The sequence below is a fragment of the Lytechinus pictus genome, chromosome 18, assembly GCF_037042905.1.
Source record: "Lytechinus pictus isolate F3 Inbred chromosome 18, Lp3.0, whole genome shotgun sequence".
NCBI lineage: Eukaryota > Metazoa > Echinodermata > Echinoidea > Temnopleuroida > Toxopneustidae > Lytechinus > Lytechinus pictus.
The window spans coordinates 13,969,571-14,113,446 of NC_087262.1; the positions used below are offsets into that span (position 1 = coordinate 13,969,571).

Consider the following 143,876-nt stretch of genomic DNA (forward strand, 5'->3'; position numbering starts at 1 on the left):
GTTGCTCTCAGCCAATCAGAAACGAGAGTTTCAGTAACTTATTACAATTGTCAATGGCAAATCGCTTCATGAAACGTACGCTCATAGGAAACCGCGAAGTCAAAATGGCGCCCAGCATCCGGATACCAGACATATCAGTTATTTGTTATTACCAACTAGCATTAACCTATACCAGTATTTTTTTTTCGGGGGGGGGGGGGGGCTGAGGTGCCCCTTAAAAATAGATCGATCGTTTCTAGAATCATCATCATTGTTTTGTTTTGGGGTTGCTTTATTGTATAGACCAAGAAATAGATCAACAGCTACAAGAATGATAGCAATTGATAACAATTTTGCCGGATTTAAGAGAATTTCAAAAGATAGGCCAATTAATCGCATCTCACTAAGTATTTCGCAGAACAGTTTTGAACGATTGTCTTGAGTTGAATTTCATCCAGATGATTCCCCGATGTTCTCCCAATTTTTTCTTCAGTATTTAGGCTCTGATGCTTTTTTCCGTGTCATCCCTGACTTCCAAACCAGTGATACAGATTTATTAGAAGGCCCAAAAGAGTATACCAGACAAAAAACCCTCTCGGGAAGACAGATGGATTGCGAATGTACATGACTACTAATCTTAGAGGGAGGTACATGAGATATGGCTTTTCCTTCTGTCTCTATATTTCTTTCTCCTTTGCCTATTGGTGTAGCGTTTTCACATTTCATTGGCTTCTAGAATGCCAAAATAAGACAATCCCCGATATGCGAGAGAATAGAGAACTATTTTACTGCAAAAATTGTGTAGGCCTACATAGAGGACAACGCTGACATTTTACTCCTTTGTTAAATTTACAGTGTTCGTTCAACACCCATGAGTGTTACTTTAGCACTCTTGGTGTTACGTTCAATCTCTAGGGTGTAAAGTTAACAACTCAGAGTGTGGTCCTCGAGAAACACCAAATGGTGTCAGTTTAAGCACCGAAGCTTTTACAGCATATCAGGTTAATAATCCACATGTAATGCCGGCGACCAATTTCAGCAGGGCGACTAGAATAATCTCTACCAAACCCGGGGTCGATGCTGCCTTCAGGAACTGCCGAAGCGTATCAAGCTGTGCCTTGCTCAGTTGTACCGGCTCCTTCGCCAGCTGACCTCCTATCAGAACAAGCGATGCACACTGATATGTTGTAGGCTGTGTGTACAGGAAGGACGCCATCTTGGTAGAAAGTTTGTCCGAAGTGAGGTCATCTTCTGAAAAGTCGTGGGCGATGACGCCGACTTTGCTCTTACCTGTAAATGAAAACAAAATATAGAGATATTCTTATCAATCACTAGCAAATCGTCAATTTTCCTTCTGTTTTCTTCCTCTATACCCTACCTCAAGGCCAAACACTCTGGGTCAAATGAAGAGAATGAAAGGTCAAGTCCAATTTCTACCAAGAAGCCATTCAAACTGGCCCTTGCTGACAAGGTTCGACAGGCAGGCAGGGACCACCGGGCCTTGATGTCACGACCCAACACCAAGTTGAATTGTCAATCGAACATGATGCATGGTGAGTTGGAGATAAATATTTGCAGGTACATAGGTGATCTTCCTTTCAGAGTATTATGGAAAAATAGCTGAACACCTATTAAGGGCGAAGTAAAACAATTTGAGATCAATTTAACCCCAAATCGACTTAAAGGTGACATATCTTGTCCCAGTTAAATTTAAAAAATATATAGACTCACACCTCTCTTTCCGATATTCTTTAAAAACAAAACATGGGGGGACACCCACTGCCCCCTGTAACGCCGATAATGACGTAATTTGGTAATCACATGCAGTGGTTACCTCATAAACCGGATATTGGACCATGCAGACAGAACAAGAATTTTAGTTTCAACGCCATTAAATATTCTGACAAAGGAAACATACACTGTACCAAAGAATTAACTGAAATCAAATTTGTTACTTGTCCTTGTCCTTTCATATTTTATTGCAAAGTTATTTTGGACATTTCTCATGGTAAGCAGGACTAACAATATGAGCATAGTGACTGACTTGGCAACTAGTGTAGCCCTGTACTCCGTAATACTCTTTTTATAGCTAAAATAATTGCAGCTCACTGTAGTTTCTGTGTAATTTATCTTCAATATTTGTTATGAAATATCATTGAATTGTCTTTGTTATTTTGAATATGTGATGTTTCTTCGATTGTATTTTTTTGTTGAACGGAAATGAATAAAATCTAAATCTAAATGTATGACATTATGCAAGTACGTCGAGGTGCACACGTTTACATCCCCCACGTCCGCTGTAAGAAGTAGGTCGGGGTCGAGCTGAAAGGGGCATGCATGTGGTGACCCAACATTGTTATTTTCAGTTAATTTAAATTAATGGGAGATGAGGAGGGAAAGAGATTATATATTACTACATCTTATTTTTATGGCTGATTGTCATTCAATCGTAGTAAAAGTAACATTGCTTCTCAGCCAATAAAAATCCCCGGTGAATTATCATGGTGGGTGAATTGCGTAGTGCCAATGTTGGTTACCATAAAGGCGGTGATATAACGGACATTTTTGTTTAAAATGGGGAAAACAAGAAAAAGGGGAGTAAAATAAAATATAACAAAGAAGATTACAAATATAGTGCCCCGAGTTGTGACAATCTGTATTACCCCTGTTAATAGATTTAGAAGAAGTCGTTTTCATCACAACAAAACAATAGTGAACCATACAGTTATTTACCTCCGGTGTTAAATTTGTGATATAACATCAATGGTGTTATCACAACACCCTTTATATTTGCTTCAAATCTCTTCGGTGTTATGATCAAAATCTAGGATTTCAACACAATAAAGGGTGTGGTCCTCTAGGGACGGCAACTAAGTGTCAATTGTACACCCAAGTGTTTAGGTTGATTCCCACTTTAAAATATTTTGGCGTCGCCACTGGTTTCCACCATCCAGTGATATAATGAACCAAAACATTTGAGGTGACGAGATTTGGCGTATCGGGCAAAATTAATTTTTTGAAATTCGAGTGAGCGAAGTGAGCGAGCAAACATTTCTTCAAGTTTTCATTACAAAAAGAAAACAATTTTGTCACAGATCTTGAGATAATATTCTGAAAATATTGTCATATTTCACTCTTCTGTATTTCCTTTTCTTATTATTATTTATTTATTTATTATTATTATTATTTTTTTTTTTTTGGGGGGGGGGGGGCAAGCGCCCCCATCTGTACGCCACTCCAGTATCAATTAGATGAAGATACTAACCCAGGTGATTCTTAGCTCTTTTCAAGAAGCCATCGTAGAGAGAATCCGTGACATTGGTGATCGAAAATCGCCTGTTGTCGATGGAATGACACAAGATCATAACATCAATCCCATCGAAATCAAACTTGTCAAGGTCACTGACGTTGTAGGGAAGCGACTCGTATCTCACATTCTCAACCAGGTCGCGCATTTCTCTGTTTATCTGTTGCTTCAGACCTTCAACATTTCGAGGCAGGCTACCACTGCATATGGCAACGCCCACTTTCTTTGTTGCTGGCGCCTTGTAAATCGAAGTCACATCGTGAAATGAAAAAAGGATAAAAAAAATTATATTAAAATTATAAATTCAAATATAGAAGAGGTAACAATAACAAAAATATATATCTCCCCGGCTTTCTTCTTCTTCTTCTTTTCCCTTCCCCTTTCTTTCTTTTTTCTTTTTTCTTTCTTTTTTTTTCTCTCTTTTTCTCTCTCTTTTCTTTTGTACTGTTGCGCTTCGCGTCTTACCTCTTAGCGCGTTGTTTTTTACGCTTTGCGTTTTGCGCACTGCGTTTCTTGGTGCTGTTGACCAACGAACGTAGAGGGCAGCAACACTTTGCAGTATTGCTTTTAGGAAGGTCCACTCCGCTCAGATTTTGTGACCATTTTCTCCCAGAGCACTTTTTTGGAAGATTGTAGAGTTGATTTTTTTTCGTTTGTTCAATTTTACTATTTATTATTGAAAATAAGACCTCCAAGAAAATATGTTAAATAATATTATTTTAGCATATTTGTATTTTTTAAAAATTTTAAAACAAAAGGTAATCATGATTTTTGTAGTTTACATGGCAATAAAAATACATAGACTGATGACATTTGTGTTACCGTTCTTCTGCTTAATTTCGCTGCCCCTACCAACTCTACACAAGCTAACGCCAGAGCCAAGACCGTGATGTTCTGGTCTGGCCGCGCCGAAACTTCCCCGGTCACCTGTACCTCGGTGCGCGTACTGCGCTGCGTGAATGATAATGCTGACTGCACTGCACTGGCATGATAATCTCGACGCGACTCGACTTAGCTAGATATGGACTTGAAAGATATAGACTTGGTCTGTCATTGATGTGGCACTATGGCGGATGAGCAACGATAAATATTCAAGGTTAGAATTTTAATTTTCACTTAGAGTGTAGATTGTAGTCTGAAAATCTAAAATAATTATGCTATATCCACAAATCCAACCCACATTTTGCAATCCATCAGGCAAGATCGAATACGACCACTAAACAGCAAAGCCAAGTCCCAGACCCAGTCTAACGTTAGACATAATATTAGACAGCAATTATCTGGTTCATTATCGAGCTATGTATATTCCGACGGGTCTTGACTTGAGACGAACTATCAAGGGGCGAAGGTCTATGTCACATCTACTTTTTTCATTTCATAATTTTACAAAAATTTGTGTTAGCATATGCATGCAGCCCACCGTACCCTACCTCAGCACCGACCGGCCCGGGGCGCCGGCGCGGTCATGTCAGCCATGGCGCTTGTATAAGAGGCGGTGCTGGATTGTGTAGGCGCATTATGGTGCAGCGAAATTTAGATGAAGACGTATCAACCTCACGTATACTTGTTATCATATTGATATGCAAAGTCATAAAACTGTTGTCACCACCATGTAATATTTTATGAAAAATACAGGAATAAGTATTTCATATTTTTAAGCATGATATTTAATGTAAAAACATTTCAAGCAAAAATAATGATAAAGAGGAAATGAAAATAAATCAACTCTACAATTTACTAAAAAAGTGCTCTGAGAGGTTTTCGGTGGTCACAAAATGACTTGGCTAAATCCGGGTGAAATTAGCAGACTGGTTTATTTATGACAGAATTTAATCCTGTTTTACTGAAGATGTACAAACAAATTGTGACAATAATTTAGTGATATATTATTTTAAGAATTTGGTACATTATTATTTAATTTTTTATATATTTTTTTGTTTTCATTGTTTTAATCTACTATTGTCATAATCTATTAGTTTACCAATATTTTGCTGTCACTCCGTGAGTGTATTGTATCGGATCATGGTTTCGTTGGCATGACTACCAAATTGCTCGCGCACTTCATTTGTATGCGCGTATCGAGTGGACCTTCCTAATAGCAACACGCTTGTGTGTTGCTGCCCTCTACGTTCGTTGCTGTTGACTAATAAATTCATCATTTCCTGATGAAACCCTATGGGCGAAAATTTGATCAACTTTTCTATCTACGGTTGTTTTATTCACCTTGTATTTTGCTTTTTATTACCACAACCGACGCAGGACCTTCATTTATATATATATATATATATATATATATATATACATGAGCACCACCGCAGGATCTGAATGTCTATGAATTTGCAAGTTAATTAAAAAGATGTAGACAGGAAGAAAAGGGAAGAAAATGACTTCTGAATAATGCAATTCTAAAAACCCGATTACTCAAATGAGAGGGCAAAAAAAGGTCGCAATTATTAGATTGTTTTATTCCCCCCCCCCCCGTCGCCCCCATCCATGGATAATAGAGAATGCTTATCAAACGCATAATAACTGGTATATTGGCATTAACTGAGGAAAAAATGATGGTAATGATGGTAATAGACATCATACAACAATAAGGGAACATAAAAAAAATCATGAATATAATAGACAAATGAGGGTATAAGAATATGTCTACCTTTACACTAGAAGAATCCATTACTATTGCAATGTTTCCCGCGGATAACTAATCTCCTCTAAATGGAAGGTTGATATTTTAATTCTTCAGTGTAGATCCGGAATCCACGGGGAATCCATGATCGCAGCTACATACTGCACTCGAAATGACAAGCCAAAATGATTGTTGAGGTTTCAGGTAAGTTGGAGATCACGGCCTTTTGGGGTCGAGCATGTGGTGTCACGTGCAGTAAATGGATATCATCTACGGATGTCAGGGACCCGGAAAGCGGGAGTGCAGGGGTGCTGAAACACCCTACAAGATTTTCAGGGGGGTACTGCGTATAGGCAGCACCCCATGAAAACCAGGTTGATAAAAACCCCAAAACAAAAAGGGTTATTGTTCCCAAATGAGGAAGATTTAGAAGCAAAAGCCTCATCCTTTTTGCTTGTCAAATTCTTTCCTTACCAAAATTCTCATCACCTTGGAGTGACTTTTTTTTTTGGGGGGGGGGGAGGGCGAGGGAGGGGAAGAGGCTTGTATTTTTTTTAATCAAACCCTTAGCATCCCCTATTAAAAAACCGTTCTCAGCCAAGTCCGTAGCCGGGGGGGGGGGGGTTCGATCGAACCCCCCGCGCCAAATTTCCAAAAGTAATAATAAAAAAGGGAGAGAAACAGTTTATCGGGAACGAAATTCCAACAATTTTTGACCGATGACCTTTTTTCCTTGTCATTTTTCAACAAAAATAGAATTGACCCCCCCCCAAATTGAAAACCATGGCTACGGGGTTGCCATGGCTCTGAACGGTATCAACATGTGGACGGGTTCACGTTCATATATAGTCTGTTAGCAGATGGTCTATTCTCAGATCGCTTGCCCACTGGTCAGTTTGGTGAAGTTACCGTTTGGCCTAACCATGATCACAGTCTTGGTCTATCGTTTAGTCTAATGCCCAGAATGATATATTTTCAACTTCTTTTACTTACTATTCTTGCGTTTTATAACATTTTGTTCACGAACAGCTCTTCTTAATATTCAGACCGCGCACGGAGATTTTGTGATACTTTGGTGTCTGTACTCGAAGAGATCTTTTCAGACTCCTATAAGCTCAGATATATATTTTTAAAAAAGAAGAAATTTGAAGGGACAAAATATAAATTATGTTGTGTTAAACCAAGTTGATATTAGACGCAATTAGTAGGCCTACTGCCTCACTGGAATTTAAACAAAGTGGTAAAATTGCCAATGGCAATTAAACCAAACCACTGGCTGCTATTATTTCAAGCTTTCAGCTTACGATAGCTGGCCTCTGCATTTAAATTTGTTTGTAATTGTTTATATGAATTATGTCTATATCTGCTAAACTGTTTGTCACCTTTGTAATTTGATCATTATGTATGTTTGATGTTATATCATTGTTATAAATTTGCAATTTTGATTTATCAATAAATGCAGAAATACCTGCTTAAAAAATAATAATATACGAACTGTTGTAAACGATAAGTTGGATGAGAAAAAAAGTAAAAACAAAATGGCCCTGAATATATAATGTTTCTACGATCTTTACACCGATCCGATTCTTTATTTCATTTTCATCCAAACATAATACAAAGTAAATAAATCAGATACAAATTAACGAATCAACTTCAAAAGGCAATTCCTCCTTTCTTTCCTTTTTGCCTGGCCCACCAGAGGTGAAGGCGAGACTAAAGGCCTGTTCTTTCTGGCCGATGGACGCAAAACGTATTCATAAATCTAGAACACAGCGACGAGCAAAATTACGGGGATGCTTCTCCATTCGTCTTCATCCGCTCCAAAAATGGACAAAAATTAGCGAAAGATTTGCGAAAGCATAACGAAAAATAACGAATATTGGTAGTATTAAGCGGGAATGTTAAACGGATGTTCATCGGAATCCTATTCCTAGTGGATGAAATATGATGGAAGTGGATGGCAACTCCGAAGGGGTTATCGGGTGTTTTTATATACGAGATGCATACGCTTAAAGGCCTGATCCCACTGCCCGTCCCACTGGCCGAAGGACACAAAGTGTATTCATAACGGATACAGCGGACAAGCAAAATTTCGGGGTGACTCTATCCGTTTTCATCCACTCCAAACAATGGACAAAATGCGCGAACAATGAAATCACAGTCGACGGATGCTCAATGGATATAGAGGGTATGAAACACGTATGCAAAGAGTACACAACGGATACATTACGTATTCCAACGGATGGCAAGATTCCTTTCCGTTTTACATCCTCTCTGCATCCGTAAGTGCAGTGGGACCAAGCCTTTACATCCTTCCTATATTTACGCGCTACTAATGATGTAGGCCATATAGACGTTCCATGTTCCTTATCTTTCCTCTCCCTTTCCGTTGTTCAGTTGCAGTGGATATGAGTTCTGGAGAGATTGAAGAGCTCCATCATATTCCACTACTACTACTACTACTACGAGTTGCGAGGATGCCCCGAGGATACGGAGAGGATGCAGCGGACGTTTACGGAAAATAACGGAAGATAACGTTCATGAGACGTTTGTTGCTCATTTATGTTGCGGATTTACATCGTACATGGCGGAAAGTTCATCCGTTTTAGCAGTTTTGTGCAGCTCAAAACTTTTTTGCAGGGAAGGACGCTCGATGGACAGATCGTATGCAACACGTATGCAATGAGTACACGATGGATGCATAGCTTTTTCCAACGGATGGCAAGATTTTTTCTTTTTACATCCGCTTTGCATCCATAAGGGCAATGGGACTGGGTCTTTAAGGATCCAACTGAAATGTCGACCGTCCTTCACAAACATGACAAATAAATTTGCAACCGTAAGTCATTTTTCAACCAAACTTGGGTTATAGATGAACTTAAGGGACTTGCATGTTATGGTGCAGTCAGGGTCACGTGGTAAGGTCAAAGGTCATTTTCAGGTCAACGTTAAATTTTAGGTGCAAAACTTTCTTATGACACAAAACTCTGCAACCATAAGTTCATTTTGAACTAAATTTGGGTTGTAGAAATACTCAGGGGACCTGCATGTTATGGTGCAGTCGGAGGTCACATAGAAAGGTCAAAGGTCCTTTTGAGGTCAACCTTTAAGTTTACCTGTAAGCCTCTCTATGAAACATAACTCTGCAACCGTAAGTCACTTTTCAACCAAACTTGGGTTGTACTATGTACTAAGGGGACCTGCATGTTATGGTGCAGTCGGAGGTCACATGGTAAGGTCAAAGGTTATTTTCAGGTCAACATTAAAGTTTAGGTCCAAGACTCTCTTATGACATAGTTCTGCAACCGTATCTCACTTTTCAACCAAATTTAAAAAACTCTGTCCTCTTATTTTTGCCCTCTAAATAATAACCCCGTTATGACACTGCGTCTTCTTCTACACCCGCAAACACGTCATTTAACCTTAACTCATGTAAAATATCAGTGCAATAATGCCATTTATATCAAAGGAGTGGAGTAGGTACAGGGGAATGTGAAAGAGAGTAGCATTTTATGAAATAGCCCTTCTCAAATTTCATTTTGTATTACATTCTAAACCAGATATTTCATAATTAATTTTCGACACAATGCTGTTGCGTGCGAGACACAATATTGCTAATGCCTTGTCTTTCGAGTTCCCCTGTTTCTCCTCCTTTTTATCAATCGATAAATCAAGGGGAAGTGGTCGCCCCTGACCCCCTTCATTTCATATGGCACCGCCCTGAATACATGCTTATACAATCTGTCATGTGAACACACCCACTCTAGTCTAAATGAAAACAAAATTAAATCAGAAACTTATATGATAGCCATTTAATTGTGAAATGAAACCGGTTGATCAGGCGATTCGTAAAATACATGTATTATGTATATATAATACAATCTTGGGAGCGTTTCATAAAATAACTTTTCGTACCTCTTATCCGATAGTTACCATAGTAAATGGGATTTTCAACCAATCAGAATCAAGGAAAATTGTCAGATCTGACAACTTCTCAGGCAACAAATATTGATGAAACGCTATCCAAGATTACGCGTGAAGGACGCACACCACAACTGGGATCGGGCAATTTCGGGAATGCCCTTTAGACCAGTAAAATGACGTAATGGTTAGAAAAATATTCATATAAAATCAACGGTGCATATCTAAACAATTTTTTTTCATATGGGCATAGAGAGAGATTACTACTGGATCTGTTCAGTCCCATGGGAGAGCAGTAATTTGTCAATGCTTGATTTTTTTGGAACTTAATTAGTTGCCCAAGAAACCCTGTGAGCACGGTAACTGCAAAGGTCCATGCTGCAACCAAGTTTGCATGTAGTCTTGGTTTGAGCCCCTGTAGCGCGAAAAAATGCTGCGAAACCCCTTTTCATATTTTTAGCGTCGGAAGGATATTGGATGAACTGCCAAATCATAAAGGTTTGGATGGTGTCATTATTGAGACTTATTTTTAGCGATTTTTTCAAATCTCATTTTTAACACATGAGTTTTTTGGGAAATAGTTAGTGGTGTGTGACCTGAACTTCCTACCTATTAAGAGACATCAGATGGCTCACAATCATTATTTCAAAAACATGAAATTGACTATCTATTTATGTCAGCGATAATAGCGCTATGTATATAGATCATCAAAAGTTTTAAATCCTCTCATATAAAAAAATTCATTGTATAAATCAACCGCTTATTTAGTGTCCTGAAAATGCCATTGTGTGGACGGTTTGATATAAAAACGTGTTTTTAGTCGTCATTTTTTTGCGAAAAAATGATAACAGCAATAACATTTTTTAATCATTATCCATGTGTAATTTTAAAAGGGATTGCATTTCATTTCGCATCCACCGAATAGTGTGTTTTTGTGGGTGTGTGTTGGGTGAGAAGTACACTCTAAAATAATTGGGTAAAAACGCTTCGTGAGGGTAATTATGTGTCCAACCAACATTAGGCATTTCTTTGGGGCATTTTTATTTATCCAGTGTGATGAAAATTTTGCCCATTCTAAAGTAATTGCTGCTTAATTTTTAACCTTACCAGACAATATGCTTCCCGCACTGGGTAAAATACGGCCCCAAATTGGTTGGACACATAATTACCCTCGTGCTGGTTAAAATTTTACCTAATATTTTTACAGTGTATATGTATTTTACTATACCTTTACGTATGTAAAGGTAGTGATATGATGTTAAAGTTCAGATAGAACGTAAGTCTATAAGGATACAGTCAACATTGAATGGGATGAGATGCATCCAAACAATATTATTATTTCAGGGGTTATCATGTACCAACCCAGTCGCGTCAGCACACCCTAACACACACACACACCCACGCACTCACACACGTCCATCTCCAGCACACCCATACATTGTAATACAATTGTAAAGATGTTTAATAGTGTGTTGTTGTGGTTACTTAAGTAATATGCATGCCCCTAGCCTACTCTTCGTCTTCCATTCCTATACCAAGAACAAAAAGAACGATTAGGGAAAATATTTGTGTTAATCTACTGTCACCAAACTTTAGAATACTCTTTCAAAAGTATTACGCAATAAACTGACATTTCAGAGGTTAAAAAGAGCAGATAAAATGAATATTTTTTTTCAAAAATACATCACTCCTAATATTCTTAGTATGAGGGCGCTCTCGTTCTCCCATATATAGGGGGTAGAAGTGTACAGATGCATTTTGTGGATTATATGCAGCGAAATTGAGGGGTGATCGTCTTTACTTAACCAAAAATAGACCGATCTTTACTTTAAGAGTAATATTTGGAGAAAAAAAATAAAATCCATAAAAGCAAGTTGAGTTACGGGCATTTTTTTTTATTTAATTCATTTTGATTCATTTGTATTCTGCATAACAATATAACACGATTTCATAAATATAACAAAGACATTTTAACAATAAATCAGGTGTATTATTATATATCATTAAACATAAAATCACTTGTGGAATATGGATTGTCATTGTAAGCAAAAATGCTTGAAAATATGACAATTTGTTGATTCATAGCGTCGAAAGCCTCGGAGAGGTCCAGAAAATACCAACAATAAGAAATGCTTTGATACAAATTTAAAGGTAACTGGTATTTTGTACATTATGTGATTGACTTAGATCGATTGAAGTCAAGACTTTATTCCAGACACTGCTGGATAAGCAGAGGTCCATATAAACAAACAGTATAGTATACATCAAGACAGACATACAGAGATAAAACTAGATTTAACAAAGAACAGATGATTATGTACTGATAGTAAAACACGGTATAAATTACTCTTTACAATATTAAATATAAAATGATCACACTAAAAAGATACTAGGAATAAAAGTTGACTACACAAAACAAAATGACAGGAATGTATGAAAAGTATAATGGAAATATTTACAAATGGCATAATGAGGTAACTTGTATCAACAAAAGACAAACATATGTAACTTTTTTTTAGTAGATTGCGACTCATGACTCTGCCATTAAATAATACTAATACTTCCACAATTTTGATTTATATCTCGTACCATGGACCCATTACGAATATGCTCGTACTGAGGGATCAAATTCATCACCTGAAGCAGTTAATAAGCCCTTATCCTTCCGCCAGTCAAAATATAGTTCCAAAGTTGGTGATATTTCTTCCCAATTTGGGAAAGGAAGTTCAGTAATTACCAAAAATAGAATCAGTGTTAGATGGACAATAATATTCACACACTTTGTCAATCAGCCATATATAAATAATTAAAAAAAATTGTCAATGGGTTGGCTCAAATCATGGACCTATCCATGCTCAAATGAATATCTGTTGCCTTCCCGATGTTAATAGGCCCGTGCGACATCCAAAGTGTCATCTGTCAGTCTTCGCTACAGCCACATATGATATTGATTCAGTATCCACCATGCGAATATGCTCATCGTGCAAAAAAATGGAAACACATGAAAGAAGGGGAAGAGTTGTACATTTAATTGAAAGTTGGCGTGGATACCATATTTTGAATGATTTTAGAAGGTGGTAGACAAGAAGTATTGTGGTATTGTAGAAGTTTATTCCATAGGAATAGCCCAGCATACTGAAAAGACCGACCCCATGAGTTATGAGATTGTGTTCGAGCGAGTAAAGATGATCTGGCAGACTTAAGGTTCAAATAGGGATTGTATGGATTTATCAAGCTACACTTAATTGTATTGAGGGTCAGTTCTGTTTGAGAGAACTCTTAATGATTGTTTTCACAATGTGCTTTAATTTAACATATTCTCATATCTACGTCTTTTACAACAACAGAAAATGGAATATATACATCGTTCACAACAATCACATTGAATACAGCAGCAACAATTACTAAGTCTATTAAATGTAACGCCTACTCTTTCTGTCCAACTCATTTCCGCGCAGAGAAATCTCCCAAGTTCTTGATGTTGCTCGTGGCTCAGTTGTATTGGTTCATGCGACAGCTGACCTCCAATCAGAACAAGCGATGCACACTGGAATGTTGTAGGCTGGGTGTGGCGAAAGTTAGACATTACAAAATGAAGTTTGTCCGGTGAAAGGTCCTTTTCGAGAAAGTCATGGACGATGACTCCCACTTTACTTTTTCCTGCATAAGATGAATATTTATTATGATTATCTAAACTGTTTAAGGTGCCCCAAAACAGAAGATAAATACAGTCGGTGAATGAGCTCCTAAAAGCTTTAGGGAATGAAGCCCTTGAATAGTTGATTGTCAGCGTTTTGGTGAAAATCTCTTTCTAAGTTTTGTTTCTTTTCCTTTATCAAACCAAGTATTACACGTCGAAACATTGACAATATTGGCCGTCCATCAAAGGGTCAATTTTTCTCCCACATGGTATATTTGCTTCCAAAATATCAACAAGTGGAATATCCCTGGTAGTTTCGCCTGCATGGCACGATTCAATTGAGGACCAGAGGGCGTATCATGGAAGGTCTCGTCGGACATTTCATCTGACAGGTCCCGTTTCATCCGATCGTTATCATGGTTACAGTTCTTCTCAGCCAATTTAAAATCAAGGAAAGTTTTTAGATCTGACAATATATGTCGGACGATAAAATTAATGTTGATTAAACGCTTTGCAGATAGAAGCGTGCCCCGAGGGTCCACAATAACCATGGACCCTACTACGAAGGGTCCATGCATTAAATTATTTACGTTTCGCGTTTTGGAATCAGAATCCCATCGCAATCCAAAGAGCAAAGGAGTCACCCCCCCCCCCCAGTATACAACCTCCTCTTTGCCCAACCCCTCCCCCCTTCCCCGGCGATAATAAGCCCAGTACAATCTATTTCTGCAAGTGGTCCCCCTTAAAATGAAAACCGGATAGATGCCTTTGTCCTTGTTCAGACGCAGGCTGTTTTTTTCGGAGTTAGGTCGGAAGAAGGGACAAAAGAAATTGCGCAGTGCCCGTCTGGACAGAAGTCGTGGAAAGTTCCTTTACGACCTTCCTCCGACCGTGATACTCCAGATTTTTCCAGGAGTATCTCGCTATATCACGACTATAGCTGATGCGCGTAGAAGCTTAACTAGGAGTATCTGTGACCTCACGCCCTCGCGTTAAACTACCGGGTCAAATTGCCAACAGTTGATAACTTACAGCTCTATCTACTATTAGATTTCCCGCGGAACAATCGTATAAGGTCGTAGTACACGTACACCATGTACACTGCTACTACTTCCTGAAGTTACTCTGACCCTCCGTAATGGCCCCTGCAAAGGTCGTTGTAAACAAGCCAGAGTTTCTCTCGTGATCGGACTCGTAGACTATGGGTCGTAATAAGATAAATATCTTTGGAATTTTAATTGCTGCGTAATAAAAGTTTACTCCCACTTTATCGGAACCCACGTCTGAACATGACTTCTAAACAAAATTACGTACCCAATTGCTTCATGGCTCTGTGAAGGAATCTATCATAAAGTGCACCTCCGACATCAGTTATTGAGAAACTTCTGTTTTCTATGGAGTGGCAGAGAAGAAGGACATCGACCCTCCTCAAGTCAAACTTGTCCATTTCATTGATATTGTACGGCAGTGGTTCGAAGTTCACATTTTCAACGACATCCGTCATATTTTGTTCGATGTAATGAATAAGACCAGATACTTTTGAGTTTGCTTGCGAAAAGCCATGACAACATACGGTGACCTTCATCTTCCTTTTTACAGAGACAATGCAAATTGAATCAGATTTCTCTCGGGAGAACTGAAATAGAATAAGAGGTAATAACAGCAAGGGCGATCCATCAGATTAGGCGCCAAATAATTTTCTGGGGTGGCTTTATTTGAACCTCCTCTCTTGATCTAACATGACTACATCAGATTCCTATTTGATGCCAAAAAGTGAAATAAATACTGATGTTTTATTATTACTATATAGGCATATATAATTTGATTATGAAGAATGAATTTAATTGGAATGGAATTTAATTTACAACTTCAATGTTCTTGGCACGCAATCACTGCCTAGGCCGATGTTATTCTACTTAAAGCATGAGGAAGGAAATAAGCAAAACGTAATATCCGGTAAAATAGCAAAAATTGTTTTCATTATTACATATTACAATAGCATGAGAGTTTCCTCATCGTATCTCATGGTGCTGTTTTTGAAATGAATTTTGGTCTGGAAGAAACCATTTCTTTTAATTTAAGCGCATTAAAAACACATTTTTCGCTAATATGCCACTTGGGCGGGGTTTCTTTTCAAATTCGACAAGTTTAGTAATTAACGCATGCTATCTTAGTTGATCGTAACTTATGAAAAAGCAATCAAAACTCATGTCTGGTTTTGCTATTGATTGAATATTGCTAGCTTAATAAAAGGAAGTGAAAGCTTTACCATTAGCGTTCTGTGTGCAATTTACATTTTTTTAAATTCTGATTATAAAAACAGAGCAAGGGATAATAATCAAACAGAGTAATGAGGATATAGAATTAGACCTACTTGTACGGAAGTAGAAGCCATGTCTCCTGCATCCTTTTGACAACAAAATGATCTCCTCAGAATGGAAAGGCTGAGCTTATCAAGTCTTCAAATTAGATCTGGATCACATGATCGCAGATGATAATACACAAACCAAATGAAAAGCCAACATGTACACATGACTTATCATTTCGACTGCGTCCGTCATACGTCCAGGACTCGGGTCAAAGCCGAGAGTGAAGGAAGGAATCAGCTTGCGCGGCGGAAGGGTTGATGACTATATTAAATTCAAGGAAATATATATGGAAGCAACAACAGAATTTGCATTTAAAAACTGAAAATGTATAAAACTTACTCGCATGATAAGTTAAAGAAAAAAAGAGGAAAATTTCTGGGCAACCCAAGGGATGCGGACATTTTTTCTTGGTCATTCGACGGGGCGGCGCAAGAGGGAGATAGGGGCGCGCGAACGGCTATATGATTTTCAAGTAGTATAAAAGAGGGAAGCGAAAAAATGTTCGTTATTATAAAAAAAATATTGTGTGAATTATTAGTCAATACTCGGATTTCAAAAATGATTTATTTTCTTTACTTTTTAAAAGTAACATGAATAAGCCTATTTGTAATGTTATACTGGACATAAACAGGATGAATTCTCTCTTCAAATTGGCCTACTCGCCCGAAAAGGCTGGCTTTTGGTGTTGCAACATCACGCTTTTTTAAATGTGTATCCAACAATTTTATTTTATTTCTTCAAACAAATCCTTCCTGTAGGAGCACTAGCGTACCTACGGGGTGGGGGGGAAGAGGGGGCAGTCTGCCCCCCCCCCCCTGACGAGCCACAACCCATGCAAAGGACGTATCCCTGCCCCCCCCCCCTGACGAGCTTGAAAGACCTTTTTTACCCACCCTGACGAGCTCGAAGACCTTTATTGCCCCCCTGACGAGCTTGGATTTTTTTTTTTTTTTTTTTTTGCTTGTCAAATTTTTTTCTGGTACGAAATCCTTCATTTGTGATTAAAGACCTTTTTTTTTTGCTTGTCAAATTTTTTCTGGTACGAAATCTTTCATTTGTGATTGAGGACCTTTTTTTTTTTTTTTGCTTGTCAAATTTTTTGGCGGACGGTTTTGCCCCCCCTGTGAAAAATCGTAGGAACGCCATTGTGTAAGAGTATACACAAGTATAACAAATATGTAATAAAAATGTGCCAGGATATGCATTGGAAAAAATTGTTTTATGATATCGAGAAAAGGATGGTGTAGCGAAGGAATATTGTCTGTGTGTACCACATAAACAGAAAAGGTATTAAGGGAAACTGATATTATTATAGGTGTATACTTTGAATTTTTCATAAGAATAGTAAGAATTTTCTTACAATGTTTTATGTGATTGCCTGAAGAAAAGCAGATGATGATGAAAAAAATATTTCGGGTTATTTATGTAACCATTAATAAGTTAATTGATTAATGAATGAATGAATTAATTAATTAATTAATTAATTAATGGTAATTTACATTAATAATAATGATGTTAATTGTGAAATTAATATTTTTCATCAGTGCGAGATTATAAATAGTTTTTACGTCATTCTTATACCCGTTTCATTGAAATGAATTCAAATTAGCTTTTATAATCCGGTACCTATATAAATATATAAATGAAACAAAGTTTGACTATAAATACTATCCAAAGTTCTTTCTAAAGTTCCTTTCATGCTTTTCATGAAATATAGCAAGGCATTGCACGAAATTATGCACTACAGTTTGAGAGTAGATCGGATCGAATCGAATCGAATCGACACCAGAAAAGAAATTGCCAATTCCTCCATGGCCTACTCGTGCACTCACCACATGGTCTACCTTCATTTAGTCTAAGGCCATTCCGTCCATCAACATTTCGTCTAACAACCAATTGGCCTATGGTTCAATCATCACTTCGTCTTATCACCAGTCCGTCCATGACCATTTCGTCTCATAACCAGTTGGTCTAATATTCGTTTTATTTTCATTCATTTCGGCCAAATTTACACTTAGTCTAATAAAAACCATACACACCTTTTTTGTTTTCCGTACCTTTAATAACCTTTCCGCGACTTTTATGCCGGATTTGCACCTTCCGAAATACTAAATCCACCTAATATGTGGTATCTCTTTCATAATGGATTCTTCTTATATACCAAATGGGGCAACCATGTCGTAGTCGGCGAAACTAACCCCAGGCCGATCAAAACTATTACTTTACAAAGGCATCGGTCGGTTTCGTTGGGGGTACTGAAGCATTTTGGCACAGTCACACCGGCGAAAATTAACACCAAACCGAGTACAGATATTACGTTATTTCCAATGTCATACCATTGGTCGGTTTGGAGTTGGTTTCGTTGGTGTGACTGACGCATTTTGCTACAGTCACACTGATGAAATCGACTCCTAATCGATCAAATCTATTACGTTATTTCCAATGTCATATCATCGGTCGGTTTGGAGTCAGTTTCATTGGTGTAACTGCGAAATGTTGAACTGGATGCTATACTATTTTAGGGAGTAATGTTTTTCTGTACAACTAATTCTAGAGAGTACACATTGTTAAAAAACCGTGATTTTACAGAAAAAAGAGAAGATTTTGCAGAAAGCAATAACAGAATCATTCTGTAAATTCGTAAAACAGGATTTTTTCTGCAATTTAACAGATCAGGTCTGTTTAAAAAGGGGAAAAGGGTGTTTTATTAAATGAAATTTGTAAGATTCCATACACCAAATACCATTTCCTGTAAGATTACGCAATCTGGTAAGATTACAGGTGTTCTCGAGACTCTACTGCAGGAACTTCTTTTATTTTAAGGATTTGAATTTTCTAACAGTGCATGATTTTAATTCTAAGGGTGCATCTGTCACCCTCTCTAACACGTTTAAATTTAAATTTCAGTGAAATATTTATTTTCTCCCGATTGACATTACGCAGGTTAGATCCTATTTCATAAAAAATGAACAAATCAATAGTACTAACATTAATATAACAATGAATGTAAATACATGTATATGTATGTAATTTATGTACATGGAAGGAGGCGTAAAAAACAGAAAGCAGCAGGTGCTTGTGTCTGGATACGCCTGAAAGAGTATACAACTAAACAACAAATACTAAAAGAAAGGGCTACGAGAAGGGAAATAAATAGAAGAGAAGAGAAGAAAAGTGCAAACATAAAGCACCGTTTTTAAAGAACAGTTTAAAATCGCACCAAACATCTTTAGATTGACCAAAACTATATAGCATGATTATCACAATAATGAATATTATTACATGGAATAATCCCGGCATTTATTGCAACCTTTGTGATCTGGGTCCCGTAACACAAAGGTTAGCGATTGATCGCTAATTTCAAAGAACAATTCTGATTGGTTCATAGTTAGTCTACTTAGCAAAATGCGCATTCAACGAGGATCTTGATTGGTCACTGGTATTTAGCGATTGATTGCAAACCTTCGTGTTATGGAGCCCTGGTTTACTAATTTAGTAGACTTTTGTCAAAAGTACTACTTGTTATCAAGTATTCTGATGTTATTGGGGAGCAGTGGCGCAATGAGCCAAAAATTTTGAGTGGGCTAGATATTGCTTATCGGAAAAATAAATAAATAGTTGCGAGAGAGGAAAAAATCCCGAAATTTTTATTACAAAAATCAAATTTTTTGGATTTTGACATAATATTCATAAAATGTCTTATTTCACCCTTTTTTATTTTCTCTTTTTTGTCTTGGCCGAGAAAATTTTGGGGGGAAGCGCCCTTCCAAGTCCCTCCCCCCATCTGTACGCCACTGTTGGAAGGGAAAATTTCAAAGTTCGTCCTAGCACTCCTCTTTTGCAGCCCCTACTAGAAGACCTATAATTGTCATCATTTTATTCAGTCTAGCATATTTAAAGAATGGAACAACATCCTCTTCTTTATCAAAGTTCACTACAGATCAAGTTTTAAAAAATCTCTGAAAACTTACCTTTTTACTAAATAGTACTTGTCTTTTAATCTCTTTCGTACATGCATATATTGTCAGTATGTAGTCTGATGTGTTTGTAAACACTGTGATATAGCTTTACTATGGAGAGCGTACTAACTGCTGGTTATTATTATCATCTTCATCATCATTCTTATTATTATTAATATTATTATTATCTTCATCACTATCGTCTTTAGATATGACAACATTACTACAACTATCTACACGTATAGAGTAACGTTTGCTTTCCATAAGGTCATTTTTCATATTTCATTCGATTGAGATGGAGTATGACTCAGCTTTGGGGGTCTTTCGCCAAACATAAAGAGGATAAACGGGATGAACCCTTCTCCGATTTGAGCAAATTAATTTCCGTTTCAGATTTACCAATTATAACGGTTACAGCCCGATAGACCGCGGGTCCGATAGACCGCGGGTCCGATAGTCCGCGGGTCCGATAGACCGCGGGTCCGATAGTCCGCGGGGTCTATGTCAAATGATATGACCTTCTAGAATAGATAGCCCTTGTCAATCGCCCCTAAAAAACTACCCCCCCCCCCCGTGGACCGCATGTTATCGTCATATGTTCTAATTAATAATATGCGGATCCAGGGTGTGAGGGGCCCGGGGCCCACTATTAGCGGAGCAAAAAACAAAGAAAAAAGGGGAAAGAAAATGAAAAAATATGAAATGAGAGGAGAAAAGACAAGGAATATTTAATATAGGGTATTGATATTGCGCACATATCCACCTTGTTAGGTGCTCAAGGCAGTCCTATAATTACCCGGCTAAGCTAGGCGTTCATAGCGCACACAGCTTTTTAAGGAATTACTTCCTACCGGTACCCATTTACCTCACCTGGGTTGAGTGCAGCACATTGTGGATCAGTTTCTTGCCGAAGGAAATTACGCCATGGCTGGGATTCGAACCCAGCACGACCCTCTGTTTCAAAGTCCGAAGACTAATCCACTAGGCCACAACGCTCCACGTATGAGAAGGAAGGCGAGTGAAACGAAACACGTATGCTCGTTGCTTCTCCGGAAATGGGGTCAATGTAGGGAAAATGTGGTATAGAATTATTCCCGACTTTTTCTTGAATTAAGGGAAAGTTTTCACGGATAGTTTTTCGTGTCAAATCTCTAAGTAGGGTCTCGAATATAGTCCAGAAGCATGTGAAAAGGCGGTTATTTTGCTAACTCCTTTCAAAGGGGGCAATAGGGAGTAATATTCATGCAGGTTCCCTTCAAAAATAAATTTTGACACGGCTTCCTCTAACAATTGGCGGTATCTCTTAGAATCAGGAACAAGTTTACGTATATGGTTCACACCCTGAATGTGGGGGGTCCACAAGTACACACGTCTCGCAGGCAATTACCCACACCCCTTCGCTCCTCAATCCGCCTTCTTTTCAATATTAACTTATTTATTTTTAACTGGATAATGCAATAAGAGAAGCTAACGCCAATAACTGGATTGATATACACTCTGATTTCTTAACAAAACTAAACTCAAAGTTTTATTTTAAACAACCAACCAAATATCTAAAAACAGAGGCGTAGATAAATCTTTAGTACATGTTCATCAAGATAATCTTTGAACAAATGTTATACACAAATCATATCAACTCAAATATTTAAGAAGTAACGAATGCAAACTATAAAGCATATATTGCTTGAGAATGAAACAATAAATAAACGAGGAAAAGACATAACGGACAAGATATTTTGCATTCAAGAATATCAACTGAATGAGTTAAAGGTTCTGATTTGCTTTGAACACAATTTTTGAAAAGAAAAATAATAACGAACTAAGAAATAAAGGCCCGAAATGGATATGGATTACAAAATTGCGAGCATGCCTTTTTGCTCAAAAACAAAGTGTATAAACTTAACAGGGGCAAAAAAATGATGGTTAAAAACGAATAGAAAGACAATTGTTCCAAATATCAGATACATGTCAAGAAACCAGCTTTGTCATAGTGCCGTTAGTCTCAGAGAAAAACAAGTATAGTTGATATTGAGGGGGTGTATGGAGCAAGAATTTATTTCCTATGAAATTTGCTAATTTGTACACATTTCAAATAAAAACATGAATAAATAAAAATGGTATTAGCACTATAAAGGTGTTGAAGCAAAACCAGCTTATACCAGACAGTATGAAAAAAAACATCGATTTGAATCAAAATGGTATTAGCAATAAGGTGTTGAAGCAAAACCAGCTTACACCAGACAGTTTAAAAAAACAACATCGATTTGATTCAAAATGGTATTAGCACTAGGGTGTTGAAGCAAAACAAGCTTACACCAGACAGTTTAAAAAAACATCGATTTGATTCAAAATGGTATTAGCACTAAGGTGTTGAAGCAAAACCAGCTTACACCAGACAGTATAAAACAACATCGATTTGAATCAAAATGGTATTAGCAATAAGGTGTTGAAGCAAAACCAGCTTACACCAGACAGTTTAAAAAACAACATCGATTTGATTCAAAATGGTATTAGCACTAGTGTGTTGAAGCAAAACAAGCTTACACCAGACAGTTTTAAAAAAACATCGATTTGATTCAAAATGGTATTAGCACTAAGGTGTTGAAGCAAAACCAGCTTACACCAGACAGTATAAAAACAACATCGATTTAAATCAAAATGGTATTAGCAATAAGGTGTTTTAGCAAAACCAGCTTACACAAGACAGTATAAACACAACATCGATTTGATTCAAAATGGTATTAGCACTAAGGTGTTGGAGCAAAACAGGCTTACACCAGACAGTATAAAAACAACATCGATTTGAATCAAAATGGTATTAGCAATAAGGTGTTGAAGCAAAACCAGCTTACACCAGACAGTATAAAACAACATCGATTTGAATCAAAATGGTATTAGCACTAAGGTGTTGAAGCAAAGCCAGCTTAGGCCTACACCAGACAGTATAAAAACAACATCGATTTGAATCAAAATGGTATTAGCACTAAGGTGTTGAAGCAAAACCAGCTTACACCAGACAGTATAACACAACATCGATTTGATTCAAAATGGTATTAGCACTAAGGTGTTGAAGCAAAACCAGCTTACACCAGACAGTATAAACATAACATCGATTTGATTCAAAATGGTATTAGCACTAAGGTGTTGAAACAAAACCAGCTTACACCAGACAATATAAAAATACAATATCGATTTGAATCGAAATGGTATTAGCACTAAGGTGTTGTAGCAAAACCAGCTTACACCAGACAGTATAGAAACAACATCGATTTGAATGGAAATGGTATTAGCACTAAGGTGTTGAAGCAAAACCAGCTTATACCAGACAGTATGAAAAAACATCGATTTGATTCAAAATGGTATTAGCACTAAGGTGTTGAAGCAAATCCAGCTTACACCAGACAGTATGAAAACAACATCGATTTGATCCAAAATGGTATTAGCACTAAGGTGTTGAAGCAACACCAGCTTACACCAGACAGTATAAAAACAACATCGATTTGTATCAAAATTGTATTAGCAATAAGGTGTTGAAGCAAAACCAGTTTACACCAGACAGTATAAAAACAACATCGATTTGATTCTGATTTGGACCGTGAGTTTTCTGTTGTGTGGTCATTTGACAAAACGAGTTTTTGGAGTGTTGAAAGAAAAATGAAAGCCCTTTTTTATATTAACAATATACTATACACGATTCTTCTCAGGTTACAAAAATAATGTCGAAAAGGGGAAGTCATCAACATAAAGTTAAACAGCATGCTATAATTTGATTTTTTTTACAGTATATCTGGATTTTGTGTGTGGTTAACATACATGGTATACTGAATGCATACATTAAAGGACAAGTCCACCCCCAACCAAAAGTTGATTCGAATAAAGAGAGAAAAATCAAACACCATAACACTGAAAATTTCATCAAAATCGGAGGTAAAATAAGAAAGTTATGACATGAATGATATTTTAAAGATTCGCTTTATTTCACACAACAGTTATACTCACACCCTTGTCGGTATGCAAATGAGGAGACTGATGACATCACCCACTTACTATTTCCTTTGTATTTTATTATGTGAAATATGAAATATTACAATTTTTCTCTATTGGCGTGTGAAACAACGATTTATTCATCCATGAAAATGTGCAATTAGCATTGTTTAATACAATATTGGTTGAATCAAGTTGGTCCTTATTGTCAAATATGTAAGAAATTAAATATCTTATAATTCAAATAATAAAAAAAACAAAAGAAATTATGAGTGAGGGACATCGTCGACTGTCTCATTGGCACGCCACTGAGTTGTGCATATCACTGTTTTGTGAAAAATAAGCGAAAATTTAAAATGTCATAACTTTCTTATTTTACATCCGACTTTGATGAAACTTTCAGTATAATGCTTCCTTAATTTTTCTTTATTTATTCAAATCAACATTTTTCTGGGGTGGATTTGACCTCTAAGTGGAGTTGCTCTAGTTCACTTCCTCAATGATATGCCTTGATGATGTATGTTATAATGGCTCTCCAATAGCCAATTAGATTGATCTCCCCATTATTCAATCACATTGAATACAGCAGCAACAATCACTAAGTCTATTAAATGTAACGCCTACTCTTTCTGTCCAACTCATTTCCGCGCAGAGAAATCTCCCAAGTTCTTGATGTTGCTCGTGGCTCAGTTGTATTGGTTCATGCGACAGCTGACCTCCAATCAGAACAAGCGATGCACACTGGAATGTTGTAGGCTGGGTGTGGCGAAAGTTAGACATTACAAAATGAAGTTTGTCCGGTGAAAGGTCCTTTTCGAGAAAGTCATGGACGATGACTCCCACTTTACTTTTTCCTGCATAAGATGAATATTTATTATGATTATCTAAAATGTTTAAGGTGCCCCAAAACAGAAGATAAATACAGTCGGTGAATGAGCTCCTAAAAAGCTTTAGAGAATGAAGCCCTTGAATAGTTGATTGTCAGCGTTTTGGTGAAAATCTCTTTCTAAGTTTTGTTTCTTTTCTTTTATCAAACCAAGTATTACACGTCGAAACATTGACAATATTGGCCGTCCATCAAAGGGTCAATTTTTCTCCCACATGGTATATTTGCTTCCAAAATTTCAACAAGTGGAATATCCCTGGTAGTTTCGCCTGCATGGCACGATTCAATTGAGGACCAGAGGGCGTATCATGGAAGGTCTCGTCGGACATTTCATCTGACAGGTCCCGTTTCATCCGATCGTTATCATGGTTACAGTTCTTCTCAGCCAATTTAAAATCAAGGAAAGTTTTTAGATCTGACAATATATGTCGGACGATAAAATTAATGTTGATTAAACGCTTTGCAGAGAGAAGCGTGCCCCGAGGGTCCACATTAACCATGGACCCTACTACGAAGGGTCCATGCATTAAATTATTTACGTTTCGCGTTTTGGAATCAGAATCCCATCGCAATCCAAAGAGCAAAGGAGTCACCCCCCCCCCCCCAAGTATACAACCTCCTCTTTGCCCAACCCCTCCCCCCTTCCCCGGCGATAATAAGCCCAGTACAATCTATTTCTGCAAGTGGTCCCCCTTAAAATGAAAACCGGATAGATGCCTTTGTCCTTGTTCAGACGCAGGCTGTTTTTTTCGGAGTTAGGTCGGAAGAAGGGACAGAAGAAATTGCGCAGTGCCCGTCTGGACAGAAGTCGTGGTAAGTTCCTTTACGACCTTCCTCCGACCGAGATACTCCTGATTTTTCCGGGAGTATCTTGTTATATCACGACTAGCTGATGCGCGTAGAAGCTTAACACCTCACGACCTCGCGTTAAACTACCGGGTCAAATTGCCAACAGTTGACAACAGCTCTATCTACTATTAGATTTCCCGCGGAACAATCGTATAAGGTCGTAGTACACGTACACTGCTACTACTTCCTGAAGTTACTCTGACCTTCCGTAATGGCCCCTGCAAAGGTCGTTGTAAACAAGCCAGAGTTTCTCTCGTGATTGGACTTGTTGACAATGGGTCGTAATAAGATAAATATCTTTGGAATTTTAATTGCTGCGTAATAAAAGTTTACTCCCACTTTATCGGAACCCACGTCTGAACATGACTTCTAAACAAAATTACGTACCCAAATGTTTCATGGCTCTGTGAAGGAATCTATCATAAAGTGCACCTCCGACATCAGTTATTGAGAAACTTCTGTTTTCTATGGAGTGGCAGAGAAGAAGGACATCGAGCCTCCTCAAGTCAAACTTGTCCATTTCATTGATATTGTACGGCAGTGGTTCGAAGTTCACATTTTCAACGACATCCGTCATATTTTGTTCGATGTAATTAATAAGACCAGATACTTTTGAGTTTGCTTGCGAAAAGCCATGACAACATACGGTGACCTTCACCTTCCTTTTTACAGAGACAATGCGAATTGAATCAGATTTCTCTCGGGAGAACTGAAATAGAATAAGAGGTAAGCAGCAAGGGCGATCCATCAAATTAGCCGCCAAATAATTTTCTGGGGTGGCTTTATTTGAACCTCTCGATCTCTTGATCTAACATGACTACATCAGATTCCTATTTGATGCCAAAAAGTGAAATAAATACTGATGTTTTATTATTACTATATAGGCATATATGATTTAATTATGACGAATGAATCTAATTGGAATGGAATTTAATTAACAACTTCAACGTTCTTCGCACGCAATCCCTGCCTAGGCCGATGTTATTCTGCTTGAAGCATGAGGAAGGAAATTAGCAAAACGTAATATCCGGTAAAATAGCAAAAATTGTTTTCATTATTACATTATACAATAGCATGAGAGTTTCCTCATAGTATCTCATGGTGCTGTTTTTAAAATGAATTCTGGTCTGGAAGAAACCATTTCTTTTAATTCAAGCGCATTAAAAACCCATTTTTCGCTAATATGCCACTTGGGCGGGGTTTCTTTTCAAATTAGCCAAGTTTAGTAATTAACGCATGCTATCTTAGTTGATTGTAATTTATGAAAAAGCAATCAAAACTCATGTCTGGTTTTGCTATTGATTGAATATTGCTAGCTTAATAAAAGGAAATGAAAGCTTTACCCATTAGCGTTCTTTGTGCAATTTACAATTTTTTATAATTCTGATTCTAAAAACAGAGCAAGGGAAAATAATCAAACAGAGTAATGAGGATATAGAATTAGACCTACTTGTACGGAAGTAGAAGCCATGTTTCCTGCATCCTTTTGACAACAAAATGATCTCCTCAGAATGGAAAGGCTGAGCTTATCAAGTCTTCAAATTAGATCTGGATCACATGATCGCAGATGATAATACTCAAACCAAATGAAAAGCCAACATGTACACATGATTTATCATTTCGACTGCGTCCGTCGAACGTCCAGGACTCGGGTCAAAGGCCGAGAGTGAAGGAAGGAATCAGCTTGCGCGGCGGAAGGGTTGATGACTATATTAAATTCAAGGAAATATATATGGAAGCAACAACAGAATTTGCATATCAAAACTGAAAATGTATAAAACTTACTCGCATGATAAGTTAAAGAAAAAAAGAGGAAAATTTCTGGGCAACCCAAGGGATGCGGGCATTTTTTCTTGGTCATTCGACGGGGCGGCGCAAGAGGGAGATAGGGGCGCGCGAACGCCTATATGATTTTTCAAGTAGTATAAAAAAGGGAAGGGAAAAAATGTTCATTATTATAAAAAAAATATTGTGTGAATTATTAGTCAATACTCGGATTTCAAAAATGATTTATTTTCTTTACTTTTTAAAAGTAACATGAATAAGCCTATTTGTAATGTTATACTGGACATAAACAGGATGAATTCTCTCTTCAAATCGGCCTACTCGCCCGAAAAGGCTGGATTTTGGTGTTGCAACATCACCCTTTTTGAAATGTGTATCCAACAATTTTATTTTATTTCTTCAAACAAATCCTTCCTGTAGGACAGTAGGAGTATACACAATTATACACAAGTATAAAAATATGTAATAAAAATGTGCCAGGATATGCATTGGAAAAAAAATTGTTTTATGATATCGAGAAAAGGATGGTGTAGCGAAGGAATATTGTCTGTGTGTACCACATAAACAGAAAAGGTATTAAGGGAAACTGATATTATTATAGGTGTATACTTTGAATTTTTCATAAGAATAGTAAGAATTTTCTTACAATGTTTTATGTGATTGCCTGAAGACCTTTTTTGCCCCCCTGACGAGCTTGAAGACCTTTATTGCCCCCCTGACGAGCTTGAAGCTCTTTTTTTTTTTTCCTTGTCAAATCCTTCATTTGTGATTGAAGACCTTTTTTTTTTTTGCTTGTCAAATTTTTTGGCGGACGGTTTTGCCCCCCCCCCCCCTGTGAAAAATCCTAGGTACGCCACTGACTACAGTTTGAGAGTAGATCGGACTCTACAATGAATCGACACCAGAAAAGAAATCGCCAATTCCTCCATTGCCAACTCGTGCACTCACCACATGGTCTACCTACATTTAGTCTAAGGCCATTCCGTCCATCAACATTTCGTCTAACAACCATTTGGCCTATGGTTAAATCATCACTTCGTCTTATCCCCAGTCCGTCCATGACCATTTCGTCTCATAACCAGTTGGTCTAATATTGGTTTTATTTTCATTCATTTCGGCCAAATTTACACTTAGTCTAATAAAAACCATACACACCTTTTTTGTTTTCCGTACCTTTCATACCCTTTCCGCGCCTTTTATTGGGGGATTGCACATTTCGAAATATTAACTCCACCTACTATGTGACATCTTTCATTATGGATTCACCCTTACCAAATGGGGCAACAATGTCGCAGACGGCGAAACTAACCCAAGACCGATCAAAACTATTACTTTGCAAAGGCATCGGTCGGTTTCGTTGGTGGAACTAAAGCATTTTGCCACAGTAACATCGGCGAAAATTGACTCCACATCGATCAAATCTATTACGATATTTCCAATGTCATATCATCGGTCGGTTTGGAGTCAGTTTCATTTGTGTAACTGCGAAATATTGAACGGGATGCTATACTACTTTAGAGAGTAGTGTATCTTTGTACAACTAATTCTTGAAGGTACATGAGTGTAATTCTAAGGGTGCATCTGTGACCCTCTCTAACACGTTTAAATTTCAATTTTAGTGAAATGTTTATTTTCTCCCGATTGACATTACGCAAGTTAGATCCCAATTCATATAAAATGAACAAATCAACAGTAATGTAACAATGTATGTAATTTATTTACATGGAAGGAGGCGTAAAAATAGCACCATGTGCTTGTGTCGGGATACGCCTGTAAGAGTACAACTAAACAACAAATACCAAAAGAAAGGGCTACGAGAAGGGAAATAAATAGAAGAGATGAAAAGAAAAGTGCAAACATAAAGTACAGTTTTTAAAGAACAGCATAAAATTGCACCAAACATCTTTAGATTTACCAAAACTATTGCATGATTATATTATATTATAAATATTATTAAATGGAATATTCCCTGCATTTATTGCAGCCTTTGTTATCTGGTTTACTGATTTCTTTTTTTTTTTTTGGGGGGGGGCAAGCGCCCTTCCAAGCCCCCCCCCCCCCCCCCCATTCGTACGCCACTGGTAGGAAGGGAAATTTCAAAGTTCGTCCTAGCACTCCTCTTTTGCAGCCCCTACTAGAAGACCTATAATTGTCATCATTTTATTTAGTCTAGCATTCCTAAAGAATTGAACAACATCCCCCTCCCTTCATCAAAGTACACTACAGACATGACAGATCAATCTAAGAAATCTCTGAAAACTTACCTCTTTCTTTCTATCTACTTCGTACATGCATTTAAATGGTCATTATGTAGTCTGATGTGTTTGTAAACACTGTGACATAGTTTTACTATGGAAAGCGTACTAAATGCTGGTTATTATTATTATCATTATTATTAGTGCTATTATTATCATCAGCATCATCATTATCGTCTTTAGATATGAACACATTACTACAACTATCTACATGTACACGTATAGAGCCACTTTTGCTTTCTATAAGGTCATATTTCATTCGATTGAGACGGAGTATGATCAGCTTTGGGGGTCTTTCGCCAAACATGAAGTTGATGAACGGGATGAACCCTTCTTCGATTTGATCTAATTAATGCCCGTTTCAGATTTACCAAATTATAACATAGCACGATGAAGTCAAATATGTCATGAGAAACGGGCATAGTAGCATGACTATCGGAAACTTAATACATGTATATTAAAAATGGCCTAATTGATTTGAGTATAAACGTAAAATGAAGGAGCTTGCCGAAAAAAAGGCAAAGTTTGTCTAAACTGACGAAAAAAAAAGTACTAAATAAAATGAAATGAGTTGAAAAGAATGTTTTTTCGGCGATATCTCGGTTTCTATCTCTCCCTATAAAAATTATATATCTTTTTTTAATTCTCAGTTCAGATATCCACATGTAATAAAGCACACAAGTCTGTAAAGCATCACTTGAATTCTTTCCGACCAAATCTGAGGTGTTGCCGAGCAGAACTGTCGCAGATCAGAGCGCTGTTCATTGGTCAATTCGACTAGATCATGTGACAGCTGACCTCCAATCAGAACAAGCGATGCACACTGGAACGTTGTAGGCTGGGTGTGGCGAAAAGTAGACATTTTAGAAGGAATATTGTCCTCTGAAAGGTGATTTTCTGAAAAGTCATGGACGATGACTCCTACCTTACCTTTTCCTGCACAAAAGACGAAGTATAAGTCGTGTCACTTTTTATGGTTTTGATTAAGTCATCACCATTCCATTTAATGATACTGATGAACAACCCCGGGTGGGGGGTCACTCTCCACATGGACTGCTACCCATCCTAAATGGCGTAACCCATGAGAAAAGCCACCCTAAATGGCGTGAACAGGGAACTCCCCTAATTTGATACCCTAAGTGGCGTAAACATCAAAATCGATGTTATACCTGTGGGCGTGCAGTGCTGCCTAGTATAGAGCCGGGTGTAAGAGACTAATAGGACTGTACGGGTGGTAAATCAAGTGCTGCGCTGGCCGCCTCGGCGTGTGCGAAGATTATTTTGTATCCCTTAAAATCGCCCTTCATTGTGTTTATGACTTAGGTCTGCTCCCGGGTCTCCTCAAGTTTGCATCCCTAAATGGCGTGAAGAGAGAAAGAAAAGGCTACCCTAATAGGCGATTTACCAGCGTATGGTGCTGAAATGCAACCCTTTTTGCCAAAGACGTCGACACCGCCCGAGTGCCTGAAGTGGGACCCTTTTCGACGCTTTTCTGGACGCGGGTGCGTAGCAGGCCGTGTGGAGAGTGACCCCCCCCCCCCCCCCCCCCCGTGTGAACAACCTCTAATGTTTATCATGAACCTTATCTTTCTAACGGAATGAATGTTTCTGTCAGTTGTAACAAATCTTTCTGCTTTCAAAATACCATACTCCAGAAAATCGCAACACAAAATCATGCGAGAAAATATAAATATCTTACTTTCTTGATCGTTATTTTATCGGGGAATGCCACATGCCACAAAATAATTTCGTACGTAATATGTGAATGTGGTTTTGGAAGAACCGACTTCTGGGGACGCTTTCTTACATAATACCCATCAACCGGGGACGTCCTACAACTGAGAGTGTGCTCGGTTCAGATAACCATACCGAAAAATTCCTCATCTCATTTCAATCAGCTAATGACAACGATTTGATTTTAATTCGAATTCGAATGTTAAGCATCCTACACACACGTCCCCACTTTGGCGGTAAAGGATAAAAGGGTCCCCTTATTGACATAAAACAAGAATATGTGTGTGTGTCACATTGAAAATGCATTTATTTTATGTTATTTATTTTCCTCAGCAAAGCTTGCTTATTTTTATCTAAGTTTCACTCCTAAGCCAGGTTGCTAAGAGACAAGGAGTAGATCTTATGCAAGAGTGAGTAGGAGATGAGAGAAGTGTGTGTGAGATTCTTTTTGCTAGAATTGAATTGAGATAATTTGCAAATCTATTGTGTGTTGTGTCCAGGGTGGTAGACTTGTATAGGTCCCTTTTAGTGAGCTCAGTGAGCCTTTTCTTTTTAACAGCTGCTTAAGATACCTTTGGGGGAATTGTAAAATTGGGAGGAGACCCCATTAGCTTTCCACTAGTTTTCTGGCATTGCATCTTGGAGACTTTGTGTAACACACACCTATGCAATTTTGGGGCAGTCGCCATTTTAGCTGCCATCTTGATAATTTTTTAATTTCAACTTTAAACAGAAAAGCAGCCTTTCTTGTTTGATATTGGCTGGAACTTTTAGATACCTGTATGAGGTCATATTTAGCTGAATTTATGCTGTTATTGTATGCCTGTATTGAAGAAGCCATCGGTAAGTTAATCTGTGATTTCTTCTTAATTCTTTTATTAAAAAAAAAAAAAAAAAAAAGATTGAAAGACTTCAGAGATGATTTGAAATGTAGATGTAAATCTTTATAAACCTTATGAAACAGTTGAACACTTGTGAGGAAGGATAGGATGTCATTCTACAAGTTTATGTGACAGTGAATTCATACTTTATAAAATAATATTCTTGAATGTGATTTGACCCTCAGAGTAAATGTTCAAACAAGTTTTTATTAATTATAGTATGACATGAAAATAACCTCCAGTTGATGTTACTGTTAGGATATATCGTAGAGAGATTCTTGGTTTTGTCTTTAATTTTAGATGGTTCTAAGATCGGGATATATTCCAAGACCGGATAATTTCCAGGATCGGGACATTTCCCAAGACCGGGTCGCTTTGAAGACTGGTGAATTGTTTTAAGCTGAACATTATAAAGTGCTGACTCTGAAGGTTTTCGGTCAACATGTCACCTGACAGATAAGTTGTAAAAAGCAGTGAGAGAGAAAGCAGGAGACGTTTCGTTAAATTTGAAACTAGAAAGCTTTCTAAATACCAGGAAGTCTTGCAAATTGACATTTCAGAAAATAGACATTGATTATGAAGATGACCGAACATGAACAGTTTGATAGTGAGAAGAGTTTATTCGAATTTGAATCCGCGTAAGATATGATGTCGATTGACAGAGTTTTGAGCTAGAATTTAGGTGCATATTTTTTAAAGCTCAAGTTCAGGAGTTAGAAGGATTTTGAAATGTAATCACAAAAATGTTGTGATAAGAGATACAAAGTGGTGAGAATGGAATTCTATGAAGGTGGATTAATGCAGGATCCTTTCATAGGAATTTTTGGTAGTCGTTATTGTGAAAACAAAATGAAACAAAGTTAAAGGTCTAATTGATATTTTTGGAGGTAATTTTGCAGGTGAAAATGTAATACATTGAACGTTGAAGTTGGTGATTAGATCGGTGCAGGATCTCTTCAGTTATATTGGAGTTAGAGACAGATCGAGAGTTGAATGTTATAGCTTGGATCAATGCAGGATCCTTTGATTGTAAACTTGTGAATTAGAATACTTTTCAGAATACTTTATCATTTAGAGGTGTTACAGTTTTATTTCCCTTTTAAACTTCATACGTTGGACAATATTGAACTTCGAAGAGAGATGTTTTGATATTGGAGTTTTGTATACTGAAATAAATTGTAAATTGTGATTTGGTACACATTGAGTTTTACTTGAATTTTATTTGGAGTCCGCCCATGTGACAGTGTGTGATGGGTGCGTGTGTTGTGTGTGCGTATGCGTGTTTGAAGTAGCTTGGAACTGGCTCTTAAAATACCATACCAAAATATTTCTTAGCCCTTGGCAGGAATCTATCATACAACGCATCTGTGACGTCAGTTATTGAGAATCGTCTGTTGTCTATGGAGTGGCAGAGTAGAAGGACATCGATTCCTCTCAAATCGAACTTGTCAATGTCGCTGATGTTGTACGGGAGGGATCTAAATTCCACCTTTTCCACAACATCGGGTAACTTTTGTTGGATGTACTGGATAAGGCCCGATACATCTTCCATCAAACTAGAACTGCATACAGTAACCTTCACTCTCCTTGTTGGTGGAACAAGACTAGTTGTTTCACCCTTCATTTTCTATTGTGAAATGAAATAAAACGTATTTGAGTCATGGGTGTAAGCAAATAACCTCATCGGGACAACACTTGGTCGAATATGCTTAACACGAATAACACTCAGCGTCGAGGGGTTCGAAATGCAAATTATTGAAGGCCTCCCATAATTTTTCCCCAATTATTTATTCTTTAATGTAATAATTATGATAGGGGATCCACGCTCGACAAGCAATGCTTCTTAGCGGATTCCCCTCATTTCCATTCAAGCTTTTGTAATAACATTTACCTGTAGTTGATTCGTAATTATGTTTGATTTTTATTTTATTATGTATTTGATGTATATGCTACAAATGTAAATAAACTTGAAACTTGAATAGTCAAATTGTCCTGTCTTTTTTAAAAAGAATATTATTGCACCCCGTTGAGTAAGTACAAAGTCATGGTAGGAAAGTTGGCGGCACCAAGGTGGGTGAGCAAGGGGGAGCATTTGCCCTTCCAGTCAGGATCATCGCCCCCCCCCCCCCCGGTCGCAATTTTCAAAACTAACAAAAAATGTATAGTAAATGCTGTCATGAGCATCCTACTCAAATTGTAAAGTGCGTTATAACAGCATTTTCACTGATCAAATTGTGAAAATTTCCCCATCTAGTGATGGTTAGCTCCCTAAAATATCAGTCATTTACATAAATCTTTCAGGTCATTAAATCAAATTCTAAATTTTGCTCGCGCTTTGCGCTCGCAATGGCTTTTGATTGAGATAAATAAATGATCTGTTTAAAAGGATAACATGGGGCTTAAAAATCCAGTGTTGATGTCAATATGCACGAATGATTCGAGGTTTCATTATATCTTTTTAGCGAGATACGCATCCAGCTCGTTCAAAGTGCTTAGTATCAACAATTTTCAGCTCACGCTACACGCTTGCATCAATTGTTTAATTAAATATATACGTCCATTTATCATCTCAGTATATTAAAAGAATTCGCCTCACTCTTCACCTTATCATTATTTACTTGGTCGAAAAAAAAATCATTTTCAAAAGTCACTGCAAACAGTCCTTAACATTTCCGTTTTCAAGTCAGTAGGGCCTATATTAAATATGTTAATCCGCGCTTCGCGTTCGATTTTGTGAAACAGGCAAAATAGTTTTGCCCCCTCCCCAAATGTTCTTTTGCCCCATCTTGCGTCCTAGTTTAAAAAGTATGGTGCCGCCACTGGGTGTGGGCATTTCCGACCATGTATTTCATTGACGAAAACTGTTTCATCCTTGTTTTCTGTGATAACGGGTCCCAAAGATCTTGATTTTTCACCAAAATATATATACATATTAATGATAATGATAATATTAATAATAGTAACATTTCTATAGCGCCTTTTCTTAGAAAAATACAAAGCGTATTACATATAGGCCTAAGGTATTGCAGTGAAACAAAACATATATATTATAGAACATTGATAAATCAATACTGGCAAGCAGGCATTAACGGATAAGATAATTAAAGGTTATAACCACAAACATGCATTAATAATTATGTAATTCGGGAGGTCGGGAACCACACAAAAAGACGTAAAAAGATGGAAGTTGTTGCTACCCTCAGTTGGCGCTCAACATTTAAAGGATAGAGCCTCGTCGATCTGGTGCTGCACAGTGGCTGCCGGGCCCACGATCAATAATTTTTGGCAAAATGAATTTCAATTCTCACTTTTCTATTTCGAACAATAACATATGGATTTTCATTTTCACAAGGCTCTTGCAACAAGCTGACAAGTCTCGACTCGCCGTCCCGGCTCACCGTACATAACACTATCTCACCATGTTGCTCAGCAGATCAGTTATGAATCTTTAATCATACAATTTGAACTCTATGCAAGCCGTACAGTATTATCTAAAAAATACAAAAAATAGAAATGTATTTAAACAAAACGTTTCAATGATATTAAGAAAATAAAACTCACCTGTCTTCTTGAAGCCATGGTTTGTGGGGTTAAGTGTGTGAAATTGATATTACCGGAGTTGCTATTATGTACATGCCGGATCACCTCGGGTGACATGGGATTGCCAGACTTTGTGCCTACTTAGCTGGTAATAATCTTTGTAATGTAAATAAATATCATGTTATCATTAGGTTTTTTCCTTGGATTTTATGGCACTTTATATTGTTGACACAATGTACTTACTAATATAGTAATAAACAAGTAACAAAGTATGGGCTACAGCAAAGGAGCACATTATGCATGTTATGGATATTTCAATGTTAAAAATTGACAGATGACTTTGATTAATTTGTTTTACAAAGCAGTAGCATAATGGGCACTAGCGTACCTACGGGGGGGGGGGGCAGTCTGCCCCCTGACGAGTCACAACCCATGCAAGGGACGTATCCCTGCCCCCCCCCCTCCCCCCTGACATGAACCTGAAGACCTTCTTTTTTTTTTTTTTTTGCTTGTCAATTTTTTTTCTGGTACGAAATCCTATATTTGTGGTTGAAGACTTTTTTTTTTTGCTTGTAAATTTTTTTCTGGTACAAAATCCTATATTTGTGGTTAAAGACCCTTTTTTTTTTTTTTTTGCTTGTCAAATGTTTGGGCGGACGAATTTGCCCCCCCCCCCCCCTGTGGAAAATCCTAGGTACGCCACTGATAATGGGCCAAACATTTTGAGATGCACACTGTGACAGACGGGCCTTAATTTCTAATTTCATTTCTTTACTTTTATATCATTGTAATTCATTTTTTATCGATTGATTGCTCCATTAATTGATTTTTGGGGGGAGGGGTACAGCGCCCCAAACCCCCTTCCCGATGTATACGCCAATGCGATATAAGATTAAACGTTATGCTCAGTGCCATAGGTTGTGTACATGTATTATTGTCAATGTATACCATAAGCTAACTTTTCACACGCACTCTCACACCCACACAAACACACGAATTGTATTATGGAGGCAGATAACGTTATTCCTAGATAAAGATAAATAAGTAAAAACAACAACAAAAGTTAACTCTTTAAGTTGAACTGCAATTCCACACTTTTGGAGCTATAATATCTTACCAAATATATTTAACAGAAAAGGTAATATTTTACCCTGTCATTGAGATAGGTCATCTCCCTTCCGGGGGATATTTTGAAATCTGATTTGCATTCTTTGTGTGTATCAAGAATAGCTGCAACTGTTGATGTCTTTGATTGGATAATATCTCGACAAGAACATCATTACAAAACGTAACCATGTTTGGTACGTATACTCCTTGAACTTAATATTTTTTATCTGAAGTTGTTTGATCTGTTTAACAAGGATGAAAGGATATCTAAATGTAGACAAAAATATTATATATATGCGCATGGTTTAAGTCTCCCTTTTGAATAGTGTTTTACCCCCAATGTTGTATACAGTCATTCATGTTCCGGTTGAATCTCACATTTGGAATCATCATCAGTATTTATTCTACAAATAATATAATAATATTGGCTGGACAACTTCAGTTATTATAAATATCAAAGAAAATGGGATATATAGAGACAAGAAGGCCGAAGGGAGGATGGGTAAACAAGAAGTATACAAAATGACTTGAATGACAGAGTATTTGTAACAAAGAAAAGCATTTTGGCGTGAATTACTTTCGATATACACTAAGAGTTTAAGTTTGCAGTCTTAATACAACACTGGAACACATTCTCGGTGCGATTTTACACCCAAAGTGGAAATAAGGTGCACCTTATAAGGTGCAATCTTTTGCATTCAAAATTTCCAGAAAGAATGCACTACCTTTAAGGTGTATAATGTAGCTTATTGCACCCTTTAAGAAGTTTCTTAGAGGTGTGTAGGGTGCATATAATTGCACACTTTTCTTAGTGTGATAGCCTTCCAGACTTAACCTGTCAAGAAGTTGACCCGGCTGGCAGGTATCAGACCAAAAAAAAAATCCAAAAACTGGAACAACAACGGAATGAATAAAAGCTATTGCAACTTTCCCCCAATCTTGAGTTTCTTCTGCAAAATGCACCCTTCAGTGATCCACATTGTTTTTATCTTGACTTGAAAGTTGGAAAGTGAAACACATCAACCATTTCAGATCATGAAACATTTTATGACATTTGTAGGAAAATAATATCTATATTTAGATTACAAGTTGACAATGACGCATTCTCTCTGGAGTCTCTTGAGCAAATCTAAAACATATAAATTAAACGTAAATGCCAGTTGTGGTAACGATCTAAAATTGCTGCATATAATCAAATGGAACAACCACCAAACTCTTTATCTGTATCGGAACAAAAAATATGTGCCAAATGGTACTAGTAAAAACCAAAATGTGCCATTGCTGAGAAATAGACAAAAGCCAGGAATTCCACCCAAATGTCGGGTCTTTTTTTATAAGAAAAGGTGATACACTGCCCCACATGTGCTTATCTATGTTGGTGATCTCTAGTGTGGTCCCTTTTCAGTTTTAGGTTGCATGATTTTCCCAGAGTTGGATTTATGTATGTTAACCAGATCCAGATCATGTGATGACATTGACCTTGATTTTACATGCTTTTCCATGAAGTGCTTGCTGTAACTACATTTCTGTATCTCTAAGTTTAACACTTCTTTAAACAATGTTGATTTGGGGGAAAAAAAACAAAATGAATACCCCGTTTGCTTAAAGACATTGATAAGATATAAAAGTGAGTCATCCGCTTCATCATTTGCAATATTCTTTCAGAGCAATGGTGTTCATATATTGGAACCATCAATGGATGATAACATTGTATATTTTGAATGCTTATGAATTGTACTTTTGCATATGAAAGAACTCTGACAATCACTCAACTTTGGATTTTTTTTTAAACGACATTGTTTATTTGTCAGTTATAAATTATATTGGCATGTACACGAAAATATTGACCAGCAGACAATTCTGGTGGGATTCGTTAACAATGAAGTGAAATTAAAATATCAAGTGCAAATTTCAAAAACATGCATACTCTACACAGAATCTAATTTATTGAAATGATTGCATGAAGATAAGAAATCCACTTGCAATGTATTATTTATTCTTTTTGACCAGCAGATCTTGCTGAAATGTTTTGTGAAAAAATTCAAATTCAATACTATTACAAAGCTAAATAAAATACACACAAAAGAAAAATACAATACACAGAATTATAATGATTGGAATGCATCAAGGTTGGAAAATATAATTGCAATATATAGTTCAGAAAAAAAAGTAATAGAAAAGAGAGAGACGGAGCAAGATAGAGGGCCAAAAAAATGGAATGTAGAATTTGAACATTGAGAGAGAAGTCAGAGAGCATAAGAAGATGAAAGGGGAAGAAGAGTGTTAATTTGATAACAAGAGCGAAAACAAACAAAAAACATTACACTCTAAAAAAGATTTACCCAATATTGGGTAAAACGGGAGCATGCATGTTGGTTAGGTGAAAAGATACCCAATATTTATTTTGTACATTTTACTCAATGTTGCGTTGGAATAGCCCAACATGGGTTTTTTTTTTTAAATACCCAGCAAACATGCGTGTTCCCTTTCTAACCAATATTGGGTAAAGTTTTACTCAGTGTTTTTAGAGTGTATAAATCCAATTCAAAACTACAAAGCCACATGAATAAATACTGTCATTTTTACACACTTTTTACAAAATTAATTGAAATATTGAAGAGAACCGTTGTGATCAGTTTAAGGTTACATGCAAGAAAATAGGGATAACATTCTCAAGAATAGGTGGGTAGATGAGTATAAGCATGGAGCTATATAGCTCCATGGTATAATGTAGGAAACGACAAAGAGAGAGGGGGGTAGGAGGTTTACGCAACCGCCAATCGATTGGCTATTTTAACAAGACCTTTTACATGTTTTATGAGCGTACATAATTTCATTTATCAACGATCATCATCATCATAATCATCATCATCATCACGGGTACACAGCAACAGAACGAGAGTACTATGTCGCTGTGGTCGGGTGCAGATGCGACATAGAGTAGCCTTAAAAATATCTCGGGCTTGCATTGAGGAAGTGGGTAAGGGTATGATCATTGCAGTCCCATATATTATTTTTAGATTATTTATCTTACATAAAATTCTACATTTGAGAATGAATATTACTTAAGTTTCTTAAAATCATATACATGGGATTTCTACCAAACTCACTAGGTTGTTGATTTCAGATGGGACTGTGAAGATTAAAATACGACCTTTAGTAGCCTCCACACCCCCTTGCTGTCTCTGTTATATATCCTACACCAGTTTTCATCTTAATACTACTAATAACAATAATAATGAAATAATGATAATAAAAATAACAATAATGATATTAGTAATAAAGCGTTTATGAGGCGCCGATTATCTAGTTGCATATCCAATAGTAATAATAATAAAGATTGATTTATTAAGCGCATAATAGAAAGCTCTATGCACTTTGCAATGTAGGACAGATATTAACATATGGGCGGAAATCCCAGAGGGGACGCGTCCCCCTACCATTTGGAAAGGGGGGGACACTATATCAAATGTCCCCACACTATTTTTGGTCTTTTATTATGGAAAAAAATACATTTAAAGTCGAAATAACACATGTAGGATCCTATCCACGAATTTCGCAATATATCGATAATATACCTTTTTTTCTTCTTTTTTGACTGTCAAATATATTTTGGACAAAATGTCCCCCCCCCCCCACTAACCTTTGGGAAGAGATTTCCGCCCATGTCATAGTATGAAACAAAGTAATTGTAAGAATGCGTAATAGCTAAAAGATATAAATTACTGATACAGTATGAAAATAAAATCAAGCATAATTAAATCAAAGTAAACAGGAGACATTCTGTCAAATAGCATGTAAATATTCATCAATTATTGTAAAATTGAAATAAACTTTCAATGGCGCACTTTATTCCCCCGGATTTAGCTCCGGCTGCTAAAGTTGCTTGGTACACACTAAGAAATTCCTGTTCAAATGGGGTGTACGATACGTGCGTACACCTCGCAAAACTGTTGTACACCCCTGTACTATTTGCGTGCACCCTACCAGTCTTGCTGATAGATGTATATGGTATAGATTAAGTTGATTTGTGATCGAAGATTACCCGAAATAACAATGCACTAACACATTTCACTTTACCTAAGTGGATCATTTTTTTAAATATTTAATATTTATGTGATGATGATGATTGTTTCAAAAACACAATTAATTACGTATACATTTGGAGAAACAGTAAATAGAGCTATTATAGTTGAACCACAACTATAAGCACAAGTCAAAATAAGAATCGGATCATATCGCTAGACACCTCATCCTCTCTCAGCGCTTCTCGCTGGCATAGCGGGAAGAATCTTGACTACTATCATGACTATAGAACAAGGCGAGTTCGAGTCCCAACTAAGGTAACTAAAAAAATCGATAAAGAAAGTGAATGGACCGGAAGTCTCGACAATCTTTTTGTTATGTTGGGTGGGGTACATTATGCACCCTGAAGGGTAGACGTGTACACCCTCTAAGGTGCAGATGGACACCCAAAATAGGGGTACACACTGTACACCCCTATTCGGGGTGTACGTGTGCACCGCTAGGGGTACTCTTATAGGGACAAGCCCTAGTGGTGCAAAATTGAACCCAAATTTCTTAGTGTGTACATTCAAGGAATTAATCCTGCCGAGTACCAATTCACCTCACATGGGTTGAATGCAGCACGATTAGAGTAAATTTCTTGCTGAAGAAAATCTCGCCATGGTTGGGAATCGCACCACGTCCCTCTGATTACAAAGACGAGAGTCGTAAACACTAGATCACGACGCCCCCCGAAACTTTATAATGATTAGGCTATAACATATCATCATCGTCATTATTCTCATCACCATCATCATCGTGGTTAGACAGGCACCGACATGTTCTGCGGAGCATTGCTTGAAACCTTTCCAAACGACTTGGATGTGATGCCAGGAAAAACTGCCGAACATCATCAAGCTGTTTCTCGGTTAGCTCCACTTGATCACGTGACAGCTGACCTCCAGTCAAAACAAGCGATGCACACTTGAATGTCGTAGGCTGTTTGGAGCGAAAATTAGACATCTTATAATCTTTAAGATAATCTTCTGAAAAGTCATGGGCGATGACTCCTATCTTACATTTTCCTGCAAAATAGAGAAAGGAAGTATTAATTTTGATTTCGTTCTCCCTTTTTTTTTATCAATGGCTGAGGTTTGAGGGTATGAGAGCGCAAATATTTTGGCGATTAATACGAGTTCTTGATCGTCTAATTACAAAACGGTTTAATTAAGTGCAGGTATGTGTCTGAATTATAAGGTTGTATGAACTGACAGAGAATGGGCTCTTAAACTTACATACCCAAATATTTCTTAGCCCGTGGCAGGAATCTGTCATACAACGCATCTGTGACGTCAGTTATTGAGAATCGTCTGTTGTCTATGGAGTGGCAAAGTAGAAGGACATCGATTCCTCCAAAAACGAACTTGTCAATGTCGCTTATGTTGTACGGGAGGGATCTGAATTTCACCTTTTCCACAACATCGGAGAGGTTATGTTGGATGTACTGGATAAGGCCTGATACAGTTTCCTCCAAACTGCAACTGCATACAGTCACCTTCGCCATGTTCACTCTCCTTGTTGGTGAAACAAGGTGAGCTGATTCACCTTCCATCTTGATGAAATTAAATATAAAACGAATGAGAATAAAACAGCACCTTTCACATGTCATAGACGGATCAAAAGGGGACAAGCTAAAGTCTACATGTAGCTGACATAAATAATTTACACTTGTAGTTAAAGGAAAATGAATCCATTGGAACCAGATAGCTTGTACGATAACAGAAAAATCAAAGAAACGGATCAACGAAAGTTTGAGAAAAATTAAATAGATAATAAGACAGTTATGATAATTTGAAGTCTAGATCATTGGTGTGAAGTATCATCCCATTGCCAATGCGACAAGGATGTGTGATGTCACACGTGAGTAACTTTGCCATTACTTTTGTATATATTTCACTTAAACTGCCCTTTTTATCACATCTATCAGTAGATCCTGTATTTTTTCTATAGGAGGGCATGTAATACAGATTTTCAAAGAATACATTATGGCTACAAAGTTTGTATCACCATAAAAAAGAGCAAAAAAAAATGATTATTTTGGGGTATTTTTAGTTGCAATTGTTCACTTGTTACCTTAACACAATCTTTGTCGCACTGCCAATAGGAGGATCTCCATAGCATTAGTGATCGCAATATTCAAATGCTCATAACTTTCTCATTATTTTTCAGATTTTTCTCAAACTTTCTTAGATCTTTTCATTTTATTTTTCTGTTTCCACACAAGCACTTGTTCCCAAAGTCTCATTCCCCTTTGAACTTGGTCTAATCCAGCAACCAATTATTTTCGGATCATCTATACGGAACTCAGTCTAACCATGCATATTTTTCACAATTTTTCACCATCAATTTATTTGTTATGAATATTAAAGACAATATCTATGAATATGCATTTATTTGTTTTATCTGTGGACTGAACTCCACGACCTAACAGTCATTAGTTATACAAGTTATATGTCTTAAATGCCTTACTTGTATATAAGACGTGTATGAAAACTATTTTGAATACTATTAATATAGGCTTTCAAAAAAGGGATTTTTCGAAATGTTTTCAGCAACTTATAGTTCAGAATATATAACAAAATCTTTTTTGACCCCTTATTTTTCGCTATTATACTATAAATTTCAATCGTCTAAAATAACAATATAAATCCAGAAAGTTTCCATATGAGCCGTCAGTAACTCACCTGTCGTCTGGAAGCCATATAGAGTATATCCTGTTTTTGTTGTGTGTATGCACGATCATAATGGGTCCAAATGGGATTGCCAGATTTTGTGCCCGCTTCGTTATCACTGGCGGACAAATGGGGTGGGCTTGGGGGCATGCCCCCCCCCCCCCAAAAAAAAAAAAAAAAGGAGAAAAGGAATATTCCATGCACAACGCATCGATGCATGATCACATTAATGATAAGCATGATAAGAGGAGTGTGGCATAGTCCTTGCCTTTTGTGTGTGTGTATCAAACGAGTATTTACTATTCTTTGGAGTATTTACTTAATAACATCCAGTGAACATCAGACTAAAGCACTTGTTGATCTTTGGACTTTCGTAAAATTGATATCTCAATATCTTGTTAAAAAGAAATAGGCGTATTGCAAATAACGTAAATTAGATTCGGCAGGAGAAACTGGTGATTTTTAGTTTAAATTCAAGCCTTATATAAGATTAAGATGTTGTTTGCATAAAGGCCGAGACTACTTCTCTCAAATTAGCATTTTAGCCATCAGAAACCACCGTCGGGCTAGGATTTGTCACCTTTTCTGGTTTAGACTGCTTTTATTTTTCAAAATTCACATGACCCATGTCTTTCATAATGACTGCGCCACAACTAATTTTTCCTAATAGAGTACATCGGAAGATATAGCATGATCCCCGAACAAGCCGTGGAAGGATTAACAAATTTTTTTTTTTTTTTACAAAATGATGAATCCCAAGCGCGGGAAGTATGTCAAAATGAGCCAAAAAAGAGGGCACAGCGTGCATGGCAAATCTCTTAAATGTCCAGGGCGAGTGACAAAAAAAAAACCTCGTATAAAATGAAAATCTAATTTTGTGGTAGATTTTGACATGATGTTTAGAGAATAGCAGTGTATCATTTTCACTTTCCTTTGCTCCCTTTTAATTGATTACACGGAACCATTGTGGGGGCATGGGCAATTTGACATATCCCCATTTAAGTACCCCCCCCCCAAATTTTACGCAAGTTTGGGGGAAATATTGATTAATAAACCAGGAGGGAGACCTCAGGCAAAATGCAGTGTACCGTTGCACAATAATTTGGGGCATTTAAATATATATACTGAACAATTAACATGGCGATTATTACAGCTTTTTATAAATAGACCTCAGACATCCATATGCAGCCTGTCCGACAAGAAATCTTTGGTAGATGCATTATCTTGATTTAAATGTAAAGCCTTTAGCGGCATGTAAGACATTTTCCACTGAACGCATGGTTATGAGGATTAACCTTTTTTTCCCCAAAGTGTTCCTCAGGGTTCTATATCGAGATCCCTTTTATTGTCAATCAACTTTACGACATTTCTGACAAAAATGTACACTATCTGACAGTATCGTGATTTTGTTTGTATTTGAATTGATTTGATTATTGATGAAGACAATGATTATCTAATTTATCGTTCCCAGACAGTTCAAAATGATTTTGAGTCAAATGAGCGTATACATTGAACCTCTACTCTACTGTTACAGATTTATTTAAAATGTTGAATTGTTACATCACAACTTTAGACCAGAGTTTGAATTAAACCCAATTTCAGAATACGGGCCAATGGATTTTACTATATAATAATAATAATTGCCATTCCCCTTAAATGACGTTTGATGCATCGGCTGCTATTATATCAGCAGGTATAACATTCACAATTTTTTTTTGCTAAAAACAGTTTTTCCCCCTTTTAAGATAAATGCTTTGATGCAGGGCTTTGTTTGTTGCAATGGTGAAATGAAATTCATAAAAAAATGCACGGTCAGTTATTTTGTCATATTATTATGCATGCTGTCTTTGAATGAATTAAAACTTGACTGTCGAAGGATGTACAAGAATTGCTTCTTGCAGTAGACATGGTAGAGGATGTATCTGCAAAATCGGTCTCTACTTGAATTCTAAAAAGACCGAGTACATTATATTTAATGAAGCACGCATGATCATACATCAATACTAACTCTAAAATGGTTCAAATGTCTTAAATGTCTCCGCCCTTCCGAAAAAAATGTTTGCTCTTGTGCTTTTCTATGTTCTTTTACGTTACTGTTAAATGTGTGTTTTTCCAGTCGAAAGCAAGTAATAATAATAATAATTGTAAATTTATATTGCGCAATTTCTATTTGGATATACTCAACTGCGCATTACAATACAAAACAGATAAGCAGAAAAACAATTATTAACAGGATACGCAAACATTTTAGAAGTAAATTTAAGTTTGCTAAATTAATCGAAGAAAAATAAGTAAAGATGGATTATTTCTACAAAATACATTACAAAAAAGTGACTTATTTATTAAAAACTCTCTTGAAAGAGGTGGGATTTCAGTTTACTTTTAAATAAGTTGACAGAGGATGCATTTCTTATTGAGCCAACGGGAGACTATTCCAGAGTTTGGGTGCAGCACTGACAAAGGCACGGTCACCTAGTGTAATCTTTGTTTTACATGGTGGGAGACTGAGGAGCATTGTGTCATGGGAACTACGAAGCCCGTAAGACTGGGTGGGTGATTTTAATTTAAGGAGTTCACTGAGATAGGTGGGGGCCATGTCATGTAGTATCTTATATGTTAGGAGCATTATTTTGAATTTGATTCGCTGACGTACTGGAAGCCAATGTAGGTCGTAGAGTAGGGGCCTTACATGGGAAAATTTGGGGGAATTACAAATGAGTCTGGCACATGTATTTTGAACACGCTGTAATTTGTTTATCTGAGAATCTGGTAAGCCAAAAAGTAGTCCATTACAATAATCCAATTTGCTTGTTACAAATGCATGGACAAGTGTATTAATACATGTGCTGCTTAAATATTTTCGGATATGACGTAAGTTGTAGAGATGATAGAAGGCAGTTTTGCATGTTTTGGATATGTGGATTTCCATGTTTAGCTGCGAGTCAAACCAGACACCAAGGTTTTTTGCAACCATGGTCTGCTTGACTACAGTATTTCCAACTGTTATACAATCTATATTTAGACAATCAAAAAGGGGCCTAAGCTTCGATCCTAGCAGAATCTTCGTCGGAGGCAAAATGACAAACATATAAAGTGGAACAACCATAATATAGACCACAAACAAGCTACAGCAACACTAGAAACAAGGAGACAAAAGGGGCATTAGTGAGTAGAGAAGACCAATCAGGTTAGTGAAGGGGATGAAAGAAAAGGAGTAGGCAGACACAAAGGGAAGTTAGTGTAAGTAAGGCCAGTAAAAGACCTCAAGCCAAGAGGGATTAAGATAATGAGGCAGGCAACATCAAACAGGATCTGGAACAAAACAGTGATAGAGGGATGAATAACAAGAGAATTAGTGAGAGGTGGGTCAAACAGGTTACAAAGAAAGGCATAATAAACTGGTGCATAAGAGTGGGGGAAAAAAGGAAAAGAATGGGGAACAACTGATAATGTGCAAAAGACATAACATGGCCGTCTTAGCGTGAGGTGTCCGTTTAGTGAGCTCTCGCAGAAAACCAAACTTTTTAATGGATTTATTAGTAGCTGTTTCATCCGGAAATATCAATCTTTTTCATCTTGGCTATTTACTGTATACATTGACATTCATTTTTGGGTAATCTCTTCTGGCATTTTCTCGTTTTTCATGTCCAAAACATACAATTTGAGAAGTAAAGGCGTGTCTGCCGAAAGCATGGATTCAACGAACCAACGCCCATGTTCTTCGCACGATCGGAGTACGATGCAACAGACCGTGCCCAGCGGTGAGAAACTGGCCGGGGATTCGAACCTCACTCTCCGTGACCTTCATAAGACTCTCACCGAGTTCTTCTCAACAAGTGTGTTTCAGAAATTGGACGATATTCAGACGAATATTGCTGCCATTACGAAAAAAGTAAATGACTTAGAAAAAGCAGCAGAAGACAGCAACGCCCACATACTGAATCTAGAGAAGAAAACAATTCCTGAACTCGAACAGAAGATGCAGAAAGAAATGAAGGAAATTAAGAACAAAATGATGCTGGCAGAGATTTACCAACGAAAGAGTAATCTGCTGTTCTACGGAGTCAAACAGAAAAAAGAAGAAAATGTGTACGAAGTCTTAAAGGAAACGCTTGTCTACATTGGATTAACGAGAGAAGAGGCGGATTCGGTAGCTTTCGTAAATGCCCACCGCTTGCCCCAGAGGAGACAGACGGAGGGCATTCCCCAACCAATTATTGCCAAGATGGTCTACATGCACCAACGCAACAGAATTCTGTCAACCTTCGAATCCAAACGCCCCCCGAGAGTAGAGGGACAAGGAGCTAGAAGGATCTCTGTACGTACAGATTTGCCCCCAGTCCTGAAAGATCGTCGCAACATCCTCGCGAAAACTGCGTACAACTTGAGGAAACACAAGAAATTGTCAACAAAGATTGTCGTCGAGGGGATTAACGTCGTTCTCTACTGCAAGGAGAAGGAATCCAGGGTGTGGCAAGTATACACTGATTGATATGTCTGAGAGCAGTGAGGAGATTGAGAGGTCTTAACAGCTTTATATTTTGTCGACAAATATCAAAATCATTAATATTTTATAAGTGAGCAAGTTACAGGTCCATAAAATATTCTATATGTCATGGTCATCCTATATACTCACATTATGTTTCTTTTTATAATTAATGTCCTTGATACTGAAGAGGAATAATGATTTGAAAAAATATAAACCCAAGTGTTTCTCATCCGTTTCTCATCTATACCTTCGTTGACTCGCGTGTGCAAGAAATTACGTCATCGGCCAAAGGAGAGAGAGAGAATTATTCATTTTATTAAAAACACCGAAAATTGTTTATTGCTTTCATCTCTGCTTCGCTTCATGTTTGTTTAAACATCAACAGACTTGTCTGAGGAAAAGACCTTTTTTTAGTCTAGAAAATTATCTATGACGTGATGAATAAAAAATACAATGTACTTTCTTATCTCTGCATATACGACAACCACAAGGATCATGTCATCATGAAAGAGAAGGAAATGTTTAATGAATGGAATATCAAAAGAAACTAATCTGTGAGCTCATCGAAAACATCTGTATTTCAATGAAAACTTTTTCTGTGGAGAGCGAATGACTTTTATGTGAATGAAATGTACGCTTTACTTTATTCACGTTATTTTTTTAATGGAAAATTACTAAGGCGTCACGCCATTTGAGAATGAGGGATTTGATGAAAGAGAAACAAGGGAAAGTGGGGGAACACGGAGAAGGGTGAAAAACTCTCATGTAACTGAAATTCTCACTTTTTTTGCTTTCTTTTCTTGCAAAATGAGAGATTCGAATGAATTAAAAAATGAGAATAATCACCACTTTTTACGCAAGGTACTAGATATTGGATTGATAGGATTAAATATATCTCAAAATGAAAGTACAACTTCCTTTTTCGGGCTTTTTTAATTTCGACCATATATAGTTCTTTAGCATCGACTTTTTCAAACAAAAGAGGAAAATGATGTAAATAATTATTTGATTGAAATGTAGGTGCAGAAGAAAGGCGAAAGGGAAAATGGAAAAACTGAATTTTATGTGTATTTAATTAAAGTCCATTTGTTCAGTTTTATAGAACCTAAAAAAGTAAAGGAATGTCGAGAAAAATTATAGAAGGTACGATTTTTCCTTCTTATTTCTTGCTTGATATGATCTTAACTTTTGCCGTGCCAATTATATGGACAATAAGAATGAAAGGGTGAAAAGAACAACTCTCTTTCATATGTCTTGCACAAGTAGAACATTTCTCTGATATATATATTTGTAATCGAAGTAAAATTTCGAATGTCAGAAAGAAGCAAGGGATGTTGACTTTTTTTTTTACAGCATTACCATAAATTAGAGTGAATGCATAAAACATGTAAATGAAATGCATATAACGTGCTTTCTCATTACTTGCATGGATTAGAGAGAGAAAAGTAAAGGTGTCATTCGTGTCATCCGGCTCATTTTTTCAACTTGTAACCTAAATAACAGGTTTTATAAGTTAGGAATATCCATGCCACGACTGGAGGCATAGTAATGCAGGATTTACCTCCCTCTCGTCTTTAAAATTTGATCACTGAGTTTTCCGAAGCATTCAGTATTTTAAAACAAAAAAATACTGCAAGAGTCACGAAGAATAGGGAAAATGCATCTGTTTTATGCAACAGAAACAAGAAGAGCGAAATTATATTATACAAAGCCCACATTGTTCTCTCTCTCTTTCCTGCTACTTATTCTACATGTAACAATGCAACAAGGAAAAAATATGTAGGAGAAATAATGTATTTGTTTATATTTCTCAAATATGAAGGGCTCGTCAGTATTCGATATTTGAGGCTTAACTTATTTATAAAGAATATATTGACGAATCCGCCATATTTTCTGATGAAGTTCAAGTTTTATGGTGTTTTTTTTCGAATGAAGAAACATGGAATGAGAATCATCATTTTTACGAAAGGTGCAAGATGTTGGATTTGACAAGATTGAAGATGTATCAAAATGAACGTAAAGTACAAGCTCCTTTTTCCTTTTTCCTTTTTTTTTTGTTTTGTTTTTGTTTCTTTCACTGAGACCATATAGTTTTTTAGCATCTACTTTTTTCAAACTGAAAAGGAAAACAATATAAATAATTGTACGATTGAAAGGTCAAAGCAAAAGAAGGGCGAAGAAGGGAAAGGGAAAATCGAGTTTTATTTGTATTTAATCAAAGTCCTTTTTTTTTCTTTTCAGTTCTATGGAATATAAAAAGCCAAGGAATGTCGTGCAAAATTACCGAATGTACATTCTTCTTATTTCTTGCTTAGTTTGATCGTTTTGACTTTTGTGCCAATCATATTGAGAATAAGGATGTAAAAAGCACAACCCTCCTTCATATGTCTGCTCTAATATCATGCACCTTTTTCAGATTTTTTGTTTTCTGATCGAAGTGAAAACTTTGAATGTTGGAAAAAAGGAAGTGGAACTGATTTTTTTTTCTTTCTTTTTTTACATAAAAAATAAGAGTGAATTAATGAAATGTGTAAATGAAATGCATGTGAGGTGCTCATTTCTCATTTCTTACTTGGATGAGAAAGGAAAAGGGGTGTTTTTTTAGCCTAAATGTCATCCAGCTTATCTTTTTTAAAGTTGCAACCTATACAGGTTTAGGTCCATGGTTCATGCCACGTCGGGACGTGATAGTGATGGAGGATTTTCTTTCCTCTCTTCTTTTAAACTTTGACTGCTAAGTTTTCCAAAGTGCTCAGTTTTTTAAAACAGAAAAACTGTTGCATGAGACACGATGAATGAAAAAAAAACATTTAATCTGTTTATGAGACCAAAATAATGAGAAGAGCGAAATAACATACAATTAAAGCCCTCTTTTTTTCTCTCTCTATCTTGCTCGATGAATATTCTACATGTAACAATAAAACAAGGAAAAATAAGTAGGAAAAATTATGGATATGTTTATATTTCTTAAATAGAAAGGCCTCGTCTGTATTCGATATTTGATGCGTAACCTTTTTTAAAAGAATATATTGATGATTCCATTATATTTTCTGATGGAGTTCGAGTTTTAAGTTTGTTTGTTCTCTAAAAATCTCCAATCAATATAGCTGATTTATTTGAAAGCTAAGAAAAAAGAAAGAAACTTTGTCACTCTTAGGTAGGATCATTTCATCATAATTTATTTTTGCTACTGATTATAAATGTGAACACGAATAATGTTGGTCTTCTAGCAGAGTCTCCGTTCGGAGAGGTCATGTTTTAATTTAATACGCACTACTACAACATGAAACAATCTGTTATAATTGTCTTTATGTTTGTTTATACATGTGAAGTGTTCCTTGTAGAACGTTACAATTTATATCAAGCAATTCCCCCTTTTGGGGAATGCACAGGTATATTTGCCGATTTGTTTTGCAATGTTAATAGTCTACATTGTCTTGTTTTTTCAAGGTACTTTATTAACAAACACAATTACGATAGGAGTGTTAAGAGGTCATGTTTTATCTGTCTTATTTCAAATCCTAATGATATACGACAAGTGCTTAGCATTTTTTCAATGACAATATAGTACTTTACAGATTGGGATGTAGGCCTCTGAAAGGTATTCATGCACAAAGAACAGATTTTGAGAGTTCAGTAATTTGTATGCTCATATTGGAAGTCAGTATAGTTTCTTTTCATATGCAGCCTCTGGTTTTAATGCAAATACAGCATGTTCTTCTCAGTATGCACGTCATGTTAGTCGTTATTCATGTTATTCGAACGATTGTTGTGTCCATACATTTACATTCCCATGATAACGCATATTATGAAAAAGATACACGTACTATAATTCGACCGGGTGATTTTATAGTGTTTTCTCGTAGAATGATTCTTTTTCTTATGCTAATTTTTAGCTACCAAAAGGAAATTTGGAGGAATCTAATTATGTATATACACTTGATAAAAAGTGTTCGCTTGAATCCACCTCTTCTTCTGGAATGTGATATACATTGTTTCCTGGTTTCGATTATCACGATGATAAGGTATATTATCTTTCATGCAATTCTTGGCTTTCGGTAAACTGTAAAGTCTGTAAACAATTCTTGCACACAAAATTCTTTGGACATGATATGAATACAGGTTGTTTTTTGTTTACATGTTTGAATGAATTTGATTTTTTACATTGGCTTCAAAGCTCTAATAGGCAAAACATACTCGATGTCTTTAAATTGCATTCTTACACAGTCATTCGACTGACGAGTTTTTCAATTATTCAATTACCACATTGGGTTAATGGTATGCATTGTATGATATTTCAACTGAACATGCTTCTCAATATCGAAGCCATGGTTCTTTCACAAACGTTACATAATCAAATAGCAGTTGATTATGCACTTAGGGTTTGGATAATTCGGCGAATAGGCTTGTTATGCATGCTATCTAAAGTTTTTTACCGCCATCTCTTAAAATACTTTAATACACCTTTGATTTATATTCAAATACTCTTTTTTCCAGTAGAAAGAATTTTTGAATTCCTCGTTATACAAGTCACACAAAGAATTACAAATGTTTTAATTGGGACTAACAGTCGGTCATTTATTGCGCATGCTTCCGGATGGATGTTTTTTTTTACAAGGTCCATTCTCATGTTAAATCCTTCTTTAATTGCGATACTCTTGCCATGACCTTGTTGAAACGTATTCTCTTTGAATTATTCATGTTCACGAGATATTCTTTGCCATGGCTTTCCATTCCGGTAAACTTTCCTATTTTCATTACCCAGTATTTTTTATTCCAAAGTACAAAACTTCGCTTTTGTAAATCCGGCTTTATGAGGTTGACAAATCAGATTGTCATATCTCTATGATTATTAAAGAAACAAAGTTGAAATTTCTGTCGCTAAATGTAAGAGGCATTAGATCCAATTTTAAAAGGAATAAAGTTTTTCAGTGGCTGGAAGATATTAATGCAGATGTGATATTCCTGCAGGAGACATATAGCTCTGATGATATAGCTAATCTTTGGTCGTCTCAATGGAAAGGGGACATTGTATTTTCCCACGGGTCTCGTCATAGTTGTGGAGTAACTATACTTTTTAAATATGACTTGAACTATACAATTTCATACAAGCAAATTTCGGGTGAAGGAAGGTTTATCCTTTTACGGGTTATTATAGATGATAATGAATATATTTTATTGAACATATATTCACCCACGGCAGATAAACACGCAGATCAAAAACAATTCTTCAAGCAAATAAATGATAATTTGCTATCAATTAACGACATAAAAACTATACCGGTTGTGATTGGGGGAGATTTTAATACCCTGTTAGATGTAAATATGGATAGAATGGGCGGAAACCCTCACCTCCATAATGACATAAGTGATACTATTAATGAGATACAGAATAATTTTGATTTAGTTGATATTTGGAGACTAAGGAATCCGTTATTGAGGAGATACACTTGGCGGCAATGCCATCCGTTAATACAAAGTAGACTTGATCTTTGGTTTATTTCTGATAATCTACAAGATTTCATACAAAAAACTGATATTATACCCGGTGTGAGTTCAGATCATTCTGCAATTATACTTATTATCGAATTATCACAAAAGAAACGACCTTTGTCAATCAACTGGAAATTTAATAATAGTCTTTTAGATGATGAACAGTTTCGTGTAGAAATGTCTGAAAATATAGACAATTGGATAACCGAATCAGTTCAATTTGAAGACATACGCATGAGATGGGAATTTTTAAAATATAATATCCGTTTATTCTCTAGGAAATATAGTATAAATAAAGCTAAAATTTTAAGAGAGCAGAAAAGGGAGCTAGAAGGGAAATTAAAACATCTTCAGATTTTGGTGGATAAAGATGGTGAAAAATATGTTGACGAATATGAAAAGGCTAAGCTAGATTATGAAGCGCACATGGACCGTATAACACATGGTATAATAGTCCGGTCCCGCGCCATCTGGGTAGAATATGGAGAGAAAAACAGCAAATTCTTTTTAAACTTGGAAAAGGCCAACAAGGCGAGATCAACAATAAACAGACTAAAAGTAGGGGATGAAATTTTAACCGATACTTTGAAAGTGAATACTCATATTAAGAATTTCTATGCAAACTTATATAAAACAGAAGACCCCAAATCGTTTAGTAACTGTAAGTTTTTGGAGTCAAATTGTATACCCAAGTTATCGCCAAACCAGCGTGACTTATGCGAGAAAGAATTATCTCTTTCGGAATGCACTTCTTCTCTATTTGCCATGGCTAAGAACAAATCACCCGGTAACGACGGAATAACCGTCGAATTTTATTGTCATTTTTGGAGCAAACTTGGACCGTTGGTCGTAGATACTCTTAATTACAGTTTTGAACGAGGAATGATGTCTACGTCACAGAGGCAAGGTATAATTACATTAATAGCAAAAAAAGAGAAGGATAAAATGTTTATAGACAATTATAGGCCCATAACTCTCTTAAATGTTGATATCAAGATCGGCTCCAAAGCCTTAGCACAGAGACTGAAAAATATTTTACCATCTATCATTCATCCTGACCAAGTAGCTTTTGTTAAGAATAGATACATAGGTGAAGCCGTGAGAACAGTACTTGAGACAATGTTCTATACTAGGCTTAAGCGTTTGGGCGGTATTTTATTAAGCCTCGATTTTAAAAAAAGCATTCGACTCATTGAATCACCAATTTTTGATAGAGGTTTTGAAATGTTTTAACTTTGGGAATAATTTTTGCAATTTTGTCAGTGTTCTTTACAAAAACATTGAAAGCTGTGTGATGAATAATAACGTTTCAACTGGATATTTTACGGTAGGAAAAGGAATACGACAGGGTGATCCTTTATCTCCATATCTTTTTATATTAGCTATAGAAACGCTAGCCATAAACATAAGAAAAAATGAAAACATTCAAGGCATAAGATTAAAAAATACTCATGAAATTAAATTGTCTATGTACGCCGATGACATAACGGTTTATTTGTCAAACTTTGAGTCGTATCATCACCTCACGGAATCTCTAAATGATTTTCAATTATGTTCATCACTCTCACTGGATTACGATAAGACGAAAGCAATGTTTATAGGACAATTCAGTTTGAAAAACCCATCTATACCAATAGATATAAAGTTTTTTAACGTTTTGACAATTCTTGGAATCGACATCTCTTATTCTTTTGTGGATAGAATGGCGCAATTACAAAGAATTTTATCCAACATTCAATCTCAACTAAATTTATGGAAAGCCAGGAATTTATCATTATACGGGAAAATTCAAATTGTGAAAACTTTTGCTACCTCTCAGCTGTTATATGCAGCCAGCATATTATCTATACCTTATTCATTTATTCATAAAGTGAACACATTACTGTATGATTTCATTTGGGGTGGTCCTGATAGAGTAAAACGTGAAGTGTTGGTTAAAGAATACGATGACGGGGGGTTAAAGATGACTTGCATCAAATCGATTATTCAAGCTCAGAAAATTAAATGGGTTTCGAGACTTTTCTCCTCAACTTCGAAGGGCTGGAAAGATATATGTATAGAATTGTTGTCACCTGTCGGTGGAGAATACATTTTTTATTGTAATTTTGATATGAAATATTTGAATATTGAAGTGTCAAATTGGTTGATGGACATTTTACAAACATGGTGTTTATTGGAAAGGAAAATAGATATTACCAATGAGTTTATATGGAACAATCAATATATCACATTTAAAGGAAAATCTATTTATAAACCAAACATAAAAGAAAAGGGATTCACTAAAATTACTGATATGTTAGATGAATTTGGACGCCCACTACGCTGGAGGGAAGCGAAAGAAAAGGGGTTAAAGTTTACGGAGTATTTTGAATTGTTAGATTGCTATAAAATAATGCCAGGAAAATGGAAAGTTTTCTTTTTACAACAAAACTACCATCATCTTGTAAAAGAACCTGGTGATTTCCCTTCTCTTTTCTGTGAATCTGCATTTAGACAAATTCAGAATATATCGACTAAGCAATTTTATCGCACTTTTTTAAATATTAATAACTCCGAAACCTCCAAGGTGTTTACACGTTTTAATCAACTTTACAACATCGATAGGCAACAGACTTCCAAATTGTTCACTCTTCCATTACAAATCACTATTGACACTAGACTTCGAATCACACACTATAAAATTTTAAACAACTTAATACCTACAAATGAATGGCTCACAAAAATAGGAAAGAAAACCAATGCATTATACTCTTTTTGCAATGCGACACCCGAGACTTTGGATCATTTGTTTTTTGCATGCCCTAAAATAGCATCCTTTTGGAATGCGTTGCGTATGAGAGTGACTGATTTTAATCCTAATTATTTCCTTTCACGAAATACTATTTTATTTGGATTACTAGAACCATTAAGTCAATCCACCTTAGCATTTAATTTTCTAATTTTACTTGGTAAACAATTCATTTTGCGATGTAAATACCAAGAGACTCTCCCTAGTTTGAAACAATTTAATTATTATCTTTTATCTTATAAAGTTACTGAGGAAATTATTGCAAAAAAGAAAAACAAACTCAATAAACACAATGTAAAATGGCAAAACATAAACAATTTTTTTTCCATTGCATAAATTGTAACCACTGTAGATGAGTATTTTGTGTTAATCGTCTTTGTGAGTTTGTTTTATCTTCTGTTCATGTTGTAGTGGTGTTTTTTATGTCATACTTTCGGTCATGTTAATAAATTAAAATGTCATATTTTTGGGGATGCGCTATACCCCGGCGATGCCGCCAGGACGACAGTTAACCGACGGGTATTACCGTACCCCTTTTTCTTTTTCGGTTTTAATGGATCGTCCTGTCGGCAGGACTAGGGTACAAGTTACTTGTAAATTATTCTGAGTTCACAATATTTTTAAGGATATGTTGTATGTACTTATACACAGTTTGTATCAATGTTCTGTTTGAAGTGCAACCATATATTTTGTATACTTTGATTGTTTTTGTGACGAATAAAAACTGCAAAGATAAAAAAAGACATATATAAATATATATGATAAAGCATTAAACAAACTAAGAGAAGAAGGTAAGTGTAAATATGTATCTATAAGTGATATGTATATAAATATATCCAAAAAAGAAATGTATATGAAAAAATATAAATACACATATGGTGTAACTGATATTGTAATCCGCTAGGTATGACGGGAAAAAAACATAAGACTATATAGTAGGAAAAAAAAAAAAAAACTGTATATGTGAAAAAGAGGAAGCAAATTGCCTAAAAAGGTAAAAGCAAAAATAGAAGAGAGGGGGTGCATCATGAAGAAACCATAGTATACATGTAAATAAGCAAATGTGGTAAATCTAAAAGAGGTGAGTGGAGAAAAAAAAATATATATATAATAATTATTATATCGCCTGAATAAGGAAGGGAAAATGGGAGCTGAGCTTGTATGAGATATGGGAGGAAAGTAGAGGAAGAAACTATAAAAGGGAAACTATAATGTAACTATTCAAAAGAGCTGAGGGAAAAAAAATTATGTATATATAAATTGAAAGTGGATAGGAAAGAATAATCAGTCGTTCCCCTCTTGGATGTTCAGGCCATGAGGTTGGGTGGTGCGAAGTCGTCTCATCCAGAGCTTCTCTCTGCTAGTACGGACTGAGTCAGGACGGGTACCTAAAGATTCGATGCCCTGTAGCATCATGCCAGTGATGGAGTGGTTGGGGAGGTTAAAATGGCGGCCAACTGGAGTGTCCAGCTTTGCTGTGTTGACGGTGGATCTGTGCCCGTAGAATCGTTTCTTGAGTGTGGTCTTGGTTTCCCCTATGTATTGTACCCTACAAACTCTGCAAGTGATGAGATATACAACATTAGTGGTAGTGCATGTGATGTTGCCCTTGATTTGGTGTGACAGGCTGGTAGAGTTGCTGGTGAAGGTGTCGCCCTCGTGAAGGTGTATTTCACATATGATGCACCTGTTGCTGGTGCATTTGAAGGTGCCATGCTGTATGGGAGAAGAATAGTTAGTGAGGGAGGGCACTTCAGCACGAACAATGAGGTCCCTGAGATTCGGTGGGCGTCGGTATGCTAGAAGGGGAGTATCGGGAACGGCCTGTTGGAGACGATCAGAAGTGTGTAAAATGTGGTGGTTATCACACAGGATTTTGCGGAGAGGGGGTAGATTGGGATGGAAGGTGGTCACAAACGGTATTCTGTCGGTAGTCTCCTTGTCACTTTTTTGTTTGAGAACTTCAGATCTGGGGAGAGAACGAACTTTGTTAATTGCCAGTTGGACTGCCCTGGCCCCGTGGCCCCTGGCACAGAGATGTTTCTGCAAATTCCTGGCATGGAAGGAAAAATCAGGGTCCTCGGAGCAGATACGGCGAAGTCTGAGGGCTTGACTGTAAGCGATGCCGGTTTTGCAGTGACGGGGTGGCAGCTGGATGAGTGGAGGTACTGGTGGGTATCTGTGGGTTTAGAGTATAGGGTAGTGGTGATACCGTTAGACTTTTTCTGGACTGTGACATCAAGGAAGTGGGTTTCCTGTTGGGAGAAATCAGAAGTGAAAATCTATATTTAGTTTAGACACTTGTCTAGATGTTCCAATGATAAGAAACTCAGTTTTGCTATCATTGAGTTTCAACTTACTGCTCAACATCCATCTACGAAGTTCCTGTAGACAGTGTTCAAGAGCCAAAACACAGGACTGTTCTTGTTCCCTGACTGGGCTAAAGGAAATGTATAATTGAGTGTCATCTGCATAGCAGTGACAATATATTTTTTCAGAGTGTGCTTTGATAACCGAAAAAAGTCTACTAGAATAGAGGGAAAAAAGGACAGGTCCGAGCCTGGACCCTTGGGGAATGCCCCATCTAACGTCAAATTTCTTTGAGGTAATGTCACCGATTGATATTTGTTGCTGCCTATCGGAAAGGTAAGACTGCAACCAAGACAAAGCAGAGTCTGTTATCCCAAAATCAGTTTCTAATATTTCAGCAAGTATACTATGGTCAATAGTGTCGAACGCAGCACTAAGGTCTAAGAGTACTAAAAAGGTAACTTTCTGTTGGTTCATAGCCATTAGTAAATCATTCTTAACTTTTAGTAGGGCTGTTTCTGTACTGTGAAACTTCCTGTAAGCTGACTGTGTTAAGGGGAAGAGGTTGTTACGATCGAGGTGTTCCTGAATTTGAGCAGTAACTGCCCCTTTAACCAACTTTGACACATATTGCAGGTTACTTATTGGCCTGAAGTTATTGAAGTTTACTTCTGAATTAGGTTTCTTTGGCACAGGCCTAACTAACGCTAGCTTCCAACCCGAATAACACTTGGCATCATGTAATGACAGATTTATGATTTTTGTAAGCACAGGTAGTAATTAGGTATCTAGACATTCAACAACCAATGTTGTTGGCATTGGATCGAGGGAACATGATTTTTTGCTGAGGTTCATAACAATTTTCCTTACATCACTTAGTGATAGTAACTTGAAGCTCGAGAGTACGTGCTGGTTAGAAGCAGAAAAGCATCCCTGCGAACCATCAACACCAATCTGCTCTTCATGTAACAATAATTCAATATCACAGTGAATTTTTACTACTTTTTGTTCAAAAAAGTCTCCTAGTCCATTAACAAAATCATAGTTGTCAACACTAGGAGGTATGACAAGATCACTCTTTGTCATGTTCAGGAAGGACTTTGTTATGCCAAACAGTTTCTTTTGGTTTGAGCTATTATCAGTGATACAGTCAGTGTAATACTTAGAACGGGCCTTATTCATTACGTATAATGTCCTATTTCTAGCTGTCTTAAAGGCATTAAGGTCAGACACAGATTTGGGTTTTCTCCATTTCCTTTCAGCCTTTCTTCTCTTCTTCTTTTCCATCCTTATGTCATCGGTAAACCATGGAACTCTAGGACGACTATTAACACTCTTTAAGCACATAGGGGCATGTTTATCAAGGATTGACCGTAAAGTGATATCATATGATGAGGCTAGGTCATCAAGAGAATCAGGTGGATTTAAACAAAGTTCAGATGAGGCAAGGTCATTATTAAGTGCTTCTAATCTAACATTGGATAGCTTCCTATATGACACCTTATTCACTGGCAAAGGAGTTCTACAAACATTAAGGGTACAGAAAATGGACATGTGATCAGACACCAAGGAGTCCGACCAAGGTGGCTCTAAAACAATGTCATCAGACTGTCGAGTAATAATCAAATCTAAGGTATGACCTGATACATGAGTAGCTACTTTAACATGTTGAACACATCCAAGAGATTCCAACAAATCTCGAAACAATCTTGAGTCATAATTATCGATAACATCAACATGAATGTTATAGTCCCCAGTCAAAATTATAGGAATGTTTGACATCAGGTGTGGTTGAATAAACTCGCTGAATTCAGATAAGAACGTAGAAATTGGGATGCGGTGATTCTCGGAGTATGGTGGTCTGTAGAGATTAACAATTCTGAGTTGGCATGAACCAAAGGTGATGTTATTTACAGCAAATTCAAATGACTTCGTTTCACCAGCCTTTACCTCATGAACATCAATGGTATCTTTGTAAAGGAGACCTGTTCCTCCCCCTCGACGACAAGCCCGTGGATGATGCAGGAATTTGTAACCTGGAGGGACGATGTCATTAATGACTGCTGCGTCGTTCTCGGTAAGCCATGTTTCGGTTATCGCGTATATATCGGCTTTACTGTCCGAACATAGTCCAGTACTGCTGCTGACTTATTTCTTAATGACCTGAAATTGACAGTGCAAAGTGTGAGTGACTCCTGTCCAGCAGAATTGATGTGTGATCGCGGTATCTCTACAAGATTGCTGATACCTCTGCTATTGCATCCTGAGTGTTCGATAGGCTGGTTATGTCTCGGCATAAATTCGACAACAGGAATATGGTGTTCTGCAATGCCTGCTTCTGTTGCAGAAAGGGCAAGTGACTGTTGTGTATCATGGTCATAATGAGGTGTCTGGAGAGGTGATGTACATGTTACTCTAAGTTGAGATCGCGCCCTTGTCTGCTGACCCCCTCTGGTTCCTCTACGAGTTGCCCTCCGACGATTAAGTCCAAGGGACTTGATGATAGAATAAACATCACGCGGTAGCCGTCTATTACGGTCCTTCTGGATAGTAATTAGACTCTCATGACTGTACTTATGCTGTGCATGAGTGCGTACAGATTCCTGACTAACATTAGCAGTCGGCCCAGGGTTCCTATGAATATCTCCAGCTTTCAGTACTTCAATCTGGAAGGAAGCATAGCTATTGGAATTGTACAGAATTCTTTTCTTAAGAAAGTGCTTCCTAATGAGGGGCTGCTGAACAAAGTTAGGATTTAATGATTGAACATTGTAAGTCCAGGGTTCATTCAGATAAACTGGAAGACCTATTATTACCAGTAAGAGGAGATGAATGCAGCCCATTGTGTGGGAGGAGCAATATGATTAAGTCCTCTATTCAAGTCCTCTGTTGTATTTAAGTTCAAGTTAGGAACATATACATGCATAAAATGTTCCAAGCATGGCCTCCTGACTCAGTCACAAGATGAGTCAATGTCATCAAAAATATTCCAATGAAATAACTCACTTCAACCTCGCTGATTTGTTCCAGAAATAGTCTACCAAAGTCCTGGCATATGTCTCTGTCAGTTGGTTGCAATCTTAAAACATAGGATGCAGTATAACTAACAAAATGAAATAGAATTCTAAGAGCTCTGGAGGAGTGCTGCACTCATGCGCTCTCTACAAGTAAAACGATATCGTTTTTAAGATGTCCACAAAATACAAGCATTTGGTTTGTATTTGATTTCTCAATTTCCACAGATTTTAGCTAATATTTTATTTTACTTATAAATTTTTGTTTTGTATGATTGTACACTACACGCATTGTCATTGTAATAGGCCTATTAATCGTTTGTTCGAAACTCGAATCTTAATGTGAATAAAATCATAAGACGGCACAATTTTGGACAAATAAAAGTAACTCTTTTTATTTTTGTAACTGTGTGAAGATGAATATATCTTGGAATCGAATATACACCATTGAATAAATACTGCACATGAAATGACATAAATTTCACTGATATGATAGTTATAGAATGAAAAGACAAGTACTTTAGGGAGACATTTGAGGATTGTACATTGTATAAACTTATTGATTAATTTTAATGCTTTACATTGTTTTAAAATGCAAACTATGTTACTTGAATTATATTCCTTGTTTGATAATGAAAAAAATGAATTAAATGAATGAATGAATAAAAAAAAAGGTACGATAGAAGAATATCAGAGAGAAATGGTTCGTTTGATTTTATATCACTTCTGTTATCCAGTTGAAAAAGCAGTTCTTTGTTGATCGCCGCCCCTTTCCCTTTATCAAAATACTCAGACGTCCCCCTCATTTTTAGACATGTGAAACTGAAAGGCACTAAACCTTGAAAGAGTTATGTTGGTGAGGATGGACCCCAGAGGTAATGGGAGAGATTGGATTGGACAGGAGTAAGTGGTGAGAGGGGTGGATTGATTATGCGTAAATCTTTGAAGATAAATATACAAAAGTGTAAGTCAACAAAATTATTTGCACCGCATTAAAGAAACCCGTTTCGTTTTCTTCTTCCTCTTCTTATTCTCCTCCTCCTCCTCCTCTCCGTACTTTATTTCCTACTTCTCCTCCTATTCTTCTACTTCTTCTTCTTCTGTTTCTTTTTTCTTCTTCTTCGCCTCCTCCGTATTATATTCTTCTCAAAATTCAGGATTTAACAAGCAATGACCATTTGCTTTTAAAATGATAAATATTATAAAGGTAGAATTTGTGCCAAACAATAAATACGTGTTTACAAAAGAGCAAGTCAAGAAAATTATTTGCAACACGTACAGCAACACACTTTTGCTATTAAAATGATGAAATAAGGGTGACCAATGGTTTAAAAAAACTTGCTTCTAAAACAGTTAAATCCCCACGTTTAGCAATTGATAGCACATTAGGATACTTAAAGAATCGTGTGTAAATCATTGACTTTAACTTCCTTCATATCAACATAAAATCCTGTCAATTGATAATAGTGAATTATCGAATTATCACTTCTATGATGCAATCGGATTCAAATATATAGAAAATTTATTGTAAAATGCTCTTCATGGCAAGCACTAGCAAAAAGTCTTTTCCGAAATTTGGTGAATCCTAACGGCAGAATCCGGACGAACGATCGACATACATGTATTTGCAATTTGTCGTCAGCTCAGAAACATATGACGAAATTGCTGCTCCAGTTCACCAATTTTCAACAAAAGAAACCCCTCCCACCTCCATTATTATTTGACAGGCATTTTCAATATATTTATTGCGTTCTTGAATTCGTCCCAGTTGCAGTTTTGAAATGTTGAGATAGAGCAACAGGGCTTGTTCCATTCCATCGCGTCGGGTAGAGTCGTCGCGTAACCTAACTTTAGCGTGAGTCCATTTTACTCAAATAAAAGGCATGTTAAACAATGAAAGAACCTTCTCGTGGTAACTATTAGTGTTTCTTCAATTGGAGGGGAGGAGGAGTTGATAAAGAACTGCTGAAGTTCTTCCAGTTGATCCTCTGTCAATTGGACATCCCCTTCGTCGAGCTTTCCACCGATCAGAGCTAGGGATGCACATTCAAACGTGGTATGTTGGGTGTACCGGAAGGTCGCCATCTTGGAGTGGAGGTTCTTAGGTGAAAGGTCATCTTCTGGAAAATCGTAAGCGATGACTCCAACTTTACTTTTTCCTGTCCAAATGGAAATAGACTGAATTGTAGATGTGTTCATTTCGATGGGATCTAACTTTATAATGGCCCATGGTCAGATTTTACATTAGAACTTGCACAAGAAAAAGAAAATATTTTTATGGGTGTAACTGCATAATTCAGACTCGGACAACTCTTATTTATTTATTTATTTATTTATTAACAATATTTCAACAGGATACCCAATCAACATAAAAATTGCTCTCCCTTGGGGTCCTGCATATTAAAAAAACAATCACAATAGATCTTGTTATACACAGTAAAATTAAAGGTATAGTGTATGATTGGTTGATCTCAGACAAGGGCAATGAATCAATTTTGAAATTATTACATTCATTAAATACCTATATTATTGCTCTATTTTATCACGGAAAAGAAACTTGCATAACTTTTATATTTTCATGATATTGAGGGGTGAAACATATATTATAACAAATATCGGTTAATCGATATAAGTTTGAACTTTCTTATTGACGCCCTCTCGGGTTAAAAAATAAATTGATATTAGAACACCGTTCGAATCATGCATATTCATTACGACTCATGCATATTGATGAAATACGTCATGGCGCATGCGCAGTATCAAGAAATCCCCGTATCAACAAAGTGCAGTACTCTGTGTGTGTAGCTGAGTAGAAAGCAAACATCGAACGGTGCGTGCAAGCTCAATGAGCCGATGCTAGGCGGCTAGCGACATGCTTGCGCTCTGCATTAGTTTCAGATATAATCCACTATTTGCGATAGCACACACAGGATAAGAATACTATATTGAGCTATATCCATAAATGTATCGTACGCGTGAAAAAGGATTCAGACACGTTGATTATCTGACGTGAATGACGAAGCAAAGGATTGCCCAATACGGCTTACTTTCGGACTCTTATGTCATGAATCTGAAAGTACTCCAAGACTAAAAGAGATACGAGAATCCCAGAGATGGGCAAGGGCCGAGTTCCGAGTTTGATCTTTATTCATGTGGATTGTAGCTCTTTTATGCACCTTTCCCTTCATGTATAGCTTGGCGTGATACATATACGGGAACTACAGCGAGGCGCTATAGCGCAGCTCACTGTATGTATACTCTATACTCTGTATACTGACTCCCTGGCCCTCCCCAAAGGAAAGGGGGAGGGAGGAGAGAGAAGAAAGAAAGAAGTGGATTGGTGAAAGAGAATCAGGAGAGCCATCATAAAGGGATATGGATACAACATACCCTAATTTGATATTTTGGTGTTTTTTTATCTTTCCTGAATGTTTCAGTCAGTTTCAGATTATTTAGATCCACTCGCAAAGTACAGAGGAGAAATTGGAAAAAAAAGTTAGACCAAAAATATTTAAAACTCTAAACAGACGGCCACCACCATTCTGTCTAAAGCCAAGCATGAAGGGAAAGGGCGAAGAGAAAAACGATTACTTTCAGAGCAGGTTCTACGATATAAAACAGGGTTTGTTTAATACGGGGTTAAATATAGGCCTATAGTAAAACATAACGAAGATGCAATCATATAGGCCTATAGTAAAACATAACGAATATGCAACCCCAATGCGGGGTTAAATATAGGCCTATAGTAAAACATAACGAAGATACAATCCCAATGCAACACGTACTTGATTACTCTTCGTTTGTTTAGATTGAACTCGCGAGGTCAAAAGGTGAGCTGAGAAACCTGTTGATGCGAAGTACGTACGTGTAGTCTACATTGTGTAGACCGTGATAGCATGAAGGTGACAAACGTACGCATCAAGTTGCTAATTTCTGTTATTTCTGTTGCCGAGGTTTTTACCTGACTGCTAAGAAAGCACGAATGCCTGTGAGCAAGCAACCAGGGGACCAACGGCTCAAGGTCGAACAAGCAGAGTAAAGGCGTCATGAGTCAAAAAATGAGGGGGGGCAGACATGACGTCAGGGACAAGATTTCTGGGAAAACTCTTATTTTTGCATCCACACAAGAAAGCTTGCATCGAGATATGGAAAAATGAGAAGTTGAGTATTGCGCGGTGCACGTGCTTCAGAGTTGTGATTTCCAGGGCCGACCAGCATGTAGAGTCTTACAACAGAACTTTACAAGGCACGCCGTGGGGCAAAGTGCAACAACGTATGTGAAAGAAGACTAAGCAAACCTGGAGAAGCAGCAAGGTGCAACATGTACAAGGGAATTGTGCATGTACATTACGTCTGCTTTGAAATGTGTACATGGGTCGCCGAGTTTTTATGTAGTATGGGGAGGGGGTGGGGGTAGCCTATAATGATATAGTAGGGCGCTTTATACTTTATACAATCATGGACCTATTACGTCCATGCTATAATCATGGACCTACATCAGCACGACCGGTGGATGGATGACTGAAAGAATGGATGGATAGGCATATATAAATGGATCATCCAATTGATGTATTTTCCCAAGAAATGGATGGTCAAAGAGAAATGGATACAAATGATGCAGCAATAGATAGGGGCACCCCATGGGAGATCAACTTGCTACCCCTTCATAGACAGTAAACAAGTAGAAAGAATTGATAAAAAGATGAAATTTTATAGCAACAAATGAGAGGAAGAAAGGCCTCCGGGAAAGGCCTATACGCATACAGAGTGTGCACGAGCAGTTCAACCGTTGAAAAAATGTGAATGACTGCGACATGAGCAGGACAAAGACATTACTTGCATCCGGGACTTGCATCTTGATTGGCATAACATTTTAGACTTATTTATCAATGGAATTGTAACTCCCATTTCCCTGCTATAACTATAGGAAAAACGAATGATAACTGTTGTTTTATAGACGTGGAAATTTATGCTTCATATTAGGACCAAAGAGATTCTGGCGTACGTGTCAATATTTCAAAACTCATGCGGGAAAATAATATAATCATTTTTTATGATTGAAAAAAAAGTGCCAAGTTCACACTGTCACGATTTTTTTTTTGGTGGCGGTGCTGAGGAAAATTTGACAAAGCAAAAGAAAAACATTAAAAAAGGTTCCAATACAAAATGTTGGTAATTTTCCTACATTTATCCAATTCGACACCTATACCAGAATTCCAGGGGGAGCTGCCTACATGGAAAATAATGCACGCCGCACCCCATTGTAAAATCTTGGGGGTGCTTTGCACCCCCGGTTCCAAGGGCCTTAATTATAATCGCGGAATAATTAATCGTATCAGATCAGTCGAGGCGATCGTATTGATCGTATAAATAGTTGGAATGGTTCAACTATGTGGTGATGTGGCTTTTTTTGCAGGATTTTTTTGCATTTATTGGAATAATATACAAAACAAATTTACAATGCTTGAGACATGATCATAATACAAGTGACAATCGTATATGTAGTGACTGGAGAAATACAATATATAAAAAAATATATATATAATGAGTAAAATGCATAGGCAAACTATATACAGTAAGCAAATATGTGCTTGAAGCATATAGCAGCCAAAATAAAAATGAAATTTCGAAACGAGACAAAAATAAAATTGTTATTTTGGGACAAGCCCCATCTCGCGAGGTTTAATGGGTATACGCTTTTTCTGATCATGGACCCTGATGTACTTAATTTATGATGATGTAATTAATGCACATGTGCTGCCGATGAAAATATAATATTTTGCCTTTATGGGTTTTTTACAACTCCAGGGGGGGGATCAATGAGAATACAGTAATAGTTCTGAATACGCACTGAGAGAAGTGAAGGCCGGGGGGGGGGGCACTTCCATTGACGAGTGGATACCATGCGCGACCATGGGGTCTCGAAAAGCACCCAAACACGTATTTTCCATATTCTCAAACTGCACCCCTTAACAAGTATTGGCGTCTCAAACCGACCCTTAACAAGTATTGGAAACAAAACGATACTCTTGGCAAGTATTCCCGAAATGAACCCCTAAACAAGTACAGCGATATTTTATTGTTATGTCGGGTCCGTCGGTCGTTGGTTTTACCTTTACACATCATTATTTTGGTTTAGTACGGCCCCATGCACCTTCCACAACTCGCGCAAGTCGTACTCTAAACACGTAGTGTTGGGGCAAAAAGGACATCCTTTATAAAACATTTTAATTTTGTTTCATCATCCCCGAAAATATTACCCTAAACACGTAGCTTTCCTAGCAACATAGATACCCTTTTTTTAATATTTTTGTGTTTTTGACAAAAAGACATCCTTTTTACGTGTTTTTGGGGTCGCGCATGGTATCCACTCGTCAATGTAAGAGCCCCCCCCCCCCCCCCCCCCCCCCGCGGAGTGAAGGCAAAGCGGTCATGGAGCATGCAAGCAAACGAGTAATTATAATTCCTTGAATAGTCATACCATAATAAAGTTGGAGAGGATAATATTGAAATAAATAGAAAAATAACATTAAAAAATGCGAACATAAGGAATACACACAACCCCCAACCCAAGGCTAGGAATTGTGTAAACATCGAAAAATACAGAAAGATGTTAGGAACCTTGCTTGAACTATTGGCGTAAATAATAAACGTAAAATATATGAATTAAGGGGCCAGATATATGTGTCGGGCACAAATCATTTTTTATCGGTGATAGATTTTGACATAATATTCAGATATTAGTTCCCCTTCTCGCTTTCTTTTTGTATTGGCCGTGACAAATTTGGGAATCCATATAGCCCCAATCCTTCCCCATTATTTTGAACGCCACTGATTTCAACTGGATATCGTCAAAAAATATTGATTGATTGATTTTATTTCGCAAGTCACCATAATATATATACAGTAGCATTAAAAACAACAGGCTTACACAGGATGACCCACGAAAGCTCTAAAGCTATTTTCCAGTGGGGAAATAGGCTTTACCTTGTAAATAAATATTACCTTGGAAATAAGCTTTACCTTGTAAATAAATATTTACAAGGTAGTCAAACTGACAGCAGATGCAGCGTGTAAACACAGTATGAATTTCATTACATGATAATAATAAAATGATAATTACGTAATGTCATGGGTGGTGAAACAAGGATGGGACGTTTTGTAATTCGCTACGCAGGCTTTTGATAGTAAAGCTGATGAAATACAGGGTTGAAAGTAAAATAATGAGAAAGACTGAAATGAAACGATCTATTCAAAATATAAATTCCATGAAAGAGAAGCGATTCAAACAGAGTATGATATTGCGTTTACATTCCCTTTGATTCATATTATTTTGATTCCCTTTCAACAATCTACTTCTTTCTTTATTTCTTCTCTCTCCTCCATGCCCCCCTTCCCATTCTTGGGGCGGCGGGGATGGGGGGGGGGTATCGGATATGAGAAAGCCTGCAGTTTAGGTGTTATGGCACACTCGGACAAGTTCAATTTAGTGGCCTAGTAGGTCCATTGGTAAATTGCCAAGTCGTCGACTGCCAAGTGCCAACTTGCACTCACCACATGGTCTGATTTAATTTAGTCCATATCCATTCCGTCCATCAATATTTCGTCGAACAACTATTTGGTCCAGTATCCAATTCATTTTCATTCATTTTGCACAATAGCACGTTGTCCAATTAGACCAAATGGTATATGGACTGAATGGCTATTGGACCAACTGGTTACTAGACGATAGTGGATGAACATAATTATGGTAGACTTTAATGATAGTAGGCGAGTTGGCAATTTGACGATTTGGCATCAGACGAAATGGAAGTAAACTGATCCATGGACTTATATAGTATCACACCGGTATAGATAAAGAGGTACAAAAGTGGAAACGATGCCCGACGGACATGCGCATATCCAGGATTTTGCACCACGAGGGGGTCACTATTTTTGCGCCCCTGTGAACTTTTCGGAAAATTGCACCCCGACCCGACCACTCAGGCAATCAAAGTGCCTAAATGCATTTTGAATTGTCTTATTCCACAACCACGTGAAAAAGGCAATCGAAGACCATTTTTTTTAATGTGTCCATAGTGTGTCCATGTAAAAAAAGATCAAAGTTGTATCCACTTCTTGAAAAGAATAAATGCGACCAGAAAGCATAGAATTTTTAAGCGTTTTGGGGTTTCAATTTAGTTCAACTTTTCATCAGAGTGGTAGACCATACTAAAATTATGTGCGGGAGCTGTAATTTCTTAACCGGGGCTAGATCCAGCTTTCGCCAATAGGGGAGGGGGATATTTTCATCTGTTTTCCGATCAAACATTCTACGCTTTTTGCAACCGTGAACATGATATGTATATGAATTATTTAAACAATTATTATTGATACGAGCGCGAAACGTGAGCTGAATTTTTTTTATATTCTGACCTAAAATTTGAGGGGAAAAAAATCTATGAGCACTTTTGGCAATCAAGAACAGGATGAGTATCTATCAACATTTTATGCGATCACGAAGTGCGAACTGACAATTTTTGAATTCCCAATCCAACACTGGACATCATAAGCACTTTTTATAACCATGAACAGGATGAGTATATAGCTAAATAATTAATGCGAGCGCTAAGCGCGAGTTCAAATTTTTTGATATTCTGACCTCGTAAATTTGTGCGAGTGCGAAGCGCGAGCTTAAAAAGTGATTGATATTTTGACCTAAAATGTGGACATTCTAAGCACTTTTGGTAATCATGAACAGGATTGTCATCTAACTAAACATTGATGCGTCCGCAAAGAGCGAGATGAAATTTTTTTCATATTCTTACCTAAAATTTGGACATTTGAGTAAGCATTTTCGGTTATCATGAAAAGGATGATCAGTAACAAAACAGTTTATGCGAGCGCGAAGCGCGAGCTGAATAAAAATCTATATATTTTGATACAAAGTCAGACATTCTAAGCACTTATCTTACCATGAACAGGATCGCCACCTTACTAAACAATTAATGCGAAGAGTAGGATGAATTTGTTTTTATATTCTGATCTAAAATTAGGACTTTCTAGGCACTTTTGGTAATCATGAACATGATTGGTAATTGATGGGAGCAAACATGAGTTTGGCACCCCCTCCCCTCCCTAGGTAAATTGAACCTGAATTTGATGCACCGAGACAAATATCAAATTGGCGTGTGGTGAATATCCATTCGGCACCCCCTAGGTTGAACATCAATTCGGCGCCCCTATATGTCAAACAGCAACTCGACAACCGTATATAGAAAAAAATTATTCGGCGCCCCATCCCCAAGGTTAAACATCATTTCGGTGCCCTTCGGTGCCCCTATGTTGAACATCTATACGGCGCCCCGAGGTAAAACATTAATTCGCCCCCCCCCCCCCCCCTAGGATGAAGATCAATTTGGCACATCCTAGGTCGAACATCAATTCGGCGCCCCTAAGCAAAACATAAATTCGGCACCCGCTATATACATACTCTAGGTTGAACATCAATTCGGCGCATCCACCCCCCCCCCCCCCTCCCATGTCAAACAGCAATTCGTCAACCCCTTTTCTTTCCTTCCCTTTTCTCCCTATTTTGGCGCCCCCGAATACGCGCATGGTAGAGCTACGGATATAGAGAAATAAGGACAAAGATGTAATGAAAATATAAAAACTCTTGAAATACTTTACGTTTTCTAGGCAAACAAGAATCCAAACTCCAAAGCGTATAATAACGTCCGGCTGAATAGACCTCCATTTGCATCCTGTTTGATATGCTTTCCTGTAAGTTCCATTGTGGGCAAAATAAAGGGCAAAAGTAAGTCTGCTTTCTTTGAGAGGGTGTAAATGATGATATATTCAAATACCAGCGAGTGCCATAGGTGACGGAATCATAGGCGACGGAACGTATTTTCAATTTTTTTTTTTTTTTTTTTTTTTTTGGGGGGGGGGGACAAAGCGAAAAAAGGCACTTATATGCAAAAAATTGCATTTTTTATGCAAACTTATATTTTCACCATGAGATTATCATCTGTGTTAAGTAGTTGTGCGTTTTGTAGTAATTAAATTGAGCAAAACCTTTTTAAAGTCTTTTCTGATTGATAAAATATCTATTTAGGCTTTATTTTTCCGGGAGCGAGCGTAGCAAGCAAGCAGTTTGAACATTTTCAAATCTGAAGTTGTGAAACTCGCCGCTTTTTGGTCAAATCGCGCAAATTATTGTTAAAAGAGCATTCTTGCGAGGTGTTAAGAGCGCAAATCGCGAGCTATAAATTCTAGACATTGCTTGTACTAACATGACTAATAAGACATGAAAATCAAACATTCCGAGCAATTTTGTTATGAAAAAGATGTGCATCTAATTGAAGAATGGACGCGAGCGCGATATTCCAACCAGAAAACTGGACATTCTAAGCACTTTTTTAACCCAAGAACTTAATTGTGTGTCTTAATAAATAATAATTGATGCGAAGCGCGGCGAGCCGAAAATTTGTAATATTTCAACCTGAAAACTGGATATTCTAAGCAGTTTGAAACCAAGAACATAATGTGTACCTTTGATGCGAGCGGAAAGCGCGAGCTGAAGATTTGTGACATTTAAACCTGAAAATTGAACATTATAAGCACAAGTTGTAACCAAAACAAAGTGAGTGCCTTCCTAAAAAATAAATGATGTGGGCGCGAAGCGCGAGCCAAAAATTTTGTGATTTCCAACCTAAAATGTATCGTTTGACTTCAAAAAGGGTATTTTATTTTGAAAAGGGACATTCATGTACATCATTTTGAAATAAGTGCACTCTCCATTTAAAAAAGGCATTTTTTCCTACTGGGATTTTTTTATGTAGGGGGTTAAGTGCCCCTGCCGCCCCCCGGTTCCGCCGCCCCTGCTGCTAATATAGCCTCGGGTTATAATTTTTATCTAAGTTCAAACTGGTATTAACAAAAATATGTTGGTATGACTGCATTTTATAACGATGGTTTTCTTTAAAATATATATTTTTTACCATTTCGATCCATCACATTTTTGCATTTTTTTGTCCGTCGATATGCCCAGCGCTGAGAGGTCATGCCAAAACGTGATTTTGCATGAAGTACATTCTCTGAACCATCATCGGAACTTCGGAATCACACAGAGATGGAAGACCCCTTCCCCCAAATAGTTCCGCCTAGCTGTATGTCCTCGAATATATATATATATATTTAATAAGACATCAGAAATGCGAAACACAAATTCACGAGTAATGCAGTTTTTGCAATAAAATTTGCAATTTTATTATATATATATCACCATGATAAGTACGTAATTTTATTATCCGAGCACATGCAGCGGACCGAGGAGGAGTGGGTGGAGGGAGAGGCACCTAGGAGACGTCATACTTGTTCTTGTTCAGTATACTACCATAACAAGTTGAAAAGAAAAATGCAAAGAGAAACTTGGAGGGGGATCGATGTTACATGGTTATAACATACAGACCTACGCACCGGTATCATAGGCGGATCCAGGAGGCCGACGTTACGCCCCCCCCCCCCGATATTGCATGGCGGCGCAAAGTAATATGAACGAAAGCAGAGGGGGGGGGGCGCAAAATATAAGAGGAAGAATGAATAAAAAAAGGTGAGGGGAATTCAGACTTGGGGAGGGGTGGGAGCCAATCATGTCACTACACATGTATAAAAACAATTTAGCCCGCGCTTTGTGTTCGCATTGCCTGTTCGATGGAACATCTATTCATCTATACCAATTCATTTATTGATTTATTCATTCAGTCATGGTTAAACAGGTTCACAAGTTCAGAGTTATTAGTATATAAAATCATAGTAACAAGTACAATGACAAGGTATAATTCATATCGAAATAGTATGAGACATAAAGAAATATTAACTGATCAATGTAATACAAAACACGGAAACATTGTTGAAGGGCTTATAGTAAAACGAACAAGGGAACTAAATAGGCCTTTACTTATTCAAATTTTTGAGCACCTTATCCGTCAGTGTGCATCTTGTTTAATGATCATATTGCTCAGATCAATTTTCAGGACACAATACACAGTCCGAAAATAATACCTCACGCTCGCATTTTTTATAGGGTTTAGTACTGTTACGACTATAGATTCCAACAAAAACTAGCTTTGAGCTGCCGATCGATCGGGAAAAATGTGGATGAAAATATTGTTCACCCCGGCCCCGTTATTAGTGAAAGCTGGATCCGCCCCAGAATATATTGTTTAAAAAAAAAGGCATAGGCCACGCGGTATTTGTCATTTTTTAGTGATAAATACATTGAGGCAGTATATTGACAAATAATCACTGGAAGAGAAAGAGCATCTTATAGGCCTATATAACGCACAAAGCAAAATAATGAAGAATGGCGGCAAAGCTAGTTCAATACAAAATGATTTCCTTTTCCTTTAAAAAAAATGTTACAACACGTTATAATAATGAACAAATCAAAATACAGAACCTGAAGAAATTGATAACAATTCAGTGAATCGGAATCGAAACAAAAATGCGTATGTAAATATAATTATAAAATAGAAATAAAAAACGGGGAAAAAAATAAGAATAGCCCTTTCACAAGCAACCATAATTCTCCCTCCCTTCATACCCTGGACAAGTAAAGAAAAAAAAATACAGCTAGAGAAACGAAGCAAAGATGAAAAGCAAGGAAAGGGAAGGAAGCCGTCTCTCGGTACCTGGTACTCTGCCCAGATATCAAGATGTACGTAGGACCTATTCTCCGCGATTTGAAAAACAACGTGCATAACATCACAATTATTATGATGGTCATTTAAAAAAGTTCCTTGGTTGTTTCCAAGTTATTTAATTTATCGAGGGACTGCGCGAATGCACACGCTCCTACAGGATATGAATGAAAAAGTCGCAAACAGACTCCGCCGTTCAATCCGATACTGTACTGTATAGCCGGTATACAGATCGGCACGTGAGACAAGCGCAGAGGCGATGGATATGAATATTCATGAGCAGGTATTGATGTCATTTGGTCTCAAGGTGGCGCTCTTCATTTTTTATATCAATTTCAAAATCTGCATCAAAAGAAAGCTCACTTGGCAAAATTTATCTTCTTTATATATTTTTTTGAGAATAAAAACAGTTCTTTTGGCCAATGCAATACATTTTATGGACTCAGAACCTGTTTATGAGTATTTTGAAAAGCGAAGAGTGAAATCTAAAGAAGGTTTTGAAATAAACCAATGTCACAATTTACCTTTAACATGAGAAAATGTACATACATTATGATAGAACATAATAGTTGAACTCTTACGATCGACTCGGCGACGATTCAAAACGCCAACTACCTTTAATTATGAACCTAATCCTATAATACACACATGCTCACTTGGGGAGGACACAGTACCCCCCCCCCCCCTTCGGACAGATTTTTTTTAAAGATGTTTTGTGTACTACCTAAAAATATCGGTGAGCTTCGACCGATTTTTTTTTTCGGAGCCCCAACCACCCCCCCCCCCCCCCTCCCTCTTCCCCTTCCTGACCAGATTTTCCAGTTACGCCACTAGGTCTATCTGGAAGAAAGAATAAAACAATATATCTCACCGAGCGTTTTCCTAGCGCGCTGTAAGAAACCGTCGTAGAGGGAGTCGATGACATCAGTAATAGAGAATCGTCTGTTGTGTATGGAGTGGCAGAGTAGCAGAACGTCTATACCAGTCAGATCAAAATTGTTCAGATCACTGATGTTGTAGGGGAGTGTCTCGAACCTTACGGTCCTAACAACTTCGTTCATGTGTTGTTTAATATGTTGGGTGAGCCCCTCGACGCTGTTCGACAGGCTGCCACTGCAGACGACAACATCTACTCTCTGTTTTAAAGGAAGTAACTCTGCGGATTCCTCCTAGAAAGAAATGAAATCAAAACGTTTCCAGTGGCGGTTCCAGGGAGGGGGGCGAGAAATAAAGGGTACGCTTAAGGGGGATGTGAAGAGATTACCCTTTTCTCTCTTTCAAGATTTGATACATGTGCAAACTTGGCTGATTAGAAGTCAAATGGGAATTAAATTCACCCCCTCCAAACAAATCGCTACAATTCACTGGATTACAGGAGCTAACCCAGATAATCTATATTTGAGTCTGAGATGGGCTAAGGGGGTGTTGCAAGAAAATATTTGCGATCAATTGCAAATATTCTGTTGCAATTTTACAACTGATAGATCAAAGTTAGCTGTAGCAAATCAGATTAAACTTCTTGTTTCAAGGAGCAAATTAGCAATCAATCACTATTTTGCAATTAACTGCAAGACATATGATTGATTTAGGGACCAAAAATAGACTTGCAATTGATCGCAAGTTTCTTGCAACACCCCATAAGACGGTGTCATCATCCATAACAAGCCATAATAGCGAGTTTTCGCAATTACAACGGGACAAACATATAGTAAATATACTGACAATGCCCGTCAAATCACAATGAACAGCTGAGAGGTCTTTGTTGAAAATTGCTGGACCGAGACTGCATCTCGTCCTAAGAGTCGGAACCGACGGAAAATTGCAAATAGTATGTCGTTTGTCCAGAGTCACGGACGAAACTGCTGTTTTGATTCACCGATTTTCGACAAAGACTGCTTTGTCATGAAGGGCTTTTGACAATAGATTTTCTATGTTCAAAAAAGCGTCTGCGTAGTTGTTGCCAACGCTCCATATTCTTCTATAAGCAGGGTCCGCGGACGATTGTGAAAGTTTGTGTCATTTTTGCATTGTATGTTTACAAAATAAACAAGTGTGTGGGTTACAAGTGTAACCAATTACCACCCAGCGATGTGCACCCTACACGTTAAAGCCTACTCCGAAAAAAATATATATTTTGCGTTCCCCGTATAGAATGACAAGGGCGGTGAGGGGAAATCTTTGATGGGAGGGGGCACTACCTTACTTCCTTCTTTACTCTCCATTATACGTTTATAACTATTTGAAATGGGCGGTCAAACCTTTGCCATATGGTGTTGTCCCTGTAAAAAAACATGTTTTAGTATCACCATCACCGTGGCGAAAAGTAAATGGAATGGCCGTATATACAGATATGGTATTTTAGTCTTTTCAGGAAAATAGCCTGTATGACATATACATGTTAATCATTGTTCACCTGTTTCGTAATGTAACACAATTGGAAATTTGAGGAAAACGTAACATGTTATGATGGCATTTAGTCATAGAGTGAAAATAATTCTTAATGATTAACAGTGATTCAAGACATTTATGTCAAGTGATGATGTAATATAACGTGATATAGGCACCGACGGAACCAAAACATACAGGCCAATTACTTAACTTTACCTTTCTCGAAAGTGCCGAAATGAAGCTGCCCATAATGCCTATGCCATGTCTTCTCTTTCCTACACTGTTCTGAGCAATGGTGTATTGTGAACGATGTTTTCAGTGTACTTATCATATGAATAATATGAACAAAGTTTACCATTGCGTCAGAACGCTATCGGTGGAGGTCTATCACAATGGATTACCATGCAAACAGTGTTCATCGATCCGACCAAAATGCCAGCAAATAAAAAATGTGGGGATTTCCCGCGAAACGGGCATACAGGTGCAATTGCATTCGAGAGTGAACAGGAGGCGGGAGATGGAGGGGAGAAAGAGAGAAGGGGGTTAAGAATTCTATAAAGAAGAAGAGAGAAAGGAGGGAGAAAGAGGGAGAGAGGGGGAGGAGTGGGGTGAGAAGTAAGAGGAAGGGTGAGCGAAAATGAAGAGGGGGGGGGGTATTGGATACAGGAGCTGATATAGGTAGCTATTTTGTCTTATTTTGGGGGCCGTTGCAGAAAGAGTTGCAATCAATCGCAACTTTAAAAATCATGCGCAACTTGATTTTCAACCAATCAACAGCACGCATTTGGGACTTGATTGATTTTTTGGCTTGCGTTTAAACGTAACTCTTTCTGCAACGGGCCCCTGAACCTATGGATGGTATTTTGGTGTTTATGACTTCGTTTTAGTCACGCATTGTAGAAAATGTAAAAACATGACGGTTCCATGAAATTTGCTCCGGCGACAATTGCTCAGAAGAAAAATTTGCACGTTGAGCCAAACATTAAATCTAACCTCCAGAACTGTTATAAACCCTAATCCTTATCTTCATATTATTTTGAACCAAAAACTTTATTATATTACAATCATAACTTTTACCTTATGCTCTTTGATATATTAAGACCGGAGAAAATGCTGCATGAGCAAATGTCGTGTCACCAATCATCCAGAGAGAGAGTGTTTTTAGTTGCGCACAGATGGGAGGCTTGGGGCGCTTGTCGAATATTTTTTACTCGTTCACCTAGCTCGCTCGCAACTTATGTTGCCCGATACGCCATACCTGGCCCCTCAATTTTTTGCTCATTACGCCACGGGAGTGTTTCATCATTAATCAATAAGATCGTACAATTCAAGGATAAAAAACAAACGATACATAAAAATCAAGCAATAATTAAATTTGTGTTTGTTTAACAATACAATGCAATACTAGACAAAAGTAATTTAGGGGAAAATACAACCCCATCAATAATAATTATGATACAAGTATCAGCTTTCGTCAAAAAAATGTTCTCATTGAGACCTCACTCAGAAAAAAAAATAATAAATAAAACAATTTCTTTCTCATTAAATGGACCATATCAAGACTATACGAGTTGAATGGTTCCATAGGTTTGTACATTGACAAAAGCTGTTCCAGATTGAGCGTGTACAGAGTTGAGGTTTCCCTCTAAAAGTTATGTAGTCTTATTGCATCGCTATCGCATAAAAAAAATAATAAGTACTGCGTGTATGCGTGAATCATGTTGGGGGTAAATTCTACTTGCGTGAAATGTAGTCTCAAAATATCGAGTAGTTTTGTTCTTCAAAGAACAGAAAGAGAATAGGAAACAGAAAATCGGAAAGAGAAAGGAGTGAGAGGGAGAAAAGAGAGTGAGGAACATGAAAGGGTGGGTGCGAGGAGATGCATTTGTGTGTTGAGGTAAAGCAGCGAAGTGAACGTTTTAAGCCTGTACTTTTATCTTTGTATATACGTGTATATAATATTTTCTTTGCATTTTTGATCAACAGAGCTTTGTAAACTACATTGCTCTTTGTTGGTATGCATAATTATTTTTATCATCGTCAGCTGTAGCATCAATACCGCCACTATCATCATCATCATCGCCATCGCACTCACCACCATCACCATCATCTCTATCACCATGATCATTATTATAATTACCATCTCATTACAAGGTCATCATCATTATCATTATCATCATTAACATTATTATCATCTGCAACATCATCGCCATCATCATCATCATCATCGTCATCATCATCATCATCGTCATCATCTTCATCATCATCGTCATCATCTTCATCATCACCATCACTTTCATCATCATATTAAAAAAAATTGTCATCATCATTCATGATTATCATCATCATCACCCTCATCATCGATCATCAACATCATTAAAATCATCATCATCATTATCATCATCAATCATTACCAATTATCATCATCATCACCATCATTCAAGTCAATTTCAATTATCATCATAATTATCACTATCATGATTATCAGCAACATCATCTTCATCATGATGATCATCATAGTCATCATCGGTACTTCAAATTTGTAATCCCTTGTGGAAATGAGGGATTATTTGAGCGTTGTTTTCACTCCACTCCAACACCCAGCTCCTCACTCACCCTCACACACTCACCCACACGCCCACACACCCTCCCACACACACCATCACACACAAATGAGGTCGAATTTAGGAAAACAAAGATAGTCAATATCATGACAATTTTACCATTAATTTCCTTGTTCGTCAAAAAAACCGTGGTCTATTTGTTTTTATGCCACATTCACGATGTGCATTGGGATAATTATTTCAACACTTAATTCTGTTAATTCGCTGGCAAGTCAACAACGAAACAAAAATAAAATATCAAGTAGTTGCCGAGGATGCAGTGTTTCTCAGAACTGGAATATTAAAAAGGGGCACCTAACACATAACCAAAAACAATAGTTACGCACCCATAATAAGGAGGAAATTTGATCTTACCTCAGACAAGAATCTAATTACTATTGACGTTGGTACTGGCATTGTGAAATTATCTTTCCGCTGTTTCAAACGGTCGTCGAAGCAACTTAATCGTTAGCAGGCCAACATTGCTTTTTATTGAAAATAATATCGAGGTGTGGATAACAATTATGGGCTCGTTGAAAAGTACAGCGGATGAAATATGAAATGTGACTTATTATAATTATTTCATATAAGTATAGTAAAAAAAATTGTCGAAGGTCAAACTAGATTCTAACGTCGTACTTTTCGACCTACTTTTCAGTGCATTTTTATTTGCAAGCTGGATTAAAATGGACTGAACTTGTTTTTCACAGTTTAATAACTTTAACCAACTATTTTTAAAATAAATTAGGCAGAAATATAACCGGTCGAGATGGATGATCATATATTGTGCACATGCTTAGAAGGGTCAGTTTTTCCCCTTCGCTATATAAAAATATTTAAAATATTTTCATACAACGCTGTTTACTCCATGAACCATACAATAATTGTTTAAGACTTTAAACAAACATGCTTAATTTATTGACAATTAAATATAAAACAAATAAACTTTGATGTTTCAGATTTTAAAGACATCCTTAAATTGTTTAAACAATTACTGTTCACAGTGGCATACCTAGGATTTTCCACAGGGGGGGGGGGACCGTCCGCCAAAAAAATTGACAAGTAAAAAAAAAGGTCTTTACGCTCGTCAGGGGGGCAAAAAGGTCTTTCAATCTTGTCAGGGGGCAGGGATACGTCTTTTGCATTGGTTGTGGCTCGTCAGGGGGGCAGACTGCCCCCCCCCCCGTAGGTACGCTAGTTACTGTTCATGTAGTAAACTGCGTTATATAAAATGTTAAAACAACGTTTTTACTGTGTACAATCTCAACTTCTCCAGTATTAAAATCGATTACTATCCTGACTAGCTTGTTTGTTTATTTATATTCCGATTATTAAAACACAATACATAAATATATATAACATAAATAAATAAATAAATAAATGACATAGATGGCATCAATTAAAATAAAGAAAATAAATTGCAAATATGCAAACACCAAAAAAAGCCTAGTTTCCATTTGGTCTGTATGACAGTCAATTCAATTGCCATTTCGGCTCAAAATCATGTCGGTTCAATGTACACTTGACTAACTGAAGTGATACATGAACATATTACATTCGATATTAAAACAAAATCAGTTTAACCAGATGGGCATTATAGACGCTACCCCCAAATGGCACATCTAGACAGTAATGAGTGACATGGATAGTAACTGACAGACACAAGGTCTCAATGAAGCAAACCTTGTGGCTGGCGTCGTTCGAACGTAATTTTTTTTTTTTTTCCAAACCCTAATAACATAATACCAAGTCACAAAAAATATAAATAGGTTTAAGAAAACCTTCATTAATATAAGCTATGTTATAAAACAGATTATACACAAAATACCAACACATGTGACCAGTCATCCAGTGGCGTACCTAGGATTTTCCACAGGGGGGGGGGGGCAAATTCGTCCGCCAAATTTTTTTTTTTAAAAAGGTCGTCAGGGGGGGGCAGGGATATGTCCCTTGCATGGGTTGTGACTCGTCAGGGGGGGCAGTCTGCCGCCTCTGCCCCCCCCCCCCGTAGGTACGCTAGTGCAGTCATCCCAATACCAGTAAGTCACCAGGAAATTAAATGTTCTCTGTCATAAAAAAAGTGAAAATTAGACAGTTATAGCTCATTTGAAAGAATAATTTCGGTTCTACATACTGTCCAGGGGACGCGGAATCGAGGGATAAGGGTTTCAGTGCCCCCCCCCCCTTTCTCCAAAATCGTATACAAAAATGTAAAAAAAAAAAATCACCATCTGATTGTGGTTTGTTGCGTGTTCAGCCTCCCTCCACTTTAATAACCGTTCCGCGGCCCCTGCTGTCAAATTTTAGGTTGTAAAGTTAAATAGAACATGACATAGACGATTTTGACAAATTTTTCCGGACTTCTTGGAGGTTTTTAAAAGTTGACACAGTTTATATAGGTGAACCCGAACTTTAAACCTTCTTTTCTCCTAACTGTTTTTACTCTTCGTGGTTCTCTGAGTCTTTTATTGGTTATGTTTTAAAACTGTTTACAAGTTATGTGTCATTTTAAAGCTGAGCGAGGATTTAAATCTCAATATCTTTGTTGAGGTGACTTATTTCACATTTTCAAAACTATGGAACGCGGAAAGGCTAAAATTTGATCACTGTCACTTTTGATTTGATGGACCTCCGTACCAGCCTTCATCAAATCAAGTGCAGCCATCAGTAAATCAAAAGTGGCCATCATCATATCAATTTTCAGCATCATATCCCTCTGTACCAGCCATCATCAAATCAGTTTCTAACATCAAATCAATGTTGTCCTTTCGGCGTTCCTGATGTGCGCGCCAAAAGGACACCTGTAAGTTGATGGCAGCCACTTTTTATTTGATGACGGTTACTTTTGACTTGATGACGGCCACTTTTTATTTGATGACGGTTACTTTTGACTTGATGACGGCCACTTTTTACTTGCTTTTTATTTGATGACGGTTACTTTTGACTTCATGACGGCCACTTTTGACTTGATGGCGGCTGCTTTTGATTCGATGATGGCTGCTTTTGATTTGATGATGGCTGCTTTTGATTCGATAGTGGCCACTTTTGATTTGATGATGGCTGCTTCTGATTTGATGATGGTTGCTTTTGATTCGATAGTGGCCACTTTTGAACTGATGATGGCCACTTTAGATTTGATGATGGTCACTTTCAATTTTTTTATCGCTTTTCATTTGATGGTCACTTTTTGTTTGATGGTCACTTTTTATTTGATCACTTAATTTGATGGTCACTTTTTATTTGATGGTCACTTTTTATTTGATGGTCACTTTTCATTTGATGGTCACTTTTCATTTGATGGTCGCTTTTAATTTGATGGGCACCTTTCATTTGATGATCACTTATTTGATGGTCACTTTTAATTTGATGGTCACTTTTAATTTGATGGTCACTTTTAATTTGATCATCAATTCTTATTTGATGGTCACTTTTAATTTGATGGTCGCTTTTTATTTAATGGTCACTTTTTATTTGATGGTCACTTTAAATTTGATGGTCACTTTTTATTTGATGGTCATTTTTAATTTGATGCTCAGTTTTTATTTGATGGTCACTTTTAATTTGATGGTCGCTTTTTTGTTGCTCACTTTTTATTTGATGGTCACTTTTTATTTGATGCTCACTTTTCATTTGATGCTCACTTTTTATTTGATGGTCGCTTTTTATTTGATGGTCGCTTTTTATTTGATGGTCACTTTTTATTTGATGGTCACTTTTCATTTGATGGTCGCTTTTAATTTGATGGGCACCTTTCATTTGATGATCACTTATTTGATGGTCACTTTTAATTTGATGGTCACTTTTAATTTGATGGTCACTTTTAATTTGATCATCAATTCTTATTTGATGGTCACTTTTAATTTGATGGTCGCTTTTTATTTAATGGTCACTTTTTATTTGATGGTCACTTTAAATTTGATGGTCACTTTTTATTTGATGGTCATTTTTAATTTGATGCTCAGTTTTTATTTGATGGTCACTTTTAATTTGATGGTCGCTTTTTTGTTGCTCACTTTTTATTTGATGGTCACTTTTTATTTGATGCTCACTTTTCATTTGATGCTCACTTTTTATTTGATGGTCGCTTTTTATTTGATGGTCACTTTTTATTTGATGGTCACTTTTAATTTGATGGTCACTTTTTTGTTGGTCACTTTTTATTTGATGGTCACTTTTTATTTGTTGGTCACTTTTAATTTGATGGTCACTTTTAATTTGATCATCAATTCTTATTTGATGGTCACTTTTAATTTGATGGTCGCTTTTTATTTAATGGTCACTTTTTATTTGATGGTCACTTTAAATTTGATGGTCACTTTTTATTTGATGGTCATTTTTAATTTGATGCTCAGTTTTTATTTGATGGTCACTTTTAATTTGATGGTCGCTTTTTTCCCAGGACCAAAATCCAGTTAAAACCAATTAGGGCAAAACCAATTGAAACCAGTTGGCCAACTGGTTTCAATAGGGAAATTGGAACAACTGGTTCCAATTGAAAACCAGTTGCCAATTGGTTCCAGTTAAAAACCAATTGAAAACCAGTTGCCAATTGGTTCCAGTTAAAACCAATTGGGCAACTGGAACCAGTTGGCAATTGTTGTCAATTGGTTCCAGTTGTTCCAATTTCCCTATTAAAACCAATTGAATCCAATTGGAGGCAACTGGTTTCAATTGGTTCCAGTTGAAACCAATTGGAGGCAACTGGTTTCAACTGGAACCAGTTGAAACCAATTGGTTTCCAACTGGATCCAATTGGAACTTCCAGTTGGAACGAACTTAATTAGTTACAAATTAATTAGCATTTGCAGTAACTATTTCTCATGCCAACACAGAAGCAGTGTTATATGTCTATTAATACCAATGTAAAGGGCATTGATAAAATACAGACTTTCATGTATATATATTTATATGGAAGATCTTCAAATATATGTACTTTTATTTGATGTAATTTGGTAACAGTTAGTGGTGTACTAATTATCCTTTAATCTGTTTTAATTATAATCTATAACATTTATGAACATGGTTTTCACTGCTAAGTATTCTAAATACTAATCTTTAAAAAGTGTGGTACTTGAAATTGTAAAGAATTAAATAGATACATTGTTAATGATGATTAATCTCATAAAACATTAATCTGTGCACACTGGCAAATAATATGCAAATTAACTGGTTTCAATTGGATCCAGTTGGGTAACTGGAAAATTTCCAATTGGAAACCAATTGGAAATAATTTCCAGTTACCCAACTGGTTCCAATTAGAATTCATTTCCAGTTACCCATCTTTCCAGTTAGAAGTCATCTCAGTTACCCAATTGGTACCAGTTAGGATTTCCAGTTACACAACTGAATGGTTCAAGTTAGGATTTCCAGTTACCCAACTGGTTCCAGTTAGAAATCATTTCCAGTTGGAAGTCATTTCCAGTTACCCAACTGGTTCCAGTTAGGATTTCCAGTTGCCCAACTGGTTCCAGTTAGAAATCATTTCCAATTGGAAGTCATTTCCAGTTACCCAACTGGTTCCAGTTAGGATTTCCAGTTGCCCAACTGGTTCCATTTGGGATTTCCAGTTACTCAACTGGTTCCAGTAAGAAATCATTTCCAATTGGAAGTCATTTCCAGTTACCCAACTGGTTCCAGTTAGGATTTCCAGTTGCCCAACTGGTTCCAGTTGGGATTTCCAGTTACTCAACTGGTTCCAGTTAGAAATCATTTCCAGTTGGAAGTCATTTCCAGTTACCCAACTGGTTCCAGTTAGGATTTCCAGTTGCCCAACTGGTTCCAGTTAGAAATCATTTCCAATTGGAAGTCATTTCCAGTTACCCAACTGGTTCCAGTTAGGATTTCCAGTTGCCCAACTGGTTCCAGTTGGGATTTCCAGTTACTCAACTGGTTCCAGTAAGAAATCATTTCCAATTGGAAGTCATTTCCAGTTACCCAACTGGTTCCAGTTAGGATTTCCAGTTGCCCAACTGGTTCCAGTTGGGATTTCCAGTTACTCAACTGGTTCCAGTTAGAAATCATTCCCAATTGGAAGTCATTTCCAGTTACCCAACTGGTTCCAGTTAGGATTTCCAGTTGCCCAACTGGTTTCAATTGGTTTCAACTGGAAATTGTTAAATTCCAGTTAAAACCAATTGAAACCAGTTGAAACCAATTGAAACCAGTTGGAAATCCAACTGGTTTCAATTGGATTTTGGTCCTGGGTTGTTGCTCACTTTTTATTTGATGGTCACTTTTTATTTGATGCTCACTTTTCATTTGATGCTCACTTTTCATTTGATGCTCACTTTTTATTTGATGGTCGCTTTTTATTTGATGGTCACTTTTTATTTGATGGTCACTTTTAATTTGATGGTCACTTTTTTGTTGGTCACTTTTTATTTGATGGTCACTTTTTATTTGTTGGTCACTTTTTATTTGATGGTCACTTTTTATTTGATGGTTACTTTATATTTGATGCTCATTTAAGTTGATGGTTTCGGCATTCCATACATGGTCGCTTTATATTTGATGGTCGCTTTTCATTTGATCGTCGCTTTTATTTGATCGGCACTTTTCATTTGGTCGTCGCTTTTCATTTGATCATCACTTTTTACAGTACGTGCGCATAAACGTGTCGCAGTGAGCATGCACTGAGCAAATCCTCATGTACGTACGTATAGCTAGCGCGCTCTTTTTGCTTCCGAGAATTGAAGTGCAGACCTGTGCATATATATGAATCTATTGATCGTGAAAAAATAAATCTGGAAAATGGAGGGTATACTTAATAGTTTAGGGATGCCTCAATCAGTTATTAACAACTTTCAACGGGAAGGGGTAAGTTGAAGTTAGAATTTACTTAGATCTAGACCTACGCTTTAGATCTAACTTTGTTTGTCTATTTTGTTGGTGTGAAACGGTACTATAGGCCTTGGCCTAGGCCCTACTCCCTCACAACATTGTCACTGGGGCGTTGCACTGGGGCCTATGCTCTAGTATAGACCGGCTAGGCTAGGGCCCTATCTATAAGTGTCACTAGGCCTAGTCACTAATAAGCCTAGACCAACCTGACTCCATTGTTGAGAACTGTGCTAGTAACTTAGTATTAGAGCCAGAGGCTACACACGAAACCCATGCAAATGCAGAAAAAATACAGTTAGTGTTCAGTTCTTAAATATTTTCAGATCTCTAGACCCTAATAATATTAATTTTAGCTGATGATTGGCATTGCCCATTTTGCAAATGCAGCGCGGCGGGGGCAGAGGGAGGGGGTAACACTAACGAGTAACGTTGAGTCTTATCCATTGTAGTTATACACTCAAGCCTAGCGCCTATAACATACAGTTCAATTGTTACTGTTAACCCCCTACCCTCTACTCCTGCCCCCGTTGTGTTGAAGAAAACCTTTTTTTTTTTTTTTTTTTTTTTTTGCTATAGGCTATTCATATTTATATATATATATATATATAAACAAGGCCATAGATATGAATAACAACAAACCGAGTCGCCCTTTTCCAAAACTCCCAACCCCCCTCCCCCCAGAAAATTTGTTGCGTCTATTATTGGGCTTATTTTCTTTTTACCCAAAATTAAGGGGGGGGGGCTGCGTGCGCAACCTCCCAACCCCCTTGGCGACGGTCATGCAGTTGACCCACAGAAATTTAGAAAATTTATATTTTTCTTGCAAAAATGCATAAAATTTACAAAAAATTGTGCAACAAATCCTTCAAGTTCTGCTCGATTGCTTCGCTCCCTCACTTTCGAATAGGGTCTATTTTTGAAAATTGCAAGAGTTTTTAACAATGATGGGATGAGGATGTTTTAAACACTCTATCAAAAGTAGGTTCAATTTTGCACCTTTACCAATGTCACACCTGGAACACATTTAATGATGCAAATTTGCACCTTTCAGAAAAATAGGTGCAATTAAGCTGTACCTTTTAAGGTGATTTCTTTTCTGAAAGGTGCAAAATTGACACTTTGAAGGTGTTCTCAGTGTGACATTTTCTTCACAAATTATGTGCATTTGACAAACTCCATAAATTTTTCCATCAGTGGTCATTTGTAATTGTGAATTTCAGTCAAAGTTATGATATGCTGAGATCGTTAAGCATGATCTCTTTGACGGCAAAGGCGAGGAATGGCTGGCTTTAACGCCACACATTGTCATAAAGTCACGTGACCGCACATGCCTCCTTTATTTCGAGGGGTGGAGCTTAGCAAGCGTTAGAGCTGCGAATAATGACTTTTTTCTCTCAATATAGAGAATTTCAGAAAATTTGGGTGGAATCTAATGTGAGGTATTTTGATGTTTTAAGATCCTATGTTATTTGGGTTGCAGGAACCCTTTGCCTCGGGAAAGATCGACACCGGGGAGGTGGGGGTGGGGGGGGGGGTGCACTCACAGATAGCATGCGTACACAAGCGCTTCCATGGGTTTTGAAAATACCCCCTAAACAGGTTTTACGCTTCGATGAAATAACACACCTAAACAAAGATTTCTGGCGCGGCTTTTCATGATATCAAGCTCCGAAACAGCTTCAATACAAACTTTATCCCCTGAACATTTTCTGCAACTATCCTTCATTGAGTCATTGGCCGCGTCCACGGAAAAAGGGGTCTTTTGTCAATGAGGAATGCGTAACGCGCGTTACGCGTTTATAGTTCCAAAGACGCTGAATTTCAACAAAAAGGGGTGCATTGATGGTTAGCTGAACGCATTTAGGGGGTAAATTCTCCATCTTGGCGCTCCTAAGTGTATGGCTGTCTTGAATTTTGGCCAATGACTCAATGAAGGATAGTTACAGAAAATGTTCAGGGGATAAAGTTTGTATTGAAGCTGTTTCGGAGCTTGATATCATGAAAAGCCGCGCCAGAAATCTTTGTTTAGGTGTGTTATTTCATCGAAGCGTAAAACCTGTTTAGGGGGTATTTTCAAAACCCATGGAAGCGCTTGTGTACGCATGCTATCTGTCAAGGCCCTATATAAACAAGGTTGCGACACCGGAAGTTGCCGTCATTTTCTCATGGAGCTTTCGAATAGTTCCAAACTCACCAAAGTTTGTGTACAAAGTCAATGGGGGAGATTTTTCGACAGCAAATTTCAGGTAATTAAAATTGTTGTTGAGAAAAAGAAAATGATAGTTTTTAACGGTAATTTTATGTGCTTCATTTCTATATGATTGGTTTGCAATAATTTTGACTTTCAACATGCTTTTTTACTAATTTTTAATAGTTCCAAGGCGTAAACATGACAGTAAAGATACGGTATGGGACTGGCAACCCGGGTGGCAACCGTAGCCGGCAGTGCGGCTGGCTCAGTAGGCCGATATGCGCTGTGACTGACTGATTGAGTTTCGACGGGTTGGGCGTCCGGACACATGAGTATTTCCTTTCGATTTTGAAAAGTTTACAAGCAATGTCTTTGATTTTTTTAGCACAGAATGGAAGAAAATATAATGAAGAACAAATAATGATGGTGATAAGCATTATTCAAGCTATATTTTTTGCTTTATTTTCCTTAGAAATGAGATAAAAATAAAAAAACAAGTGAGATAAAAAAAAAACAGCAAGCCTAGACTTCTACATAGGATGGGGGTCGGGTGTCCGGACACTTTATATTTTTGAAGCCTTCTTTTTTGTCTTTGGATATACTATAAATATGAATTTAATAATTGTAATCATCTTCTATTTTGTTCTCTGTAATATATTCCCTAACATTTTGTACTAAAAATTGATGAAACTTTGCTTGTAAATTTTTCCAGACGACTTTCTAAAATTGACCGTCCGGACACACAACAACTGGGTATTCATTTTTCAGTGGCCAGACACCCAACCCCTCATCAATGTTTTCACAGATCTAAAACAAATTTCCTGAAAATGAATCCCGAATTTTCTGAAATTCATTGACAATTCCTGGAATTTTCAATTATGATTTTCAATGAAAATACATGTAATAATTAATACAGTGAGCTTAAATTTGGTACAAGAAGTGACCAAAATCAAGAAATTTAAGATTTTTTGTTCATCATGTCCTCTTGAAAAAATAGGAACAAAATAAGGAAATAACAAGCACAGAAAATTATAAGCTCCAATGATGGAGCCTACGTCTGGATCCGGAGGAAGATCTAATGTTAGATCTAAATCTTTATAAAATATTACATGAATATTTTAAAGATGCTACGGTTAATTGTTTAATTGTAATCATTGGCGGATCCAGGATTTTTCTGAGGAAAAAATTAACACACAAAAAGAAAATGGTCTTCACTTTCAAGGGGGGGGGGCACACTTCTGCATTTCTACATTACAATTTTTAACTTTGCTTCTCAAGTGGTCTGGGGGCCAGGGGGGGCACAAGCTGGTTTTGCCACCCCTCCCCCTTGCAATTTTTGGATTTCCTGAATTTCCTGGAATTTTTTCATTTCTGGAACCTTTCCTGGAAAAAGTAAAAATTTCTTGAATTTTTGGAAGAGTGGAAGCACCCCATCCACTTGCACTCTGCAACCACCCTGTCTGTCTTGAGTCAATGCAACATACATGTACAATGCACACTCAAAAAGTCTTTAAAATATCACTTTTTTTACATTAAAAAAACTCAGATCCATTCAGTAATTTGTTTTCATTCTAGACTTCTTTTTTTATTCACCAGAACGCTCAAAAACTTTTAATTTTTAGCATATTTTTGTGAGGCCTTCTGAGATTGATGCAGATCTTCATCCCCACAGACTCTCTTTTTAATCTCTTTTTTATTAGAAAAACTTATAATTTCAAGAATTTAATTTAGTTTTGTGCCAAGGCATTTTTTATGATGATGAATTCACTGTATAGTCAAAATTGACTGTTCCAAAATATCAATCAAGTATTCATCCAGTCTAGATCAATAGAAAATCAACAATCTTGTTCACCACACAGGTTACTAACTGCGGACAAGGACAGGTTATCACAACCTTGTGATAAAAGTGGTGTTAGACTACATGTAGTTTAGGACTGCATTTTTTTAAAAGTGGTGTTAGACCACATGGATGTTATCACAACCTTGTAATATTGGATAAGTGCCCCCACCGTACCACTAGTTGCATGTCCGGACAGGTTGGGTATATAGACCGAAAATTTCTTCCACTAGGCCAAGTAATTTGAAATGGTTTGGAATTAAAATCAATTCTTTGTAGTTTTTCAAAGAAACTTTAAAGGCCTAATTTAGCATACATGTATATGTAGACCTCTACTCTGTTGATATGTATGGTGTGATAACTAAGTAATTACGAAAGCCAATGATAATACATGCTTAGTTGACAAGATAATCATCGATGCACCAAACTTATCTAAGTTAGATCTAAATGTAGATTTTTTTTCAATTTGATTGTGGAAAATAAAATAGGCCCTACATGTAATTGCTGCCGATTGATCTGTTTTGGATGACAGGAACTACTGGATAAGCCTGTAAGCTGTGTAGGTATGATTGTTTGATTTCCATCATGATTGTAATAAGATGTGATTATATTAATTACATACATGTAGGGCTACATTGTGCAGTCAATCTTTCTTATTTCCTTGAAATGTTCTCCTTTAAATCTTTCATCATGTATCATTCTCCTGTCTTCTGACCGCATTTTGTGCAATGTTGGATGAGTTCGACTCTCATGAAGTTCCAAATTTAAATTAAGAACTTTCATTGGTGGCAACAGCATAAAATGAGGGTCAAGCTCTCACTCTCTACCTCTTGTTTATTTTATTTCATATTTAATAATAATAATAAGCATTAATTTATATAGCGCAGCTTTTATATGGATATATTCAGCTGCGCTTGTTCAGAGCTCTTTTTACTTATGTCTACACAGCATATTTTCTTAACTAAAGAGATATGTTTTTAATTTTGATTTGAAGATAGTCAAGGATGGAGAGCTTCTTATATCAATTGGCAGGCTATTCCATAGTTTGGGGGCAGCAAGTGCAAATGCACGATCACCAAGTGTGACTTTTGTTTTGTGAAATGGGATCTGAAACAATAATTTATCTGTGGAACTTCGCAGGCTTCGACTGTATGATTGGGTTTTAAGTTTGAGTAATTCTGTAATGTAATGTGGGGCTTGACCGATTAATGACTTATATACAATTAACAGAATTTTGAATGAAATTCTTTGACGTACAGGCAACCAGTGGAGTTCTCTCAGAAGAGGTGTAGTGGAACTGAACTTTGGAACACGATAGATAAGTCTTGCACATGAATTTTGGACTCTTTGTAACTTAGAAATGAGACTATCAGGCATTCCAAACAACAAACCATTGCAGTAATCAAGCTTACTTGTAATCAGAGCATGTGCCACCAGTTTGATGCTTTCTTGATCAAAGTATTTGCGAATGCGCCGAAGGTTATAGAGGAGATAATATGTTGATTTGCATACATTCGTGACCTGGGTTTCCATATTGAGGTTTGTATCAAAATAAACTCCTAAATTCCTTGCAGTATCAGATGGTTTGACATTGGATACTCCAATTTTTATACAGTTGCTATTAATTTTAGAGATCTGCTGTGAGGTGCCGATGAGCAAAAATTCACTTTTGCTATCATTTAATTTCAGATTATTGTTGAGCATCCAGCTACGAATGAAACAGATACATTGTTCCAGCCTTGAAACACTTGTGTCTGCAGAGGTAGAAGATGGCCTAAAAGATATATACAATTGTGTGTCATCAGCATAAACAATGACAAGAAACTTCAGGAAAATTATTCTGAGTGCTATTAATAAGGCTACTTGTGTATAATGCAAAAAGCAATGGACCGAGTCGTGAGCCCTGGGGCACGCCAAAAGGTACTGGGAAAGAATCTGAGACAGTACCATCAATAACAACTTTTTGGTGCCGATCAGACAAGTATGACTTGATCCAGTTGAGAGCAACACCATTGATACCGAAACAGTTATTTAGTGTACATGTAACGATAATGCGTTAATTTAGATAGTTGTAAAGAGGTTGTTTTATTAAGCAAATGTATTTTAATGCCAATATGAACTTTATATGGCATTGGATGGGTGAGGAGGTGCCATGGCCGCATTAGTTTAGTCTGCAGGCAATGACCTAATGAAACTTGTTCTAAGTGTGGCTCCACGGAAGGACTGGCACATACAAAACTTGCTGTCTGAGCAAGAGGGCTTTCAGTACACAAGGCACGAGTAGGACGACAAGAACACACTTGTCGAAACGTCAAGATTTGGTGGTCCTTTTCAGGACCAACATTTGCCCAAGAAAGATACATGATGACCACGAAACCTACTACACTATCTCAGATGTTTTTTGCTACACTATTCTTTATCGCCATGGAAACTTCCAGAACAACATCTTAGATGGTACAGAGATTGAAGATTTTTGGTCTAGAAAATGTGCAAAGTATTGGCAGTGCAGAAATGAAAGTAATATTTAAAAAAAAGGAAGCTACATGCAAACCAACTGGATTACTAAACTCATTTGTCTATGTACTGACACCATGAAAGCATTTAGGGTTATCATCGACTTGGTGGTCAATGATGTTCGAATATGCCTCGTGAGAATTGAACTCACCCAGTACACAACAAAGAGTTTTTAGCCAAATTGGTACTAGGCTAGACAGGAATAACCATTTCTGGGGATTTATTTAACAATTTCTGACACTTTACTAAGTGAGAGAAGCCAACGCAGTTCAGCAAAACAACCAAATACAGATACTAAAGCTTTTGGTCTAGTACTGTACTAGGCCTACTTGGGTATTTCACTTTCCTTCGGAATAGTTTTACATCACGGTGGCAACTATAAGGATAACCCTGGCCTGTATCATATATGAAAATAAAATAAAGCATGTTGATCTCGAGAGCTCTGAGGTACATGTATGTAAGGCATTGAAGTGGTATAAAATACAAACACCATGGTATGTTTTTACAGTGCATAAAGCAGGCCTGGCATAAAGGGTAGGAATATTAAGAACGCTATGAAAAATTCTGTAGTGATAGGAATATAAGGGGAAACAAGCACTAGCCTTTTTCTGGTGACAACTGACAAGACCACTTATCAAATGTAAAATTTTATGATATACATGTAAGTAACCTGGCGTTATCCTCATTTAGTAAACCTTGTGCTGTGTGGTAATTCAAATGAATAAATATTTAATTACTTTCTTTTTTATGTTCTTTTGATCTAAAGTGGATAAAGCACTTCACTATTTGGTAAAGTCCTGGTTGTAAATTCATTTTATGCATTGGCCCCCAAATAAATTGAATTCTGTTAAGGTTAGTGGAATTGAATATCTGCATTCTGCACAACACTTATCTCACTTGCCATCAATTAATAGGCAATACATGTTTCATCTTCAAAATCTAAATTCACAATTTTGATTCAAATTGTCAAAGTTGATTTTAATATTGAATGAACGTAATTCCCGATTAAGGATACCAATAATCTTTCTTAGAACATGTTTGCATACATGATACATTTTTTGCCTGTTGTGTAGTACATTTTGTCATGTTTATTTTAACTCACTGCATGGTAGTATTAATTCTAGTAACAATTGCTTTTCTTTTATGTTAATAGGGCCACATGGAAAACCACCAAGTTGATGATATGTGCCGCCCTGTGGCCTATTTAAATATCAGAAATAAAAAATAAATAATTAAGGGCCCACTCAGTCAAACTTAAAGGTAAATGCTAGTTTTGGTAACGATACCAAAATGAGTTCGTACAGAATCCAATAAAATGACCACCAAACATGCCAAAGTGTCTGTTTGTATAAATAAAACGCATGTGCCAAAGGATTCTGGAAGAAATTGTGTAATTGCTGAGAAATCAGCAAATAAGCACAGGATTCGGGTAGAGCGTCGGGCCCGACGCTCAAAGCAATAATTATACACTGTCCCACGTGCGCTTATCTGTGTTGGTGAACTTCAGTGTGAACATTTTTCAGCGTAGATTTCAAGATTTCACAAAGTTCAGTTTATGTAACTGTACCAGATCTAGATCTTCGATGTCGATATACTGACAATTAAGCCTTGTTTTACAGACTTTCTCATGAAAGCAGTGTTAACTGCAACTACTGGAATTTCTCTTTAACGTTAAACTAAAGACAAGCAAAAGATATGCCCAATCCCAAAGTACATTCATGTTTTTGAGTGGTCAGCTCTGGACTCTGCACTGGTAAAAAAAATCAAATTCAGCTAAATTTACAACGGCACAAAATCTACAATAAGAATTTAGGATATGAAGCTAGGGACTAGTAAATATAGTAATTTATGGCACCACATGACATACCGGTACATCTCACCTCAGCTCTCGCTCTCCAAACGACCGGTGGGGGACCAGCAGAACCTTACATCCAGCCCGACAGTTCCGGGGAAAATTAGTGCAGCGTCCCGCTCGCTACAGCAGCAGTGAGCATTTACGGCGTGCGATGAACTCGGTTGCCATTTTTCAAATCAACGATATTTCACGTATTTTGTTATAAGATCGTACAAATTTGATAAATTTAGGTGGCCGCAAATATATTAATATAAATGTGCAGCGTTAAAATGAATTTCTAACGTCAATTTCCGATATAATTATAAACAAGTGGAATGCCTCTGGCCGTCTCACCTGCATCACGCGATTCAATATAGCAGCAGTGCTGATTTTGAAAACTACTATAACTCGCACAAGATGTTCAGTGATACTTGGTTACTCTTACAGTATTTCCACGTTTTATGAACTAGACCAATACACTTATAGAGATATGATGGCAATTCAACAAATACCCCCAACGTGGCCAAAGTTCTTTGACCTTACATGACCTTTGACCTTGATCATGTGACCTGAAACTCGCACAGGATGTTCAGTGATACTTGATTACTATTATGTCCAAGTTTTATGAACTAGACCAACACACTTTCAAATTTATGGCTGTAATTCAACAAATACCCCAATTTGGCCAAAGTTCATTGACCCTAAATGACCTTTGACCTTGATCATGTGACCTGAAACTTGCACAGGATGTTCAGTAATACTTGATTACTATTATGTCCAAGTTTCATGAATCAGATCCATAAACTTTCAAAGTTATGGTAATTCAACAGATACCCCCAATCCGGCCAAAGTTCATTGACCCTAAATGACCTTTGACCTTGGTCATGTGACGTGAAACTCATGCAGGATGTTCAGTGATACTTGATTAACCTTATGTATAAGTTTCATGAACTAGGTCCATATATTTTCTAAGTTATGATGACATTTCAAAAACTTAACCTTAGGTTAAGATTTTGATGTTGATTCCCCCAACATGGTCTAAGTTCATTGACCCTAAATGACCTTTGACCTTGGTCATGTGACATGAAACTCAGGCAGGATGTTCAGTAATACTTGATTAACCTTATGGCCAAGTTTCATGTACTAGGTCCATATACTTTCTAAGTTATGCTGTCATTTCAAAAACTTAACCTCAGGTTAAGATTTGGTGTTGACGCCGCCGCCGCCGTCGCCGCCGCCGTCGCCGTCGGAAAAGCGGCGCCTATAGTCTCACTCTGCTATGCAGGTGAGACAAAAATGATTCAACATTTTGCACGCATTTCCAATGGTAGCAGTCGACAAAAAGGCCCGGTTGGAACTATTCGGATCCTTCAAATTTGACCTTTGACCCCTGTTGTCGCAACCTTGTTTATATAGGGCCTTGCTATCTGTGAGTGCACCCCCCCCCCACCCCCACCTCCCCGGTGTCGATCTTTCCCGAGGCAAAGGGTTCCTGCAACCCAAATAACATAGGATCTTAAAACATCAAAATACCTCACATTAGATTCCACCCAAATTTTCTGAAATTCTCTATATTGAGAGAAAAAAGTCATTATTCGCAGCTCTAACGCTTGCTAAGCTCCACCCCTCGAAATAAAGGAGGCATGTGCGGTCACGTGACTTTATGACAATGTGTGGCGTTAAAGCCAGCCATTCCTCGCCTTTGCCGTCAAAGAGATCATGCTTAAAGGAGAATGAAACTCTTGGAGCAAGTTAGCCTTTGTGAAAGCAGAAAAATCAAAGAATAAGATCAACAAAACTTTGAGTAAAATAGGACTAGCAATAAAAGAGTTATGAGCATTTGAATGTCGAGATCACTAATGCTATGGAGATCCTCCCATTGGCAATGCGACCAAGATCTGTGATGTCACACACGTACAACTCTCCCATTTGGACACTGAAAATATACCCCAAAACATCTCTTTTTGCTCATTCTAATCATATGACAAATGATTCATCAATGATATAATGTTGTGAAACCTCTGTACTTGTCATCTCATAAAGAGAACACCTCACCTTGTGATAGACTCTATAAAAGTGAGAATATAAGTGAAATAAGTACTAAAGTAATGAGGGAGTTGTACGTGTGTGATATCACAGATCTTGGTCGCATTGCCGTTAGGAGGATCTACATGGCACTAGTGATCTCAATATTCGAATGCTCATAACTTTCTTATTATTCATTCAATCTTCCTCAAACTTTCAACAATATGTTTCTTTGATTTTTCTCTTTGATATGGATTCAGCTGGTTTCAAGGGTTTCATTCTCCTTTAACGATCTCAGCATATCATAACTTTGACTGAAATTCACAATTACAAATGACCACTGATGGAAAAATTTATGGAGTTTGTCAAATGCACATAATTTGTGAAGAAAATGTCACACTGAGAACACCTTCAAAGTGTCAATTTTGCACCTAATTTGCACCTTTCAGAAAAGAAATCACCTTAAAAGGTACAGCTTAATTGCACCTATTTTTCTGAAAGGTGCAAATTTGCATCATTAAATGTGTTCCAGGTGTGACATTGGTAAAGGTGCAAAATTGAACCTACTTTTGATAGAGTGTTTAAAACATCCTCATCCCATCATTGTTAAAAACTCTTGCAATTTTCAAAAATAGACCCTATTCGAAAGTGAGGGAGCGAAGCAATCGAGCAGAACTTGAAGGATTTGTTGCACAATTTTTTGTAAATTTTATGCATTTTTGCAAGAAAAATATAAATTTTCTAAATTTCTGTGGGTCAACTGCATGACCGTCGCCAAGGGGGTGGGGAGGTTGCGCACGCAGCCCCCCCCCCTTAATTTTGGGTAAAAAGAAAATAAGCCCAATAATAGACGCAACAAATTTTCTGGGGGGAGGGGGGTTGGGAGTTTTGGAAAAGGGCGACTCGGTTTGTTGTTATTCATATCTATGGCCTTGTTTATATATATATATATAAATATGAATAGCCTATAGCAAAAAAAAAAAAAAAAAAAAAAAAAAGGTTTTCTTCAACACAACGGGGGCAGGAGGAGTAGAGGGTAGGGGGTTAACAGTAACAATTGAACTGTATGTTATAGGCGCTAGGCTTGAGTGTATAACTACAAAAGTACAATGGATAAGACTCAACGTTACTCGTTGTTAGTGTTACCCCCCTCCCTCTGCCCCCGCCGCGCTGCATTTGCAAAATGGGCAATGCCAATCATCAGCTAAAATTAATATTATTAGGGTCTAACGACATGAGTAACGTTAGACTCTTAGAGATCTGAAAATATTTAAGAACTGAACACTAACTGTTTTTTTTCTGCATTTGCATGGGTTTCGTGTGTAGCCTCTGGCTCTAACACTAAGTTACTAGCACAGTTCTCAACAATGGAGTCAGGTTGGTCTAGGCTTATTAGTGACTAGGCCTAGTGACACTTATAGCATATAGATAGGGCCCTAGCCTAGCCGGTCTATACTAGAGCATAGGCCCCAGTGTAACGCCCCAGTGACAATGTTGTGAGGGAGTAGGGCCTAGGCCAAGGCCTATACCGTTTCACACCAACAAAATAGACAAACAAAGTTAGATCTAAAGCGTAGGTCTAGATCTAAGTAAATTCTAACTTCAACTTACCCCTTCCCGTTGAAAGTTGTTAATAACTGATTGAGGCATCCCTAAACTATAAAGTATACCCTCCATTTTCCAGATTTATTTTTTCACGATCAATAGATTCATATATGCGCCTGCACTTCAATTCTCGGAAGCAAAAAGAGCACGCTAGCTATACGTACGTGAGGATTTGCTCAGTGCATGCTCACTGCGACACGTTTATGCGCACGTACTGTAAAAAGTGATGATCAAATGAAAAGCGACGACCAAATGAAAAGTGCCGATCAAATAAAAAGCGACGATCAAATGAAAAGCGACCATCAAATATAAAGCGACCATGTATGGAATGCCGAAACCATCAACTTAAATTGTGATGATCAAATGAAAAGCGACGATCAAAAGAAAAGTGACCATCAAAGAAGAAGTGACGATCAAATAAAAAGTAACCATCAAATAAAAAGTGATCATCAAATTTAAAGTAGCCATCAAATAAAAAATAACCATCAAATAAAAAGCGACCATCAAATAAAAAGTGACCATCAAATTAAAAGTGACCATCAAATAAAAAGTGAGCAACAAAAAAGCGACCATCAAATTAAAAGTGACCATCAAATAAAAACTGAGCATCAAATTAAAAATGACCATCAAATAAAAAGTGACCATCAAATTTAAAGTGACCATCAAATAAAAAGTGACCATTAAATAAAAAGCGACCATCAAATTAAAAGTGACCATCAAATAAGAATTGATGATCAAATTAAAAGTGACCATCAAATTAAAAGTGACCATCAAATAAGTGATCATCAAATGAAAGGTGCCCATCAAATTAAAAGCGACCATCAAATGAAAAGTGACCATCAAATGAAAAGTGACCATCAAATAAAAAGTGACCATCAAATAAAAAGTGACCATCAAATTAAGTGATCAAATAAAAAGTGACCATCAAACAAAAAGTGACCATCAAATGAAAAGCGATAAAAAAATTGAAAGTGACCATCATCAAATCTAAAGTGGCCATCATCAGTTCAAAAGTGGCCACTATCGAATCAAAAGCAACCATCATCAAATCAGAAGCAGCCATCATCAAATCAAAAGTGGCCACTATCGAATCAAAAGCAGCCATCATCAAATCAAAAGCAGCCATCATCGAATCAAAAGCAGCCGCCATCAAGTCAAAAGTGGCCGTCATGAAGTCAAAAGTAACCGTCATCAAATAAAAAGCAAGTAAAAAGTGGCCGTCATCAAGTCAAAAGTAACCGTCATCAAATAAAAAGTGGCTGCCATCAACTTACAGGTGTCCTTTTGGCGCGCACATCAGGAACGCCGAAAGGACAACATTGATTTGATGTTAGAAACTGATTTGATGATGGCTGGTACAGAGGGATATGATGCTGAAAATTGATATGATGATGGCCACTTTTGATTTACTGATGGCTGCACTTGATTTGATGATGGCTGGTACGGAGGTCCATCAAATCAAAAGTGACAGTGATCAAATTTTAGCCTTTCCGCGTTCCATACAAAACTACTTTCTTGCTCGGTCTAGCTCCCTCGCATGTAAAGAAACAATTTGGGGGAGGATTATTTTCCCCCCCCCTTCCACTATACTAGTCTATTTGTTTGAAAGGTTGGGGTTATAACAGTCATTCTCAATTACTTTTGTTGAAGCTTCACATTTCTTGTTGAGAATCTGTACTGCTCCACTAGCGCTAACGAGTGAAATATTGCTAAGGGGCCCCTTGTGGGCTCGAGGAGGCGGAGCCCCTCGAAGCTTTGGAATATGAGGCTTTTTAAATGGCCAAGAAGGGATCTAATTAATATCAATGCAAGAAACACAAATGCAAACAAACTACACAATTTATCATTTTTCAAATGATAAGTGACTTTTCACAACATACCAGTGATACCGCTAGTTCACGAGGGCATGCACACATCAGAGCAGGCAATACATTGCAGCATTTCTCATTCACAACCTTGGATTTTAAATAATCGGCTTCGGAAACAAAGTTTCTGATTTTCAATATGTCTGAAACTCATTACTTCTGTGAAAATTATTTGATGGTTTAAACGTACCCGACTTACTTTTCGTGATGCCACACTGGTATGCAAATTAAGAACTTTATTTTATATCTGTATACATGTCACCACATTTTCCGATATGATTTGCTTGGCCAGGAGTCCAAGTTGTTGATTAAAAGCATGGCTTGTCAAGTATAAGAGTGTTAAATCATGAGTTTGTTGTCATCATTTCTTATTGCTGCATCTGAGCAATTCCATCAATTTTCAATTCATAATCTGATAATGCGAAATTACTAGCCGTAGAAATAGTTAAAAACGTGATAGATATCCGACGGGGCTATCAGATCACTTGTGACCATACAGATAGATCATAGAGATTTGTATACCTCTATCGTGATGCACATACTATTGACAGTCGCACGTGAATCCATACACCAAGCATATAAAAACCATAATGTTAAAAAATAAAAATAAAATCAATAAAGACTTAAGTTATAAACTATAATTGACTTGTTTTTCCATTTGTGTTAAATTATCACCAAACATCAGTTCTACATAAATATTTTTCCCCATTTTTTTTCATACCAGCTCCCACGCGCCACTCCGCAAGGCTCGGTAAACCGGGTGCACCACAAGTGGCGCGTGCGCCGCTATTTGAGAATAACTTATAGTCCCCTACTTGAATGAAATGTTAGCAGGACCGTTTTTGTCGAGACGCCTTCACCAGTCTGCACATCGGTCAGGGCGGTTGGCGCATCACTGTCGTTGCTTCTCTTTTCCTGCTCGAAGATGCCGGTGAGCGGTCGCCTCTGCCTACTGAACAAAGCCCACACTGCTTCTCGAAACTCCTTGAACCTGATGGCGTAGATGATCGGGTTGGCGCAGGAGTTGAAGAATGAGAGCATGAAGATGAGGGTCCATGCTGGACTCTGGCTGAAGCTTGGTGGGATGATTCTGAAGAAGAAGAGAAAGACGGCCACTTGAGACGGTCCCCAGCAGATTATATAGGTGATAATAACGATCAGCATCAAGTTGAGAACACGCCGCCGGGCGACATCGTGGAAGGATGTATCGGTTTTCCCACGGAACATGCGGGCATGTCGATAGAGATGCCTGGCTATGAGGCTCTGTGTCACCAACATCGTCACCGTTGGGATGAAAAGACGGAGACAGAAGAGGTACAAGGAGAGAACGATCTGATTGGTTCGGCCAGCAGGCTTGTAAAAGCAGATCCCCAATGTGCCCCGGTTGTCCACGCTGCGGACAGTGGTGGTAAAGACGCGAGGCACAGAGGTAAGGATGGCGAAGAACCAGATGATGACTATGGAGGTAGCCACGCGTCCACGTGTCAGGAAACGGTTGAAATAGATTGGATGACCGATGGCGATGTAACGTTCACATGATATGGCGACTAGGAGATAGATAGACGCAGTGACGCAGATATCCTTAGGGATTTTCGGATCTTGTATCATGCAATACATTTCACCCAGCCAGTTCAAAGGAACTCTAGCCGCTTTTGGGACAGGGAGGATGAAGATGGATGTTAGAAAATCCGCTGTGGCAAGTCCGCCGACCAAAGTATCGGTCGAACGTCGCTTCGCCCTTCTTTGGAAAAGCACCAACATGACAACTCCGTTGCCTATGATTCCGACAATAGCGGTGATCGTTTGAAGAATGAGATACCAGGACCAGGTAATAGGTCTGGTTGACCACGGCCCAAGCTCCAATTGAGGAATGCCCATTCCATTTCTTATAGTACTTGATTCTGTACTTTCCTGGTACTCATAAAGCATTGTTGTCAGCGTTAAAATGCCTTCAGATTCACCCGGTCCAGGAGTTTTTGCATAATCCGATACATTCAGAGTTTCCATGATAGATAAATTCTTTTCGAGAGATATTAGTAATTTCTTCTGGTTTAACTCCCTACGAAAGTTGATCGGTATCTGATCGGGAGTATTGCGCACGAAATGTTTTTATTCAGACGATTATGTTTCCCCTTTTTGTGCGTTCTCGCCAATGAAATGCGATTACACTATGACGACATTCTCCTGCGTCAGTCTGTAGTCTGCAAACACAGACCTTGTTGAAACTTTTAATCAACAAGTGGGTCTTCGGCTCTTAGCTCAAATAAAACCTCTTTTTGTTTTAATTTCGAGGGTCCTGTTCTGACTACAAGTCATTGGCCGGGGTTTCAGGCTACATATTCAAACTACTTTCTTCGAGTGAAGGGTTTCCACAGTAAACAAGTCAGTATATTTCCTATTGCAAATATCGTCGTTTCTTCCAGATACTGCTATAGTGGAGATATTATAACTTGCATTCTTTGCTGTTTTCCAGTTTTTCTACGATCTATACGTAATCAAATCTGATTAAGTGTATCTATGTCATTCACGACACACGCCCCATCCATTATCCAGATAAAACTGGCACCATCATAATGTTGGCTTGAGAAACTTAGATGTATCAAGGCACCCAGTCTGATTTACAGAAGAAGTGGGGTGTTTTCTTCATGTTCTTTCAATGAAGTCAATGATTGCCTGCGAGATATCACGTGAATAAAAGGCAATTTCAGTGATGAAATTTCTTCGTTGGAGACACTGGGGTATTTTGATGGGGGTGCAAGGCGCCACATTTTGTTCTAAATATCAAATGTCAGGGTAAACAGAGAAGTTCCTTCAGAAGAATCTAGAGCACATTTGTAATCTTACTGCACAATAAATTTGCATTGCTTAAAATTAGAAAGAATTGCATGGTATACGGGATTGAAACCAAATTTCCTGTAATGAAACTTAATTGTTTTTCCTTTATAAAATAGACCTCTTCAGTTAAAGTGCAGAAAAAAAATCCTGTTGTATCAATTTACATCATGATTCTGTCATTTCCACAGATTTTATTCCCTCAATCGCATTATACCCACAGGCCTCCAACTTCATTGCACTCCCGGTCTCGGTACGCTCACACCTGAACTTCGCAAACGATGGAACCAGACCTTACATGGAGCTTCAGTTCGATTAATTAACATCCTCTCTGAACAGTGTATTGCTTCTCTTGATTCTTTTTCAGCTGACATCAGTAGCCTGGAAGACGAACTACGTTCTTGCTGTACCCAAACCCAATGGCTTCAGTATAATGATGAAATTGAATCTGATCTCTCTAAACACAGGTCTCTCCTCACTGAACGCAGGAACAAGAAAATAGGCAACCTCACAAAGAAGCGACAACGGTCAAACAGATTTAGACGACATACCAACAACAATGATGTATCACCCCATTTGGTTGTTAATCTCTCATCCTCCCCTCTCTCCCAAGCAGAAACCTCTCTTCTCTCTAAAGGTCTCAAGTTTTGCCCAACGCCACCAGAAGTTGAACAGATAGCTCTCAGCCAAGACCTCTCTACATTCTATCGCAGGATACGTCTCAAAGAGTTCTTTTTAGATGCACCCCCTTCTGATCCCGAGCCCTTCTACAAGAAAAGCACATGGATTCCACCTAAGAATAGAGTTCCTTCCCTTGAAACTTACATCCAAGCTGTCTCATCCCAAGTTCGCTCCACAGATACCCTCGACGCCAGAGCACATGACAACCTTCCTCGAGAAGAACGCCAGGCTCTCTCATCACTCAAAAACAGGTCCGACATCATCATCAAGCCTGCAGACAAAGGATCAGCCGTCGTTGTTATGGACCGCCAGCAGTACATCGATGAAGCCATGAAACATCTCAATAATCGATCTCACTATGCACTCCTCAATTCTGACCCTACTTGTAATTTCTCCCTACAGATCCAATCGACACTGAATGACATGAAAGGACACGAGCATCTCTCTGAGAAGGCCCACAAATTTCTCTCCCCTACTAATGCTAAACCTGCCCGCTTCTATCTCCTCCCGAAGATCCACAAACCTGGCAACCCCGGTCGACCCATCCTCTCAGGAAATGGTTCCTCAACAGAGAACATCTCCCTTTTTGTTGATTACCACATTAAGCCCCTTGTCTCACGTGCACCCTCTTACATCCACGACACTCCAGACTTTCTCAGGAAACTAAATGACATCAAGGACCAGATACCCGAGACTGCGATCATCGGCACTTTCGATGTTTCTTCACTGTACACCAGCATTCCCCACGACGAAGGTATCCAAGCATCATGTGAAGCCTTGGCCGCCAGTGGCCATTCCAGTCCCCCCATATCCGATATCAAATCTCTGATGTCTCATGTACTAACAAAAAACAACTTCACATTCATGGGCAAGCACTACCTACAGATATTCGGTACAGCAATGGGCACCCGGATGGCTCCTTCATTCGCCTGTCTCTTCATGACGAAGCTGGAACAGCAGATGTTAGATTCAGCCCCCTGTCGCCCATGGATTTGGTGGCGTTACATAGACGACATTTTCTTCATCTGGACCAGGGATGAAGACAGCCTCCATACATTCATTGACCACATCAATTCCTTCCACAGGACCATCAAATTCACTTCTGATTTCTCCCAACAGGAAACCCACTTCCTTGATGTTACAGTCCAGAAAAAGTATAATGGTATCACCACTACCCTATACTCTAAACCCACAGATACCCACCAGTACCTCCACTCATCCAGCTGCCACCCCCGTCACTGCAAAACCGGCATCGCTTACAGTCAAGCCCTCAGACTTCGCCGTATCTGCTCCGAGGACCCTGATTTTTCCTTTCATGCCAGGAATTTGCAGAAACATCTCTGTGCCAGGGGCCACGGGGCCAGGGCAGTCCAACTGGCAATTAACAAAGTTCGTTCTCTCCCCAGATCTGAAGTTCTCAAACCAAAAAGTGACAAGGAGACCACCGACAGAATACCGCTTGTGACCACCTTCCATCCCAATCTACCCCCTCTCCGCAAAATCCTGTTTGATAACCACCACATTTTACACACTTCTGATCGTCTCCAACAGGCCGTTCCCGATACTCCCCTTCTAGCATACCGACGCCCACCGAATCTCAGGGACCTCATTGTTCGTGCTGAAGTGCCCTCCCTCACTAACCATTCTTCTCCCATACAGCATGGCACCTTCAAATGCACCAGCAACAGGTGCATCATATGTGAAACACACCTTCACGAGGGCGATACTTTCACCAGCAACTCTACCAGCCTGTCTCACCAAATCAAGGGCAACATCACATGCACTACCACTAATGTTGTATATCTCATCACTTGCAGAGTTTGTAGGGTACAATACATAGGGGAAACCAAGACCACACTCAAGAAACGATTCTACGGGCACAGATCCACCGTCAACACAGCAAAGCTGGACACTCCAGTTGGCCGCCATTTTAACCTCCCCAACCACTCCATCACTGACATGATGCTACAGGGCATCGAATCTTTAGGGACCCGTCCTGACTCAGTCCGTACTAGCAGGGAGAAGCTCTGGATGAGACGACTTCGCACCACCCAACCTCATGGCCTGAACATCCAAGAGGGGAACGACTGATTTTTTCTTTCCTATCCACTTTCAATTTATATATACATATAATTTTTCCCCTCAGCTCTTTTGAATAGTTACATTATAGTTTCTTACTCTACTTTCCTCCCATATCTCATACAAGCTCAGCTCCAATTTTTCCTTCCTTATTCAGGCGATATAATAATTATTATATATATATATATTTGTTTTTTCTCCACTCACCTCTTTTAGATTTACCACATTTGCTTATTTACATGTATACTATGGTTTCTTCATAATACACCCCCTCTCTTCTATATTTGCTTTTACCTTTTTAGGCAATTTGCTTCCTCTTTTTCACATATACAGGTCCTTTTTTTTCTTCTTTTTTTTTCCTACTATATAGTCTTATGTTTTTTTCCCGTCACACCTAGCGGATTACAATATCAGTTACACCATATGTGTATTTATATATTTTTTCATATAGATTTCTTTTTTGGATATATTTATATACATATCACTTATAGATACATATTTACACTTACCTTCTTCTCTTAGTTTGTTTAATGCTTCATCATATATACTTATATGTCTTTTGCACATTATCAGTTGTTCCCCATTCTTTTTTTTTTTTTTCCCCCACTCTTATGCACCAGTTTATTAAGCCTTTCTTTGTAACCTGTTTGACCCACCTCTCACTAATCCCATTATCACTGTTTTGTTCCAGATCCTGTTTGATGTTGCCTGCCTCATTATTTTAATCCCTCTTGGCTTGAGGTCTTTTACTGGCCTTACTTACACTAACTTCCCTTTGTGTCTGCCTACTCCTTTTCTTTCATCCCCTTCACTAACCTGATTGGTCTTCTCTACTGACTAATGCCCCTTTTGTCTCCTTGTTTCTAGTGTTGCTGTAGCTTGTTTGTGGTCTATATTATGGTTGTTCCACTTTATATGTTTGTCATTTTGCCTCCGACGAAGATTCTGCTAGGATCGAAAGCTTAGGCCCCTTTTTGACTTTCTAATTTCTGTTATTTGTACAGTGTAATATAAAACGACATTTGAACATATTTGTCATTCTGTTCTGGCGTTTCTACGCACCTTACATGATACCCCAACCATTGAATCCTTGCTAGCCCGCGTAATGCACTTTCTCCACTCCCTCGGGGACATCCAAACAACAGTTTTCAAACGCAATTGCTGAGTGTACATCATATCGTACCGGGTACCCATTTAGCACCTGGGTGGGAAATGGTGTTGATGAGATCGTGGGATTCAAACGCACGGGACCGTCTGTTCAGCCGAAATACACGAGATATTAAAAGCTTGATCTAAACTGATGTGTACATTCATGAAGATCTCAACTCGCAAGAGTCATCGTCAACAAACTTAGTTTCCATGACAATGCTTAGAGAGTGTCTTGATGCTTGATACTGCTCAGAATCACGGTTTTCTACATCATAGATCTCTTTCACAAATCTCGCTAAGATTTACTCTTAACCATGCAGTGGCGTTTTTGGAAACCTGGGAAGCGTTTCATCAACATTTTTGTCTGACAAATTGTCAGATACAACTTCCATTGACTTTGATTGGCTGAAAAGCACTGTTACCATGGTGATTTTCGGATAAAACGTCCGACGAGTCCTTCCATGAAACGCTTCCCTGGTCATGAGGGGCCGCGGAACTGAACCCCCTTCACCTTTCTCCATAACATTTACAAAACATTTTTTTTTAAGAATCACAATCTGATTGTGATTTTGTACATGGTCATTCCCCCCCCCCCCACCCTCCACCTCCAAAACCATTCGGTTATCCCTGGATCGGACAATCATTTTCTGAGATTCTGGAGACTTTTAATCTCCCATTCCTTTCTTTCTCTTTTTTCGTAATTTCTTTTTAAATATCCTAGTTTTCTACTCAAGTTGTCATTTTGTTGAACTAGAATTTTTTGGTCTATACTTTTAAAAAAATATATATATATATTTTAAGTGGCCGCTTTTTGTCTGATAATCAGACTATAAAGTCTATTTACGTAGAAATTTGCTATGTATTTATTACTTATAGCGAGATGTACGAAACTAAGCATTCCATTGTAATCATTGGAAAAGGAAATAAACAAAACGAATTTTGTTTAATGACCCCCAATACACATATGCACACACACACACCCACACACCTTTATATCATTATTTGTTTATGTTACATGACTAGTGTACTATGCGATAGTTGTTTTATTCATCAATGACTTTGTTTAGGTCTATACTTTCTGAATTCGAGTTGATCATATTAGTATTGCAGTCACTGTACTCTTTCTGAATTGCATTTTTTAAAGAAAGTCGTGGTGAAATGAGCGGGTAACTTACACTCTTTATATCGATGCTAATCTTCAAAATGAGCCAAACGTATACTGACTTTGATAATTGCCTACATAATAATCCGAGCGCCCATAAATTACCGATGATATATTAAAGAATACATGTAAAGGGTATGACAAATATTATACAATTATTTGACGGTAATTATTCGCGTAACATTCATCGACATTGACGATTTTTGTGAACGACTTGAAAATCAACATTGGTGAAATTATTACGAGGTATACTTAGCCAAGGGCGGCGACGAGGATGTTTCGCTGTGGGATTTTGTATGCATGTTTATGGAGAAAAAAAAGGAAGTTCTATTCATGGATATCCCCGACACCATGAACTTTATGAAAGCGATAAAGCCAAAAGAAATTTGTCGAAAAGAGTATATACAGTGTGATGCTAAAAAAAACGAAAGCAGAAAAAAAATGCATGATGCTGTCAAGATTCCTATTCCAGTCGAAAAGGGTTTTTAAATACAATTTCTATTCTACAAAACTTTGAATCATAATTTCTCACTTGGTCATTGTTAACTCCCTCACACACTATACTATATCAAAATTAGAATTTCAATTTAAAAAAATGTATACTTTACTTGTTTTGCCCACTCTCGAAAGTTAAGTAGCCCCCCCCCCCCCCCCAAGTACGTCATATTGTGCCCACTCCAGTTTTCTTTGTGGCTCTTGTTGGACCGATATGGGCGGGGTCACGGGCAATGCTCCCCAGATTTAAACTCTGCCCCCCCCCCCCACCACAAAAACACTCACACACACACTTGCTGATCCCGATGACGCAAAGTTTTCTGATGGTGGTAAATAGATCACACGACATATGCTCCTCCGACATTTGCTCGGGTCTTGATATCTCAGAGGACATAGGGTTAGATTTAGGATTTTAATAGAGTTTTTGGTTCAGAGTATTAATTGTAAAGATAATAATATAGGGTATTTATATTGTGCACATATCCACCTTGTTAGGTGCTCAAGGCGCTCCTATATTACCCGGCTAAGCTAGGCGTTCATAGCGCACACAGCTTTTTAAGGAATTACTTCCTACCGGTACCCATTTACCTCACCTGGGTTGAGTGCAGCACATTGTGGATCAGTTTCTTGCTGAAGGAAATTACTCCATGGCTGGGATTCGAACCCATGGCGTAAGATTACCATTAGGGTTTATTTAGTCTTGGAGGTTAAGTTTAATGTTTAGCTCAACGTGCTGATTTTCCATCGGAAAAAAATCATGCTCATGAAACATTCTTTTGATAAAGCTAACGAATTCAATATTTTTTTTGGGGGGTGGGTTCTACTGGTGCAGACGTATAAATTTTCATGATTTTCACCTGTTAAAAGTTATACTGAAAAAGGGAATGCAATATCTGATTGGTATACTGACGACGATGTTCGAAAGGAAATATTGGAACTGAGAAATAACATCTACTTTAAATAGATCTACATCTACTTTCTTTCGTTGGAGGGGGTGGGCAAATAATCCAGGTGCATAATTGTTTTTCAAATCTTTACAATAATAAATATTCTACGATTATCATTCCATAAATTCATATAAATATCAACGCAGTGTATAGCGATCACCTGTCTGGACAAATCATGGTCAGGCGGCGGTGGAAGGGGCAACATTTTATGACAACTGAAAAAAACGGTTAAAAGTTAACGCAATTTCCAGACACTCTTCACCAAATTTTCTACTAAAAGATAATCAAGGTCACGACCATTTCCGGAAACAATCGTCAATTTGATTTGTATACTGTTTCTTTGAACCTGCAATGCCATATACCATGTTTAGAGGATAGCAAGTAATTTGAAACTTTTCAACATTAGTTTTCTCATTCCGTAAAGCTGATTTTGCTGGATTTTTTTATTTCACACAATGTCCTCTGAATTTGATGAGAATCATATTTTTTTTCCCAGATTTTGTCCTTTGATAATTATCAATTATTTTTCATGTTTTATAAGCGAGGATGTGTTCATAAAGGTAGACCTTTTCTACACGATTTCTAAGAGTTGCTTCCTCTCTCGTCTTTTTCTCACGTGACAGCCTTGTAACCTATAGGTGCCATTTTCTGCCTGAATCACGGTAAATTAAGCAAGTCTATCTTAGAAAAAAAATATTCCTTCCGTTGGAAGATTTCAGTTGACGACAAAATGGAAAAAGGACCTTGAAGATTTTATTCAGATCAACTATACTTCCGCTATAACTGCAAACACCCCACTCGTGCCACATACAAAGAAGAAAAAGAAAAATCATCATTCCCTTTAGATTTTCTCCAGAATAGGGCTAATTTACCGGAGAATTATGTATTTTAATTCCTTTTTATTTCATGCAATTTGAAATATAGAACCAAAAGGAACCATGCAGGGCTGATGATATTTGAAATTATTGTTGAGAGCTCTCAAAGGCATGTTTACCTATCATACTTTCAGGTATATTGATAGGTGCAATTTCTTTCTCTCTCTCTCTTCCTCTATCTCTCTTCTCCTTATTATGAACCTCCAAATAGGCATATTTTGATATATAAAGTTTAATAGATCATATTTGTATTAAAAAAAACATGCACAAAAACACCAAGTAGTAGGATTAACTTAAAGGTCAAGTCGACCCAAAGTAGCTGATTTGAGTAAATAGAGAAAAAATATATATGTAAATAACAATAATAATGAAAATGATATCAAAGTTCGATGGAGACCTAAAAAAAGAAATTGTGACATTTTTAATCTTTGGCGTATCACAAAACAGTAATTATATAAGCACCATACCACACCGCTATGTAAACGATAAAACCGATAATTTGACATAGGCCCCATTTTTTTTTTTTTTTTTTTTTTTTTTTTTCATTTTGCTGAATATTTCAAAATGTGCAGATTCGGCAGTAACGAAACCTTTCATTGAATCACAAAAAACCGGCAATTCCACCAGGCGAGGTTCTAGACTATTTTTTTATTGCCGGGGGGGGGGACTTAAGAAATTGTTGACGTTGGTTTATTCATTGTGGACAGCATAGTGTACGTGGCCGTGGGAGACGTTACTGACCTCCCGCCCCTTCAAGAAATATTTGCAAGTGAGCGTAGCGGCCGAGTGAAAAAAGACTTATTCAAAATGCTTGAGATTTTTCTTTTAAACTATTTTATTTACATTTATAACACCCACCAAAGTATGTTAGTTAACCCTCAATCTCCCGGGGTATTTTGATTCTTGTCATTCCGGGGGGGGGGGGCCATTATGCCCCCCCCCCCTTAAGATCTCAGCCGTGGATGGCGCGATCACAACGAAAATTTGCATGATGGTAGAGAATGACGTAATCTACGCAGTTGCATTGGTAAATTTCACTGAATTCATATATTTTTATTTTATATGAATTAATTATGCTAATTTATTCATGAAATCATACTTTTTGCTCTGATTCACTAAATAAAGCTCCTAGAATGCTATTTTTGGTGAAAATATTCTTTATAGCATTTAATCCAGGATAGGCCCCACAGAAAAGTGTCCAAACCTTGTTTTTTCATATATACAATATCTTTTCATGGTTTCTTGTCAATTCGAGGGTGCTGATTACGAATCTGAATGATGCCACTCGTGTAACCTTGAGCATTTTCCGCAAATCGGCAAAATCTAATATGGCCGCCAAAATATGCAAATTACCCATGAAAATCATAAAATTGCCAGTAGATTGGCTATAAAATGTATGTTATTGTGTTGCAGGAATGAAATACTCTCTGAAAAAACGATTTTTGAAAAAATATGTATTTTCTTGATATTTAAAATGGCCGCCATAGACCGCTGTATTCAACTTATGTACAATATGAATGGGGAAAATAATTTTCACAAAAGTGAGCACTAAATGCAAGTAATTGTGATTTTTTGTGAAGTAATGGATGAAAACATGATTGCTAACGAAATATATCATTTGTTATGTCATGTATGTAATAAATGAAGCATTTTAGTATTCAAAAAGCCACCAAACGCCCTGACAGTATTATGTATAATGTTAATGGGGACAAAAGAAAATCACAAGAGTGAGTACTAAAATGCATATTATTAAGATAAGCGAGTGGCATATTGGCTAAAATTCAATTTTAACGGAATATAATATTTGAGATGCAATTATGTGATAAATGCTGTATTTTGAAATTCAAAATGGCCGCCATATGCCCATTATACATTATGTACAATGCGAATGGAGAAACTCATTTTCACGAGAATAAGTACATAAAATGCAGGTAATTGTGACATACGAGTAAAATATTGTCTGAAAACACGTTTTCTAGCTAAACATATTATTTTTCTAGTCATGCATGAGATAAATGCTGTATTGTTAAATTCAAAATGGCCCCTATAGGCCCTAACAGTATTATCTACAATGTAAATGGGGACATGTCATTTTGTAAGAATTTGGATTTGCTTGACTATGAAATACATATAATCCTTTTGTATGAGTAAAATATTATTTGAAAGCATGATTTTTATGAAATATAGCATTTCTTCTGCCATGTAAGTGATATATACTGTATTTTGACATTCAAAATAGCCGCTACAAGCCTTAACTAAATTATGCTACATGCGTTTAGGGAAACTTATTTTCAGTGGTAATCATAAAATATGCATGTTGCTGTGATGAACGAGTAAAAATATTGTCTTAAATATGATTTCTAAATAAATACATCCCATGTTGCTCATGGAGGTAATAAATGCTGTACTTTGAAATTCAAAATGGCTGTCATAGGCCCTAAAAGTATTATGTACATTGTAATTTGGTACATATAATTTCGACAGAATTTGGCTTTGCTTGACTATAAGAATTGCATATAATTGTGATGTAAGAGTGAAATATTGTCTAAAACCATGGTTTCTAACGAGATATATCATATCTGGTGTAATTAACATGATTGAGGTGGCAAATGCTGCATTCTGAAATGGTAAATGGCCGCCATAGGCCCTTACTGTATAATGTACAATTTGAATTAGGACAGAGAATTTTCACAAAAGGGCAAATGGCGGCCATTTTCAATTTTGAAATATAACATAAATTTTATATAATATGATATATTTCGTGAGTAATCATGTTTTCAGACAATATTTCACTCATACACCACATTTTAGTCAAGCAAAGCGAAAATCTGTTAAAATCATTTGTCCCCATTCACATTGTACATAATAATGTTAGGGCCTGTAGCGGCCATTTTGACTTTCAAATCCAGTATTTTCACCTACCTGGCAGGAGAACTGATATATCTTGTTAGAAATTGTACTTTCAGACAATATTTTACTCATAGATCAGAATTACGTGCATTTATGGTGCTTACTCCTGTGAAAATTGATTTCCTAGTTCGCATTGTACATAATACAATATATGTCTATGGCGGCCATTTTGAAAGTCAAAATAAAGTATCATAACACAAACTTAAAACCTGAATGATATATTTCGTTAAAAATTTTGTTTTTTTAGACAGTATCCCAATTATTTATCACAAATAAATGCATTTCAGTGCTCACTCTTGTGATTTCATTGGTCCTCTTTCCCATTGTACATAATACTTTTAGGGCCTTTGGCGGCCATTTTGAATATCAAAATACAACATTTATCACATACATTGCATATTAAATAATATATTTTGTGAACAATTATGTTTTTAGTCAGTATTCCACTCGTTTACTTTGATAATATGCATTTTAGTGCTCACTCTTGTGATTTGTTTTTGCCCCCTGTGCTATAGTACATAATACTTTTTGGGCCAGTGGCGGCTATTTTTAATATAAAATACAACAATTTTCCCATACATGACATGATAAATGATATATCTTGTTAACATTGATGATTTACATACATTACTTCGTCCATATTTCACAATTACTTGCAGTTTAGGGAATATTTTTGTGAAAAATATTTTTCCCTATTCACATTGTACATAATAGGGTATATGGCGGCCATTTTGAATATGAAGAAAATACATATTTTTTTCAAAAATCATTTTTTCAGAGATTATTTCACTCCTGCAACACAATTAAATACATTTTGTAGCCAGTCTGCTTGCAATTTTACGATTTTTATGGGTAATTTGCATATTTTGGTGGCCATATTGGATTTTGCCAATTTGCGGAAAATGCTCAAGGTTACACGAGTGGCATCATTCAGATTCGTAATCAGCACCCTCGAATTGACAAGAAACCATGAAAAAATATTGTATATATGAAAAAACAAGGTTATGCCTCTTCTATCCTGGACTAATTCCTAACAATTGTGAATGAAAAAAGTTCTGGTACCAAGACCGATTTCTTATGTATTTTATTGTTTTTTTACTTTTTTTTTATTGTTTTTTCGATGGAAATCGTTCCAGACTTAATTCTAATCATAAACAAGACAAAATTAATTAAGTTTAATCATTAAAAGTAGAAATAATGATACATTTATTAATTTTGGCCAAATACACAATTTGCATTGGATTTGTACATGAAATCACGTTTATGAGCAATTTTGGGTCTGACATGCACTTACATAATGTTGCGTAATGTCGTAAACGCGTACCCGGGCGTCACAAATTTGGTCTCAAAATTTGCGCGAGACTTGAAAGTAAAAAGTCAGTGAGCAGCGAGGTCAAAAAATTTTGCGCAGCAGATATATCGCGAAAATTGTCGAGGGGGGGCATAATGGCCCCCCCCCCCCCGGGAGAATTAGGGTTAAAGGCAGTTCCAGCTTTATGGATATGACATTTTATACAATTCTTGCAAAACAAGTCTCACAATTCACGAAAGTTTGCAGGGACATCAGGGGCGGATCCAGCCTTCGCCAATAGGGGGGGGGCCGGAATTTTTTTCAGCCACATTTTCCCCGATCGGCCGCTCGAAGTTAATGTTTGTTTGTTTCTTTGAAGGGTAGTCATATATATATATATATATATATATATATATATATATATAGATATTTATATATAAGAATAAAAATGAAGGTCCTGCGTCGGTTGTGGTAGTATAAAGCAAAATACAAGGTGAATGAAATAACCGTCGAGAGAAAAGTCCACTGGCGTAAATCCCGGGGGGATGGGGGGATATATCCCCCCACTTTTCGAGGAGGGGGAGATGGCCTGTACAAACATCCCCCCACTTTTTACGAAAGAAATGAAAAAAAAATCACAAGAGATAATTTTTTTATTGGTGAAAATTCTTCCAAAAATACCGCTTAACAAATAAAATAATATTATTGAATCATAAAATGCAAATAAAGAGCCAGTTCACCATTTCCAAACGAAATATTTATGTCCTTACTATAACATTGAAGAGAAACTCCCGGTTCTTCCAGTTCATCAATGTTGGGGTCTTTGGGAAGGGATTAATATGGAATGTCAAAAATTTGTTGAATGTAATCTCTAATAAAACCATTAAACCATCATGGGGTAAAAAAGATAATAATATTGGAGGGGTATTTACCATATGGACATACAGTGGCGTAACTACGGGGGACATGGGGGGCACATCCCCCCCCCCCCCATCGGCTGACCAAAAAAAAAACGGGGAAAGGGGGAGAAGGAGAAAGGAGGGAGAAAGGAAGAGAAACGTAGTGGGAAAGAAGAAAATATTATTCATTAGAATGTTATATTATATTATAACTATGTTAAGTTACATTACATAAGAAACATTTTTATCATAACTTTATGAAACATAATTTGCCCAGGGCCTACGTCTTCATTGTTCCTGGTGCTCGCATTGTCTGTTTAACGAGATATATAATCCTGTTGTACTAAAACATCCCGTTTTCAAGTCAATATAAACCAAATATATTTCGTAGCACTTGAGTTATCATTGTTTTATGTAGTGACATATGCTTCTTTTTCATGACTCAAAAGTGATTGCCCACCCATCAACACGGATTTACGCCAGTAAAAGTCTCATATATATATATATATATATAGAAGGGTGTGTGTGTGTGTGTGTGTGTGTGTGTGTGTGAAATTATACATGTACAAAGCTTTGGCAACTCTTTTATTTAAATATTTTGTGAAAGAAATGGATGAAGAGAACTATGGTAGGCGTAGCTTAAAGGGGAATCCAACCCAAAAAAAAAACTTGTTTTTATAAGGAAAAGAAAAATCAGACAAGTTGATAGGTGAAAGTTTGAATAATATTGGACAAACAATAAAAAAGTTATGAATTTTTTAAAGTTGTAGATATTGGTAATCGCTATACCCATGGACTTCAAATTGGCCGCATATGGGATGTCATAGTGATGTAAGGCAAGGACTACTCTTCCATGTACTCCAATACATATTATGGCTAAAATGTCATTTTCCCAAAAGTTTTATTTCAAATCATATTTTTTCTTTCATGAGGACATAAAACAATATACTACCTGGGTTATATTTAGATTACTGCCCCAGGGGAATGGGTACTTAGAAGAAAACCACAAAGCCCTGATAATAAAGTACATGGCCTATGGGAAAGTTGTCCTTGCCCCTTGTCATAATTTACTTACCCAGTTGCCAATTTGAAATCTACATAGTATTAGTGATCTCAATTTTAAAGCAGCTATAACTTTCTTATTGCTTGTCGGATTTCTTTCAAACTTTCACCATTCTGTTTAATTTATTTTTCTCCTTCCCATCACAACATTTTATGGCCAAGGCTGGATTCCCCTTTAAATCAAAGTTCCCCGACAAAGGAAATTATAATTGGTATAGTGTCGAAAATCTGTCTATCTGACGGTCAATCGGATCGGGGTCGCCCTATAGCCACTAACCCGTCTCTGTGGTCTAGTGGTTAAGGCACCGGCGTTCAAAGCTGGGGGCCAGAGTTCGATTTCCGCCAGAGACATTTTTTCGACATCACCAATTTTTCCAAAATGGCAGATAGCTCTGGGGAACTTTGATTTAAGCTACGCCTACCATTGTTCCCTTCATCCATTTCTTTCACATAATATAATATCATAAGCCTTATTTTAAAAAGTGCGAGCTTTTTGTTTATTTTATGTACTTTGCTTTAAAATTCAAACATTTCGGGCAATGTTTATGATCCTAAACGAGATGTGCATCCAACTAAATAATTGCTGAGAGCGCGAAGCGCGAGCAGAAACTTTTAATATACGTTTTCATTTGATAAAAAATGATCTGTTAACGGCAGCTTGTTAGCCACGAAGATGTTACATATTTCAACTATCAAATAATGCGAGCGCGAAGCGCGAGCTGAAAATTTTGACATTTTTACCTGAAGAATGAAAAAGGATAAGTATATATAACTGAATAATTGATGCGAGTGCGAAGCACGAGCTGAAAAATTCGAGATTTAAACCTAAAAATTAGACACTCTATTCATATTTGTAAATCATGAAAAGGATGAGTAATTGGAAATAGGATTCTTCTTTTTTTTTTTTTTATATACGTTTTGATATGATCAAAAAAGGATCTGTTAACGGCTGCTTGTTAGCCATGATGACGTTACATATTTTAACTACCAAATAATGCGAGCGCGAGTTGAAAATTTTGACATTTCTACCTCAAGAATGGAAATTCTAAGCACTTTTTGTCATCCTGAAAAGGATAAGTACATGTATATAACTAAACAATTGATGCGAGCGCGAAGCGCGAGCGGAAAAATTCTGAACACTCTATTCATGATTTGGAAATCATGAAAATGATGAGTAGGCCTAATTGGAAATCTTCCTACATTAATAATGCGAGCGCAAAGCGCGAGCAGACAATTTTTTATATTGTGATCTGAAACTGGATAATGATTTAAATAGAGAACAAGCTGCGTATCTAAATAAACGCGTGTTTCAGATTTCGACCTAGAACATGTAGAATTACGTAATTTAAATACCGTTCTTATCATGAAAATCGACTAAAGCGAGCGCAAAGCGCGAGCTAAAAATATATGATATTCCTATTTGAAAATGGTAAATTGAAGCTCTATCTGTTTTTCAAGCACTCTGTGGGAAAATTGTGAGGTGGATATGGATCACAGTTAAAAAGATCTGATAAGTTTCATTATTATTACTTTAAGTTTTGACATAGGACCGGGACATTATGTCATTATATGAAAATGATGACTATCTTCCTATTTCTCTTCCTAAGCGCGAAATCTTAATATTATGGCCTGAAAACTGTTCATTTCAAGCATTTTTGTAATTATGAATAAGATGCATGAGTAAATATATTTCAACAATCAATGCGAGCGGAAATCGCGAGCCGAAATTTTTAATAAACTGTGATCATGGGGATTTTAAGTAGTTTGTTTTAGAATTAATATTGAGATAAACATAACTCACCAATCAAAATGCGAGCATGCAGCGCTAGCTGATACGTTTTGACAATCTGACCTGAATAGGGATATTTTGATAACTTTATGGAATACAGGAAAATAAAAGGTACCGTACCTGACAAATCAAGCAGCGCAAGCAGAAAATGTTAATATTCAGACCATAAAACAAAAAAATTTACAGAGCACTTTTTAAAAATCAATTTGTAAATCAAACAAAATAATGAAAGTTCAATTTTCGAGCTGAAATATGTTTTGTATATTGACTTCAAGATTTGATATCTTAAGCTCCATATTGAGCAAGAGCGCGAAACGCGAGCGAAAATTTTATATCCCGGCATGAAAGATTTTTTTAAATTATTATTTTCCAAGTCTTCCCCTTATCTTAAGTTATTCACTCGTCTTTCTCCTCTTACATATGTTTCCCTTTCTTTTTTCTCCTCTTTTTTCCCTTCTTTTTCTCATTTTTTTTGCTCCGCCAATAGGGGGGGGGGCGGGCCCCCGCTCGCCCCCCCCCCTGGATCCGCCTATCAGCCACAAGAGGACTTGTGGAAATCTACTTGCAGATATCAGACTGATACCGTGTTTACACTTAATCGGCAATTGGTTCTGAACCAATTGCCGATGCAGAATCGGCATTTGGATTGCGTTTACACGTTGTTACAGCTCGCGGTTCAGAACCGCGAGCCGATGCAAAAACTTGAAATGATACGCATACCTACAATATACGTCATAATAAAGACAACGCTGGATCAGTGCGCTAACAATTACGTCACAATGGTAAAGTAATTGAAATGCGCACAAATTGCCGGTGCAGAATCGGCTTTCTGTTTACACGTAGTAAAAAAGCCGATTCTGCATCGGCTCGCGGTTCAGAACCTACTACTTTGGTGGTGCAAATTGCCGGTTCTGAACCGCGAGCCGATGTAAGTTACTCGCGTTTACACGCTATGAAAAAGCCGATGCTGCATCGGCTCGCGGTTCAGAACCGCGAGCCGATTCAAATGCCGATTAAGTGTAAACACGGTATGACTGGATCACCCTCGGCTCTGCGATTCCCGCGCCCGCCGCGCGCCGCGGGCTGCGCTGTGCGCTAGCGCTGGCGATGGCCATGTGATTTGCGACCCTTCGGAACATTCGGAAAATTCCAGGAACTCTCAAAGTAAATTCCAGGAAGTTCCGTTTTGAAAAGTGGAAGCACTGTCGCAAGCACTACTGTAGTGTCGCGAAGGGGCTCGGCCTAATTTTTTAACTGGATATTTTTTGTGAACTATCATCGAACTTTTAGCTAGTTTTCCATTGAATTTGACATACCGGTAGTGCTGTACGGTACCGGTGATCAGGCATCATCACCAGACACCAGAGCCAGAGCTAGAGGCAGAGCTTTGGACACTGATTCTTTGCTACTGCACTGGATAGCCAAGAAGAATACGTCGAAAGTGAGACTGACTAAAGTTAGAGAGGATGGACAAATTCATCAAGACATTGCCATGGCATTGGAACTAAATGATTAAGAACAAATAAATGGAATTGGTCATGGATGGAGGATTAAATAAAGATAACAATGGACATGATGGAGAATTTATGTCGGAATAAGATGTTCGCAAAATAAACCAACCCGGTGAGGTGTTGCTTTGTTTATTTGGTGTAGGGCCTAACAAGCAACTGAAGTGTAGTATGCTTCAGCTGGCAAAAACTGAAAAGTGTTTGCGTGAACATGCAACAAAAGACGTTCATCAGCATCAGAAAAGCAGGTGTGCAAGTACCTCGAGCGAAGTTCGTGCAGGCTCCACTCCACTTCACCGCTACTACGTACTAGTCTACGCTCCACCTACCCGAACTTCGAGACCGTGAACTCGATCTGATATTCCGAGTCACAAAGGTTGGATTTTATGGGCGGGAAATATAAAATTCATGCAACATCACGATTTTTAATTTAAGAACAATTAAAACTAATATTCTTACTTTACACAAAGTTTAATTTCTTTTGCATGCCTACATATGGTTGGAACTACCCCTTATCGACCACCTAATCTTCTAAGCATCGTATCTGCGAAAATATTCATCAATTTTACCCAGTTTCCGTCTCATTTGTGCAGAAAATTGAGCAGATCAGATTTCCATGTTTCGCTCGGCGACTCCGATTCAATCCGCGTATATATCGACGAACGACGAATACGACGATTTTACATTTGCTCATTTGCACCCGTCTTTTGAAACGTTTACGGCCGATTCTTGTCGCGGTGGCGAAATATTTTTACTCTTCCAAATCAGTTCTATGATGTCAACATGCTAAATGATCATCTCACTACTTCCACTGCGAGCTCCGGCACATGATTCGACGATTGACGACGGATATTTGTTCTAAAGCCGTTTCCTATCGGATTTCTTGGTTTTTCAGCGGGGTTTGGGTCTGGTCAATACAATTTTGATTAATTCTACTAAATTTTTACTTTTCGTTGATTCTTTTTTTCTCATAAAATCGATTCTTACCGTTTCTATGGACACTGCGCCTATATACTCTCCCGCGCGTATCGTTTGTAATACGCAATAATTTTAACGCGCGCAAGGTGGTCGGTTTCAAAAGAGGTGGTCGATATGTGGTAGTCTCACCATACTGTATATTCAGTCTCAAAATTGGTGATTTAGAGCCAACATGAAGTTCCTCACACGTATAAATAGTTTGCTGCCGATTTCAAAACATGGCATGCGTGAGGGTCCAAGCTCGGACCGGACCCGGTAACTCGTGCATATCGCATCCGCATGCGATGTTTTGAAATCTCCATGTGGAGAGTGCCGATTTCAAAACATGGCATGCGTGAGGGTCCAAGCTCGGACCGGACCCGGTAACTCGTGCATATCGCATCCGCATGCGATGTTTTGAAATCTCCATGTGGAGAGTGACCCCCCCCCCCCCCCCCCGGAACATCATGCCCCCTTACCAAAACTAAAGAAGGATTAAATCTGCCTTGAATTATTGAATTTTTACCCCTAAGCGAGTGTAAGAAGTGTTAAAAACTCCAAGGAAGGATAACATGATCAAGTTGATGTTAATTCGGATTTTACGATCAGATGTGAATGTTTATGCCTGTGATATATTTAGTCTTTGTTTATAATTAGTGACATTGAATGGAATTCAACTTTATTTCTTGTAGTAGGATGGGGGGTCGGGTGTCCGGACACTTTATATTTTTGAAGCCTTCTTTTTTTTCTTTGGATTACACTAAAAATACGAATTCAATCGTTGTAATCATCTTCTATTTTGTTCTCTATAATATTTCCTAACATTTTGTACTAAAAATTGATGAAACTTCGCTTGTAAATTTTTCCAAATGACTGATCGTCCGGACACACAACCTGTCCCGACACACAACAACTGGGTATATTTGTTTTAGTCATTCAGGTGCAGCAGCTACTACCTCTGGAGTGATGCCCTCTACCATGAATGCTAGAGCAGAGCCTTCTACAAGGAATGCTGGAGCAAGGTCTCTTAATGGAGACGCTGGAGCAGAGCCTCCTCGGAATGCTGGAGCGGAGCCTCCTACTAGAAATACTGGAGCAGGCTCTCCTAATGGAGACGCTGATGGATCGGAGCCTCCTAATAATGGGAATCCAAGAACAGTACCTTTTTGCCGGAATAGGGCCGTGCCTGATAATGGTAACATTGACAATACAGGTGACTAAAATATGCCAACTATTAAATTTAATTCATATTAAAGTTTACTATAAATACTAACATTAATTCATAAGGTGGAGTCCCCGTAAATAAAGATTTTACTGTATGAATTTTAAAAAGAGAGAGAATAAAAACCAATGCACACATAGTTACAAGGATACATATTGAATGTAGGATATTAAGGCCACTGCACTGTTGATTATTAAAAATGCCTTGCTCATGGCATGTGTCACAAAGTCACCAAGAATCTTAATCTTAGAACCATTTTAAATAAGCACTTTTAATAATAGAGATGGGAATCTTAGTAATCTTAACAATCCTAGCAATCCATACTAACCCAGATAAACAATAGGTTCTCAGGCTAGAGTGGTCTGGTGGAATAAGAGAGGTATGTTAATGATGTGTGCAATGAGCCATGCATGAATGCTGCTGTATGTTGCATGTGCTTGCCACTGGGTAGAGCAATTTTGACACTGGTCAAGACAGGACCTATGTGCTGAGTGAGTGACTGGGGAGTGCATGATTAGAGATGTACAGCACCTAAATACCTATATATTTTGGGTTGGCATCGACGGAAGACCGGGCAAGACAGGCCAGGAAGAAGACTCCTCTTAGCTCCACAGCATGGCTCTGACACCACGGTCAGGCAGCTGGGTTTCGATTTCGACTCCAACTCCGATTTCAATCGGGAATACGATGATTCGAATTATTCTGGGACAAGTCCTCCAGGATGGACTCTGTTCAACAACCATGATGCGAGTCTTGGTCTACTAGACGCGTAGCATCAGTATATTTTTCATTGATACTTCAACTACAAGCTTTCGTCGAGGATGAAACGCGATGTGTTCATTGAAGGCCTGGGGGGCGTTTCATCAATATTTTCGTCCGACAAGTTGTCAGATCTGACAACTTTCCTGGATTCTGATTGGTTGAGAAGCACTGTTACTATAGTAACTGTCGGATAAAACAGGACTTGTCGGATAAAACGTCCGACAAGTCCTTTCATGAAACGCCCCCCTGATGTAAGAACAGTCCATTATGAGTTGAGAACATTCGCGGACACTTATATTTTTTGTTAATTGATTTAGCTGCAGACTCATACAGCGCAATTAGCAATTTCTTTAAGATTTTATAGTAATCTAAATTATGAGTTCAAGTATAAGTTGGGTACTTAAATTATTGCAGTACACCAGTTGTTTACTTATACCAAAAAGGAATAATTGTTTTTCATAGGAAGAACTGGAAAGTGAAACATGTGCACAATTCACTTTTTGGGAACATGATTGATAGACAATTGTAATCTGAATATTTTAGGTCAGATTGAATCATTCACATCTGAGCTTGCATGTATATGGTTTATGTAAATGGAGATTGTTTAATTTGTTAATGTGAAAATCAATGAAATAATGTTCATTCTGAGGTTAGAGAAAACCGATTGAAGATATGTGATTAATAAATCACAATTTCTTGATTTGAATATATCTATCAATGCATTGAATTTGATTTATTATTGTTGTGTAAATTCTTAGTCAACATATCTATATAACCAGAATAGCATCTATCGCCAGATAATGCAAAACAGTGCATGAATCTGACAGCATGGGCATAGGTGCTGTGGCTGGGGGGTCGAACTCCAGACTTTCTACATGTACAGTCGGGCGCTTTAGATTACTCAACCACCGCATCTCTACAAGTAGGTACAAATGAATGAAACTTTAAGTTGCCCGAATTCACAAAGGTGGTTTTTGTCTCACCTGCATAGCAGAGTGAGACTATAGGCGCCGCTTTTCCGACGGCGGCGGCGGCGGCGGCGTCAACACCAAATCTTAACCTGAGGTTAAGTTTTTGAAATGACAGCATAACTTAGAACGTATATGGACCTAGTTCATGAAACTTGGCCATAAGGTTAATCAAGTATTACTGAACATCCTGCCTGAGTTTCATGTCACATGACCAAGGTCAAAGGTCATTTAGGGTCAATGAACTTAGACCATGTTGGGGGAATCAACATCAAAATCTTAACCTAAGGTTAAGTTTTTGAAATGTCATCATAACTTAGAAAATATATGGACCTAGTTCATGAAACTTATACATAAGGTTAATCAAGTATCACTGAACATCCTGCATGAGTTTCACGTCACATGACCAAGGTCAAAGGTCATTTAGGGTCAATGAACTTTGGCCGAATTGGGGTATCTGTTGAATTACCATCATAACTTTGAAAGTTTATGGATCTGATTCATGAAACTTGGACATAATAGTAATCAAGTATTACTGAACATCCTGTGCAAGTTTCAGGTCACATGATCAAGGTCAAAGGTCATTTAGGGTCAATGAACTTTGGCCAAATTGGGGTATTTGTTGAATTACAGCCATAAATTTGAAAGTGTGTTGGTCTAGTTCATAAAACTTGGACATAATAGTAATCAAGTATCACTGAACATCCTGTGCGAGTTTCAGGTCACATGATCAAGGTCAAAGGTCATGTAAGGTCAAAGAACTTTGGCCACGTTGGGGGTATTTGTTGAATTGCCATCATATCTCTATAAGTGTATTGGTCTAGTTCATAAAACGTGGAAATAAGAGTAACCAAGTATCAATCACTGAACATCTTGTGGGAGTTATAGTAGTTTTCAAAATCAGCACTGCTGCTATATTGAATCGCGTGATGCAGGTGAGACGGCCAGAGGCATTCCACTTGTTTTATTTTTAAAACCATCGGTTGAACCCATGGTTTATGCAGATTTCCTGTATAAATTACGCTTATTTTCCGCGTATATTAAAAAATTCCAATGCTGATTCACGCTTTTGTCACAGTGCGCCAAATTAACACCTGTTGCCATGGTTATCTACATGTACACTATTTTATTCATGAGTCCACTGTTTTAAATTAATGAGTCCACTCTGCAAACAGTGGACTCATGAATAAAATAGCGTACTTAACCATGGCAACAGGCTTCAATTGGGCGCACTGTGACAAAAGCGCGCATCAGCATTGGAATTTTTTAATATACGCGGTAAATAAGCATAATTTATACAGGAAATCTGCATAAACCATGGGTTCAACGGATGGTTTTAAAAACCGCCTTTGTGAATTCGGGCCATTTATGTTTGCAATCTACTTTGTACACATGACTTGTTACCCTACATGTAGGTGGTGATAACATTCGTGTCCTGCAAGGAAAAAAATATATTGTATACCTCATACCACTGATTGGTCAAAACTACATCATGTGACGCAGTGCTATTCCGTCTATCATCGTCTCAGGAATTTGACTTACTGTCAATCTCTTCTATCAAACCCTCAGCCTCTGATAGTACTCGTAACCCCCGAGGGCTGGGCCACAAGTTGTGTTGCTACGTGTGTATCTAGCTGTCCGGTTTGCTGCACTGCTGCTCCTCATTTTAGTCCGGTCTGTTAGCGTCAAAAACACCCTACTTGTGGACACAGTGGACAAAAGCATGATTTTTTCTCCAGACCTTTGTTTATGTATGAGAATTGAAAATGGGGTATGCTCCAAAAAATCTGGCTTCAGGAACAGTGAAAAAAATGGGTGAAAATGTCAGAATTTATGAGTTTAGATTGGTCTGATATATAGACTAGCGCTTGTGCAAAACTCAGTAGCAGTGCATTATTTTGCATTGGTTTAGTTCTTGAATTCAGACCCTTTTTGAACAGATATTCTGTTTGTCCTCACATCTCAATGCACGAAATATCTGAATGCAGATGCTAATCAAGCCGAAGGGTGGTGGTGGAGGGGGTTGAATGTTGGTGTGTATGTACATATTTTGGTCTTGGAAAAAACAGATGTGCAAGACACATTTTTTGCATGTGTTGGAAATTGTGTTGCCATGGTAACAGTGTATTATGGCAAAAATAAGGTACAAATCTTGCAGTTAGAACTGCTTCCTCTGTTGTCATCCGATTCTCATGAAATTTGGCACACACATTGGTCTTGAGGTGAAGATGTCTAAGACACATTTTTGTGTGTCTTTCGGAAATTTTGTTGCCATGGTAACAACATAACATTTGGTGAAAATTGGGGAAAAAACCTTACAATTCAAACTGCTTCATCAGTTTTCAATCAATTAACATGAAATTTGGCACACACATTGGTATTAAAGTAAAGATGTACAGTGCACTTTTTGTGTGTGTTTCAGAAATTGTGTTGCCATGGTAACAATATATTATATGGAAAAATTTAGGTAAAAACCTTGCAATTTGAACTGCTTCATCAGTTTCAAACCAATTCTCATGCATGAAATATGGCTCACACATTGGCCTCGAGATAAAGATGTGCAATAACCTTTTTTTTGCATTTGTCAGAGAGTGCATTGCCTTGATATCCACATATAGCCAGAAATGCAGGGAAAACTCATCAATTGTGGATCAATCTACTTCTCTGTTTTCAGCCTGTGCTCAGAAAAGTTTACACAAATATTCATTTTGGGTAAAGATTCATATTCAGTGTTATAGGGGAATCCAGCCTTGGTCATAAAATGTTGTGTGGAAAAGGAGAAAAATAAGAATGGTGAAAGTTTGAAAGCAATCGGACAAGCAAAATAAAGTTATGGCTGCTTTAAAATTAAGATCCCTAAGGCTACTAGTATGTAGATTTCAAATTGACAATGGGTAAGTAAATTATGACAAGGGGCGAGGCCGCAAGGACAACTTTCCCATTGGCCTTGTACTTTGATTTTTGGTTTTCTCCTAAATTCCATTGGGGCCGTAATATAAACCTGTTAGTATAATGTTTTATGTCCTCATGAGAGAAAGATACAATTTGAAGTAAAACTTTTGAAAAAGACATTTTGGTCAATTAATTATTTCTGTACATGGAAGAGTGGTTTCCCTTCCATCATTATGACATCACATATGCAGCCAATTTGAAGTCTTCATGGGTATATAGTGATTACCAATGTTTACAACTTTTATATAATCACAACTTTCTTATGGTTTGTCCGATATTTTTCAAACTTTGACCTATTGTCTGATTTTTCCTTTTCCTCTAAAAACAAGTGTTTATTTGGGTTGGATTCCCCTTTAACATCATAAAATAGCGCAGGGTATTCATGGTATAAATCACCTTCAATAATATTTATAGGTTCTTTTTTTGGGGGGCGGAGGAGGTCCTTAAAAACTGACAAAAATATAGAAGGTTAAAGGCCATGGCCATTAGGAACTTAAACACTCTTAAAGAAAGCACCCCTTCCATTTTTTTTTTTTTTTTGGGGGGGGGCCTTTAGAAAATTGCCACATAAAGAGTAAAAGGAAATAATTACAACTATAGGAACTGAACCCCCCCCCCCAAAAAAAAAAAGGGGGGGGGAGAAAAACCCTTTACACTTCAGCGTATTTATTTAAAGCCTAAAACATTCTGGTTTGATAAAAGATCATTTCCGGTGCTCAATTAATCAACGTTTTATTTATCTCCTTCTACTCAGTCTTTGTTCATTTCAGTTCTTACTCTGACTTTCGTACATCACTTTTTGCACTTTTTGCACTTTAGAGCTTTACCATACCTTCTTGTTTTGTTTCCTCTCCCCCCCCCCCCTCTTTTTCTCCCTCTCTATGTACATTTTTCTTTGCTATTTTAATTCATTATTATCTAGCAACAATTATTCCATTTTGAATGCTTACACCTACACTGAAATATGATACCATGACATTTAATATTTTCTTAATAATCTTTTAAACTCTATTTTGGCTACACTGTCCTATAAATAATACTATTAGCTATATTTAATGTCTAGTTTAAAGAATTGAAGAAATGGCTGTCATGATATTATATTTTGGTAAAGGTGCATCAAATTCATAGTTGCAGCATTCAGAATGGAATAACTGTTGCTTGAAAAAAAATGGATTTAGTTGTTTTCCGAAAATCCTCTGTGAAAATTTTAGTTATATCACTGAGTTTTCCCATTCCTGCAGTTACCACCATCTGAAAGGGATATGACTAGGATATATGTAGAGAAATAAAAGTCATAATTTGCTCAATGAACAGTGAATACGTTCGTCCTTACTCCAATGGAAAATTATTTGCATTTTTTGTGACAGTCAGATCTTGCATCCAACAATTTTGCTACTGAAACATAATATTCATTTTCTGACAATTGGAGATGTAGGAAGTATAAAGCAGGGGCTGTCGCAGATATATACTGAAAAAAATTAGATAAAAGAAAATAGAAGGCAAAAATTTATTGTGCACATATGCATATTTTTGATATGGTATGTTATTGAGTCATGGATTTGCAAGTGAATTTCTGTATATAAATATATATATTTCTATAATTAGTTGCATGATTAAAGGTACACTTTATAATATGTCAGAAAAAATATACTTGGAGAGAGAGAGGGTAAAAAAGGAGAGAAGAAACATAAGATGGTATGGTGAAGCTCAAAATCAAGAGTGATGTGATATAGTAAAAAAGAAAGAGTAGGAATGGAATATGAATAAAAGACTGAGTAGGAGAATATAAATAAACAATGATTAATTGGCTACTGTAAACAATTTTTTACCAAAGCAGAATGCATTAAACATCAAATGAATGGTCTGAACTCTGAAGTGCAAATGACTCTTCTTACCTTTTAATGGGGGGGGGGGGCATTTTTCTGCTCAAAAAATATATCAGCCCCCTATTTTTTCGGGGGGGGGGTTAAGTTCCTGGTCATAATCCTTTAACTTTTACTTTTATGAGGTAATTTTTCTAAAGACCCCCCCCCCCCCAAAAAAAAAGGGAGTAATGTCTCGCTTTAAAATACAAAGACCCCTGAGGGGCAAAGGCGTAGACTGGTTGAGCATGGGGAGATAGAAATGGTATGGGGAGGGGTGCACATCTTGGGGAGGTGGAACTAAGGTTTGGAAAATCAGCCGTTGAAAGTAGAAGGGGTACACATTTTGTTTTGCTTGCCAGTGTTGGAACTCCTTTGCCACACTGGAAGGTTTTACATTCACCCAGTGTACCCCCAGCCTATGCCCTTGAGGGGATGCTTATTTCAAGAGTGTTTATCATGTTTATGTTCCTAATGATCACCGCCTTTAACCTTTATTTTGATGTCAGATTTTAAGGACCAATCCCGCTCCTCCCCCAAAACCTAGAAATATTACCGAAGGTGATTAATACCCCCACGCTCATATATTTTAATGTAGTTTAGAATTTAATATGAATCTTTACCCAAAGATGAATATTTCTTCCAACTTTTATGAGCACTGACTAAAAAAAGGGGGAAGTTGTTTGATCCACAATGAGTTTTCCTGCATTTCTGGCTATCATATGTGGTTACCATGGCAATATATTCTCTGACAAATGCACACAAAAAATGGTTCCTGCACATCTTTACCTCAAGGCAAATGCCTGAGCCAAATTTTATGAGAAATAGTTCAAAACTGATGAAGTTGTTCAAATTGCAAGGTTTTTACCTAAATTTTGCCATATAATATGTTGTTACCATGGCAACACAATTTCTGAAAACACATATAAAAATTGCCTTGTACATCTTTACTCTAATACCAATGTGTGTGTCAAATTTCATGAGAATTGATTTAAAACTGATGAAGCAGTTTGAATTGTAATTTTTTTCCCAATTTTCACCAAATAATATGTTGTTACATGGCAACAAGATTTTTGAAAGACACACGAAATATGTCTTAGACATCTTCACCTCAAGACCAATGTGTGTGCCAAATTTCATGAGAATCGGATTACAACAGAGGAAGAAGTTCTAACTGCAAGATTTGTACCTTATTTTTGCCATAATAGTACACTGTTACCATGGCAACACAATTTCCAACACATGCAAAAAATGTGTCTTGTACATGTTTACCCCAAGACCAAAATATGTACATACACACCAACATTCAACCCCTCCATCACCACCCTTCGGCTTGTTTAGCATCTGCATTCAGATATTTTGTGCATTGTGATGTGAGGACAAACAGAATATCTGTTCAAAAAGGGTCTGAATTCAAGAACTAAACCAATGTAAAATAATGCACTGCTATTGAGTTTTGCACTAGCGCTAGTCTATATATCAGACCAATCTAAACTCATAAATTTTGACATTTTCACCCATTTTTTCACTGTTCCTGCAGCCAGATTTTTTGGAGCATACCCCATTTTTAATTCTCATACATAAACAAAGGTCTGGAGAAAAAATCATGCTTTTGTCCACCGTGTCCACATAATTCCGCTAACAGACCAGACTATTTTAACTGGTCATGTTTTGGTTGCCCAGCAGCAGTGCAGTTCGTTTAAATTACAAAGTGATTTAGTAAATCGAATTAGATTAGATTTACACCAGTGGTCCTAAAAATGAAACCTTTAGGGTACTTACGTGATAAACGATGAGGTATACATGTATGATTATAAAACAAATAAAGACTGAGCATTTTCATCCGGCCCCCCCCCCCCCTTGGGAATACTCAAAAGAGCCTTGGGAAATCCCCTATCATTGCAATGTTAACGCTTATAATCAAATGATACAGATATTTTAGACAGTTGTGAAAATAACCCCTGAAAAAAAATAATTGTCTTTTTACCTGGTGTCCACATGCTGTTATGGCGTGGGCCTGAATAGAGTGACTAGTGCGAGGACCTGTCAAAATGGTTTTAAAATTTCAATCATTGTTGATTCTTGTGTTTAAATGCACATGTTCTTGGAATTTGTACATCTGGCCTGTCAATTACCGATCCCAATTGAAAATCTACTGTATCTAAATGTACTTTTAAATCAATGTTCTGTTGACTGTTAATCGGTCTTACTATTTTTTTTTCCATTTCAGTTTACCTGCTCTCTGATGGCTGGAGACAGTCACTGCCATATCATGACCATGAGTGGGTGTCCAACACTTTCTTCAAAAGGTCAGCAAGAGGAAGAGCTGAATTCGATATGTCCAAGATCACCCAGCTGTGGTTCCACCCTGCTGAGCCAATGACCTTCCAGGGCAAACCACCCAAGCCCAGTCCGTACTTCGCAACCCGACTCTTCCTGTGGATGCCTCGCAAGCTCTGGCGAGTGAAGCTGGTCTGTCCGCGCGAGGAGTGCTACGGTCAGGAGCTTACATCGGCCGGGGTGTATCCCACCGTGCGGCCTGTCCTGAACGTAGATGGATTCTACAATTTGGCAGGAGAATACCTGGAGTGCCGTAGATGTAAGGGGAAGATTATCAGTTGGAGTAAGCCAGTCTTGGATCAACTTGATCCTTGTCACCGGATACAATTCCAAGTGGTGCTCACTTATAGGTACATGTAGGTTCAACTTTATATTATAATGTAACTAAAGCTTGCAAGATGGGTGTCCATACATGGAAAAGGACAAAGAGATGCTTGAGAAATATTAAGCCTGAGCAACCAGACGTATTCCAATTATCCAACTTCTACCAAACAAACCTCCTGCCCCCTCAACATTTTCCGAGACGCTGAATTTCGAAAGCGTCTTACACTGACTTCTTAAATTCAAAATCTTGCGCATCTTTTGAGACCAAATTTCGGGTGCCTTGATACATGGTTCTGAGTTAGCAATCTGTTAGTTTATGCTAGACCCAAAATTGCTCCTGAAAATGTGGTTTTCTGTTCAAAGTCAATGCAATTGAAGTTTTCTGACCTTCACTTATTTGCAATTTCATTTGCTGACATAATTGATTTTAGCATATTTTTGCTTCAACAGGTGCTGCAATGACTTTGACCAAAAAAAAAAAAAAAAAAAGGAATAAATTACATAAATAGATTTTCGAACATTCTTTTTTTTTTTTACGAATGCTGAAAACAATATCTGCATTAAAATGCATGGTTGAAGCTTTATATGGTGAAGTAGCAAAAAAAAAAATTTTTATTAGCATGATTAATATATCAGGCTTTGAGAAAGTATAGTGGGCAATATTCATCCAAAGGTAGGTCTGGTAATCACTAGTTTTCCCTGAGGCAAGAGGCCTTCACTGAAAAATATATTGATATTCTATTTTCTTTCTTACAGATTTGCTTGTGACATGAGCATTATTACCATGATGCGTGACAGGTCACGTGGGAACAGCCCCCTCCAGATGTTGCGAAAGTTGAGAGAGACCCACACCGTCGCTTGGCTTAGGAAGACCGCCCTCTACCTATGCGCTGTTAAAAAGTTCACCGCTGACAGAGAGAGGGATCTCGTAGATTGTCCACAGTGTACACCACCACCCAAGATGCCCTCGCTTCCCACGCATAGTTGGCTTCTCGGGGTCTACCACAACGATGTTATGGAGCGCATTGACGTAATTAGGGCGAGCATCACGTCGGTATTTGGACGGATTCTCAAGATTGATTCAAAGGTGGGATATGGCACTGTTCAGAATGGTTACTTGCCACCTGGTTTATATAATCCAGTCAGTCTAACAAGAATTAAGGGGTAACTGGAGTAAGTAATATTAGGGCTTGTCCACGGCAATTCACTCTTATAGGCTTGTCGTGGTAGCGAGACACTTCTGAAAAAAAATCAGGAGGATCTTAGTTAGATTAAGAGGTCATGGTAAGATCTTTTGGCTAGAGAAAGTTACCATGACTTTGTTCAGATGGGCACGACTTGACCATTTTCTCCATTCTTCTAATCCAGCTTCCTTTTACCCTTCTTCCCACCTAACTTCACCAAAACTTAATTTGTCTGAATAAGTCTTCTGAATTAAAGTACCTGTATCAGAATTTAAACTGTGGAGCACAGCTGATAAACTTGCCCTCCATGGACATTTTTCAACCTCGGGTTTTTGGATCATTGACCAGGGAAATGGAAATAACTTTATTACCAGGGTTTTCCACAACAGAAAATTTAAACATAAACTTTTGGCCGGGTTCAAGCTCTGTGATTCAAGATGTACCCAAGTGCAATGTAACCCTATATGGTCAATGCTGAATTCAAAGTTCACTACTAAAGAATATTAAATTTGCAAGTTATTATCATTTTGACATTTGGTGAGATGCTCCAGAAAGCTTTTTACAGACCTAGCCCCAAGTCGCCAATTCATTCATTCATTTCATGGTTTATTTATTTCCAGTAAAATAGTCATACACATACTGCAGCTAAAAAGCTGAAATTTATGTATTTACAAAGGTATAACAATTGCACATGTAGCATAAAACAATTATGTAATAATGATAAAACTAATGGTATATTAAAAAAATTCCAGTATACAATGAAATTACAATGAAAATATACACTTTACGAGTTATTAAAGGAGAATCCAGCCTTGGCCATAAAATGTTGTGTTGGGAAGGAGAAAAATTAATTAAACAGAATGGTGAAAGTTTGAAAGAAATCGGACAAGCAATAAGAAAGTTATAGCTGCTTTAAAATTGAGATCACTAATACTATGTAGATTTCAAATTGGCAACTGAGTAAGTAAATTATGACAAGGGGCAAGGACAACTTTATTATCAAGGATTTGTGGTTTTCTCCTAAGTACCCATTCCCCTGGGGCAGTAATCTAAATATAACCCAGGTAGTATATTGTTTTATGTCCTCATGAAAGAAAAATATCATTTGAAATAAAACTTTTTGGAAAAATGACAATTTAGCCATAATATGTATTGGAGTACATGGAAGAGTAGTCCTTGCCTTACATCACTATGACATCCCATATGCGACCAATTTGAAGTCTCCATGGGTATAGTGATTACCAATATTTACAACTTTTAAAAATCCATAACTTTCTTGTTGTTTGTCCAATATTGTTCAAACTTTCACCTATCAACTTGTCTGATTTTTCTTTTCCATATAATAACAAGTTTTTATTTGGGTTGGGTTCCCCTTTAAGAATATCAATAAAATACGGTATTGCACTATGTTTAAAACGGGAGGTCCTGCATTTGTATTGCATATTAAACAAAATAAAGCAGATGCATGTGATTGCAAATTTGCCTCATTTTGGGAAGATTTTTGTAATATTCGATGGTGCAGTTGAGAATCCAATTCTTTGTATATTGTGTCTTCTATTACTCATTGCTTGCACAGATCACAAAAAAAATTGCTGGCGAGGGTTCTGGGATTGCCACTTGGAAAACAAATGTCGGGAATGAGCATGGACAGATTCTGATGTCTGTTTTGACTGATGCCGGGGGAGTAGGTCTCCACCGCATGACCCATGGCATTGTGAAACGATATGAAGAAGCCAACCAGCCACATCCAGAGCTCCTGTATGTGGTTAAAGACTGCTGCGGAGAAGAGTCCAAGCTTTTCAGAGAGTGGCCCGACGTACCGGTGCGACTGGACATCTGGCACTTCATGACCAGGCTTGGAAGAGGATGCACCAACAAGCAACATCCACTGTACCGTTTCTTCCTGAGACGGTTGTCAGACTGCATCTTCACATGGAGCGCCGAAGACATAGACAAGATTGTGAGGGCAAAGAGGGCGGAACTAGCAAAGAAGCATATCACTGGCCTATCAATTAATGACATCATCAAGAGGATAGGGCGGAAAGAGTTGACAAAGCACTGCAGACGGGCGACCAGAGGCACAGAGGAGACTACTCGACTCATTAGAGATCTACTAGCTGCCTTGGACGGAGATCAAGGGCGCGACACCCATGGCATTCCCCTCTTTGACTCTGATAAGATCCGGCAGATTTGGGAGTCAGAGAAAAAGCATGTTGCCTGCATACAGGATCCTCCTGGCGTTGCACTGTACACTAAGACGGGAGAGATAGTCAAGGGTAGTGTCTTGTTGCCATTGGTCAAGTGTGCCAGAGGGATCACATCACTGGAATCCTTTCATCTTCATCTGAACCGGTTCATCCCTGGTAAGACCCTTATTTTGGGGGGTCGTCATTTATGCGTAAAGAGATGGATGTCAAAGTCCTTGTAATTCTAATGTCGTGAATACTGATAGATGTGGTCTACCTACCATACGTGGTTGCCTGAGGCATCATGTTTCGCGTTGTGGGTTTGTCTTTCCTGTTTTTGTTCTTGCAATAACTGAAGAAATGTTTGATCGATCGACTGCAAACTTGATTATCCCTCTTTCCCACTGTTGTGCGATCCTGTACGAAAGCCATGATTTGCCTTTCATAACCGATCGCGAAAATGTTTGAACCATTAAAAAAATTTCTACGATCAACAAGATTGCCACGACTGATCTGATATGATCTGATAAGATCATTGCGATTACTCCACAATTAAGTACGTCGTTTGAATCATGGCACAACTCATGAGAGTGGAAACTAGGTATTAGAGGGGGCAATGATCTGATAGAGTTTTGGAGTTACAAGGTCAAAGGTTATGGGATCGAAAAGGGGGCAAGCAAGCTAGCATCGTGCACTGCAGATAGTTAGCAGTGCGCAGAGCTAGCTTGCTTGCCCCCTTTTCGATCCCATAACGCATTGCGGGTCTGATTACCGATAAACCTTATAGCAGGGGAATATATTTAGACTGCTTGCAATAAAAAATCTATCTAGTTTATTCAGTATATGAAATAAATGAATCTAAATAACTGTTTTCATACCTCTTCTATTATATATAATGATGAGTACATTTTTACCTGAATTGACCATTAATCTATTACCATGAATACAGGAATGTGTGGTTTATTGAAAAATGGGGCAAGAATTCTGGAATTTTCTTTCCATGTATTCTACATATAATGTGATCGAAAGAATAACAGTCATGTATATTTGTTTTTGCCGACCAGGGACATCAGCTAACAATGTCCACTTCCAGGCCTACCTGCTTGATGGGATACATCGCTGGAATTGTGACCGTGCAAGGGATGCGCTGGGTACCGCTGTACCCTCCCATGTGTCATACGGCTCCTTCTACGAATCCCACATCAACCGGTTGACGGAGGAGCTGTTTGGCCACAAGATAAATCCAACACTCGTAGCACCATGGGAATACACCAGTAAGATTCTATATAACTTTGGACTAGGAATACAATTCAAATGTTCTGAATAGGTCATCATTACTTAGAATGAGAATATATTTTTTTTCCATTAGTCAGATAGTCATATCTTTGTAAGAATCGACAGAATTTCCTGTACCGGGTAATTTATCTCATTTTTGTCTCGCCTGCATACCGTCAACATTTAAATCTTAACCAAGGTTAAGTTATTGAAATGTCATGCTGTAACTGAGAAAGTATATGGACCTAGTTCATGACACTTGGACATAAGGGTAATCAAGTATTACTGAACATCCTGCCTGAGTTTCAGGTCACATACCCAAGGTCAAAGGTCATTTAGGGTCAATGAACTTAGACCATGTTGGGGGAATCAATATTGAAATCTTAACCAATTTTAAGTTTTTGAAATGTTGTCATAACTTAGATAGTATATGGACCTAGTTCATGAAATTTAGACATGCTAGCAATTAAGTATCCCCAAACATCCTGTGCGAGTTTCAGGTCACATGACCAAGGTCAAATGTCATTTAGGGTCAACAAACTTTAATAATGTTGGGGGTATTTATGGAATTGTCATAATTTAAAATGTTTATGGATCTAGTTCATGAAATATTCTGTGCGCATTTCAGGTCACATGACCAAGATCAAAGGTCATTGAACTTTGGCCGTGTTGGGGGTATTTGTTGAATTGGCATCATAACTTAAAATGTTTATAGATCTACACATGTATTTCATGAAACATAGACATAAGGGTTATCAAGTATGTTTTGCATACATCTTAGGTCACATGATTATGGTCAAAGGTCATGTTGGGTCAATGGAAATAGTATTTTATTATCATATATAATATATATATAAATTTTAAGTTTTTGAAATGTGCACCTATCGCCAATTCTGATCGAGTTGTTGTTGCACAACCACATGATGTAATTCAGTCTTTGGAGTCATCTGATATTACATTTCGTCCATTCCGAGACTCTTCCCTACGCTTATTTGGACAATATATCACAGATCATCAGTGGAATGAGCTGAATAGTATTCACGATCCTGAGGAAGAGGTTAGCAATTTTCAAGACACACTCTTAAGTAAATACAGGCAATGTTTCCCCCAATTGACTACGAAACGTAAATCTACTGACAGGCCTCGTTTCATTGATGGTATCAGGCTCTCCATTAAAGGTATAGTGTATGATTGGTTGATCTCAGACAAGGTCAGTGAATCAATTGTAAAGATATTATTTTCATTAAATATCTATATCAATGCTCTACTTTATCACTCAAAAGAAATTGGTATAACTCTTCTGTTTTCATGATATTGAGGGGTGAAATATATATTATAATATATCGTTTAACCGATATATTTTGTTTCCGCCCTCTCGAGTTAACAAATAAATTGATATTAGAACACCGTTCGAATCATGCATATTCATTACAACCTCATGCATATTGATGAAATACGTCATGGCGCATGCGCCGTATCAAGAAATCCCCGTATCAACAAAGTGCAGCGCTGTGTGCAGAAGTAGCTGAGTAGAAGCAAACACCGAACGTTGCGTGCAAGCTCAATGAGCCGATGCTAGCCGGCTAGCGATTAGTCCACGTCCTGGACGATTTTTATTGATTGGGCAAACCAGGGGCAAACCTTATCGGACCGTACCGGTACCCCCACGCGCACACATAACCAACACACACACACCCTCCACTGATTCACTTACCCCCAGTGATTCATCTAACCCACTGATTCACTTTCCCCGTAAAAGAATGTAGTTTCGTGTGACTATTCAGGGGGTGTGTGTATGCGTGTTATGGGGATGTAGTGTGTTGTGTTTGGTAGTCGTATCGTACAAAATACCAATAGTCCAGGAGGTGGACTAGCTAGCGATATGCTTGCGCTCTGCATGCACGTTTACCTTAAACATAATCCACTATTAGCGATAGCACACACTGGACAAGCATATTATATGGAGCTATAGCTCCATGATTGTATCGTACGTGAATAAGGATTATCGAACGTGAATGACGAAGCGAAGGATTGCCCAATACGGCTTACTTTCGGAATCTAATGTCATGAATCTGAAAGTACTCCAAGACTAAAAGAGATACGAGAATCCCAAAGAAGGGCAAGGGCCGAGTTTGATTTGACGGCCACCTCGCTCTTTGCGCTCGCATCAATATTGTTAGGTAGATGACAATCAGAGATATCTATGATGACAATCCTGTTCATGATTACCAAAAGTGCTTAGAATGTCAGAATTTTAGTTCAGAATATCAATCACTTTTTAAGCCCAAGTGATTGATATTCTGACCTAAAATTTTGACATTCTAAGCACATGTGGTAATCATAAACAGGATTGTCATCTAATTTTTAACTAAACATTATTGAAGCGAGCGCAAAGAGCGAGATGAAAAATTTTCATATGTATATACATGTATATATAGACGGCCATCCCCATTCTGTCTAGGGCCGAGTATGAAGAAAGGGAAGGGCGAAGAGAAAAACGATTATTTCCAGGGCGGGATACAAAATAGTAAAACATAAAAGGAAGATAAAAGTTGATGGGACCATGGAGGACACACAGTATTGACATGAAAGTAGGATTATTCTTCGTTGTTTAGACTGAACTTGCGAGGTCAAAAGGTGAGCTGAGAAACCTGTTGATGCGAAGTATGTAGCGTAGTCTACATCGTGTAGACCGTGACAGTGTGTGTATGCGACCATAATGCATCAAATTGCAAATTTAGAATACAGTGTTTATTTGGTCAATCTTTACAAGCAGATCTAGAGCAGAGGCGTCATGAGCGAAAGCAAAACAAAATTAGGGGGGGGTAGACGTAAGGGGCAAGATTTCTCAGAAAACTCTTATTCTTGCAGCCACACAAGAAAGCTTGTAGCTAGATGTGGAGTAATGAGAAGTTGAGTATATTCCATATTGCGCGGCGCTATGGTCTATGGTAGAACCGTTGCGCTCTAGGTATGCAGAGGGGTGAATTTCGGAGCCGACCCCGGGGGCCGACCGGCATGTTTTACAACAGAACTTTACAAGTCATGCCGTTTGAAACAGGGCAACGAAGTACGTGAAAGAAGACTAAGCAAACTTGGAGAAGCAACGTCCGAGGGGATTTACGTCTGCTTTGAAACGTGTATCTATAAGGATTTCCAGAGAATGGGTCGCAGAGTATTTCTCCAGTATGGGGAGGGTGGGGGTAGCCTATAGGCCTAATCAATCCATCAGTGGATGGATGGATGGATGACTGAAATAATGAATAGATGGATGAATAGGCATATACTGTACAAGCTGTAATTTTCGCGGGGGTTTTATTTTCGCGGATTTCGCGAATTGCCGATCGGCCGCGAATTTAACAACACGCGAAAATATTGACACACTTGTTAGTCAGTGCCAACGTCCCCAACAGCAAAGCTTTGCTATTGAAAACATACTGTATAGTGAGAAAATGGAGATATGCACCTCTATATGTACAAAAAATAAGGCTTAGAAAGTACAGTTAGTGATTCAAAAAGTTAGCTAGAATTTCACTTTTTTTAATTTCTCAAACAAAATCAGAGCCTAAAGTATTTTCTAACATTATTTTATCAATATCTATACACTCATTGTAATATTAAAATGTATTTTCCATGAAATAATTTGATATTATTGTCATCTGATTGACTCTATTACACACGTATTGGCAGCTATTTGCATACTCATTAATATTCATAAGTCACATGACCAGAGCTTTTACAGTTGAAGATTCTGTTCACAAAATTCCACATTTTTGCAGTTTTACCAACTTTTTGAAAAATTAATAGAACAAAACACAAATTCTAAAGATTGCTTAAACCTATAAATTACAGATCAAACTGTGGCATGATGAATTTTCAGATCTAAAGGTAAAAAAAATGAAATTTAAACCACCTTTTTCCACAGTTTGTAACTGTTTTTACAGGGACATATTTATGTACAAAATACACATCAGCATGGAACTTTGAGTAGTAGAGATTTGCACGTGATTAGCACTAGTTTTGCTTCTTTTAAATGCTGTGGAAATGTTTTCTACATCTTCCGATCGCGAATTTAACAACCCGCGAAAATGTCGGGACCCCCGCGATTCGCGAAAAATTCTGTACGCGAAAATAACAGCTTCTACAGTATATGAATGGATCATCCGATGAATGTATAGGCCTAACCCCAAGAATGGATGGACAAAGACAAATGGATACCAATGACGAATAATAGATAGGGGCGCCCCATGGGAGCTGTTGTTGAATGGGCTACCCCTTATTAAATAAACAATAAACAATTAAAAATAGATGGAAAGATGAACTTTTATTGCAACAAATGAGAGGAAGATAGGCCTCCGGGATACACGCATACAGTGTGTGCACGAGCAGTTCAACTGTTGAAAAAATGTGAATGGTGCGTGGCGACGTGAGCAGGACAAAGACATCACTCACATCTTGATTGGCATAACGTAGACTTATTTAGCAATGAAAGTGGAACCGGGAATTGGGACTCCCATTTTCCTGCTATAAATATAGGAAAAACGAATGATAACTGTTGTTTTATAGCCGAGGAAATGTATTCTTCATATTGGGATTGGGACCAAGGAGATCCCGGCGTGTCAAAATTTCACAACTCATGGGGAAAATAATATAATAATCATTTTTTATGATTGAAAAAAAAATGTGCTCAGTTCACACTGTCACGATTTTTTTTTGGTGGGGTTACCTGCAGAAAAAAAATTGACAAAGCAAAAGAAAAAATCATTGGTCATTCCATACATTTCTCAAATTTGACACCTATCAGAATTCCAGGGGGTGCTGCCCATGGAAAATAATACATGCCGCATCCCCAGCTCCCCCCCCCCCCCCCCCCGCTTCCAAGAGGCATATAATCGCGGAATAATTAATCGTATCAGAAAGTATCAGATCAGTCAAGGCGATCGTATTGATCGTAGAAAGTGTTGGAATATGGTTCAACTATTTTGGAGATCAGTTATCAAAGGCCAATCGTGCATGGTGTTCGTGACGGATTGCACTATTGTAGGAATAAGAATATTTTGGGGCGGGAAAGTCGCCTACTTCCAAGCGGTGATGACTTTCGGGGAAAAAAAGAAATTTGTGTTTGAAATTTTTGGGCAAGCCCATTCTGGCGAGGTTCAATGGGTATACGCCTATTCTGATGTATTTAATTTATGGTGATGTGATGCAAATATGTTGCCGATAAAAATATATTATTTTGCCTTTATGGGTGTTTTACCCGGGTGTTTTACAACCAGTGGCGTAGCTAGGATTTTTTTCCTTGGGGGGCACTGGGGGGTCCTTGCTTTTTCAGGGGGGGGCACCATTTTTTTCCGTTGTGTGTGTATGTGTCACAAGGGCGGATCCGACTTTCGCCAATATGGGACGGGGCCCGAAATTATCTTCACCTATAATATTTCCCCCGATCAGTCACTTCTTAGTTTTATTCTTATAGGACAACATAAACATGAAATAATCTCATAAGCCTTATAAAAAGTGCGAGCGCGAAGCGCGAGCGTTTTTTTTTTTTGTTACTTTAATGTACTTTGTCCTGAAAATGTAATATTCTGTGCAATGTTATGTGTGATCCTAAACAAGATTTGTATGTAACTAGATGGTTACTGCGAAGGCCAAGCGCGAGCAGAATTTTTTATTAACTGTTCTAGCATTATCGAAAAGGGACCTGTTAAGGACTGCTTACAGTTACCCACGAAGACGGTATATATTTCAATAATGCGAGCGCGAAGCGCGAGAATTATTTTTTTTGACATTCCGACCTAAAAAATTGTCATTCTAAGTACTTTTTGTATTAATAAATGGGATAGGTATGTAACTGAACAATTGATGCGAGCGCGAAGCGCGAGAGGAAGAAAATTGAGATTTTAGACCTAAAAGCGGGACACTCTATTCATATTTTGTAAATCATAAATAGGATATAGTTAATTGGCGATCGTGAAGCGTGAGCAGACAATTATTGATATTCTGATGTGAAACTGGATAATTTAAGTACATTTAATATAAAGAACATGCAGGCTATCGCGCATGTTTTAGATTTAGACCTAGAATCTGGGCAGTCTGAATACATTTGTTTAATGGAACATTATGAAATACACGTAGACAATAAGAACTTGGCAAATCAAACAATTTGACCACGCAGCGTGAGCTTAAAAATGCTGATATGTAGACTATAAAAGGGACATTTTACAGCTAGAACACTTAAATTTGTTAATGAAAAAAAATTGGTGAGAGCTCGATGTCCGAGCTAAAATATATTTTGTATTTTGACTTCAAAACTTTCTCCATATCAGCCTATTGAGCAAGATATGAATTTTATTGAACAGGCAATTCTGGCGCGAAGCGCAAGCAAACGTTTTATATAGTAACATGAAAGATTTGTTTTTTTTTGCAAGTCTTCCCTTCACATTATTTCATTCACTCGTCTTCCTCCTCTTATTTTCTTCTTCTTTTTTTCTTCTGTCTTTCTTCTTCTTTTCCTTTTTTTTCTTCTTTCTCCTTTTTTTTTTACTGTGCCAATTTTTTTCAGGGGGGGGGGGGGCACCTGGGGGGCACACCAAATCTCAGGGGGGGGGGCATGTGCCCCCCCAGGCCCCCCCGTAGCTGCGCCACTGTTTACAACTCACAGGGGGGGGGGTCAAGGAGAATACAGTAATAGCTCTGAATACTGACTGAGAGACACTCCGATCTGCAAAAGTGAAGGCAAAGCTGTCATGGGGCAAGCAAACAAGTAATACTTTCTTGAATATGCATACCATAATAAAGTTTGTGAGAATAATATTGAAATAAAGAGAAAATAACATTGAGAATGCGAACATAAGGAATACACACAACCTAAGGTTAGGAATTGTATAAACAGCGAAAAATACAGAAAGATGTTATGAACATGCTTTCACTATTCATGAATGTATACCGTAATGCAATGATAAAGGGAAAATGTTTTAAGTTGAATTTAATTTTAACCAGTGGCGTAAATAATGAACATAACAAATATGAAGGGGCCAGATATACATATAGGGCACAAATCTTGTTTTTTTTTTTTGGTAATCTATGATAGATTTTGACATGATATTCAGATAATAGTTTCCCTTCTCTCTTTCCTTTTTTTTCTTGGCCGTGACAAATTTGGGAATCCATACAGCCCCAAGCCTTATTTTGAACGCCACTGATTTCAACTGAATATCATCAGAAAAATATTTACAAGGTAGTCAAGTGGCAGCCGACGCAGCGTGTAAAAACAGTATGAATTTCATTGCATGATAATAATAAAATGATAAATAATGTCATGTGTGGTTAGCGGAAACGAGGATAGGACGTTTTGTAATTCGCTATGCAGTAAAATAATGAGAATGACTGAAACGATATATATTCAAAATATAAATTTCATGAGAGAGAAACGATTCAAACAATAACAGAGTATAATATTATGTTGCGTTCAAATTCCCTTTTGATCGTTCTTTTGATTCCCTTTCAACAATCTATTTCTTTCTTCCTTTCTTCTCTCTCCTCCTTCCCTTTAGGATGGAGGGGGTATCGGATATAAGGAAGCAGTTTAGGTGTTATGGCACATGACAAGTTCAATTCAGTGGCCTAGTACTAGTAGGTCCATTGGTAAATTGCCAATTCGTCAACTGCCAACTCATCCATTCACCACATGGTCTACTTTCATTTAGTCCATGCAATGCCAATCCGTCCATCAACATTTCATCGAACAACCATTTGGTCCAGTTAGTCCAGTATCCAATTCATTTTCATTCATTTTGCACAATAACACGTCCAATAACCAAATTGTATATGGACTAAATGACTATTGGATCAGATGGTTATTAGACGGAATGCATGCATGTGGATAGTGAACGAACTGATGGTAGACCAAATAATGATAGTAGACGAGTTGGCATTTGGACGAGTTGGCATCACGACGAAATGGAAGTAAACCGATCCGATCCATGGACTAGCGCCTAGTATCACGCCGGTATAGATAAGGAGGTACAATGTTGGAAACGATGCCCAACGGACATGCGCGTATCCAGGATCCATGATTGAGCCCGACTATTTTGGCGCCCCTGTGAACTTTTCGGAAAATGGCAC

General features: G+C 37.6%; 7 protein-coding genes and 1 pseudogene across 8 annotated transcripts in view; 1 reads left to right on the plus strand and 7 right to left on the minus strand.

The window, feature by feature from the left end:
- LOC129281453 (uncharacterized) overlaps nucleotides 1–6,167 on the minus strand; it is an 8,950-nt gene extending 2,783 nt beyond the window's left edge. Inside the window, exons 1-3 of the mRNA XM_054917388.2 lie at nucleotides 5,943–6,167; nucleotides 3,245–3,524; nucleotides 1–1,269 (exon numbers count right to left, since the gene is read on the minus strand). The exon at nucleotides 1–1,269 is cut by the window's left edge and continues 2,783 nt beyond it. Coding sequence (XP_054773363.2) covers nucleotides 977–1,269; nucleotides 3,245–3,524; nucleotides 5,943–5,963 — 594 coding nt within the window. The 5' untranslated portion in view covers nucleotides 5,964–6,167 and the 3' untranslated portion in view covers nucleotides 1–976. The remainder of the gene's footprint in view (nucleotides 1,270–3,244; nucleotides 3,525–5,942) is intronic.
- A 15,082-nt stretch (nucleotides 6,168–21,249) lies between these two features.
- On the minus strand, nucleotides 21,250–26,994 carry LOC129281465 (uncharacterized). Its single transcript, XM_054917399.2, has 3 exons — nucleotides 26,974–26,994; nucleotides 25,911–26,232; nucleotides 21,250–24,642 (listed from the first exon to the last, which is right to left on the minus strand). Exons 1-3 carry the CDS (start codon nucleotides 26,992–26,994, stop codon nucleotides 24,356–24,358), a joined length of 630 nt encoding a protein of 209 aa, XP_054773374.2. The 3' UTR covers nucleotides 21,250–24,355.
- Nucleotides 26,995–29,007: 2,013 nt separating this feature from the next.
- Nucleotides 29,008–35,830, minus strand: LOC129281464 (uncharacterized). The gene is made up of 3 exons (XM_054917398.2): nucleotides 35,740–35,830; nucleotides 33,499–33,805; nucleotides 29,008–30,499 (listed from the first exon to the last, which is right to left on the minus strand). The coding sequence occupies exons 1-3, from the start codon at nucleotides 35,755–35,757 to the stop codon at nucleotides 30,210–30,212; spliced, it is 615 nt and encodes a 204-aa protein (XP_054773373.2). The 5' UTR covers nucleotides 35,758–35,830; the 3' UTR covers nucleotides 29,008–30,209.
- Nucleotides 35,831–38,613: 2,783 nt separating this feature from the next.
- Nucleotides 38,614–43,640, minus strand: LOC129281463 (uncharacterized). The gene is made up of 3 exons (XM_054917397.2): nucleotides 43,575–43,640; nucleotides 42,130–42,442; nucleotides 38,614–41,915 (listed from the first exon to the last, which is right to left on the minus strand). Exons 1-3 carry the CDS (start codon nucleotides 43,590–43,592, stop codon nucleotides 41,605–41,607), a joined length of 642 nt encoding a protein of 213 aa, XP_054773372.2. The 5' UTR covers nucleotides 43,593–43,640; the 3' UTR covers nucleotides 38,614–41,604.
- A 15,782-nt stretch (nucleotides 43,641–59,422) lies between these two features.
- LOC129281462 (uncharacterized) lies at nucleotides 59,423–61,485 on the minus strand (annotated as a pseudogene).
- Nucleotides 61,486–62,024: 539 nt separating this feature from the next.
- On the minus strand, nucleotides 62,025–77,140 carry LOC129281765 (uncharacterized). The gene is made up of 4 exons (XM_064113307.1): nucleotides 76,944–77,140; nucleotides 75,211–75,508; nucleotides 71,326–71,416; nucleotides 62,025–63,815 (listed from the first exon to the last, which is right to left on the minus strand). Exons 1-3 carry the CDS (start codon nucleotides 76,974–76,976, stop codon nucleotides 71,331–71,333), a joined length of 417 nt encoding a protein of 138 aa, XP_063969377.1. The 5' UTR covers nucleotides 76,977–77,140; the 3' UTR covers nucleotides 62,025–63,815; nucleotides 71,326–71,330.
- A 23,702-nt stretch (nucleotides 77,141–100,842) lies between these two features.
- Nucleotides 100,843–102,048, minus strand: LOC129281460 (growth hormone secretagogue receptor type 1-like). Its single transcript, XM_054917395.2, has one exon. It carries the CDS (start codon nucleotides 102,046–102,048, stop codon nucleotides 100,843–100,845), a length of 1,206 nt encoding a protein of 401 aa, XP_054773370.2.
- A 17,256-nt stretch (nucleotides 102,049–119,304) lies between these two features.
- On the plus strand, nucleotides 119,305–135,886 carry LOC129281451 (uncharacterized). Of its 2 annotated transcripts, none has more exons than XM_064113382.1 (6): nucleotides 119,305–120,096; nucleotides 121,610–123,587; nucleotides 130,674–131,133; nucleotides 131,864–132,194; nucleotides 133,868–134,654; nucleotides 135,542–135,886. In XM_064113382.1, exons 3-6 carry the CDS (start codon nucleotides 130,781–130,783, stop codon nucleotides 135,802–135,804), a joined length of 1,734 nt encoding a protein of 577 aa, XP_063969452.1. In that variant the 5' UTR covers nucleotides 119,305–120,096; nucleotides 121,610–123,587; nucleotides 130,674–130,780; the 3' UTR covers nucleotides 135,805–135,886. The 2 variants fall into 2 exon arrangements, with proteins under 2 accessions (XP_063969452.1, XP_063969451.1); XM_064113381.1 differs by having other exon boundaries at nucleotides 119,549–120,096; nucleotides 121,610–121,890.
- Nucleotides 135,887–143,876: the final 7,990 nt, after the last annotated feature.

Excerpts from the sequence above, each read along its gene's own strand:
- LOC129281765 (XM_064113307.1), bottom strand. The coding sequence starts at position 76,976 with ATGGGCAGCTTCATTTCGGCACTTTCGAGAAAG. Across the intron at positions 75,509-76,943 it reads TTTCGGCACTTTCGAGAAAG|GAGGAATCCGCAGAGTTACT; the intron begins GTAAAGTTAAGT and ends ATTTCTTTCTAG. Across the intron at positions 71,417-75,210 it reads GCGCGCTAGGAAAACGCTCG|GAAAGCATATCAAACAGGAT; the intron begins GTGAGATATATT and ends TGGAACTTACAG.
- LOC129281464 (XM_054917398.2), bottom strand. Across the intron at positions 30,500-33,498 it reads AAGGGCTAAGAAATATTTTG|GAAAAGGTAAGGTAGGAGTC; the intron begins GTATGGTATTTT and ends TCTTTTGTGCAG.
- LOC129281463 (XM_054917397.2), bottom strand. Across the intron at positions 41,916-42,129 it reads ACGGGCTAAGAAATATTTGG|GAAAATGTAAGATAGGAGTC; the intron begins GTATGTAAGTTT and ends TCTATTTTGCAG.
- LOC129281460 (XM_054917395.2), bottom strand. The coding sequence starts at position 102,048 with ATGGAAACTCTGAATGTATCGGATTATGCAAAAACTCCTGGACCGGGT.
- LOC129281451 (XM_064113381.1), top strand. The coding sequence starts at position 121,644 with ATGCCCTCTACCATGAATGCTAGAGCAGAGCCTTCTACAAGGAATGCT. Across the intron at positions 131,134-131,863 it reads CAAGTGGTGCTCACTTATAG|ATTTGCTTGTGACATGAGCA; the intron begins GTACATGTAGGT and ends TCTTTCTTACAG. Across the intron at positions 134,655-135,541 it reads TCTGAACCGGTTCATCCCTG|GGACATCAGCTAACAATGTC; the intron begins GTAAGACCCTTA and ends TTTGCCGACCAG.
- LOC129281465 (XM_054917399.2), bottom strand. The coding sequence starts at position 26,994 with ATGGCTTCTACTTCCGTACAA. Across the intron at positions 26,233-26,973 it reads TGGCTTCTACTTCCGTACAA|TTCTCCCGAGAGAAATCTGA; the intron begins GTAGGTCTAATT and ends ATTCTATTTCAG. Across the intron at positions 24,643-25,910 it reads CAGAGCCATGAAACATTTGG|GAAAAAGTAAAGTGGGAGTC; the intron begins GTACGTAATTTT and ends CATCTTATGCAG.